Source organism: Balaenoptera musculus, chromosome 3 (assembly GCF_009873245.2).
Source record: "Balaenoptera musculus isolate JJ_BM4_2016_0621 chromosome 3, mBalMus1.pri.v3, whole genome shotgun sequence".
NCBI classification, from domain to species: Eukaryota; Metazoa; Chordata; class Mammalia; order Artiodactyla; family Balaenopteridae; genus Balaenoptera; species Balaenoptera musculus.
The window spans coordinates 55,810,307-55,932,202 of record NC_045787.1 but is presented as its reverse complement, the minus strand read 5'-3'; the positions used below and the strand labels follow the sequence as shown (position 1 = coordinate 55,932,202).

The window sequence follows — 121,896 nt, the reverse complement described above, 5'->3', positions numbered from 1 at the left end:
CATAGTCTGCATCACATTCATTCTATAAAGAAGTCCCTTCTTTGGTTATCGTCGCTCTAACCCAGGTGCTCTAAATGAATATGAACGCTAACTAATAAGGATCCCATAAAAATTTCAAGCAAATTTATTTACATACATATTATTTTAAAAAGTTTTTTTCTCTTCTCACCATCAGTTCTGAAACATGCAAGAAATATAATTGTCCAAAAACTCAGATTCTATCAAAATCTAGACCTGTCCCACCCTAAACAGGACATCTGGTCATTGTATTAAAACAGTCCCTTTTTACAGGCAGAAGGAAACAGACAACCAAATCATCCTGTAGACATGACTGCAATGTTCTCTATCAAATCTTTAAGAAAGACCACTAGGGCTTCCCTGGTGGCACAATGGTTAAGAATCCGCCTGCCAATGCAGGGGACACGGGTTTGAGCCCTGGTCTGGGAAGATCCCACATGCCGCGGAGCAACTAAGCCTGTGCGCCACAACTACTGAAGCCCGCGCTCCTAGAGCCTGGGCTCTGCAACAAGAGAAGCCACCGCAATGGGAAGCCCGTGCACCACAACGAAGAGTAGCGCCCGCTCGCCGCAACTAGAGAAAGCCCGTGCACAGCAAGGAAGACCCAATGCAGCCAAAAATAAATAAATAAATTAATTAAATAAATCTATTAAAAAAAAAAAAGACCACTAAATTCTGACGAATTATTTTCAGGGAGGCAACTGGACTAGGCCAAACTGACCAGATTCAAAGGTGATTAAATGAAATTTTGTTTCTAGCCTTGCAACTCCGCTGGATATCTGCCTTGATATACTTTTTAAAAGAGTGCTTCAAGAAAAAACTGTCATCGATTAGGGTTTTTAAAAAAAATTTAGGTCCAGAAAAATATGTTATTTTTTTCTTCTCACTTCCCACATGCCAGCTAAAACCACTTCTTTCCTTTATTCAAAGCTATCTTCAAATATATCTTCTCCAGAAAAAGAAAGTTGCTAAATCATTACCTTCTGTATAATCTCACTTATATTTCTTTTTTCCTCCATATTCACTGATACATCCTTTAGATGAATTAGTTTATATCTTGTCACAAAAAGCTATAAACTGTTCTTTGTAGCATTTCTTTCTTTTTTTTAAAAATAAATTTATTTATTTATTTTTGGCTGCATCGGGTCTTCGTTGCTGTGCGCGGGCTTTCTCTAGTTGCGGTGAGCGAGGCTACTCTTCGTTGTGGTGCGCGGCTTCTTATTCTGGTGGCTTCTCTTGTTGCAGAGCACGGGCTCTAGGCACGTGGGCTTCAGCAGTTGTGGCACTCGGGCTCAGTAGTTGTGGCGCACAGGCTTAGTTGCTCCACGGTATGTGGGATCTTCCCGGACGAGGGCTCGAACCTGTGTCCCCTGCGTTGGCAGGCGGATTCTTAACCACTGTGCCCCCAGGGAAGTCCCCTTTGTAGCATTTCTTGTTTTTCTTTTTTTTTGTTTGTTTGCAGGTGTATGTGTTTGTGTTGGTGTTTGGGGGGTACTCATCCTTCTTTCTTCACTCTTAAAAATACATCCTCTCCTACTTTTCAGTTTATCTGTAGATATATATATGTGTATATATATATATATATACCCATTCAGTCATTGAATAATTGCGTTTTGTGTATTGTGTGTAGACACTGTTTTGGATGTGTGACATACGGTAGTGAAGAAAATAGGTAAAGTCTGCCCTCAGAAATCTTACAGCTCAGTAGGATTAATAGGCAAAAATAAAATATCACAAAGAAGTAGATATATAGTATAATGTCTAATATATGTAATTAGATATATTTGTGATAAGTGCTATATTAAAAAATAAATCTGGGCAAAGGCAGTGTAATATTGTATTTAAAAACAGCAGATAAGAGACTATAGGACTATATAGAATATGACACTGGATTTAAACTGGGTTTTAAATCTGGCTCTGATACCTATGAGCTCTGTCACCTTAGGGAAGTTACACAATCATTTGTGTGATGCAATTTACACCTGTCCATCTGTAAAGAGGGAATGTACAATGTATACCTGTAAAGAGGGAATAATAATAGCACTTACCTCAAAGGGTTGTTGTAAGGATTAAATGATTTAAAATATGGAAAACAGAGATATGCCTGGGATATAGTAAATACAATCAATGTAAGTCATTAATATTATTAAGAGGACTAGGGAGTAATGAGAGGTGCTATTTCAGGGAGAAGGTTTTCAGAGAAGGCCGATGTGAGGAGGTGCATGGAATGAAGGAGAATCTCCTGTGATGTCTGGAGAAAGAACCTATCAGGCAGAAGGAAAAGCAAGTGAAAAGAATAGCAAGGAGTTTGGTGTGGTTTGAGCAGAGCAAGTGGGTAAGAGTTGTAGGAAATGAGGAGGGAGTCAGGGGCCAGATGAGCTAGGGCCTTGTAGGCACAGAAGAACTTCAGTGTTGCTCTAATGGTGGTGAGAAGCCATCAGAGGGCTTCCAGCAGAGGGGGACCACAACCAAATGTTTAGAAGGACTATCCTAGCTGCTACGTGGAGATGACGTTACAGAAGGGCAAGACAGCTGGTGGTGAGACATTTACGAGCACGTCACTGCACAGCATTCAAGATATATTAGTAAGCAGAACAAAGCAAGGTATAGGACAGAGTGCATGGTATATTTCTGTTTGCATAAAAAGAAGAAAACTATGTATGTGTGTGTTTGTGTATATGGACAAACATATGTATATATACACACACATTTCACTTATATATGCAAACATTTTATACATATAATATATATATATAATCTAAGTAATTGTATGTGTATTTTTTGTGTGTACTTACCCTATCTTGGGAAGGCTATGTAAGAAACTGGTAACCATGATTGTCTTTGCACATGACCTTAGCCAAAAGGCCAAGAATCAATCATGGTTGCTTTTGAAGATGGGAACTAGGTAACGTGAATAAAGAGACTGACTTCTGCACTTTTTGAATTTTGTTCCATGTGAATGTACTATTTAAAAATAGATAAAGAAACTTAAACACTAAAAAGGAAGAAAAGAATCAGAATCATTTTACCCAGATGTTTAAAAATGGAACCAGAGGTGAGAGATAAGGCAGCAAACAAAGATACTGAAATGTATTGGATGCTTGAGCGGAAAAAACACAAATGTCACCACCAAGGATACTAGTATATGTATACTGGAAACAAGACAAAAATGAAATGTTTTCCTGTTGCCTTCTTTGCTTCAATGACTATTTGACTAGTGTCTGTCGATCACACTTTATTTCCTTGATTTTATAGGATTTTTCTACTGTCTCCTAGCAATAAATATCCTGTGGAGAAGTCTGAAGCTAGCCTAAATTGTTTTTCCCTTTTTTACATCATTTTTTTCAACCTGTCTGTTCAAAAATTTATTTTTCTTTGAAGTCAAATAAATTTATTACAATGTATCTTGTTATAGATGCAGCACATCCATTTTTTTCTGTCACCCTGTTAGGATAGGCTAAACTATTATGATAGATCCCAAAAGAAATGGTCCTAACAAAATAGAAGTTTATTTCTTCCTAGGGTAACAGTCTACTACAGGTATTCCAGATCACAGGACAACTCTTCCCCACACATATGGCTGAGCCATATGCCCAGCTCTCTGAAAAAAGGGGAGAACAGATTTTGGTATTTGGCAAGCAGATATTGCCAATGATATGATGTGTTTCTTCAATCAGTTGGTATAAGTCTTTTATTTCTGGAATACTATTTTGAATTACATCCTAAATATTTCTTAATATTTACTGGAATGGTATCTTAAATATCTTATTTCAGTGTTTAGACTGAAAGACACTAATCATGCATACATAGATTTTTCTTTCCTTGTCTTCCAAAATTATCTTTTTCTCTTTTTAAAGCTTTTACAATTTTTCATTTTGTTGTTTTTTTTTTTAAATCCTGTCCTCTGTGTGCCTACCTCACTGTGTTTCCAGCAATGCCTATTCTCCTTTGTGCTGCTTCCAGTGTCATGCTCACATCTGAACATTTTTAATAGTTATTATAAAATATTGGCTATATACCCTGTGTTGTACAATATATCCTTGTAGCAACATCTGAAATTTTTATTTTCTTTTTTTTTTTTTAAATATTTATTTATTTGGCTGCGTCAGGTCTTAGTTGTGGCACACGGGATCTTTTGTTGCAGTGTGTGGGCCCTCTAGCTGTGGTGCGCCGGCTCTAGAGCGCATGGGCTTAGTTGCCCTGTGGCATGTGGAAACTTAGTTCCCCGACCAGGAATCCAACCCATGTCCCCTGCATTGGAAGGCAGATTCTTAACCATTGCACCACCAGGAAAGTCCCTTCTTTTCACTTCTCCCTGGGCCCTGCTGTCTCATGTTTCATCAACGTGAAGAAAAATGTGTCTTCATGTTTTTATCTTATCTTCCCTGAACTCACATATTTCTGCTTTGTGCTCTCGTTTTATGCAGATGAATTTTATAGAGATAACTTTTTAAAACTTAATTCATGGCAATTTGTTTGGTCTCAATTTTTTCCTGCTCCATGGTGAGAATTCTTCATCTGCCATTTGTTTTGCCTGGTTTTTCCCCCCTCATTCTTTCTTATCTCTTTTTATAGTTCGTACGGTAGTTTGTTTGTTTTTTTTTAATTTACTTATTCAACTTTAAATAAGTTAAGTTCCCCGCAGACTACTTATTTACTGGAGTTTTGTGGGAGAGAGGCCAGGACTGCATTCAAGATCAGTAGAAACTCCCCTCATAACACAGGGTTATGTGTGCGAGTCAGTCCCTTTAGGTTTTTCCTCTCTGCAGCCTACTTGAGGTCAGCACCAAAGGGATGTCACAATGCATCTTTCTCCCTCACTCTCCTCCCTCAACAATAGACTTCTTCCTGAAAAATATGATTAGTCTGTGATATTTCTTGCTCAAATCCACTTCCTCAGCTTTTTCTCGGTACTAAACTGAGTCCAGAGAAGTTCCCACCACCAGAACTTCATTTCATAGTTGCAACAGAAGGATTATTGATTTTTATCTTAAGCTATGCACTTTATTATTTTTTCCATAAATTTATTTATTTATTTCTTATTTATATTTGGCTCAGTTGGGTCTTCGTTGCTGTGCACAGGCTTTCTCTAGTTGTGGCGAGTGGGGGCTACTCTTCATTGTGGTGCACAGGCTTCTCATTGCGGTGGCTTCTCTTGCTGTGGAGCGTGGGCTCAGTAGTTGTGGTGCATGGGCTTAGTTGCTCCACGGCATGTGGGATCTTCCTGGACCAGGGCTCAAACCCATGTCCCCTGCATTGGCAGGTGGATTCTTAACCACTGCGCCACCAGGGAAGTCCTATGCACTTTACTTTAGGGTCATGGGTTCTGCTGTCTTTTTCTCAGATTTGCAGCTCTGGGCTCCATTCTTCCCTGTGTCTCTGTTCGACCCTTGCCACTTTTGGCAATCCTTCTTCCTATTTTAGCTTCAGATGCCTTCTCATTTCATTAGATATGGAGTTGGCATTACTGTTTCTCACTCCTCTGTTACTTATAGGTGGTTTCTAAAAGAAGAGGCAGCAAAACCCCAACTTCTGTCATATTAATACCTGGATACCTTTAGAAGATAATTTTGCATTAACTCTGCCTGGCATTTAATAGGCCCTTTCAGTCCAAGTCCCTCTTTAGTTCTGGGAAATGTTCTTTCCTTATTTCTTTGATAATTTCCTCCCTTTTATTCTCACAGTCCTATACCTACAGTTTAAGTTTTATCTATCCTTTATGTCTCTTAATACTACTTTTCTTTCTCCTTCCTTCCTTCCCTACTTCCTTCCTTCCTTCCCTCCCACCTTGCTTCCATCCTTCCTTCCTTCCTTCTCCCCTTCCTTCCTTCTTTCCTTTCTTTCTTTCTTTTTCTTTCTTTCTTTCTTTCTTTCTTTCTTTCTTTCTTTCTTTCTTTCTTTCTTTCTTCTTTCTTTTTTTCTTTCTTTCTTTCTGGAATACCATTTTCAAAGACTCTTTCAACTCAGTTTTCTAACTTAATGGCATATTCAGACCAACTTTTGGGTTTAGCAATTATATTTTTAAATTTCCATAAATTCTGATTGCGTTTCATAGGAACTGTCTCTTTTTTGAATGCAATATGCTTTCAGGTAACTCTGAGGATATTAACTATTTTTAATCTGTTTCCATTAACTCTATATTTTTTAGCATGAGCTAGTTCCGTATGTTGAATTTGGTGCTCTCTTTCATGCTGTTGATTCCCCCGAAAAGGTTTACTGGTTCTTAGTTTTCTATTCCTATTTGTAGGTGCAAGTCTAGACTAAACTTTATTCATAGTTGGAATGCATTTCCTCACTTCAAGTGAGAACTCCTGTTTATCTGGCCGTGAATGCATGTTTTAATTATAGGAATCTGCCTCATGGGATTGTGGAAGGACAGGGAGACTATGTAGGTAAACTTCTCTTCTTAGCATGGGTTCCCTGACCCTCCAGGCATTGTCCTTTCCCTCTAATCTTAGCTTACTCTGGAGCAGTGGTATGTTGGTAAATGTTTAACAACCAGCTCTGGGGTGGAGGGAGTGATAAATAACTACTTCAGAAAACTGTACCCGTGGTTCTCATCTGAGTCCATACCACAGAGCCAGCTGCTGTGGCAACAGATCCAGGAGTTGGCGAGTTGGTGGAGTTTTAGGGGTCTGGCTCAACTGTTTTTCTCTTTTGTTAACTGCTCGAGTACCCTGTTACCTGTAAATGTTTTAGTTTCTTCTGCTCTGCTAGATTTTTCTGTCAATCAATCTCATTTCTTTTATTCTTTTTGAAAATTTCTTGCTATATTGATCTGCTGGAAGCACACTTTTTGGTTTTGCTGTCCTTTGAATTTATTTTTCTATTTCTTTGCCATTTCAGTGAGAATTGGAGAAGGACAGGCAAAGCAGAAGTCCTTCTATTTCATGGCTTCACTTGTTTTCATTAGAAGTCACTTCCTCTTTTTTTCTTTTTTAAAAATTTGTTTATTTATTTATTTATTTTTGGCTGCGTTGGGTCTTCGTTGCTGCACACGGGCTTTCTCTAGTCGTGGCGAGCGGGGGCTACTCTTTGTTGCGGTGCGCGGGCTTCTCATTGCGGTGGCTTCTCGTTAGGGAGCACGGGCTCTAGGCGCGTGGGCTTCAGTAGTTGTGGCTCGTGGGCTCTAGAGCGCAGGCTCAGTAGTTGTGGCGCACACACTTAGTTGCTCTGCGGCATGTGGGATCTTCATGGGCCAGGGCTCGAACCCATGTCCCCTGCATTGGCAGGCGGATTCTTAACCACTGCGCCACCAGGGAGGTCCCAGAAGTCACTTCCTCTTATATCTCAGAGGTTGATTCTCCTCTTACGACCAGTGGTTTTCCTACAAGCTCACTGTCCCCAGTGATGGTTTGACTAACCAGGGTGACTGGCTCTCAGAGATCTCTGGAGAAACTTGGCTAACTGATTGAGGTGTCTGCCTTTCCACCCGGGCTCCAGCTGGGGAGCACACTGCTCTGTTCATGGAGGCCATTCATACTGGCCAGAGAGGAGCAGCCCAGCAGGTGCCCTGTCTCTGAGGTGGAGAACAGCTAGTGGTCTGGGGTGAAAGGTGTCTTTCTCAAGTGGCCAGAAGCAGAAGGATCCAGGTCAAATGACAGGGCTGCCGAGATTTATTCAGAAAGTAGTTGAAGGTGCTCGGCCCTAGATCTCTTCCATGTGACTCTTTGGTTGATGACACTTAGACCCCAACACTTGGAAGTCCCTCTCTGGCCAGGAGCAACTTTTACTTCACCCTGGAAGCATGGGCAGGTGGGCACAGAGCAGAGTCCCCGGGGTAGAATCCTCTGTAGGTTAACTATGTGGCAGGTACATTTCTGAGCCTTTACATAAGTTAACTCCTTTAATCTTCATGACAATCTTCTAAAATATGTATTATTATTATTATCCTCAGTTTACAGATGAAGAAACTGAGACACAGAAAGTTCACACAGTCAATAAGTGGTTGAGGCAGGATTTAAGTCCACGAAGTCTTATGACAGCTGTCAGCAGAGGTGGCAGCTTCCCGGTAGGTGTGTAGATAGGTATGCAGTGGCTTCCTCTCTAATGAAAAACTCCCAAAGCACTGTAAAACAATCAGGTAGCAGCAGTTCCCAGGTCATTCCCAAGTGGCCAGGGTCATCTGTGGGTTCAGTAGACTATGTACCAGGTCACATTAAAGAAGCAGGTTTACAGCAAACTTACTTCCTGTGATTGAATGCATGTTACAAAAATGGGCAAAAGAATATCTCCCATCCCACATGTTCTTCTTATAACTTTGACACTCTTCCCAATGAGAGGTGGTATCTGTTTCCTTTACCTGAATCTGGGCAAGATTGCAACTACAGTGAAAATAATGTTATGTGACTATTGTGGTGAGGTCATAAAAAGCTGTACAACGTCTATCTGATTCTCTTGGGACACTTGATCTTGAAACCCAACCACCATCCTGTGAATAAGGCCATGGCCCATGGGAGAGGTCCAGATAGCCAGGAATTAGGCCCAAAGAACACATTCCCAGCTGGCTTCCAGTCAACGGCTAGAACCAACTCACCAGTCATTTGAATAACACATCTTGAAAATGGATCCTTCAGTCCACAGGAAGCCACCCCAGCCAATGAAATGCCGAGCAGAGATGTGCTTCCCTTCTAAGCCCTGCCCTAATTGCAGATGCATGTGCAAAATAAAGTATTGTTGTTGTTTTAAGCCACTAAGTTTTGGAGTGATTGGTTTGTTATGGAGTAATAGATACATTCCTGGATAATACCTGCTTGTCTCCATAAAATCCAAAGCTTCAGTCTCATAGGTGGTACTTATACCAAAGGCTCTGGTGGTGATCAGATTTCTTCCACAACTTCTGCCAAATTGTTGAGTTGTTTCAGGAGAAGGAGAACATAAAGAGTATATTTATAACCTTCCCCTGACTTCATTTTTTACTTTTAAATCTTTAATCTCTTTAGAATATATTTTAGTTTAAGGCATGATACAGGGATCTAACAATTTTTACAAGTTATCACACAACTGCATATTACATTTTCCATCATTTTGTTATTGATTTAAAACATCACCTTTATCATAATTTGGGACCCCAAAGGCAATATTATCAAGGCAAAGGTGAGCAAGAAATAAACCTGCTGGAAAGAAGGGGATAGCAAGGAACCTTGTGAATTTTGACCTACACAGTGGATGAAAAGGGCAAATCTCTGCGAAAAATTCATAACCACAAGCTAGCACTTACATGAATTTGTAGCCACGCTACCTTAAAAAACAAACGAACAAACAAACACCTGAAGCAGATAACTTATTTCAGTGGCTCTGGGTTACTTACATGCCAAATAAGTAACAGAGGCAAACAAAAATCCTTTCCTGGGGACAATAATTTCAACCCATGCCTCAAGAATTTCCACAAATAAAATTCCAAAAAGAATAAATGCTGGATAGCGTGTGGAAAATAGGGAACCCTCCTACACTGTTGGTGGGAATGTAAATTGGTACAACCACTATGGAGAACAGTATGGAGGTTCCTTAAAAAGCTAAAACTAGAACTACCATATGATCCAGCAATCCCAACCCTGGGCATATGCCCAGAGAAAACCATAATTCAGAAAGATACATTCACCCCAATGTTCATTGCAACACTATTTAAAATAACCAGGACATGGAAGCAACTTAAATGTCCATCAACAGAGGAATGGATAAAGAAGATGTGGTACATATATAAAATGGAATATTACTTAGCCATAACAAAGAACAAAATAATGCCATTTGCAGCAACATGGATGGACCTAGAGATTGTCATACTGAGTGAAGTAAGTCAGACACAGAAAGACAAATATCATAAAATATTGCTTATATGTGGTATCTTAAAAAAGGATACAAATGAACTTATTTACAAAACAGAATTAGAGTCACAGATGTAGAAAACAAACTTATGGTTACCAGGGGATAAGCGGGGGGAGGAGGGATAAGTTGGGAGATTGGGACTGACAAGTACACACTAGTATATATAAGATGAACAACTGATGAGGACCTGCTGTATAGCACAGGGAACTCTACTCAATGCTCCGTAATGGCATATATGGGAAAAGAATCTAAAAGAGTGGATATATGTATATGTATAGCTGATTCACTTTGCTGTACACCTGAATCTAACACAACATTGTAAATCAACTATTCTCCAATAAAAATTAAAAAAAAAAATTCCAAGGAATCTGAGAGTTAATTTAAAAATCACAAAATGCAAGGAAACCAGGCACCATAAGTGAAAGAGATACCAGAGATACCAGAATCAGACACACAATGAATTCAGATATTGAAATTATCAGACACAGAGTATGAATAACTAAGTTGAATATATTTAAAGAAAAAAAAAGAGAGTAACGAGCAAGGAATTAGAGACTATAAAATGATGAGATCTGAAAAAGAATCAACTAGAACTTTTAGTTTACTTTAATAAAACAATTAAAACTTAAAAACTCAATGAAGAAATAAATGGCAGATTAGTCAGAACTAAAGACAGAATTAGTGAGTTGGAAGATAGTAAGAAAGAAAAGAGTCTCTGAGGACAGTGAGGAAGAGATAAAAATAGCTAAAGGATAAAAGATAACAGAGTGAATTCTAACAAACTGTTTAATGGTAGTTCCAGAAGTAGATAAGAGATTAGATAAGTAGATAAGAAAAGAAAAGATTCACACACACACACACACACACAAAAGAATAAAAGAAAAGAAAAAGGAAAAGAGATGATTCACTATTTTAAAAGAGAATGGATAAAAATTATTAATGGACATAAGCGTTCAGACCTAGCAAGTCCATTGTATCCCAAGTAAGATAAATTTAAAATATTTCCACACTCAGATTCATCATGGTGATATATGCACCAAAGACAAAAAAATTTTTTAACAAACACACACACAAACAAAAAAAGAAGCTAGACTAAACACTGACTTCTCAATAGCAACAATATAAAGCTCAAGAGAGGGGGATAGTATCTTCAATGTGCTGAGTGAAAATAAATGTCAACCTGAAATTATCTACCCAGCCAAAACAACTTTCAAGAAAGGAAGCAAAATTAGGAGATTTTTTTTTGACAAGCAAAAATAGATTTTACTACAACAGACCCTTCCTAAAGGAAATTCTAAAGTCTGTACTCATATAAAGAATGACTTTAGACAGAAAATTCGAGATACAAACTGAAATGATAAGGAAAGATAATATAAGGATACTATGATATATGGACAAATCTAAACAAAAGTCAAATATATAAAATAAATATAATGTGTATTTTATGGAGGAAAAAAACCTAAAATACTATTTAATAGTGGGACATAAGTGGGAGAGGGTGGTGATCAGAGTTAAAACATTCTAGGGTCTAGGGATTGTTCCGAACAAACTGAATTAAATATCATTGAGTGGGGCTTCCCTGGTGGCATAGTGGTTAAGAATCCACCTGCCAAGGCAGGGGACGTGGGTTCGAGACCTGGTCTGGGAAGATCCCACATGCCATGGAGCAACTAAGCCTGTGTGCCACAACTACTGAGCCTGTGCTCTAGAGCCCACGAGCCACAACTACTGAAGCCTGCACACCTAGAGCCTTTGCTCTGCAACAAGAGAAGCCACCACAATGAGAAGCCTGTGCACCGCAACAAAGAGTAGCCCCCGCTCACCGCAACTAGAGAAAGCCTGCGCGCAGCAACAAAGACCCAATGCAGCCAAAAAAAAAAAAAATCTTTGAGTGACATGTTAGGTATGCATGTAAAATAGCTGAAGTCACCATAAAATACTAAAATTAAAGGATGTAACTGGAACTTCACTGGTGGTCCAGTGGTAAAGAATCCGCCTTCAAATGCAGGGGACCTGGGTTTGATCCCTGGTCAGGGAACTAAGATCCCACGTGCCGCAGGGCAACTAAGCCTGCATGCCACAACTACTGAGCTCTCACGTCTCAACTAGAGAGCCCACGTGCCACAAACTACAGAGCCCATGCGCTCTGGAGCCCACACGCCACGACTAGAGAGAAGCCCGCATGCCGCAACCGAAGATTCTGCATGCCGCAACCAAGATCCTGCATGCCACAACTAAGACCCAACACAGCCAAAATAATAAAGAAAATTTAAAAAAAATAATAAAGGATATAACTTTCAAATTAATAGAGAAAAAGGGATTAAAGAAAGAAGAAAAAATGTTCAATCAATTTGAAGAAAAAAGGTCAAGTAGAGAGAAAAAAGAGAAAAGAAAGAGAACACTGTAGGGAAAGATAGAAAGTAGAGATGCATCTATACATAACTCTTTGAGTTTAAAGACAAAAATTGTCAGACTGGATTTTAAAAGCAAATCCAATTATGCTTTCTAACTGCTATTTTTAAGTGACACACATAAAGATAAGGAAAAAGAAAAAAAAAGATGGAAAATACATCAGACAATACAAACGAAAAGAAAGCTAGTGTAATTAATATATTCATTTTAATTTACTTAATAATTTATTGCAATGATAAAAACTTAATGCCCTGAGATATGATCATGACCTATACTTTATATGTACCTAACAACCTATCTTTAAAGTATATAAAGCAAATATTGACAGAGCTACAAAGCGAAATAGGAAAATCCACAATCATAGTGAGAGATTTTAACTTACCTCTCTCAAAAATTGAAAGATCAAGCAGTAGGCCCAATGGATCCATGAACCCACCTGGAGTTACCTTCTAAGTCTCTACATTGGAATAAACATACTTGAGAGCAGTTAAAGAAGACCCAGTGGATTGTCTGAATGCCAAGATTATGGCTTCTTGCTTCCTTCCTTTAAGTTTAGTGAGATTCTTCCGGTGGACCCTATGGAGGCATCTCCCCTCTGGGAAACAAGATCTCTAGATCCACAGGGCCTAAGACTGTGGGAGCAGTAAGCACAAATTCCCAAGTGGGTCACTGGGAGTGATGGTGTGTGTGGCTGCTCCCATGGATTCTGCTGTGTTGGGGCATCCGTCTCAGCAGGTGCTGGATGGGGCATTGACCATCAGCCAAGGGCAAGGCTCCAGAGAAGCGTGCGGCTGTGGGCTGTTCTCAGCCTACCTTTCGTCAGCTGGGGGAGGGCTGACTGGCTTTGTAAAGAGGATCTGGGAGGGCACCAATAGAGTCTGCTATACTGACTGACTGCTGAGTAGAGCTTCAGGAAAGAAGGCTTAGTTCGCCTCACCAGCTTAAGTACTCCAACATGCTGAGGTACTGGCTGGCTGAGAGTAAGGGAACATGGAATGAGCAGAGGAGGAAAGACGTTATACATATCAACTAGTGCCCTAACAAGTTGAAGAAAAAAAAAATTAGAGCAGCCACCCTTGTTCTCTTCCTTGCCTTGTTACTAGTATATTGTGTATAGTAACCAATTTTATTTTCCCCCACTCCCTTTCTGCTGCTAATCAGTACAAATTAGTGAAGATAATTTTAAAATTTATTTCTTAGGGTAGAAGATATCAAAGGTACAGGCGATAGCAAAAACTTTTTAAAAATCTGTTTGGAAATCCAATTGGGTTTTTTGTTTGCTCTAATTCTTTGAGCCCATCTCTGAAGCAAATAAATGCTTGCTGAGGCTTTAAAGCCTCAGCTTTAAAGGGTGGGGGAGGGGAGGTGGGGAGGAAGGTGGCAGAAGAGAGGAGAAAAGAAAAACTTAGGCTTAATATTACCAAATTTTAATTTGACACATATTATAAAATCAAAAAAATTTTAAATGTATTGATTCATATTGATATAAAAGAATAAATAATGGGAAAGAGAAACTCTTCCTTGTAATACAATGCCAATTAAAAAAATATTGAAAAACACATTTTGGCAATCCACATAGTAATAATTGACTTAGGCAAGAATAATCAATAAATGCTAAAACTAGTGGGTGAAAGTTTAATGAGAAACATGATTTGCATAATTTCAAAGTATCAGCCCACAAGATACTTATTAATTGCAAAGGGGAAATTAGTAACTTTACATCTGAGAAATGTGGTAGATAGCACCTTAAGAGATCCAAGTTGACATCACTCATAACGGTACAAATTGGCATAATATGTCTCCTAATATTACAGTATTTCTGCCACAAATGAATATTTCTGAATCTAACAGGAAGAAAAAAGATGAACCCAAATGGTGGGACATGATATAAAATAATGGGTTTATCATCTTCAAAAATGTCAGTGTTATGAAAGACATTGACTGGGGAATCTTACCAGATTAAAAAAGGAAAAGGGGGGCTTCCCTGGTGGCGCAGTGGTTAAGAATCTGCCTACCAGTGCAGGGGACACAGGTTCGAGCCCTGGTCTGGGAAGATCCCACATGCCGTGGAGCAACTAAGCCCGTGTGCCACAACTACTGAACCTGCACTCTAGAGCTCACGAGCCATAAATACTGAAGCCCGCGTGCCTAGAGCCCGTGCTCCGCAACAAGAGAAGCCACCGCAATGAGAAGCCCATGTACTGAAACGAAGAGTACCCCCAACTCGCCACAAATAGGGAAAGCCTGCGCGCAGCAACGAAGACCCGATGCAGCCAATAATAAATAAATAAAATAAATAAATTTATTAAAAAAGAAAAAGGAATGCCACCTGAGTACGATGAGTAATATGGGAATTTTCTTTTGTTATAAGTGACGTTATCGGGATAACTAGTAAAATTTGAATAAGAATGCAAATTAGATCGAAATTTTGATCATTTTCCTGTGGTCATGTAGAATACTTTAGGACATACATACTAAAGGATTTATGGATAAAAGGGCATCTGTTACTTATACTCAAATGGTTCAGGGGTAAAAAAGGAGTATTAGTTACCTATTTCTTTGGCCAAATTACCCCAAAACTTAGAGACTTAACAATATTTACCCATTAATATTTATCCAGGTGAATACTTTATGTTCACACAAAAACCTGTATGTGAAGGTTTAGTCATAAAGTTTAGGAGTGTTAGTCATAATTTCCAGAAACTGGAAACAACCAAGATGTTCTTCAACAAGTGGAAGAGGGCTTCCCTGGTGGCGCAGTGGTTGAGAATCTGCCTGCCAACGCAGGGCACACAGGTTCGAGCCCTGGTCTGGGAAGATCCCACATGCCACGGAGCAACTAGGTCCGTGAGCCACAACTACTGAGCCTGCGCGTCTGGAGCCTGTGCCCCCACAACAAGAGAGGCCGTGACAGTGAAAGGCCCGTGCACCGCAATGAAGAGTAGCCCCTGCTTGCTGCAACTAGACAAAGCCGTCGCACAGAAACGAAGACCCAACACAGCCAAAAATAAATTAATTAATTAATTAAAAAAAAAACAAGTGGAAGAATAAATATACTGCAGTATCCCCATACAATGGAATACTACTTAGCAATGAAAATGAGTAAGACATTGATTTGTACAATATGGATGAACGTTAAAAGCATTTTGCTAAGTGAAAGAAGTCATACTCAAAAGGCTATATACTCTATGATTCCATTCATATGGTATTATTGAAAAGGCAAAACTATAGGGATGGAAAACAGATCAGTGGTTGCCAAAGCTTGGAGGAAGGGAGAGTAGTTGACTACAAAGCAGCTGCATGGGGAAATTTTTTAGGGTGATGGAACTGTTCTGTGTGGTTTGGGGGCAGTGGAGAAATGATTTGTTACATTTGTCAAAATCCATAGAACTTTCACTGTATGCAGATTTAAAAAACGAACCAGGATGCTGGGGAAGATGGGAATCAAAGTCTGAAATGCAGGTTGAGACAAGTGACTCAAACTGTATTACAAGTGTATGACATAATCTCCCTGAACGGGTTGGAGGAAAAGGAGCTGACCTAAGTAACTTTGGAAAATAGTTTTATGACTGAATGCTGTATGTAAACATTGGACTGTAGTAAGTTGTTTCTCACAGTGGTACGGGCTAGTAATTCCAAAACTACTGTACATGTTTACTAGGGTTGAACAAATAAGTAAAGACATTGAAGATAATGGGAGCCAGGCTTATTACTTTCAGAGAAAGAAGTTATAAAGAATCAAGGCAAGAGCAGGAGGGAGGACGAAAATGAATTCAAGTTGGAGATATCATCATGATATCCTGACATTAACTTGATGTTAAGTTATCATGATGACATCTCCAACTCCACTATTTTTCTATACTGATATAGAAGTAAATACAGACATGTGGTTATAGATGGGTTAGTATACATGCATTTATTTCTTTGCTCTGTCCACTGAGAGGATGTAGGAACAGTAACACGCCAGTAGCAGTTAACACACCCAGCACCCAGCTCTTAGTTTTTAAATGCCATTCTCCAGTAAAAGGAACCAGGTCTCCTTGGAGAAATAGCTGATTCTAGGGCTGGGGCAGGAAATAAACAAGATGAGCCCAGAGTATCACTTATTGACAGAAAGTTAGTGCTAAAGATAAAAATAAAAAAGCATCAGGGCATGTTAAAAGTACACAGAAACCAACCTGAAAGTGTTCCCAATGGTCAAAGCTGAAAGAACTTGAGCAACCCAACAGTGATAGTATTAGATTACAACCCAAAGAATAAAACAAATATCCATGAGTTTGTACTGATATAAATAATTAAATATATACATACATACAGAGAGGAGAAGGGTCACATCTTCCTTAGAGAGAAATTCCAGATAATACATGCAGATATGTCCCCTTCTGGGAGGTGAGGTTTAATTCCTTTCCTCTTGAGTGTGGGCTGGACTCAATGACTCGCTTCCAAAGAACAGAATATGGGAAGAGAAAAATAGTAACTTGACTACAGAGAAACTGGCTGATATCACCTTAACAAAGAGATCAAAGTTAACATCTCTATAGTGATGTCATGTTGATATCAAGTATTCCTTGATATGATGCAGTGAGAAGGATACTTCACCTTTGTAGAAGTCTTCAAAAAAACATCCACAACCCCAGTTCAATAATGAGAAAACATCGGACAATTCAAAATTGAGAAGTATTCTCCAAAGTGCCTGACCAATCTACTTTAAAATTTTCCATGTAGAGACAAACGAGGAAAGACTGAGAAACTGTCAAAGACTGGAGGAGACTCAGGAGACATGATGACTAAACAAGTGTGATACAAAAAATGAAAATGCAGACAGGACAGGAAACGATTTATAGGTTAGATTGGGGGGGTGAGGAGAGGCCCTAGTGGGGAGGTGATACCCACCCTAAAATATGAATGACCAAATGGCACCAGCCATGTGAATAAAAAGGGAAGAACAGTTCAGACTCAGGGAACAGAGTGTGCAAAGACCTTAAGGCTTTCCTCACTTCCTGTGTTTGGGGAACAAAGGGTCAGGGTGGCAGGAGCTTGGAGAGAAAGTTAAAGGTGAGCTGGGAGGTGTAGGAAGGGGCAGAGGACAACACAGAAACCTGTGAAAAATTGATTTGGCCCAAAAGAATTATAGGAAGAAAACAGTTTTTAATATGGTAAGTACTTCTTCAAAGTAGTGGACCAGGCTAGTTATTCAGTGTGGGAGAGGACCTTGGGATCACAGGGAACAAAAATATCTAAAAGATAGGGAAAGCTCTTATGTACATTTGAGTTTATGCAAGCTATTTTATGTTTCCTAAGAAGACAAGTGCTTTCTGAGACATCTGTAGGTCTTCCTAAACTACATAATAAAAATATTTTTACTGGGATACAAAGGTACAGGAATTTAAGTTTCAGCCAAATGGCATAAAAAATAGAATTTGTTGTAGGAAGTTTGTTCAAGTAATAGTAAATGAACTTTATTAATATAATCCACCTGCAACTATTTAAGTTATGAGTGACTTCTTGTAGATAGAAGAATTTCAAATGTCCATCTCCCTTTCGCCAGATTTGCAAATGAGATCAAATAGTAGCTGTAGAAGATTAGAAAAAATAAACAATGTAAAGTAACACTTTCTTCGGACAATATAACTGGAATAGCAATTCCCATGAAGAAGCCAGAGATGTCCCAGCACAGAACCCTGGCCCAGCAAAAGACCTGAGAGGTAGGGGATGTTAAATAACTCTTTTAGGCTGGCTGTTCAGGGGCACTTAAGGAGCTCCTGTCTTTACTGATCTTCTGTAATTTGGGGTCTTGATGATCATTCCTTTGGTCGAGGAAACTACAAGACTTAACCAAATTAGATGATGGGGTAAGGACTGGTGGCAACTTGTTCCTTCATGAACCCTGAGTGGTGGGTTGGCTGTCCCTCATTTCTTTCCCACCTCCGCTCTATAGGCCAGGTTAGGAAGTGGGGAGATGTTCTTCACACTGTGCAGTCGTGGCTCCTGTCCTTGGGACTCTGTGTTGTGGCATAGTGAACCCTACAATGTGTCAGGAACAAGTGACCATAAACAGATATACTACAACAGGCCTTTGGACAATAAGTGCCTGAATCGGTGTGGGACTTTATCTCTTACCTAAAAATGAGTGTCAGTATAGTATTTTTTGTTAAAAGCATGGGCCCTGGAGCCAGTGACAAGTTCAACTATTTGAGTTTAAATTCTGGTTTCGCTACATATAACTTTAGTTTCCTTCTCTATGGACAGGAATAATAAAACAGCTGACTTCATAGACTGTCAAGAAAATGAAATGAGTTAATATACATAAAGCACTTAGACATTGTCCTCATTCATTCAACAAATATTGTTGATCATCTACTTTTGTTTCAGGGATTGCTCAGGGCGCTGAAGACATTCGAGCAAAAAAAATATACAGAAGCCCCTGCTCTCTTGTGACGCTTACATGTTAACTATTTAGTTCTTAATGTCATAAGGGAACTTCAGGTTCCCAAGAACTCTCTAGGTCCTTGCTAACTCAAAGTAAGGTCCATAAACAAGCTGCAAGGCATCACCGGGGAACCTGTTAGAAATACACAAACTTAGGCCCCATCTAGACTTACTGAATCAGGATCTTCATTTTATCGGGACTAGCAGGTGACATGTATGCACGTTAAAGTTTGAGATGTCCTGCCTAGATCACAATCCCTGTCCTTGGACTTAGGGAAACATTTCTTGAAGATATTTTTGTATTCGAAGGGAGAATGGCATTAACAATTTTCAAGATTATTTTCATGTAAAAACGTCATGTTAATTGAGGTGAGCTTACGGGCTGGAAATTTTCTCCATATATATATATATATATATATATATATATATGTTTTATGTTCTTACAAAATACTGTACTAATATTCCAGGATTAATATAGGTCAATGGCTCCATCTAGTGGAAATATTTTGAATTTATACATTGTTGAGTATCGTTTAAGGTAGTCCTAAAAGGATTTCAGGAAAATTAAAATTTAAGAAGCTTAAAGAAAATGTGCATGCCTACAGTTGACCAAAAGGATGAGGCTTAACAAAACAGAAATGATTGTAAAATCCTAGCAGACACGGAAGAAAGGCCTAGTAACTATCAATTCCTTCCTTTTCATATATAAAGAGTGGGCCTTTGGGGAATTCCCTGGTGCAGTGCTTAGGACTCTGCGCTTTCACTGCAGAGGGCCTGGGTTCAATCCCTGGTAGAGGAACTAAGAGCCTGCAAGCCGTGCAGCATGGCCAAGAAAAAAAAGTTGTGATAAGGAAATAAGTGTTAAGAAGACCTCTTATATATACTTTTCTATTTGGGAAAATGTGCCTTCAAAGTGAAAATGTAAAAACAAAGTACTTAGAGAAGTTTATCAATAAAGATGCCAGAAGGTGAATATAGACATATATTACTTTGCCTTGTAGGAAGTATTGGATATCTCAGAAGTTGAACAAAAAAAGCTCTCATGGATCTTTAGTCCCTAATAAATATGTTGGATTGAAATGAACTTGAGCTAACACATCTATAGTGTTACCATAAAGTTGCCTGATTTGATTATAAAAGATGAACTTGCTGGAAAAATAAAGGGAGGTCAGTATGCCAGTATATGGTTACCAGATAAGTCTTCTCTGGTGCTATGACATTATGTGTGAAATATACATGAGTATACATTCATGTACCATTTAAAGAATAAAATGTACCCACCACCCAAACTCTTCATCATTGCACCCTCAGCTTTCAAGTTGTAACCATCTTAATTTTATTTACACACTTATGTGTGCATCTCTATGTATTTTTTAGTTTTGTCTGTTTTTGAATTTTATATAAATGGTTTCTCTGTATTTTACTGTTAACTGGCTTCTTTTGCTGGGAACTATTCTAAAAATTCATCCATCCTGTGGGACATTTGGATTATTCCTTTTTATTCTTTGCTATTACAATGCTGATATGAAGATTCTTGTGTGTTTTCTGGCACACATAAGAAGTTGTTCCAAGGTATATACCTAGTAGTATAATTGCTGACTCAGCGTATACAAGTGTTCAACTTTACTAGGTAATGGCAAACTAGTTTCCAAACTAGTTATACTAAATCAGAGTTGTAAGAGTTCCTGTTCCTCTATCATGCATCTTTAACAATTGGTATTTTCAGTTTTTGTGAATTTAGTGACTGTGAAAAGATATGTAGTATCTTTTCATTTGTTTATGAGCTATCATATTGGTTAAGTACTTAGGGAATGATTTATAGGTCAAAGAATGCATGTATTTATAATTTTGATGTTTCTAAATTGCCCTTCATATTGTACTAATTTACACTCCTGCTAGCAATGTATGAATTCCGGTTGCCATGTTCCCTAGGTAAGTGCGTCACGAAGCCTTTCTGACCTTTGTCAATGTGAAAGCAATCTAAGTGTAAATTTTCTGTGAACTCAATATTCTTTGCCTATTTTTCTAATAGGTTGTCTGACTGACTTACAGGAGCTCTTTAAAATTTACAGAAATTAATCATTTTCTGTAAAAGGAGCTGCAAAATTTCCCCTAAGTTTTTACGTTGTCATGCAGAATTTTTAGGCTTTTTAAACCAATCTTTTCTTTCATGACTTTCAGGGTTTGTGTCATTCCTAGAAATGCCTTCCCCACACTAAGATTATATATAAAAAAGAAACTTTAAGGTTTCATATTGTACTTTAATTTAGAGCCATCTAGAATTTTTGGTACACAGTATGAGGTTGAGATAGGAACCCATTTTTTTTTTTTTTTTTTAATTAAAACAAATGCCTACCCAGTTTTCCCAACACTTGTAAACTAATCCATCTTTTTTCACTTAAGTGCCATATACTAGTTTCATGTGAAGCATTTAGATGTTTCCGGACTCAGTTCTTTTGAGCTGCCTATGTATGAATCAGTAGTTTTCACTCATGTAGCCATAATTAAAAAACAAAAAAACAAAAACAAAACCCAACAACCTGATTGGGACTGTCCCACCCTCATTACTACCTTCTTTCACAGTTTTTCTGGTTTCTCTGATTTTTCACATGAACTCTACAATAATCTTGGAACAAACAAAAACCTGTTGCCAGTCTTTGGGGATGTTTTAAATTTTAAATTTAGACACTACACGCTGGTTATCATCTAGGGAAGTAATCTATCCACTCTCGCCTGTTCACTCCTCACAAGCTTCCACATTTCTTGAACAACCCAGTTTTTAGAAAACAACAAAGCTACTTGACGTGGTCTTGACGAAAAGGGAAGCCTATGGTCTCTCAACCCTTCTGGAGGGATGGAGACGATAGCTCTCACTCTGATTCTACAGCCATAAAAAAGTCTGCCGAAACAACCCCCAGGTTGCTAAATGGAAAGTAAATTCTGTCTCACTTGTTCTATACATCAGAACACCATGCTTCTCTAGTTTTCTTTCCTCAAGCCTTAAGACTTCATTGTTGGAATTTCATGTTTAGTCCTTGCATCTTTCATTTTTCCTGTTCTCAGATGGTGCTATTCAGTTTCATGGTTTAAAGCACATTTACACACTTCCGATTTTCCATCTGCAGCCAGACGATCTTCCCTGAACTCCAAGTGCCTACTCCACATTTCTTTACAGACGGCTCAACCCAAATGTCAGATTTTTCATATTCCAGTTAACATTTCCATCCTTCTAGCTGCTCAGACCAAAAACCTTAAGAGCCATCCTTGGTTTCTTTTCTCAAACCCATTTCTAGTATGTGAGCAAATCTCGATTCCTCCTTTAAAACATATCCAGTTAATCCCACAATGGTCCTTTAACTTTACTCAAGGGCAAAACTGACATTCCAAACATTTTACTGTCTCAGGACATTCGTCCTTATTGTTCCTTTTACCTGAAATAGTCACCCCCAGACGTCCATTCCAAGTTTTTGCTCAAACGACACCCCCTCAGACCTTCCTCTATGTCCACTCACCCCATTTAAAATAACAAGTCTCTTCATCATCACCTCCCATCTCACTGGCACTTGCCACCATGTAACACAGTTACTTATCTGCCTTGCTATAACAGAATGTAAGCTCCATAAGATTAAGGAATTGTGCCTGTGACATAAGACTCGGATATCTGTTAAATATGTAATGTGAAAGTATGATTTTTGTATATAAAATTTCCTAAATACAAAGTTAGAAAATCATGCTATTTAAATCACAATTTACAGCACACATGGTTAATACCCATTGAAGTTACTGCTGGCTATGAAAATTAGTATAACTTTCTATGAAAGGAAATTGTACTATAACCATCTCCTTTTGACATGGCAATTCCAGAGAAATCGCTACAGATGTATGCAAACATTTAAGCATAGGGGCATTCATCATAACTTTATTTCTAGGAGTAAAAAATGAGAAATAATTTCTGAATGTCCAACAATAAGACGGTTGTGTAAACTGTTCACAGAACATGGCATAGCTATCAAGTACATTAACAGGCAAATTTAGATACTAAAAACAATGCACAAATCTACTATTCGTATGTGCACAGAAACATCAAGTTATTCTACTGGGTAGTTGTACTAAATCCATTTACAACTGTTCACTTGTCTTTCTTAAATTGTTTAATGAAGCTCTTCAAAAGGTAACATAAAGCTAGAAAAGGAATACATCGTATAAAATTCAAACTGTCAGAGCAAAATGGCTATAATATGTACAGAAATGAATTAGATCAGTAACTGGCACAAAAACTTTAAGGTCCTTAGTATAAGAATTTTTCCAGTATCACTTTTGCCAATGATTTAGATTCTGTTGAATTTCTAAACTGTAACTTGCAAACTGTGTTGAACTGAACACTGGAGATCTATGCGGATGTTTCAGGAGTTTCTTTTATGCCAACACAAGACTCTGACATTAAGGACAAGATGACAGTCGCAGCTTCTGTATTCACCATAGCAATGAGTAAGTCCAAGCTCAGAGCTGTGGAGTTCAACTGCTGTAATACTTTTCCAATCATTCCTAAAGAATCACATGTAATGCTAATGATTGGAGTCAGGCTGATTATGAACTCACAAGATTAAAAACACCAGTCTGTTCAAAAACAGGTATAAAGTGAAAACATCTTAAAAGTCTGTACTTTAATTTCATTAAAATGTTAAAGACTTACAAAAGATTTTTAGCTACAGGCACATTCTAAGATTGCTGCGGCAAATTGGAATCATGAATAACTAATGATTAGGCTGGTTTTGATTATCTTCTTCCACAACCTAAGTCCTAAACTCTGGAATCTTAAAACTATTTCTTGATGATGTGTTTCAGACATGATACTAAGGTGTCATCTTCCCCCTCCCCTCCAACCCAAGTGAGGTATCTCAAATGTTCTCATGTGCAGGTAATGAAAGGGAAAAAAACCCCAAGTCTCATTTCCCTTAAAAGTTTTCTGGGTTGCACTAATCTAATCTCAGGCACTTTCCTTGTTATAAATCCAAAAAAAAAAAAAAAAGAGTACTTGACAGTTATGCACATACTTCCTCTGAAATATATTAATACATTTAATTAGTAACATGCAACTATAATAATGGATTACAACCTGAAGAGGAAACTACTACTTTTGTAAATATTAATTTCCAAAATTACAAGTCTTATTTTTTTGAAGGATGACCAGAAAGCCTTAATAGGCCACACGTTCATACACATTCATGCAATCTATCCTCTCAATGTTTTATTCATGACTTCACTTAGTTTTAATTCCTTTTTTTGCAGAGCAGTATCTTTTTCCTCTCCCACCGGAAGCTGAACCTAGAATCAACTGTTTAGAAATACATCAATAACAGGATTAAAATGTGGGGAAAACAGGTTTTTTTTACTACATTATACAACTAAGAAAATACTCAATTAAAAAAAATAGATGATGTCAAACAAGAGTGCACTAAAGTGTAAGCTAAAAAACCCTCTCAAAACAAACAAACAAAAAAACAAAACAAAGAACAAGACAACAAGAAGACCTATCTGGACCCAAAATGGGATGGGGGAACAGGGGGGAAGAAAGCTCATTTCCTTCCATTAAAAATCAGAGTGAAACATCTATAGTTAAACAACTTTATTAACATAGTCAAGCAGTGATTAACATTCACATCTATTATGTCACATCATACAAATGTAAATACAAAATTACTACAGTACAATATATATTCTCTGCATGATCCAAAATATTTGGTGGCCCCAAAAAACTCTCTTTAAAATTCAGCAGCTTATCAAAAATTAAAACCGTATTCTATTTAAAATGAAGATCTGTTAGCACAGAGTTTGACTTCAAGAAATATCAATTTAGTACAGTTTGAGAAGTTGCAGGAGGATATGTTTGAAGGACACATTCTAACATAGTGTGGCAGGTACAGGAAACATCAGATTTAAAGCTTTTAAGCATAACTCATACAACCTAAGTTGTCAGCAGAAAGATCCAGTTATTTATAACTAAAGCTAAAACTACTAAATTATTGCACCCAATATTAACATGAATATTAAGTGTAAAACTGTTTTATAATATGAAGTGAAGTCATCAACCACGTTTAAACATCTCTTCTCACAGATGATAATCTATTAAGCAAAATTACGTATACAGTATTGTCTTATTATTATCTCCATAAAATTCATCCAATCTTAATTTGGTTATATATCCACAGAGGAAAAACAACAATGAAGCAATATGGGGAAAGTACAGCGGAACCCCTTTATGAGGCTGGTATTAGGAGGGAACCAACATTGCCTTATAGGCTAACCATGTTACAGTATAAGCTTTTAGGAAGATAACTGAACTTGCAAAATAGCTAACTGTGAATAATACCAAGCCATATAGTTAAGGGGATTCTATAGTAGATGAACAAAAATTGTAATACACGGGAAAAGCCTATTTTCCTAATTAGTGATATAATGCTTGGCAAATAGATTTGGTTTGACTTTAAAATGTACAAGAGGTGAAAAAAATAATCACCATTTTAACTTCCCTCAAAATCATGCATACATTAAAAAATAAAAATAAAAACAATACATTCTGGGATACAAATCACAATAAACAGTTGCTATAATTTAAATGTATACCTTAAAATTAATATGCATAATAATTAGGCATAAAGATAAAGAATCCTCTACATATAATACCAATGGGGGAAGATCTATGTAAGACTGAAAAAATTAGTCACAAGTCACCTGGAAAGTGTACAAGTGAATGAAACTTTCACGTAAAACTGAATTTTTAAGAGGCATTAGAAATATCTCCATATTTAATACAGTATGACTAGGTACTAAGTAGGTATACAATGCTCTTGCATGGTATTATTACTAGATAATATTGTCACACAGCTCTTTATTGATCTGACTTTTAATCTAGATTATTTTAGGCCCTTAATCTGAAGACCAGTTTTCATGAAAATTTCAATGCCTACATTTCAATAACAGTACTAGTAGCGACAGTTAAGTGTTTTCCCCCTTGTATGACTTGCAAAAATAATTCAATAAGCAAAGCTGTGTGTAAAGTACTACTAAAGGAAGGACTTAAATTGCAGTTATGCACGATACACTCTTCTCTTGGGAAGAATGTTTTTGCACCGTTATCTGTTAATACATTCAATATGAATAATATAGATTAACTATATGAAGCAAAAATTCCCACTTTTTTCTTTATGGCAAAGGATTTAAGTTAAACTTAGACTGAAAGGTTTAAGACATACTTTAATTCTGGCATTTCAGCTATGCAGGGTAATTTAATATATGACAGAAAAATTTTCCACTTTCCTATCTTAAGAGTTTGGAGAAAAGGAGAACCAAATTGAATTCTCGCCAGGAAGGACTTATACCACCATAGTCTGCAAGAATTAAGGATTGGAAAATCAGACTAAATGGAAAGATTCTTCATGAAATACACTAAAAAAACAAAGACTACAAGTATGATGACTCTTTATAAGCATACGTCACCAAAGCAAGAAGGATACAAGAGTATTCACCTGAGATAAAACTTGTATCTGAATATTTTATAACTGAGTAGACAAAGCATTTCAATAGAGGAAAGTCAGTTGAAATTATTTTAAAATATACATCTGATCCTATTTTACAATATATGCAATTTAAGCAATTCAGGTCAATGAAAAAGTCTTAACAAAAAAAATCACAGTGTTTATCAATATGTTAATTACAAAATGTATGCTACTTATTTTGTTTTTAAGATGTAATGGCTTGGTTAAGTGTTTTAAAATCTATTCTTCTGAAATCCAACCTGCATCACAAAATCAAGTAGCAGTATAATGTAAAGCATCAGAACTGGCTCTTAAAGATTATCTACATGTTGATTATTTGGAAAATAACCAACCAAAAAATATAAAAAAGTGATTTCTTTTTTACACAATATGAAGTTATTAAAGAGATTAGACAATACAAAAAGCAAAATTCTTTCCTGAATAAATGAATGTCTGTGGCACTAGGTTCACTTACTAATGGACTGTAACATGGAACTGCCAAACATGCATTTAAATTATATTAAATACACTTTCTGTTTCCAACTTAGGTTGATCAGCAGCTTTTGTTCTGTTAGAATCCTTCAAAGAGAGAAGCTCAAACAGGAAAAAGAAGGCATATATAAAACAGTAAACACTGACCTCCTGAGGTTCCTACAACATAAAAATATTCAAGTAGAAAATCTACATCACTTAGCAGCGGCTATTTCTGTAGTTGAGCACACTAACAGCACTTTAGTGTGTAAGGAGCAGATGAAGTAAGCCGTGCTTTTAAGCATGCCAAGAGGCAGAAACACTGGAATGTAACAAAGACAAACTCACAATTTCATAGACATTCAGTCAACATTCAAAACTATTAAGACTACACCACAAGAATTAAGTTGCTTTATATATATATCCCATGATGTATTAAGTTTTATCAGAATAAACGCTAAATCAGAGCTTACCTCAAAAGATAACTTAAATGGCTTCTGCAAATTCCTATGTTATACTATGTATCTGAAATATAATTAGGAAGAAACTATAACCTCAAGGGGGAAAAAAACCCAACCCCATCTCAGGTTGTCAGTCATATTTTATTTATATTTTGTATTTTTAAATTATATTTCCTTTTAATTTAAAAACACGTTAAGTGACTACAAAAAAGGGCACATTATGTTACGTATCTGCTTAATTAGAAATTAATTTTTCAATCCAATAGGTAACAACACTTTTCAGTCAATAGAGAATTATCACAGGTCCAGATAACTTTATTGAAGGTTGTTCTTGTATGTTCATTTTAAAGTGTTCAGGAGAATTCTGAATTTAAAATTCTTTCAATTTAAAATGTTTACTACTTATTCCAGAATATTAAAATATCTCCCATATTAAATTCTAAAAAGTTTTGGAAAACTACAGTATATCACTAGAATTTAAGGATAAAATAGCTACCCTAATCAGGTTTTAAAGACTAGCTAGGAAGCAAATTTTGAGCTCCCAGTGAGGCAATGGTACTAGAAAGCAAAATGCTACATACCCTTTGGATCCAACTTACAATTAAAAAAAAAACTGTACATTAAAAATATGATTTAATTTCAGGCTCTACAGACTGAAATTTGCAAAGCCAAAGTAGAGGAAAGAAGGTGAAAGAACATGTTAAAAAAAAAATACACACACACACACACACACAACAACAAAAACCTTTCTGCATGCTACCATGCATCTGAAATTTTTTGAAACGGTATTTATAAATTCACACACATACAGCTCAAACTTCAGTGCAATGGCTGTATCATTCAACACCTTTAGAGGAAGAGAACCATGCAAAGAGGAGCAACTGCTTACAAAAATGGTTATTCAGTATTTATTCTGCAATGCGAAGGTGACAAACTAAAATATAAAAAGGTTGTTATGGCTTAACATTTGTTGCAGATTAAATATGCAGCATTGAAAAATGGAAAGGTGTGGCTTCATCTCTGACCAGCAGAGTTAAAAAGAAAAATCTCTCCATTTTCCTTCATCATCATGGGATACACTGTTCAGGCAATCCAAATTAATAAAGACTTGCACTTTCATATGGACACAAGATCAAGTGTACCAGTTAGGTTTTCACATTCACAGTATATAAGAAAATACACATGGAAGGAAAAGTAAAGGGTTAACTTAACAAGGATTTATTCACAGGAATACATGTAAGTAGAGAAAAATAACAGAAAAGCTAAACAAATGAAATGAAGAGGATCCAAACCAACTTTCACTCTGTAGCTTTTTACTTGCACCCTGTGTGCATATATCTAGGGCACAGAGGGCCACCAACATGCGCCAATACAGTGTAGGAACCCTGCATTACATCCATTAACTTAAACATATCTTTAAGATCATGCTTTGAACAAAAAAAGAAAGCTTAGAAGGCAATATGTTGAGTGGGAATAAACATTGAAATATAGCAATCATGTCTTCAACTTCTACAATTGTCTTTATGTGCCAACTAACATTTATGCAGCCTCTTACAGATCTTTTACCATGTAATTTAAGTTTTAGAAGTTTTGATAAATTCACTAGTAGTATATAACCATGCAGAAAGCACATCACACTGACAGCACAGAGGCAAAGATTTTGCACAGGTATATCAGCTTTCCACATTGTGCAGGTTACACACAATACAATATCAATCTTATTCCTAACAGATCCTAAAAAGATATTTCAAGGCCTAGCTGTAAACTACAGTACTTTATATCTATATTCTTAATAAAAATAAAATCCACAAATCTTAAAAAGGAATTTTAAATGCAGGGCTATATTGAACTGGTAAACTGCAACACAAACTGGCGCAACAGAGGTAACTGAATACCAGTCTCACTCTATGTGATGCAAGCATGCTACTCTCCCACTAATTTAAAGTACTTTCAATCACTATGAGCCAGAATGCATGCCTGAACCTTAAACTGCACTTTAAAAATAACATCTTGGCCTAGAAATTAAATCTAATGAAGTACAACCATCAAATTATATCCACTACATTAATGTCTTAATGCAAAATCAAGATGTCAATCTTTAGTTTGATATGTCCAACCCCATTTATTCCTCCCTCCCTGCCCACCCCACAAAGGTAAAAGGAGTGACTCATTTGGCATTTCACAGGGTGCTTCATTGTTTGTATTTGTTTTGTTTTATTTCCAACTTTCTGGGGTACCTTAAATTGTAACTTCCAAGAACCTGCTTCTACTATTATGGGTAGGCAAGCTGATTTTAACTCTTATTAGCTTTCATTTGTATAGTTCTTCATCAGCATGCAAAAACAAGTCCCCATCAATGTGGGAAATTTTATAAAAACCTTTAAATAAAAAAAACTAAAAAAACCAAAAAAAACCCAAAAACTTTACTGTCTTCTAATCCCCATTCTTAGGTTTCCTTTATTGTGCGCTATAGAATTTTTCCTCTTTCTCATCCCTATGCATCATTTATATGGTTCTTGTTTTGGTACAATTCCCCATAATATTCCAGAATGTACTGTTTTGTGAGTAGATTGAATAGCTTTTTCTTTTTTTTTTTTTTTTTTTTTTTTTGCTTCTTCACATCCAGTGCAGAGTTGTAATTGGAGACAGATTTCCACCCACAAAGGCTCCAGATGTTAAAACGTTTCCCAACAGCGACTTAATACAGTGACGGCAACACCTCCCTCCCGCCCCTCCCAGTAGGGTTGGGATTGTACTGTATTCCCTACTGGTTTACCCTTCCCCCCTGTAAAGGGTAACATTTTCCCTGGGTGCAGAGGCTCCCTCATAGTCTCCAAGACTGAAGGACCTGTAAGAAAACAGAAACAATTTTATACGTAAAATTGTTTTTCTTTTAAAGCCAGTGGAACACAAAATTAATCAGGTAGCAATGCTATCTCTACCTAAAGAAAATGAGAAACTGTACAAATTGCTTAAGATCACGCTCGTCAATGAGAACCATGTTGCTCCCTTCTCCTACAGCTCTCAGCTGTCACCTGCATCAGATACGAAAAGTGACGCCAAGCTGGGGACATGCAGAGAGGTGTGCAGCGCTTTATACAGATGAAATATAGATGAAATATGCCTTGTAGGTTGCCATCAGTCTAATTATCTATCCTCGTTCGCACAATGGGTCCCAATGGGAGCCGATTATTTCTTATATAACAAGTTGCCTTGCTTTCTTCAAAATTAAGTTAGCACTTTCTTTAGGACAATCACTTTCCTTAGTGAGAATTGAAACGTTATCATTTTTGCCAGTATTCCCGACGTTAAGCAAAAAAAAAGAGCGTGACTTATTTTACTCAGTCATGTCCTATACTCTCAGGTCTCTTCATTTTCCTGATAAAGACTTTTTCAATGCTAGCACAGTTTTAATTATGAGAAGATTAAGAAATAAAGGTAGATTACTGGGAGACTGTAACTAGTACCTGACAGTTGTCCTTTCACAACAAAACTTTAACTACTCCTGCGAAACTCTGGACATTTATGAAGATCACCACAGTTAATTCATAACTGGTGAAATGACAGAGACCACATACGGTTTATTAATCAGGGTTATTAACCCAAAAGTGCTCAAGACTTAGCTCACTGTTGAATAATTTAGCCCTTGATGCTAAAAGTTATTTCTCATCTATTGCATTCTCATGATTTAACGTAAAGTGAATCAAGCACTTCTCTAAAATGCTAAAGCCACAAGACAGCCGTAAGGACTCAAGACCACTGAGGGACAACACACACAAAGGGCTCTGAGACATTCCAGAGGCTGCAAGTCCATTTCTACTGCCCTTTTAGGCTAGTCAACTTAGATGTTCAAATCTTTCCAGGTTTAAAATCTAGCTCAGAGTAAACCAGCAAGCATGCAAACAGAAACTCCAACATACAAGGTAATTCAAGTAAGTGTATGCCTTCTCAACACACACTGAGTACACTCTCTGACCCTCCAGTTGAACAGGTCTCAGTTCATGTTCAAAAACTAATGAAGTGCGTCCTGGCTCACTGTACTAACCCACATTACTGATATTTATTGAGCCAACTTAGTGTGTTAGGCAATATACGAAGTCCTGGCACCACATATAGAATAGTATTTAATCCTCAAAATAACCTAACCAGGGAACTAAGGCTAAAAGACCAGAATTGTTAGTTTGACTTAAGTCAGAAAAACTCGAACAACAAGGGTGCAGGTGGACTTTCCCCTCTACCACCCCAAATCAAAAAAGAATCTTCCACTGATCTTTTAAAAACACAGTGCTGGGAACAAGGAAGGTGTTCAATAAAATATGAAGAATAAATATTAAATATTCCTATTTACTGAGACCAAATCCAGTTCCAATTCTACTTGGGTTTTCCCTAAAGCTCGCAACATAGGAAGTCCTTGATATATGAGACTATAAATTCATGCTTTAAAAATGAATCATCTCTACCCTGCCACAGTGAATGTCAGTGACCTCTTAAAGGGCAAAAATTAAAAAAAGGATTGGTTGAAGAAATGGTGAGTAATCCAACTAGTACACCAACTTGGATTTCCTTCTACCTAGGATTCAAAGTGGAACCATGCATTTTATCTTGCTTGCTGGCTCATCAATCAATCAATCAATCAATCAATCAATCTCCAGCCTTCATGTAAGTAATTTTAAGTCAAATATAACATGAGACTGTTTTACTCAACCTCTGTGGAAAACAAATAGCTTTTATTCTATTCAGTAGTTTTAGACTGAAGTCCTAACTTAAGTTCCTTCATCCTGGAAAATTCCAAATTTCTTACAACTTACCCCTAATTATGGGACTGCAGCCTAAGTGTATGAGATTAAACACCATAAAAAGCTGCAAGACGCTCTTTTAAGGGAAGTGGAAACTGGTCAGAGAAACGCCTCCAATTTTCATCCCCAACTTGATTTTTAAATCCATGAAGGATCTGCAAAAAAGTAAAAAATCATTAATTTATCAATAACAAAAGAGAAACTCTCATATCTGCGTAGCTTCTGAAATCAAACACTACTGATTTTATTATTCTAAAATTTTACCCCTCCCTATTAAAGTAGTTATTCTCAAACTTTGTTGAATTCTACACCATTCCATGTCTTGCCTAAAAGCACCTCATAGAATATGCCGCACTTTGCTTTGAGAAGGTTAGAACTCAGCAAGTGTCCTAGTAACAGAAGTACTCTAAGCAATCTGACATAGTAGTAATGAAAAGCAAGCAAAAAGGTATAGAATTCACCCAAGGGATTAAAATTTTTATGCCTTATTAAGTTTATTCAAATTGAAAATACACAAAGCTTTGGGGGTTCATAGTTGCAACTATATAGTTCACTAATTTTTTTTTTAATTAATTAATTAATTTATTTTTGGCTGTGTTGGGTCTTTGTTTCTGTGCGAGGGCTTTCTCTAGTTGCGGCAAGCGGGTGCCACTCTTCATCGCGGTGCACGGGCCTCTCACTATCGCAGCCTCTCTTGTTGCAGAGCACAGGCTCCAGACGCGCAGGCTCAGTAGTTGTGGCTCACGGGCCTAGTTGCTCCGCGGCATGTGGGATCTTCCCAGACCAGGGCTCGAACCCGTGTCCCCTGCATTGGCAGGCAGATTCTCAACCACTGTGCCACCAGGGAAGCCCTAGTTCACTAATTTTAATATTAGGTAATTCAAATGTGTAGTAGCATTTTATTTCTTATTTTGTTATGGCTGAGGGCTGACTGGAGTTAACCACAAGGGGCATTACTAAAACACACAGGTTTAATCCTTGCTGCGACCAGTTAGATTTACTTTGTTCGATAGATTATATTATACTCCAATCTTAGTCAGCCATCTTTGAAAATACATGCTATTTTGCATAGGTGGGATAACGGGACTTCATGAATCAGTGGTACTGCTTGAGAAAATATTTTTAAAATACATGCTCTATTGATACAAAGTCACTACTGTATATTAAGAAAAGATCAAGTCAACTTCTTTATTACCAAGAACAAAGGTTATAGTCTACCAGTACTGATTTGAAGAGTCTAAGTTTCATATGAAATAAAAACATAATTTAAATTTCCCAACTAAGACTGTAACAGTCACATGATGTGCATCATAAAGACTTTTTAGTTACCTTACAGAACATGTCTCGCAGATCATCTTTTGGATTAATCCATGATGCAACAGCATCACAAAAAAATATAAAATCCTATAACAAGCAAGAAATACATCTTCAATTGATACTGTATTTGTCAAACACAACAAAAGATACATGTAAACTTCAGAATATATATCAACAGAATCCTAGGTAAAAAAAAACCAACTTTTTTAAACAGCTATAATAAGGAATTAAAGTAATTTCTTAATGGTTGTCCCTGTTACTCCACCATCAAGGAACCTCTAACTCATTCAGTTTATATTGGAATTTAGTGCTACAGGAAAACCCAAATGAACTTTTTGGCCAACCCAATATTTCATTTTACATTACAAAACCCCAGTCTAGTAAACGTGTAGCATCAGCAAGGACTGAAAGCATCAAATAAGCACCAGTTTAAAAAATCTTCATTGATGGAATTAATTATATAAATTCAATAATTTTACAGTTCTGATTGGCCTAGAAATAATTCAAAGCTAGTTAAGTATACACCAAACAAGTTTGACTTAAAGCATAGGAATTTATAGATCTAAATTTCAAGATCCACCTCCAGATAGAAATGTAAATGAAATGATAAGTTAGAAGAAAAATTATGTAGTTACAAACAGCACCCAGCCCAACCCAACTCAAACAAACAAAAAAACCCCCAATGCTCAGACTATTATTTATAAGATAATCAGGTTATTCTGACTAAAAGAACAAGGTGGTGACAGGTATATGCTTGAAATACTTCATTTAAGTTATTTTTCAAGTTCGACTATCTTACTGAAACAACAGTTCAACATACAACATACAAGATACTGCTGATGTACAACTACTTTAAATTTTACTATTAAATTCAGAAAACCTCATTAATTTCAAATAAAATCACTAATACTAAAATATGTGCATAAAACACATATTTAAGCAAATAAAATGCCACGTGCCCAAAGTTTATGGTTTATTCGAATTATGATTCCGGTGTCTTCTGAATATCAAAGTCTGATGTTAAAAATTTAAATTATATATACATGCAGAATTTGTGATTAAAAATTTAAACATAAAAGAATAAAACTTAAGACATTTTCTTTTAACCATACCCAAATAAAGTATGTAAAAAGTAGAAATTTATACCAACTTTTAAGTTGGTAGTGATTTCATGACCACACGTGTTACTGTCACTGTCTTAAATGTTAATGCAAAAGGAAAAACAACAATAACAAAAAAAAAAAACCCTGTATGAAAATGCTCCTTCTTAATATGGTGTATACCACATCAGATACCTCTAAAATGTATTAAAGGTGACACAAAGTTCTTAAATATTGGAAAAAACCCATAAACTCAATGCCAGGAAGTTATTTTGCAACTAGGGACCATCGTTTAAGACAGTACTGGCTTGTTTTAATAGTAAGTTATTAATGTTATACAAATGTAAAATTAGCCAAAAGACTTTTTTTCCAGTTCTACTTCATATGTTTTCAATGCCTATCACCTACATCAATTTTGAATTTTATAAGCTGGTATTTCACAATGTTTCTAAACCTGAATTAACAAACAACACAGTAATCCACGTAAGACAGGAAGTATCAAAAGGTCTCAGTTAAAAAATGTTCAAAGCACCTATCCCTTGAAAGTGAAAGGTTATTTTCCGGAAAACCCTTCCCATACTTTCTTTTCCTTACAATTCATCTGTTGAGGAACCTGGGGCATTTAACCTATAGCCCCACAGCCTGTATTTTGTTGATTTCATACATACAGTGTAAATCAACACGTTCCTTTATGTTTTGTGTGTCAGCTGGATCCAGAGGTTTGATCAGATTCACGTTTAGTACTGCCACCAAATAATTTTTTAAAGGCTAAAGACGTCTAAATATAGTATGAAATAGTGTTAAGAAATGAAATTAAGGATGAATAAATCACTAAATCATAAACTCTCAAAGTTAAAGCAGTTTCAATGGTTGATTCAGTGTTCTATTTTATTCACTACTGAGTTTCTGATCTAAGTAACAGAAAGAGTATCCTACTATTGGATCACCTTCTGAAGTGTAGACAGCCTCAAACTCAGCAAATTGATATTCACGGTTTTAGGAAGCATTTACAAAGTAAATAAGTGACGTCTGAATGTGAATGAAAGAAGCTTTGGCTTAATTCAAGTCAAGAATATAACTTTTATTCTCCCAATCTGCTGTTATTATATGTCAGGACCAAAAAAACATTTAGGAAATAAAAATAGGCATCATCATTTCAAGATATTAGGAAATACACATTTAAAACATAATTTGTTTCAGTTATCTTCAGTAAAAATAGGTAATATTTTTAATAATTATAGCTTAAACTTTAGAGTTTCATAATTCAGAACACTAAAAGTTAAATCCTTTTGAACATCTTACTTGGATTACTCCACTGGGATTCACACTGATCATGGTACAAATCCCACGAAATGCTGAATCCTTTTCCTCATTGTCCCTTATGTTTCTCAGAGAGGTGCACCTATTAAATTATAGAATTGAGTTTAGCATGTAAGTAAAAAGCAGGTTCAACTACAATACTAATGGACAGTATTTAATGGAATAAGCACCAGAGTAGAGATAATGTTTATATTCAAAGAATTTTCATAAAGCTTAAAGTTTCTCACACTTACTATATTATGTTGGGCCCATCTAATCTCAATATAGTGAAAACCTTGAAATTCACAATTCTTACTAATAAATTGCATCTAAGTAATAACAACTGATTTTAATTTCCCATTTAAACTATTAATGAGCTTGAGCCAAGAGTAAATTACCCATTTTTAAAACTGTATTACGACTTGTATTCCATTAAACACTACTAAAAATGTCTTGAATTGAAAGACTGTCAATCGAAAGCAGAACATAGGATATACTGCCACAGTAGAAACTATTATTATACAACTTATGATGTAGATGTTTAATTTTTACATTAACAAGCAAATAAGATTTTTATACATAACAAATTTAAACATGTATTTCTTAATGCAATCCAAGTTTTCAAATTAATTCTAAAAAAGAAACAATGCAAAAACCTAAATTTATAGAATTTGCATGCATCTTTATTTTACTGGTGGATATTTAAATGCTTTTTATGTATAATCAAGCTTTTTAACACAGCAAGCATGTGACAATCTTATCCCATGCATCAATTAGTCGTTAGCCACAACATAAAATAAATATACATGACGATGCTACTGAAAAACCTCACAAACCTGATAGGACAAGATTAGTCACATGGTTGGCAATGATTAAGGATTGTGATTTTTGTAACCAACTGAAAATATATCTAAAAGTGAGATAGAAAGAGAAAGAAAGAGTGAAGAAAAATGAATTAAAAAAAAAGATTGAATAATACACACCAGGGTCTTATAAACTGCTGTAGCATGGGGGCCACCTCTTGAGGACAAACGTAACCAAGACGACCAATTGTTATTGCTAAGGTAACGCAATCACGGTTATACACCACCAAACGCCAACCAAGACATGAGCAAATGAGGGGGAAGGAGAAAAAATAAAGAAAAAACAACAAATAACTCAGAAACAGAAACCAACAGAATTTGTGTATGATAATAAACATAAGATTTCACCAGTGCTGTTTATTACCACCCCCTATAATAAGGGGCAGCAACATATATGGCATACTCTTGGAAAAAGAAAAACAAAAGGAATTAAAAAAACTTTAAAGATTGAGAGAACACCAAAAACCGTGATGAATTGCTTTTCTTGCTCAATCAAGTGTCAAGATATTCTGTTAATAAAATGATGAGCGATTAAACAGATGGATTTAGATTCTTCCTTCAAAGCCAGTTGAAATTTCAGTTTAACAATGAAATCTAGGTTTTCTCCCCCAAGAAATACTAGTAAATGTAAATGATTACATTTCTGAATTGTCTATTCAAACACACTTCTCAGAAGTTAAGAGTTAAAAGCTTTCTCACTTCTTTACGTAGCTTTCTATGTGATTTCCATTCTTTGAAAATTATCTAGGAATCTGATCAAAATTTTGGTATATTTTTGGTTTGTTTGCCAGCATTTCCAAAACAAGCCAGTGGACCATTTGTTGCCTGATATCAAAATCAACTATTAAATTTTAGGTGTTACGGTACATACTGAATAAATGGATTGGAAACTCGCTGTGCTATGTCAAATCCCGTTCCGAAAAAAAACCTCGGATGGTGATGATGATAACAACTCAAATAGTCCACTAATTTCAAACCCTGTTTGACAAAAAGGAAATTTAGACAGTCCACTGTAATGACATGTGATATGTGGACCAAAGGAACAAATATTCTGTCCTTGCTATAAAATGCACAGCACATGATAATAGATAATGAAACACACTGATTACATGCTAATATTTTATTTTTAAAAATTTGAAGTGGGAATTAATCAAACATATATTCACCATCAAAATTCAGTTAAGTCCTTAAATTTACAGAGTTAAAACAAGTGCAACTCAGAACTGCATTCTGCAATTCAAAGGTACATTACATATAAATACATTTATACACAACAGGGAAAAAAAAAAACAAACAGAAAACAAACCATGAGGTGCTTTAATGGTGTTCTCTCAAAAACTTACAGGTTAACCTTTCATAAAAAAAGGGTGGGGGGGTAAAGAAAAATGTTTAAGGATTACTTGAAGCAAACTACACAGATAATACTAAAATCCAGCAGATTCATATGAAGCAAGAGAAAGAAAACCTATGTTCAAAAGACACAAACTATGCAACATTCTCATTAAACAGGCAAGTATGAACAACCCAATGAAACATGCGATAAAGCAGATGATGGTCCATTGAAAAAGTTCAGTGTAGGATATACTAATTAGAAAAAAAGCAAGTAACTGCATATACTAAGGAATTGGCTTTATGAAATATTAAGATAATGGTAATTAAGTTGCTAAAATATACAGATATTACCTACTGACAATGATTTTACTTTAATAATTATCCACCTCCCTCCTTTGGGGATGGAATAAGAGAAACATTTCCTGCAGTCACTTGTGGTAAGAATAATACAGTGAATCCCAAGTGTGTTTCTTAATCATATCAATTCAATCCATCAACTTGAAGGGCATTATCAACTACCTTTTGATTTACTTAGGGTAGACTCATACTTAGAATATAATCTTATATATAAAGCCAATTTGTTCAAGGAACTATAACAAATTCACCACCTGATATCCCACAAGAAACTTTAATATACATTACACTCAACATTTATTTGCAGTTATGCATTCACATTTAAAAATAAATAGGAAGTTTCTTAAGGTTCAACAGTAATTTGATAATGGCCAGGTGTTCCAAATCGGAATGTCATGTATAGGTACTGCATTCTAAAGAGATAAAAACCTGACAAGATTTCATAACCATCCTATACATAGCTTTTTATACTTTTCAGCAAGAAAATCTAATTCACTTTATGATATAAACAGTACCCATACAGTCAAACAGCCATATAACTGTTTCATAATTAAAAGATTTCCTTCCATACCAATAATCACATTAATTAATCACATTAGGATATAATAAACTTTCTATAATTAAAAAATGTAAAATTAAAATACCTTTGAAGATAAATTTTTATTTAGAAAAACTTATTTGATTCCTTGTCCAGTATATTGGTAAGGCATTCACTGACTATGAATATACTACTGGAATTGTCTTAGTATATCAAGAAAAAAATGTGCCTGATTGAAAACAAAATTTACATTTTAAAAAATCAGGGAGGGTGGAAAGAAATAACCCTGAAATGTGTTTTATAGTATGGAAGGTACTCTTTAATATAAACATGCTCTCTATAAATGCAAGAGAAACAAGCCTCCTGAATAAAAATCCCACAAGATACTGCTTTAAGTTCCCAATCTGAAGAAGAGTATACAACAAAATACAAAATACATATGCCATTATTAATGAACTAGCCACTATAATGCAATCTATTTTTGGCTACATTTTTACAGATTAAAAAAAAAAAAAAAAAAGAAAAAAAAAATACTCCCCAGCTGCCAGGTACTCTCTGAATTAATGTAAAAGTAAAATTCGTATCATTCAATAGTTATTTTAGTTGGGGCCCATTTTAGGCAGTATTAAAACACTATAACAGGGGAGAAAGTGTTTTTTTGAAAGTTTCTGAAAACTGGCTATGGAATGAAGCTAAAACAGTATATTTCATTACTGAGAATACAAATTAGCTGTTAATTAATAAGCTGGGTTTCTAAAGCTAGCTTTGCTTTAGTTTCTCTACACATCTTAACGTAAAATAAAAAGGCAAATAATTTTCTCTTCACCATAACAGTTCAGTCATATGGTACCTGTATTCTCTAACAACGTCTTTGGTGTGTTGGGTCTGTTAATGATTTCTACAAGCTGGTGCAACACCATAGGAATATAAGGCTGCATCTCTATACCTAGATCATTCCCAAAAGAGAAAACAAAAAAGAAAAATTTCATTGTTAAAATATCAATGTAAAATATTTTTGCCCCCTTTACTGTGATATGTTATAATATTCATATATATAAAGCTCATTATAAAACATTAAATTATCTAAAAATGTATATTTTTAAAGGGGAAAAAAATCTTACCCATTTGAATGGAGATTTCTCCAATTGCCCATGTAGCATTATTGCAGACTGAAATGAACTCTGGATTTAGGTTGGTTCCCAATATTGGCATGAAATCAGCTAGAAAAAAAAAGTTTTTAAAAACTATGTAGTAAACTTCTCAATAGCAGTGTTTTGTGCTTTAAAGGAAATCTACCAGATGGAAACTGAAATCTAGGCAAGAAACAGCCTTAAAAAAAAAAAAAAAAGCTGTTGGTAATAATTATCTTAAGAAACCGAAGGAGGCAGTATCTGGCCACTGAACGTTCATGTGAAATGTATCAGGAAGCCCAAGTTTTGGTTTTATTTTAAGTATCATTAAAAAGAGCTGGTCAGAGTAATCTCTCTTGTCATCAGACTGAGAAAATTTAAAATAAAGTGAGGAAAACATGATACAATAGAACTTTCTTCAAAGCTGGTTTTTCACACTCAGAAAATTTTAAATCAATGATTTTGGCTTTTACATTAACTTTTACCCTAGTGCTCAGATTGTGGTCTCTAAATATCACTTTCCAGTTAAAAGGAAAAAGGGCTATCAGAGTAATGTCCCACCGCAGGCTAAGGGCAGGAAATGTACGAAACAAGCCTGGACTATTTTTTCATACCAGAAAAGACTCCGGACCCAAGTTGGTAAAGCTCCTGTTGCCAGCGGTAGGACAATTTGAGCATCATGAGTTCATACTGACACTCTAACAAACACAAACTAAACTCTGAAACATAATATAGATACCTGTGGAAGATGCTGGAAATCAATTATTATTTTGAAAACTGGTAAATAAAGAGAAAGAATCAAGTAATTATCCTGCCTCTTCTCCTATATGATTTGTACCTCAGGGCAATAATTTATTGATATGGGAAATGTCTCTATATATGCATTCTCACTACAAAATGAAGAATTAGAATATCATTTTTTAACCCCTAATAAACCAGTCGATCTCACAGTTTCTCAATCTCAGCAACACTGATAATCTGGGTCAGATTATTCTATTGTGGCGAGGGGCTGTCTCATGTGTTGTAGGATGTTTTGCAACATCTTTCGCCTCTACTACACTAGACACCAGTAACACACCCCCAGTGTTAAAATGTCTCCAGACATTGCCTAATTGCTCCAGTTGAGAAACACTAACCTGGAAAATAATCATCATGGTTGGTAACATTAAAAACAGGGAGACAACTAGACACACTGTACCTCCTGAAGAAGGTACATGATCTATAAAGTCGTAAAATAAAAAAAGAAATGTAATCTTTCATACAAGTTTAAACTCATAAAAACTAAATCAGGTGGCAAATATTTGTAGAACAAGCTTTCCATAAAACAAGAATTCATTACACTTTCATTTAGAGTGGTTAGGCTTAAACTTGATGGTTTACTTTAATACGTCATAAATAATGTTATTATTCAAAGTTCTGAAAGACAGTTATTATTGAAAAGTATAACTGGGAATTGGCTGAAGGTCAAAAGGTACAATCTTCCAGTTCTAAAATAAGTTAGGTTCTGGGGGATGTAGTATATCACATTATAACTATAGTTAACAATACTGTATTGTATATTTGAAAGTTGCTAAGAGAGCAGATCTTAAAAGTTCTCACCCCCCCCACACACAAAATATTTTAACTACGTGAGGTGATAGATGTTATTAATTAAACACTGTGGTAATCGTTTCCCAATATATACATATATCAAATCATTACGTTGCACACCTTAAACTTATACAATGATATGCCAATTACATCTTAATAAAAACTGGAGGGAGGCTCCCCAAAGTACACTGTATCAAATGAAAAAAAAAAAAACAGAAAAAACCATTTTAGATCAATGCTTTAAACCAAGATTAAATGATGGGATATAGAAATGAAGGAAAAATAACCAAAACCCCATTTAATCCATGGGTCTGACAGCAATTCAGGTTACATTATTCAAGGAATCCCTTCTTATCTTCACAAAAGGCTAAGACAAATGCTATGCCATTTCAACAGAAACAAATCATTATTTACTTTTAAGAAAGTTGTTTGAAGTTTCCTATAGTACCTGAAAAATTATGCTGGTTTATCATGAGAAAACCTGATTATTATTATTACTGGGTACATCTACCAAAAAAGAGAGGCTATTCAAGAAGTATCCATGAACTAGCATATAGGACCAAGGATTCACAGGTGGGCATGTCCTTTACTCTAAAGTAATACTTTTCCAACTTCTCTCCAGTCACATGAACGCCTAACGAGCTGCTGAAGTGATGGTGAATTCAAAGAAACAAGGAACAGGGAGGGGTTCCCATCCTGCCTGCTTGAATCAGAGCAGCTCTAACCAGTAAAATGTACACTTATAAATGTTGGGATTTCATGGTATTTCAGTTTAATGATGTAAACCATAGCTGATGAAAAATAATGTTAAAAATCACATCACAGCAATAGAAAATATTCATACCTATACAAGGCTTAACATGCTGAAAGCAAGCTTTTGTCAGATCACCTAACAGGGCGAAGGAACTCTGTCGAACCTCTGGCATTTTATCCTGCAAGAAAGAAGAAGAAATTAACCCCAATGTGACACAGAGAACCAGGTTTCAATTCATTTCAATTTAATAAGTCTCACCTGCATGCACTGATACATTAGTGTTAGAATGTTACTTCGGGCTACTAGCTGTTCAATGTTGCCTCCAAGTCCTTCAGCCAGGCCACTGAGTAAATCAAGAGCCACTATCATAAAATCTTTATCTGGAGCCTCATACTGATCTGGTTGAGCATTGTTCAGCTGAAATTAAGACACAATTTTTTGAAAACTTACTTTGAATCAATTAAAAAGTTTGTATACATTATGCCTATCCTTAGAAAAATGTTTATGATATGGCAAGAAGGGAGAGATATAAAAATTTTTAAAAATACCATTGCTTGTGCAAGAGTCTTCTGTACTAGGTTTACACAACGCTGATACACAGGTTCACAGTATGGAAGGAAGCCAGACTGCAGGGCTGTGGCAACTGAAGATAGGCACTAGAAAGGATAACGCAGATGTGTAAAACTTCTAGGTATAATTGAGATTATGATAAATGCTTCAAAGTGTACTCAATAAGATCCCGGTCACTTATGAGCCTGTTCTACTAGTCTATAGCATAGCAGGTTTACCTTTTCAAACCTCTCCTTTGGATGCCATTCATTGCTGTTAAGTTTACTAGCTGGTCAGGGGAGGTTTCCTCAAAAAAATGTAAAGGTTTCTATAATGAACATTATCTTTCAGAAACAGATTTAAGTATTATGTATTCCTATTTTTTCCTCAAATGTAAGAGAGACATTTATTTATCCTCCCATTCTGGTCAATACTGTGGGTGGACTTTACTGGGCACATTCTGAGCCCCTGCCTGGAAGTAAATATATCTAGTCATAATAATTCTTCTTGTTTTGTTGGGCCCAGGATTAGCCATTGCTCTGTCACAGAAGTTTTTACTTTGCTGGTTAGGGACAATCCATGGCAGAAGTGGTGACCCCTGAATGATAGGGGGAACAAGAATGACTGAACTGGCTCTACCAATATCAATTCGTCTAGGTTTAAGCTACCACATTTGAGAATGTATTCAGTTATTTAAAGAGCATATACATTTTTTTTTGGTTAACAAAAGCATTTAAGTACACAAGAAAACAAAACTTCAAACTAGATAGAAAAGGTATAAAGTGAAGTCCCTCCCATCAGAGTCCCAATGCTACTTCACATATATATGAGTATATGTATGTATAAACAACAGATAATATATAAAAGAATTTATGTCAATTATGACATGGCTATATATCCATATAAATAGTTAAATAGAGATGGACATATATGTGCTGATATGGAAAGATCTCCAAGATAATTTACTATCAATTAAGTAGAGCAGGCTAGAACACATACAATTCAATCCATTGTCTACTTAAAAAAAAAAAAGGATAACACATCCATTACACTTTTTCTGTTTCACAGTATTTCTGTGAAAACAGAAAATTTTAGATGTACCATAATTAAAGTTACGGGAAGTTACATATTTATTCAGCATTTTAACAGAAATGGTTCAGAATGTAAATTAACACTTACCACATATACCCATTTTAGATTTGAACACATGTTTTTTGATGAAACACAGATTAACTAAATGTTACCAGCTTAGCATACCTCAAGTAAAGGGAAGAGATCTTTATCTTCATCCTTTAACATGTTCCATTTCTGGATCAGTGGAGGCATTAGCATCTGAATATATTCCTAATTACAACGATGAAAAACACATAAAGCTCCACTACCATATGTAAACTAGTCCATTTTGAGTCTATGAAAATTAAAATCCATTTACAGTAATTGTGTAAAATTATTACTGAAAGAATTTTAAGACTCATTCTTTGACTGAATTTTTTTTTAGTCCTGGGGCCTGTGACATGTAATGACTCCTGCTGTGCAGTAGGTTATAAATGACAGGTAAACTTATTAAAGACATTTGCAGAAAAAAATTCATAATCATTTAAATGTTCTTACTAAAACGGAAGAATTCACGCAACCAAGTCAATAAACATAGTAATCATGTAAACAGGAGCACAGATTCTAAATGGTCTAAGATATTAGGAATCCCCCCACCAAACAAAACCAAAACAACCAACATCAAAGCAAACCCACAAACAAGTGCACTGCACCAAGTTTTAAGTATAACTTGTAAACACAGACAATTTCTTATGATGTTTCAGAGAGTAATCATAAACATGAAATCTATTCTTCAGCAGGGAATTTCGAGCTATATTAAAATTCTAATATTACTTAAATCCTATTTAAACAAATCAAATTCCACCCATCTCTTCTATTCTTAATACTACTAGAGACAGAGTCTGGCTTCCTAGCCACACTTCTGTACCACTATTTAGCATTTTAATCTATTACCCTAATTTTTAACTATTTTACCTCTTAGTGTATTCCTCATACTTGTAAGTTCCAGTGAGAAAACACAGATGTTTAGATGTGGTACTCTAAAGCTAGTGTTTATTAAGTGAGACACAAAACTACTTGGAATTAAGTAAAAGCTGAAATCCAGAGTATAAAACCTTTATCCTCTTTCCTTTAGTCACTCTAAAAAGTGTTGGTGCATTCATGTGATATGCTCCTGTAATCTTCACACCCTGCACATATTTTTTTCAAATACTACTTAAAAGGTGAATACACTTGCTGTCTTTTTCAGCTCTACATTCTTAAAGCAGCAAACACTAAGTGTTCACATCTCCCCAAACATGTTAATTTTCAAATATGTTAACCTATTGATTGTAACTATGCTTTATATTTAATTTTTTTCCATAACAGTTCATCATAGGTACTTACAGGTTTGTTTAAGTGATGTCCTACTGAATCTGCTAATGTTCCTATGGCATCATAAAGAATGAGCAGGTTTTTATGCTGGTATTTACTAAATGCAAAGACCAAGGTATCAAGTATATAAGCAAGGTAAGGAACAAGTTCTGTACAAGCCTCCTCTTCCAGGGTAGCAAAGGCACTATAATTTAAAGAGAGAGATCACTGTTGTAGAAAAGAAACAGTTTACAATAGAGACAGGAATCTAAGTCTACAGTTTATAGAATACCTATTACACTTTACATGCATATCTCCTTACCGTACCACACCAGATGCTTATTTTTAACCATTTCTTTCCCATTCCTTATGCTGTCACTTACGGGCATGTGCTTAACTACAATGGTAAAATCTAAAACTACTGTTGGTTCATTCAACAACTTATTTGGTGTTTACTATTTATTTAGTGACTGAGTGCTGGGAACATAGCAATGAACAAAACAATGTCCCCGTTCTCGGGGGTTTACATTCTAGTGATGTTCCAGATTAATGAAATCAGAATTGACACTGTTAAATGATAGAAACATTTTTTTAACACTTAGGATGTTTGAGATGTATGAGAACATAGCAGTATGACGATCTCTCAAATGTTTCCCTTAGTGGGAGGGGGAAATGGGGTGCTGGAGGTCAAAGGGCACAAATTTTCAGTTATAAGAATAAATTCTAAGTGGCGGGGTTGGTGGGGGTAGTGGGATGAATTGGGAGATTGGGATTGACATATACACACTAATATGTATAAAATAGGTAACTAATAAGAACCTGCTGTATAAAAAAAAAATTCAAGAAAAAAAGGAATAAATTCTAAGGATCTAATGTACAGCATGGTGACTATAGTTAACATAGCACTGTATACCTGAAAGTTGCTGAGTAGATCTTAAGCATTCTCACAGAAAAAAGAGTTACCCATGTTAACTATAGGATCTTGATCTTGGTAACTGTTCTACCATGCTTATGTATATCAAAATCAACATGTGGTACACATTAAGTATATGCAATTATTTTTGTCAATTATTCCTCAGTAAAGTCTAAAAAATTTTCTCTAGGCACCACACTATACATTAGAATGCACAGTGCATTTGTTATTATAAATTTGTTTATATGCAGCTTATTTTTTAGGACAAATATACAAGAAACGAACAAACTCTAGGGCCTCAGGGCAATTACTTCAATTTATACCTAAATGTGTCTCGCCTTTAAGGTGTATCTGGCCCTTCGTTTGTAAAATTAAGGTTATTTTCTTCTGTTCTAGCTAGGTAGGAATTTCCTAAAATGATAGGCTTAAGCCATTTGTTAATTGAAGTCTTATTCATTAACACTGAGCTGTATCTATTTCCTTCATGGCACTTTCCACAAATTATAATTATATAGTTGTTCAGTATGCCCTACTAGCCTGTAAATTTTAAGACGCAGAGACTGTAAGCTCGGCATTTAATATATGCCTAACAATTAGTAGGGAACTAAAAAAAACCTTGCTGAATGAATAATCTACAGGAAACCAAGCATAATCGGTATCCTCCCCCCACTTGAAAAAATACTGAGTGCTATTAATCACCAAAGCTCCCTTGTTTAACTTTCTTTCACATCATTACAAATTAGGACTCTTCCAGACATTTTTGCTTCAGATCTGGTAAAGTCCAGCTACACTGAAATTTACTTTCCTCTCTTTCAACAGCTATTTCTTCTTATTAACAAAGTCAACAGTAAAAACAATTCTACTTGAAAAATTAAGAACTATAAACATTAAGTGGCAAGCCTTTTTAGAACATGAAGGTTTGCTCCAGAAAACAGAAATGCTGGTAGTAATGAAACTAACTGCTGATCTGATGTAAAAACAGAGGCAGCCCCAAATGCAACTGACAGAGTTGCTACTGGAGTTGAATCACTATGTGGCAACTTAGTTATTGTAGTTGACCTGTCGACTAATAATGTCACTCTGCTCAAACATTTTTATTCCTTCAAGAGTAGGACCCTTGCCACTTCCACTCCAGATATCTGTGTGGGAATTAGGGTGAAAGATAATGCTACTGTTAAAGCCACTAAGGGAAAAAAACGTGAAGAAACAGCAAATATGGATGTCTAGGTAGAGTCTCATTTGGATTTATAAAACCATCAGGTTTTATAAATCAGGTTGAAAGATACAGATAACAAAAACCCCATTAGTGGTTTAATATCAACATCCCAACACAAGTTTGAAAATTAAGTTTCTCCCTGAAATACTCACACTCCCTTCTCCCACAATGAACATTTTGTTATGAATGTCTCACCTGCAGGCAGCTTCTTGTACTCTCTTGTTGCTATCCAGGATACGCTTTAGCAGTTCTGTCATTAATGGCTTCAGGTACGTGTCTGGGGGCTGGCTGACTACCCAGTGTGCATAGCGGCTAAGAGTCCAGCACGTTATGGAACGCACAAGAGCCTTTTTATCAGAGAGGCACTGAATAAGGTGAGGAATGAGCTCAGGTAGGTATGGAATCATGCCCTGCATGCAACCTAGGGAAAAAACCCACAGAACTATTTCAGGAAGTGCTGAAATTTGGTTAAAACAAAATTATTTCAGTTGAATGCTAAACTGATACGTGCATCCATGAAACACATTCAGATCATCTCCATTCCAATAAATATATTGCACTAATCTGTTCCAAAATTATTTTAAAGAAATAACTGAAATGAGCGCTAACTGCTCTTTAAGTATCTTTCAGTAGGGTTAGGAAAGCACATTTTACTTCTGCTACAGAAATTATGGCTTTCAAAAATGCCTGTAAAATGCTTCAATTTCTTGTAGATAGATGTTTACAGCTAGGACAGAATAATAATCCTTTATAGAGGATGATGACACTTGACTTATGTTTCTTACACTTACCTATGGAAGTTATTTTTCTAGCAACAGGGATGCTTCTGACATCAGAATCCTCTCATTCTGTTCTCTTTATTATAACAAAGGCATTTTCAAAATATCTGGCTGGGGTTATAAGTAAGTCTATGGTTGTTTAATAATAATTAACTAGCTCAAAGTAAAAACTTATCCTAAGATGGCTTTTAGACTCAAATATCGTTTTTTAAGGTTAACGTGGATCATAGTCTTATCTACCTCAATAGTCTTATTAGCAACACAAGACAACAAAGTACGTGAACAGTTTCTGCTTACAGAGTAACAAGTCCTTAAAGTAGCCTAGTCACATTAGCACCTATTGAGGACTTTACAGTTCAAGTTTGATTTAGACTTACCTTCAGCAATTGCTCCTAAAACCAAGATGCCTGATTCTTTAACAACCCATTCATGATGAAAAAGTAATTCTTTCAAAAGGGGCAAAATATGTGGCAAAAGCTCATCACGATACACATTTGCAAGAACATCTAGGGCAGCCGCAGAACATTTTCCTATGGAAATATTTAATTCAAAGACATTACATTAACTTCCATTATCATTTCGTTATATATCTATAAATCTATCTGTATCTATATACAGATAAAATTTGTTGTATGTACAACACTTTATTTTTACCTCTACAAATTTTTAAAGAATTCAATTAAATAGGATGTAGTCTGTCACAGGAAAAAAAATTCTATTGACAAGAATACTTTATGACCAAGAATTAGCGAACTAATTATGAAAATATTTTATCCTGTATACGACTGCCTTTTTTTTTTTTTTAAATAAAGCTGTTACATTGGCCAGAAATAACACCTTACTCATCAAAAGGGTCTTACTTATACTGTATGTAGATCCATTCATATGAATATTATACTGCCAGGAAACAGAATGAAATATTTAGGTACTGACACAGGATGAGTTGCATGATATATGGAAAAAAATCAGCAGAGTACATATGATCTGATTTCACTTCTGGAAAATCAGCCTCCCCTGCTAAAAAGAAGACACAGGCATACCTCAGATATTGCAGGTTCAGTTCTAGACCACCACAACAAAGTGAGTCAATTGAACTTTTTGGTTTCCTAGTGCATGTAAAAGTTATGTTCACACTATGCTGTAGTCTACTGAAGTGTGTAATAGCTTTATGTCTATAAACCATGTACATACCTTAACTAAAATATACTTTATAGCTAAAAAATGCTAAGCATTATCTGAGCCTTCGAAAAGCTGTAATCTTTCTGTGGAGGGTCTGGCCTTGATGGTGGTGGTTGCTGAAGGCTGGGGTGGCTATAAGCAATTTCCTAAATAAGACGACAGTGAAGTTTGCTGCATCGACTGACTCTTCCTCTCATGAACGATTTCTCTGTAGCACGCAGTGCTGTTTGATAGCATTTTACGCAGTAGAACTTCTTTCAAAATTGGAATCAATCCTCTCAAACGCTCCTGCTGCTTCATCAACCAACACTGTCATATTCTAAATCCTCAGTTGTCATTTCAACAATCTTCACAGCATCTTCACCAGGAGTAGATTCCATCTCAAGAAAAAGCAGTTTCTTAGCTCATCCGTAAGAGGCAATTCCTCATCCATTAGTTTTCTCATGAGATGCAGCAATGCAGTCACATCTTCCGCCTCCACTTCTAGTTCTTTGGCTATTTCCACAACATCTGCAGTTACCTTCTCCACTGAAGTCTTGAACCCCCAAAGAAGAATCAACTTCTTCCAAACTCCTGTTAATGTAATGCTGATATTTTGATCTCTTTCCGTGAATCACAAATTTTTTTTTTTTTTTAATTTTCATTTATTTTATTTATGGCTGTGTTGGGTCTTCGTTTCTGTGCGAGGGCTTTCTCTAGTTGTGGCAAGCGGGGGCCACTCTTCATCGCGGTGCACGGGCCTCTCACTATCGCGGCCTCTCTTGTTTAGGAGCACAGGCTCCAGACGCGCAGGCTCAGTAATTGTGGCTCACGGGCCCAGCTGCTCCGCGGCATGTGGGATCTTCCCGGACCAGGGCTCGAACCCGTGTCCCCTGCGTTGGCAGGCAGATTCTCAACCACTGCGCCACCAGGGAAGCCCCCACAAATGTTTTTAATGGCATCTAGAATGGTGAATCCTTTCCAGAAGGTTTTCAATTTACTCAGCCCAGATCCTTCAGAGGAATCACTACCTATGGCAACTATATCCTTACAAAGTGTGTTTCTTAAATAATAAGACTTGAAAGTTGAAATTACTCCTTGTTCCATGGACTGCAGAATCGATGCTGTGTTAGCAGATGTGAAAAAAACATGAACCTCATTGTACATCTCCACCTGAGCTCTTGGGCGGCCAGGTACTTTGTCGATGAGCAGTAATATTTTTAAAGAAATCATTTTTTCTGAGCAGTAGGTGTCAAGAGCAGGCTTAAAATATGCAGTAAACCTTGTCATAAACAAATGTGCTATCATCTAGGCTTTCTTGTTCCATTTATAGAGCACAGAGTAGATTTAGTATAATTCTCAAGGACTCTAGGATTTTCGGGATGGTAGATGAGCACTGGCTTCAACTTAAAAGTCACCAGCTGCATCAGCCCCTAACAAGAATCAGCCTGCCCTTTGAAGCCAGGCACTGACTTCTACTCTCTAGCTATGAAAGTCTTAGATGGCATCTTCTTCCAACAGAAGGCTCTTTTGTCTACATTGAAAATCTGTTGTTTTGTGCAGCCACCTTCATTAATTATCTTAGTCAGATCTTCTAGATAACTTGCTGCAGCTTCTACATCAGCATTTGCTGTTTCACCCTGCATTTTTATGTTATGGCGATATAAAGACTTTCTTCCTTAAACCTCAAGAACCAACCTCTTCTTCTGCAGCTTCCTCGCCTCTCTCAGCTGTCACAGAATTGAAGAGAGTTAGGGCTTTGCTCTGGACGAGGTTTGGCTTAAGGGAATGTTGTGGCTGGTTAACCACAAAAACTTTCTCCTTATCAGCATTCAAGCTGTTTTGCTTTCTTATCATTTGTGTGTTCACTGGAGTAGCACTTTTAATTTCCTTCAAGAACTTTTCTTTTGCTCACAACTTGGCTAACTGGCACAAGAGGCCTGGCTTCCGGCCTACTGCAGTTTCTACATGCCTTCCTCACTAAGCTTAATCATTTCTTTTAATTAATTCGTTGATTATTTTTTTGGCTGCGTTGGATCTTCGTCGCTGCACGGGCTTTCTCTAGTTGCGGCAAGCAGGGGCTACTTCACTGTGGTGCGCAGGCTTCTCTCATCGTGGTGGCTTCTCTTACTGCGGAGCGCGGGCTCTAGGTGCACGGGCTTCAGGAGCCGCAGTTCGCGGGCTCTAGAGCGCGGGCTCTGTAGTTGTGGCGCACGGGCTTAGTTGCTCCGCGGCATGTGGGGTCTTCCCAGACCAGGGCTCGAACCCGTGTCCCCTGCATTGGCAGGCGGATTCTTAACCACTGTGCCACCAGGGAAGTCCAAGCTTAATCATTTCTAACCCTTGATTTAAAGTGAGAGACATGGGGCGTCCCTGATGGCACAATGGTTAAGAATCCGCCTGCCAATGCAGGGGACACGGGTTCGAGCCCTGGTCCGGGAAGATCCCACATGCCGCGGAGCAACTAAGCCCGTGCGCCACAACTACAGAGCCCGTGCTCTAGAGCCCGCAAGCCACAACTACTGAGCCTATGTGCCACAACTACTGAAGCCTGCATGCCTAGAGCCCGTGCTCTGCAACAAGAGAAGCCACCGCAGTGAGAAGCCCGCGCACCGCAACGAAGAGTAGCACCAGCTCACCGCAACCAGAGAAAAGCCTGCGTGCAGCAACAAAGACCCAACGCAGCCAAAAAAAAAAAAGTGAGAGACATGCAACTCTTCCTTTCACTTGAACACTTAGAGGCCGTTGAAGGGTTATTAATTGGTCTAATTTCAATATTGTTGTGTCTCAGAGAACAGGGACACTCAAGGAGAGGGAGAGAGATGGCGAATGGCTTGTGGGTGGACCAGTCAGAACACACACAACATTTACTAATTAGTAAGTTTGCCGTCTTATATGAGCATGGTTCACGCAGCCCCAAAACAATTACAACAGTAACATCAAAGATCACTCATCACAGATTGTCCTAACAAATATAATAACAAAAAAGCTTGCAATATTCCAAGAATTACCAAAATGTGACAGCGTCACAAAGTGAGTAAATGCTGTTGGAAAAATGGCACCAACAGACTTGATCAGTGCAGCGTTGCTATGAACCTTCACTTTATAAAAAATGCAGTTATCTATGAAGTGCAAGAAAGCGAAGCGGAACAACAGGAGGTAAGCCCGTACACCCGTTTTTCTGTATCTGCACAGAAAAATTTCTGGAAGAACATAAAGATGGGTGGGATGTGAAAAGGAAGTATTTCCCACCCCCCAATTCAACACACATTATTATTTTTGCAGTTATCTACATTAAATCTTAATGCATGCTCCCCACCAACCTTAAAGTAGGGATACACTGGGAGGTAATTCTGTGGTAGTAATGAAGACCTTGGGTTCTCTTGTTGTGTGAGATTTGGGTTCCAAAACTACATGTGCCACCAGTACTAGCTAAGCTAACCTTGGGAAGTTTCTCTTTTTGCAGTATCTTTACCTACCCAAGGCTGTTGTAAAGATTAAATGTGACAGGCATACAAAGTCCTTGGCCTAGGGCTGGGCACGTTAGTCACTCTAATGAAACGTTAGTTATAGGAAACTAAATGGGCAGTAATCAGCATTATTCCAAATAATTTACACAGTTCAGGCTGATGATTCATGTCCTTAATTGCTCTATCAGTTAGTTACTAGAAATCTCAACCCTCTGAATCACAGCGTGGTTCTTAACTGGGGGTGATTTTGTGTCCCAAGGAACATTTGGCAATGTCTCGAGACACTGCTGGTTGTCACAATTTTGTGTGTGTTCTCCCCCCACCTCCTGCGCTACTGCCATTTACTGGGCAGGGATCAGGGCTGCTGCTCAAAATCCTATAATGGACAGGATGACCCCACAACAAAGAAGTACACGGCCCAAAACGTGAAATGTGCTGTGAGCTAGAGCAGCAAGATTTAAAAACCAGCATGCAAGCAAAAGCAAAACACAGGTGTCTAGATTCTCCCCAGAGTTATCTAATTAGTATGTGGCCCAGAATGCAGGCTTAACATATGATGTGGATTTGCAGGTAAGGTTGAAAACCAAGATTTTAAAAAGCATATTTGTAAGTCTGAATATGACAAAAGCAATTTATATCATTTTGGAAAACTGCATGATAATCAACTAATTTTCATGCAAATTATCACACAAAAAAATAAGTTTATGTTAGGAAAACAGGAAAAGCTGTGGTCAATGTTTCTATTTCACAGTATCAACCAAAATATATACCCCTTTGAGAAATGACAGTGTGAGATAAAGTCATTTTAAGGAATAAAATGACAAGTAAATGAAGAGCAGAGCCGTCAGGAAAATACAAAAACAAACCCACAATAAGATTATCACTTCGCATCCAGAATGGCTATAACAGAAAAAGACACCCAAAAAGGCAGGCATGTGGAGAACCTGGAGCCCTAAGACACTGCTGGGGGGAATGTAAATGGTGGAGCCACTCTGAAAAACAGCCTGGTAGTACCTCAAAAGGTTAAACATAAAGTTACCATATGACCCAGTAATCCTACTCCTGGGTATATACCCAAGAGAACTGAAAACTTACGTTTACACATCAAACTTTACACAACTGTTCACAGCATCATTACTCACAATAGCCAAAGGGGGGAAACAAAATGTCCATCAAATGATGAACAGATAAGTCAGTCACAAAGGATCACTTTTTGTATAATTCCATTTGTAGGAAATGTCCAGAACAGTTCCTAGAGACAGAATATAGACTGGTCGTTGCTTAAGGCTGGGGAACTGGAAGAAAATGGGAGTGACTACTAATGGGTACGGGGTTTCTTTTCGGGGTGATAAAAATGTTCCAAAATTTACTGTGGTGATGGTTGCACAACTCTGTGAATACACTAAAAGCCACTCAACTGTATCCTTTTGTATGGTATGTGAATTGTATGATATGAGGGCACTGTATGTGAATTATTTCTCAACAAAACTGTTATCAAAGCTGGCGACTGTGCTTCTCCCTCTCTGACTTACTTAGATTCCAGTCAGAAATTGTATCATCATCATCAATTTCATCGTCATCATCATCTTCCTCTTCAATTCCATCTTCATCATGCTGCTGAGCCACTGTCCTTGATCGATGAAAACGTGGCCTTATGTCCTGTTCACTATCAGGAATTGTTTCATCTTCTTCAACATCACCCTGTATATTTTTTTTAAAGGAAAATTTTGGTTATATTCATTATAAGCTAATATGTATATCAGTAAAAAAATGAGAATATTCAGAGATGGGATTATGCACATTATTCTGAAATACAGTTGACTCTTGAATGATATGGGTTGGAACTGTGCGGGTCCACTAACATGCAGATTTTTTTCCAATAAATGAAGTCTTAACACTACTACATAATGCATGGTTGGCTGCATCTGCAGATATGGAACCATGGACATGGAGGGCCAAATGTAAAGTTATACAGGGATTTTTGACTGCGCTGAAGGTCGATGCTGCTAACATCCCATTTTCAAGGGTCAACTGTATACCTCTTCATTAAGAGCCACTCCCCTGGGCAGAAAATAGTTCTTTGTGAAGGGGAGAATAGGCTATCACATAACCCATGTTAGATATCAGGCACTTTCAACCACATTATATGGTTTCCCACCAGCTGGTATAATCTAGAGTATCTGAATCAAGATCAGAACATATTTAACATATTTTAAAATAAACTCCAAACAATCTGTATTAACAGGAAATGGATGCGAACTCTATTAGAGTCACCGCCTAGTTAGTTCCAATTAAGCTAGAATCTATCACCACCCAAATTCATTATCTTTGAACTCCGTAGCATATTATATAACAGAAAGCCTATTTACATAGGGCCTAATCTAAATAAATGTTCTGTTAGTCAAATTTAAAGATCTACTAAGTCAATAAAAATAATCTTCCCTATTCATCAGGAAATAATTTCCTTACCTTAAGTAGGATGATATCTATATCTGAGTACTTCATGCCATTCACTAACACAGGAATCAACCTATAAAGAAATGAATTCATGAAACAAAGATCTAAAGATCTCGAAGTCTTAACAACCTCAGGAATACTAATAATACCAATAAAACAATATTGCCTTATAGCATGTTCTTTGTCTGCCCTTCTCAAATGATGAGTACTCCCAATATGTATCTCAGGCCTTTTAAATACTCATGCATGGGATCTACTGGATGGAATCTTAGTGGGAATAAGATAGCTTATCAAGAGTGCTTAAAAATAAAAATAATTTTTTTTTTCAATTTTTTCCCTAAGAATTTATCCCAAATATATGAACGAATATTCCCAATTTTTAAAGACCGATGTTCCCTGATGCAAGAACAAGAACAATGGAAACAATCTAAATGTCCATCATTAAGGGCTTGGTTAAAAATAAATTACAGTTGGGAATTCCCTGGCAGTCCAGCAGTTACAACTCTGCGCTTTCACTGCTAGGGCCCAGTGTTCAATCCCTGGTCTGGGAACTAAGACCCTGCAAGGATCTTATTTTTGGATGCAGCACAGCCAAAAACAAACAAACAAACAAATTAAGTAAAGTTGAAAAAACAAAAAGCCCTCTAGGTGTAAAACACATAAAGCACATTTCCATTTAAGATAAAAATGAGATTCCTAGCCACAGCAATCAGAGAAGAAAAAGAAATAAAGGAATCCAAAATGGAAAAGAAGTAAAGCTGTCACTGCAGATGACATGACACTCTACATAGAAAATCCTAAAGATGCTACTAGAAAACTACTAGAGCTCATCAATGAATCTGGGTAAAGTTGCAGTATACAAAATTAATACACAGAAATCTCTTGAATTCCTATACACTAACAATGAAAGATCAGAAAGAGAAATTAAGGAAACAATCCCATTTACCATCGCATCAAAAAGAATAAAATACCTAGCAATAAACCTACCTAAGGAGGCAAAAGACCTGTACTCAGAAAACTATAAGATACGGATGAAAGAAATCAAAGATGACACCAACAGATGGAGAGATATACCATGTTCTTGGATTGGAAGAATCACTAGTGTCAAAATGACTATACTACCCAAAGCAATCTACAGATTCAATGCAATCCCTATCAAATTACCGATAATATTTTTCACAGAACTAGAACAAACACTTTTACAGTTTGTATGGAAACACAAAAGACCCCAAACAGCCAAAGCAATCTTGAGAAAGAAAAATGGAGCTGGAGGAATCACGCTCTCTGACTTCAGACTATACTACAATGCTACAGTAATAAAAACAGCATGGGGCTTCCCTGGTCACTCAGTGGTTGAGAATCTGCCTGCCAATGCAGGGGATACGGGTTCGAGCCCTGGTCTGGGAAGATCCCACATGTCACGGAGCAACTGGGCCCATGAGCCACAATTACTGAGCCTGCGTGTCTGGAGCCTGTGCTCTGCAACAAGAGAGGCCGCGATAGTGAGAGGCCCGCGCACCGCGATGAAGAGTGGCCCCCGCCTGCCACAACTAGAGAAAGCCCTCGCACAGAAACGAAGACCCAACACAGCCATAAATAAATAAATAAATTTTAAAATGGTCCACATCAAAAAATAAACCAAAACAAACAAACAAAAAAACAGTATGGTACTGGCACAAATACAGAAAAATAGATCAATGGAACAGGATAGAAGTCCAGAGATAAAACCACGCACCTATGGTCACCTAATTCATGACAAAGGAGGTAAGAATATACAATGGAGAAAAGATACTCTCTTCAGTAAGTGGTGCTGGGAAAACTGGACAGCTACATGTAAAAGACTGAAATTAGAACACTCCCTAACACCATACACAAAAGTAAACTCAAAATGGATTAAAGACCTAAATGTAAAGCCAGACACTATAAAACTCTTAACAGGAAAACACAGGCAGAACACTCTATGACATAAATTGCAGCAAGACTTTTTTGATCCGCCTCCTAGAGTAATGAAAATAAAAACAAAAACAAAAGGGATCTAACTAAGCTTAAAAAAGCCTTTATACAGCAAAGGAAAGCATAAACAAAACAAAAAGACAACCCCCAGAATGGGAGAAAGTATTTGCAAACGCAGCAACCAACACGGGATTAATCTCCAAAATTTACAAACAGCTCATGCAGCTCAATATCAAAAAAACAAACAACCCAATCCAAAAATGGGCAGAAGATCTAAACAGACATTTCTCCAAAGAAGACATACAGCTGGCCAAAAAGCACATAAAAAGATACTCAACATCACTAATTATTAGAGAAATGCAAATCAGAACTACAATGAGGTATCACCTCACACCAGTCAGAAATGGCCATCATCAAAAAATCTACAAACAATAAATGCTGGAGAGTGTGGAGAAAAGGGAACCCTCCTACACTGTTGGTGGGAATGTAAACTGGTACAACCACTACGGAGAAGAGTATGGAGGTTCCTTAAAAAACAAAAATAGAGCTACCATATGATCTAGCAATTCCACTCCTGGGCATATTATCTGGAGAAAATCATAATTCGAAAAGATACACGCACCCCAATGTTCACTGCACTATTTACAATAGCCAGGATGTGGAAGGAGTCTAAATGTCCATCAACAGAGGAATGGATAAGGAAGATGTGGTACATATATACAATGGAATATTACTCAGCCATAAAAAAGAATGAAATAATGCCATTTGCAGCAACATGGATGGACCTAGAGACTGTTATATTGAGTGAAGTCAGTCAAAGACAAATATCATATGATATCACTTATATATGGAGACTAAAAAAATGGTACATATGAACTTATTTACAAAACAGAAAGAGGGCTATAGAAAACAAACTTATGGTTCCCAGGGAGGAAGGGGGACAGGGATAAATTGGGAGATTGGGATTGACATACATACACTATCATATATAAAATAGATAACTAATAAGGACCTACTGTATAGCACAGGGAACTCTACTTAGTAAATACTCTGTAATGGCCTACATTGGAAAAGAACCTAAAAAAGAGTGGATATGTGTGTGTGTGTGTGTGTGTGTGTGTGTGTGTATGTATATATGTGTGTGTGTGTGTGTGTGTATATATATATATATAAACTGATTCACTTGCTGTACATCTGATACTTAACACAACATTGTAAATCAACTATACTCCAATAAAAATTATTAAAAAAATTAGATTACCTATACAATAACTTATATACACAGACTATCTAGGAAGGCTATACAATAAACTGTTGTCTTCAGAGAGGTGAGTGAGTAGGCTAAAAAGGGATGGTATCCATCTTCTACTTTATTTCTAAATGGTGTGACATTTTTACAATAAGCCTACATTCAGTATTTGTATTCCTTTTAATAAAAGAGATGACAGTGTTTAAAATATAAAAACAGTAAACTTAAAGGAATTAATCCAAAAGAAATAAATCAAAAAGGAAAAAAAGAGCTCTACCGACAAGGTTATCATAGTCTGATAAAAAGTTTGGAAATTTAAATTCTAACTTCTTAAGACATTACGAACTTAAACTTCCAATAAGAAAATAGTTAAATAAATCAGAATATTATATCTAATCTGAAGTATTATGTTGTCACCAAAAGGGAACCATAATGTCTGTAAACATGGAATTCCAGGTATACTGAAATATTTATGATGACTAGTTAAAAAAAAAAAAAATCAAAACATGTTATGTAAAGGTCAAAATACTAATTTCAGTTCCTCTTGTAGCTATGATGGTTTTATCTTGGACAGCTTTTTTAAACTTTGATTTGTTTCCTCACTGTCCAATCATACACACTGAAATGAGTCTACTGGGGACAAAAGGTATGAGAATACTTTGGAAACACATAACAATGTCCACAGTCCACTGCTTCAAAATTCTACCTTTCATCGTTCTGGGGGGCGTGGAAAAAGTGTGAGTAGGCAAGAAACTCATACTCGTTGAGTACCAGCTGTGGAGTTATTAATAAAGCACCTTCTTAATAACCTAGTGAGAAAAGTATTATGATCCCTATTTTACAGATGAGTAAACTAAAGCTCAGAGAGTTTATATTATTTCCACAAGACCATAAATGTTAAGTAAATTTCCTTTCTTTACCCCAGATGTAAAAATCTCTGTCCACGTTAATGTCCTCAGTGTTTGTTGTGGCCTTACTTCAAATAGTTACATACTTTAACACACACTAAATAAATATGTATGAAACCAATTTTAAGCACACCTCTACTTTCAATGAGGTAAGTTTGCAAGCCCTCATTAACCAAAGGAATACTAATAGTAAAAAGGAAGCAGTGGGATTTCAAATTTGTAAAAAGGAAAATATGAGCCACCCAAACTTTCATGTTCAAAGTCCTTCTAAATTCTAAAATAGATTAATGGTAGTAATTCAACATTATAGCTAGTACACCATAACTAGATAAAATTATAACACACAGAACCATACTGTGTAAGCTACAGGAATCTTGCAAGAGAACCAAGTCCATTTGGATCACCAACAGTTAAATCATTTATGATCTTTGTCAATAATTTCACGAAAATGATGAGGATGGACGGCAGACCATAAAATATTGAAGAGTTCACCTGAGGTGAGGTAAAGAAGTAAAGACAGTGAGCCCCATCTATTCTTTCAATCTTTTTAAGATGAAAGAAACTGCAGCAAGTTAAAAAGTTAAGGCAGCAGAGAGGGAAAAGTTTAAAGAGAGAATTTATCTATCTGATAGAGTGAGGTCCCTAAGGGTAAGAAAAAAATTATGCTATCCAAGACCATAAATAGAAAGCCTGGTTAGGAAGAAGACAATTCACACGAAAATGTATCTGTAAGTTTTGGGCAAAATGTGAAGGGTCACCTGTTTTCCCTACAAAGCAGAAGTGCTCAAAATGAATGAAGAGAACTTCAGAAGAGTGATAAAGGTATCAAATAGTTGCTCTGGTGAATGGAAGATAAAAGCTGATCTGGAACAGGAAAAATTGGCAGATTGTATGAAGGGTCCACTTGATGTTGAAGACCATGGATTTCTATAGCCACCAATCCTCCTGGCAGTGTAACTTTTCCCAACAGTATTTAAGAAGTAGCAAAGACAGTTCGATTAATCCAGAGCAGGGGGCAGCTGGAGGTTTATGGTCAGTACTGTTGATTTGTGGATGATATCTGTGCCAGACAGAGAAAGAATATGAAGATGTGCAGGAAATAAGGGACTGATAAGGCGGGGCAAGTCAAAAAGTGAGGTAGGAAAGAGATATTGGAGTTAACTGTGACCACATGGAGATATGGCATGTGTCTGACAAATTACAATCATACAAAGCAGACCATTATTTTTGAACAAATCTAATTGTTAAGAAACTTTCTCCTGAAGCCTCTTGTAGAAAACAAGAAGAGAATTTTAATGCAACATCATGGAAAGGCAATGATGTTAATACCAACAATGAATGTTTACTGAGTACTTAAGTATATACCAAGCACTGGGTTAGTTGTTTTACATGGATTAATTCATAAATAAGCCCCAGGAGATATTAATGTACAAGAATAAAGGTGGGAAAAAACCAAAATAATTCAGGGGGAAAAAAGAAGACCCGTTCTACCAGATAACAAAATATATTAGCAAATGTTCAATAATCAATAGAGCATAGTACTGGCTAAAAAAAAAGAAACAGAAAAAGGAAAAGAAAAAAAAAAGAATACATGACACAGCCCAGAAAGATAAAAGAATTTAACCTTACTCTTTATTACATTAATGCTTTCTATGTGAATTCATTTTAATAAGAAAGATCTCATCACATTAACAATTTTGATTCCTCAGCAAACATTTTTTGCTCATGTTAAACAAGAATCTGGTTAACAGATCTAGGAAAAACAAGTTCTTTTACTGTGTTTTTAATCTCAGGATCAGACTGATGTTGGTATTTTCCCATCCTCACAATACATTATTTGAACCAAAAATAAAAGCAGTCTTGTTTAATCTAAAAATGGTTCCCAAACCAGTGGTTTGGAAGACATATAAATCAAATCCATTTATCACTGGAATGGGTTGTTTAATGTTTGCACATAGCACAACTAAATGGGAACTGCTGATCTTTTTAGCCTGCTACCAAGTTCTTGGTTGCTTACCAATGTTTAGATTTTATTAGGGTAATGAAAGAGACCACCAACCTATAGCTGTTCTTATCATCTCCCAGTGTTACAGCTTAGGTTTTCATTAATAAAATCTCTTCAGTTTTATAAGAATTAATGTCTGTTTATATGACTTTTAGAATTATATGATCCTATGGTAAGAAACAAGCATATCATAAGAATGGAATCACAAATCAGGGAGAAGAGAATAATTAATATATGAATTTCCTAAGGGAGGAAAAAATCCATGTAGCACATCACCTTGCACTTTCCTCCCAAATAAATTCTAGATTGACTGGAATAAAACATAGGTGGCATTGTTTTCTCGGTAGGGAAAGAATTTTATCGGAAAAGAAAAAAAACTTAACTGACTACATGAAAATGAGAATATCCAAGTATCCTAATTTCCGAAAACAATGTGACTCCACTAATACTACAACATATTAAAACAAATGGTTTTGTTTTTTGCTCATCCAGAGGGCTAAGATTGGAAAAATTATGATTAATGGATTGCAAAAGTTGTGACAAGATGGGACCCTGCTGGTGGGGTGTAAACTGGTATAACTTCCCTAGAGAACAATGTGGAATATTTATGAAGATGCTTTAAAATGCTCAGGCCCTTTGTCCTTGGTAAAAATCACTTCTAAGAATTCTCCTTGAAAGAAATCACTACTTATGGACAAAGAAAGATGCTCAGTCCAGGATTATTTGTGAGTTAAAAAAAAAAAAAAAAGGGCAAACAACTAAACATTCAACAATAGAAGAAGAGTTGATTATATATATATGGTACACAAACCATGATGGAACAGTACTCAAAGTTTAAAGAGTAATGACATGGAGAAAAGTGCACAACCTATAATAACTGAAAAGAGCCAACCACAAAATAGTAAAATCAAAAATGTAAGCATTAACTATAGCCACATGCCATGTACATACTACCAAATTTATTTCTTCCCAAAACACTCTGAATATATCACATTTGGTATATGGTACTATCACAGAAAAAACATTAAAAGACAACACACCAAAAATACTAACAGTGATGACTCAAGGGAGTGGAAATACAAGACATTTTAAGTTTTCTACATTTTAATTTTCTTTTATGGCCTGTATTTTCTTTATTTTCAAAAGAACATGAGCATTACTTTTAAAAGTAACTGACTTTAATATATGAAATCATTATGTTGTACACCTAAAACTAATATGCTGTTTTATATCAAATTCAACTTATCTCAATAAAACTGGAAAAAATATATTAAAAAAATAACTGATTTAACAGCATTCACTGGGTTAAAAACAGGCTTAACAATAGATTAACCAAAAATTGCATAGTATCACAACTAGTAGGAAATCCATGAGACCCCATAGTCAAATTAGAAGATTATAAAAAATTGTGCCATGGATTATCCAAAATTAGTTATAATTCAGGACAAACCACCCTCATGTAATTTAGAAAACAAAAGTAACTGCTTCTTCAAAAATGTCTTTACTTATAGCATCGGTAAAATTAAGCCTTATTTCTTTAGAACTTCATTACCTGATGGCATAAGAATGTAACCTAAAAATATGAAAATGAGGAATCACTGCTAAATTTAACAACAAGGGAGTATTTGTAAGAAGGTACACTTACTTGGGAAGATGCCTTATGAGTACATCTTTGCATATTGGTTGCTCAGCCAAAGTGAGCCAAAATTCGCAGGCTTCTAAAGCCACATTTTCATCTTGATCTTGGGTCCTCTGCAGCATGTACTGTAAACAAAGGAGGCTTAGTATTAATCAGTTTAAATCATACAATTAAAATAACCCTAATTTAATTTCAGCAAGTTAACAGTCCTTTGCTATGGGCCTTGCACTTTTACAGAGGTTCTCGACTTAGGCTTTGTATTTTTTAAAAAAAGCTTCCTAATCAATTCTAAAAAGCAGCCAAACTTAAGAACTACTGTTTTAGAACGTTGCCTAATGTAAAGTGTCCAATTCATGTTTATCTGCTTCTATATAGGTGTATACTGTTTCATGAAACCACTGAGATTTTTAAAAAGTATTAATATTCAAACATTGTCTTCATAGATGTATCAAAATAAAAAACACCATTAAACCATTCATAAAATGGACAATCTTTTTTATAACATAACTACCCAAGCTGTCTCTTATAATTACAATTACCCCTTGAACAGTGAGGAGGTTGGCATGCCAACCCTCCAAGCAGTCAAAAATCCACCTATAACTTATAGCCAACCTTCTATATATACGGTTCCTCTGTATCCAGTTCCTCATCTGCAGATTCAACCAATCTTGGGTTGTGTAGTACTGTAGTACATATTTAGTAAAAAGAAATCTGGGTATGAGTGGACCCATGAAGTTCAAACCTGTGTTGTTCAAGGGTCAACTGTATATACTTCCACATATTTAAAAAGATATATACATATTATACAATTACAAAAATTAATTTTTTTTTAACTTGGAAAAAAATGGTGACATTTCTTTGTCAACTCTAATTTCTAGTTGCCAACAAAATAGGTTTATCATGTCCTTCATGTCCTTTGAACATACCAAGCCAAATTCACTCTTAAGTTGAAGGAACAATCTGATCTCCAAATCTATCCAAATCTACCCCTCTTTTAAAAACCTAACATACCGGGAATTCCCTGCAGCCCAGTGGTTAGGACTTGGCGCTCTCACTGCCAGGGCCCTGGGTTCGATCCCTGGTCAGGGAACTAAGATTCCACAAGGTGCACAGCACGGCCAAAAACCCCCCCAAAAAAACCTTACATGCAAAAACAAAATAAACATAATCAAAGGCATGAATTCCCAATGTACCTGGGACTGAATCTGGGGTCAAGTGATGAATTCTTGAATGAAACATCTCACACGACAAAATACAGCAACCAAACTGTTGTGACAGGCTAGCCCCTATCATGTCCTACTACTATGCTGGGTATTGCTGAAGAAAGAATTGTAGCCTTGTAAATTAGGTTCCCCAGCTGTGACGTGGCAAATGATTAAATGTCTTTCTTAACTTTCTGGTTAACCCCAGACTTTCACTAAACTCTCAACCAACCCCACCTGATTCTTCTAAACACTTTACAGAGAGAATATCTTTATCAGAGAGAATGTCATTTATCCCCATCTTTTGCTGCTACATATCCTTATCACTACAACTATCTTTCCTTATGTTTTAGAAAAGGAGTTGCTGAACATCATGAATGCTAGCCTTCTTCTAACTGGTCTTAGATGCCATCCTTTAAGTACAACTATATTCAGCAATATGAAAATTAGGTATGACTATAGCAATAATGAGTATTGCCCAACAAATTACTTTGTCCTAATAATAATTATGTTATTATGTATTCCTTCCTTTAATTACAGCTATCTGTGCTCAACATACTTACAACATCCTAGTAAAATTATTTTAATCACATAAGGACTGAAAGAGAGCCTTTTAAAACCTAAATGGTCTGCTAGAACTCACTATAATGGTTATGTATTTTCTATTCAGAAATTGTTATCACTGTTACCATAAATCAAAAGTTGATCAGATCAATTTACCAGTTAACGGGTTGAAAACAAACTTGGCCTAACCCATATCTAATAAATACAAATAATCTAAATATTTCCTAGCTACACTGGTTAAAAGCTATCTACTCCTTTAAACAACTTTCCCCTCCATAACATCTTATATCTCATGAAAGAAAAATCGCCATAAAGATAATTTTTAACTTCAAGATGATCATAACTAATTTTTATAGTCCCCCCTCCAACAAATGTGACAAATAAATTGGAAGACAGTGGTTTCACACTATACGTTTTGTGCCCAAGATTTTTCTTGAGGGGAAGATGAGGAGAAAGCCTTTAAATTGCTTGTATTACCTCAACTATATTATGCATGTGAGGAAGCAGGCGATCCATTCGAACTTCAAGCAACATCACAAGTGCCCGGCACACATTTTTCCGTACCTCTGGTTCTTCATCACCAGCCAATGCAAAGAGATTCTATTGCACAAGAAATATTTTCTTCTAGTTAAGTATTCCAACATACTAGAAAGGTTTATACATAATAAGCAATAATCTGCAAGGTGGCAACATTTAAAGAAACCCTAAGAAGATATTGTACAAATAAAGGCTTATGAATTAACTGGCCCTACTAACACTTTATAGCGTTAGATTATAAAATAAGACAGACGCAGGATGATAACTGCCAAAAATTATGATTTTGGTAAATGATCTAAAGCCATTTTTCAGAGTATGAGTGGTTGCATCTTGAAGTAATCTTTAGTTTATGAGAATAAAACCATGTCATTAGGACATAGGAGCATTCACCCAGATCACCCAGAATTAGAGATAATCATTAAAATACAGTTTGATTTACTCTTCAAAATTACTGTCTGTTAAGAGATTATTCCTACCAACACTGATTCTTAACAGGCATACATTCTATAAAAGCACCAACAATTGGGAAATACATACTGAGTTTCCAACAACGTGACCCTAAACTGCTTTCGTTCACTGAGTCAACTATTGAAAAAATAGTAATAGTAGCAATCGATCTTATGCTGTTAAATTTCTCTACAAGGTTTAAAAAAAAAAAGTCGGAATGAACAATACTGTTTCAATTAACCTTCTCAACTCCAAGATGCTGCTACTCAATTTTACAAGTTTAGACATTATATAACTTGCTAGCAAGTGGGGTAATCTGAATTTGGTTTTCACGAAATCATGGGTGAGTCCACACTCATTTCATTATACCAACAAGCCTCCACTAGAAAAAGCTGTCTCTTGCAGAGGTTCAAGTGGAGATGTCAGAAGTAAAAACAATTAAGCCTTCCCTATCTCACTCCTGAGGTTTTACTTTATTTACACACAACATACACACACATACTGAAAGCAGTAAAAAGATGATTAAAATAATTAAGTAAAATCCAATGTGTTCCCTTGTCTCTTCCCAGGACCACAGAAACATCTCCAAAGAGATGAACCTGAAATCATATTACAAGAAATGGGTAAGACGATGGAAAAATTTAAATATCAAATGCGACAATATGTGAAGTACTGTTGTAGCATTTTTAAAACTTTCATTTCTCCAAGTCCTGCCTCTACTTCTGAGGCTTTCAAAACTCTGTAGTTGCTCTTTTAATTTTACACGGTAAGAATACGGTTTTTCCAGCAGGTGCTGCTTATATAAATCCTTTGTGAAATTTGATATTGTCTTGAGTATGAATACCCAGCTTTGCCAAGGTATGTTATAGCCAAGTATTAGTAACCAATACACTTTTCATCAGTACCGTCACACGTAGCAGGCATGATTTCAGCCCCTGATAAAAACACTGGTGACTGAAGAAAACCAACCAGTTATTGATTTAGCAAATAGCTACTGAGAGCCTACCATGTGTCAGGCGCCTCCTCTGGAGGTTTACTACTCTTACAGGATGAAGAACTGGGTGAATCTTACTGGATTACCAAGTAGCAGAGAAGTATTAATATGGTATTTAACACTAATGGAAAATATTATTAAATGTCAGGAAACGTTCTTGTTCCACTTGCTGAGTATGGCCCTGTGGAATTTTTATTTTCAGAAAGAATTTATTTTATTCTCAATTATATTTCTGTATAAGATGCTGGTATGTCTATTACTGTTCTCTTTAATAAGCCATGAGAGAAGAACACTAAGAGGGAATACTATTATAGTTACAATAAAAGCTACTACTGCTTCTAAAAATAATAGCAGTAGCTAGCATGTGGAGTGCTTACTTTGTAGCAGGCACTGTTCCAATTTATTTTTAGCCAATACCTTTTAAACAATCCAACAAGGTAAGTCTATTATTAGCTTTATTTTATAAAAACTGAAAATACCAGTTAAATAAGGTGCCCAAGGTTAACAAGCTACCAAGCTGTGGAGCTGGGATTTGAACACAGGCAGTCTTACTCCAAACTTCTAATACTGTCCACTACCCTCTATACCAAACTAGACTGAAAACACCTTGAAGCATAAAATTTCTTTATGTATCCTTAGCACCAAGCACAGTGCCTGAGTCACAGTAAGTATTCAGTAAAATGTATTTAAGATGCATGTTTTCATTTCAATTTTCAAATGGTTTGAGGATTCTAATGGCTACTACTTGTAGTCTATTGGTAAAAGATGTTTAGAAAGAAGCTTGTCAATTTAAGTGATGAGAAAAAAAAGACATAATTTCCCCCCCTTCTTTCTTGTAATTTCCCAACAGGAATACCAGCAATATGGTCTCTGAAGGACTTTTTTTTTTTTTAAAGGAGAGCTGAAAAGGAATAGACTAAATTTCATTTGATGAAAATAAAAGTGAAGTGCCTAAGGAACTTTAATAATCCTTTCACAATCGCTGTTATCAAGCAGAAGTTCTGAAAAGAAATTCTACTGCTTAGGGTTCAATGGCCAAAAAACTATGCTCCTGTTGTCTTTCTGCTTTTATCAAAAAGTTAAAAAGTACCATTAGAAATGCACGCTGAGCTTTAACAGCCAATTTTCCCCCCTGAAACTTCTCATTTTACATTGAAACCCAATGGAAAAATAGAAGTACTATCCTTTTCATTTACACCTTCAGATTCTTTATCAAATTAAGTTTATTCAACTTCTTCATGTTTCTAACATCACAAACGAGCTGGGAGATTTAATTTCCATATGCAATTTGAACAGTATATTGAGGTAGAAACTTTTATAATCAAGATATTAAACACACACATACCATAATCAATGTTTGCACAAGTAGAAAACTCAGTGAGAGGAAAAGCAGTTTTATTTTCAGTTAACGAGAATCACAAAGTTTATACTGTACCCAATTTTAATACTATCAGAAATAATTTAAATATTGACAGCTCATAATTATAAATTATCGTATTTATAAAATAAAACTACATGCAATGAACAGTTTCTAACCTCCTCAAAAATAAGGTGGCGTGGGGGGAGGACAAATCTTACCTCAATAAAGGAATCAATGTGCAACATCAGAGCTTGAGTTCTACTGATGATAAACTGATTGACACAGGCAACAGCATGAGACCTAGAAACAAAATTCAAAATATACTCATTGAAGCTCTGTTCCATTTACAGAAGACTGGCAAGAATTTAAACGTTCCTCCATAAAAATATTACAGTGTATGTACAGCCATACGTGCACACACGCACCCTAAAAAGAATGAGTCAAAACTCTCTATGTATTAAACATATTCTTCACATTCTTTCCGTGTTAAGTGAAAAATGCAGGTTGTGGAGCAATATGGTAATGCTACTAAGAAAGTGGAAAAGCATCTGGAAGGACATGTTCGCTCTCAAGAGTGGGAGGTTGGATGGGGACATAACGGGAATTTATTATTTTAGATTTAAAAATAATGGGTATGCATTCCTTCTGAAACTGAAAATGGGGACTGTTCTACAGCCTATGTGTTCTGACATACCTAATCTAATCCCATAGCAATTCTTAATGGCACTACTGTTAAAAATATACCCATAATCTAATCACTTACTACCTCCACTTCTCCTCTAGTCCAAACCATAATCTCCCAACGGGATTATGCCAACAGGCTCTAACTGGTTTCCCAATTTCCATTATGCAAAACCCCACTACCTGTTTGACACACATAAATAAGATCACATAATATCCTTGTTCAGATTGCTCCAGTAGGAATCTACTTTTCCTGCCAAAAGTCAAAAGGTAAATATTTTAAGTTTTGTGGGCCACATAAGACCTCTGTGGCAGCTTTATTACCCACCCGCCCACTTCAACCTTTTAAAATATGAAATCATTTGTAGCTCATAAGTCACGCCTGAATTTGGCCACACGGGTCACAGCGTGCCGATTACTGGCGTAAACACACCCCTGTAATGTGCTACTCTCTACCCCTCTAGCTTCATTTCCTACTGTGCTACAAAATCGTTTTCTTCTGTCACTCTAAAAGGTTTCTTCCTAACTCCAGGGACTTTGTACTGTTGTTCCCTCTTAAGTGATCTTGGCTTTGATCGTTCAGAAAAGCCTTGCTACTTTACTTTGTTCAGGGTTTCTGCACAATTGCTGCCTGTGACAAAGAATGTGCTACGTAACACACCTGTGAATCACTACCTAACCCCTTATGCTCGCTATTTTTCCACAGTATGTGTCAACCCTGACAAGGTCCGCCCCACACTGAATTTCAGCCTCACACAAAGGACTTTAAAAGCGTGACTGTTAACCATTATAAATGTAATTAACCATGTAGATGGTGGAGAAGTGTCATAGTCAATGAAAATTTCAGTAGAGTGACATTTCACAGGCTGTCATTAGAGGAGTAGATTTCAATGATCAAGTCCACCTCTATGGAACAGCCAGTTATCTTCTGCCGATCGCAAAAATAGTAAGTAGTGCAAAATAAGGGAGTGGTCAGGTTCGTATCAGAGTTTATAAATTAATTTAATATTGGCTATATAGATACCTTATTTTTGGACTACTGTGCTTGAAGAACTGTAAAAATTTAGGAATCATGATGTTGAGAGGACGATCTAAAACATCACTATCTAAAATCTCAGCAGAATCTTCACAAATCTTCTGAAGGGCACCAAATGCTCCCTGTAAAAGACATTTCAATGATTAGAATTAAAAATGAAGCCATTTTAAAAGCAAATTGAGGAATATTAACTAATTTGTATGGATTAATGTTCCCAGTCCGCATAAAACCTGCATCATAAAATCTATACATTTAATCATCAGCTATAAGAGAAATTTATTATACCACTGAGTTATTTAAAACCTCAGTTTAAATATAATGGTACATTTTAATTTTAGCATTAAATGTCTTAGAATTAGAATTTTACCATCAGGGACTGTAAATAATATCATCTAATTAAAAAACTTAACTTCTGAAGTATTCTTGCCAATTTTACGTCAACACTAATTTTTCTCTTATTAAATACCAGTTTGTTAAAACAATGTAAAACTCTATGTTTACGTATAAGTGCATTTAACCATTGTACCACTTCTCTTTTTGAAGAACAAAAGGAGGTGTTAATTATCATCAAAAAATTATTTATATGTAAACCATTCATTGACAAAAGGTGTTAAAAGGGCAGGCAATTCAAATTGGCAATTTCCCCTACAACCACTTTACAACCAAGTGGCTTACCTAGAGAGCTCCTGTATATAATATCTAACCTACCAGTTACCTCAACCACCTACTTTACTCTGCTTATAATTCTATCAGCAGCACCTTGGGACTTATTCTCTACACTACAGGTTAATTTAAGAATACTGTATGACTTAGTAGCTCCACAATTTCATGCTTATCAGTTTAAACTTTTTATTCTTGGAAAGTGCTTGCTTAAAATTTTGGCTTCCTTTTATGTTATCATTATACCAAAGCACTATTTAAATTTTAATCAACTGTTACCTGATGGCTAAATATTATTTTTATTTTAGTTTTTCTGTAACCTTCCAAGGCATTACTAGAAAATGTATATATGAGAATGCAAGATTGTTTTCTTTTTCTTTGAGGGAGGGAGAAGAGTGACTTTTTAAGACTCCTTTTTGCTAGCTTTCCCTCTCCCTGGTCCTCTCTTCCCCAAGTCGGATCTGGCAACAAAATGTTAAGTCAAAAAGACCACCTGATTCCTTTTTATTAGGTTATTTTTGCACCTGCCCTGCCTCCAAGCCTTGCTCTTTTTTGAGAGGGAGATAAGTCACTGCCTTGAGAGGCAAAACACCTAAAATGATTTCTATTTAAAACAGATTTCTATCCAAACTGGAAGCCTGCTAATGAAAGAGATGGTTAAGGTACTCATTAAGTGAGAAATTACAGGAAAACAAATCCATACAGATTCCCTTTCATCTCCCCAAATAGAAAGGTTGCTACTGATTTGATCAGTGGCAAACAAGAGATTATAATTAATATATACTTAAAACTATACTACATATACCTCAGACATACCATACAACAAGAGGCACAAAAACAACTTAGAGACACTGAAAATGTACCCAGTCTGGGAATTTGGTAAATTTAATTAAGCCCATCTTCGAAAAATACTACTTCACCTGATTAAGCTTGACAATTGCTCTGCTGATTACATATACACACACCCAAGAATAGTTTTAAAATACAAAGACAGAAGATATTTCCTTGTAGGAAATATAGTAAACAGGTTTTATAACTTAACGGTCTTTAAACAGTAAGATACACGATCACTAACGTAAAACAAAAAGGTAACTTTAGGCTTCTAAGTTTTGAAGTTATATGTTTCAGAGGAATTATTTTTTCTCAATATTACTAATAAACATGAAAAGAAAAATAGAAAAATTATATATGAAGCAAAAATCCTTACCTCGCAAGTGTTGTAATCTTCAGAATCCAACAGGCTACAGAGTTTTGGTAAGAGGTCAGGCCAATTCTGCAATTCTCCCTTGGAAGCTATAGTTGTAATCAAAATACCTTGAAAGAAAACACACCCCTTTAGGAAATCTGACTGCATTATGTTAGATACTGCCTTGTGAACCACCACAAGCCAATGTGAGTGCTCACGTTTGCACGTTGGTGTGTGTGCACACGCATGCACGTGCACACACACACACACACATACAGTTTAAATGTTCCAAATCAGTGTATGACTTGCAAACCACGTCAACAGTAACATTCACCAAGGATCACTGTATCACCACAGTACATCTGTGGAAACCCCAACATAAATCAGATCCATTTCTAATCTTGTTTTCCAACACTTCACCCTCTTTGTATTTTTAACAAGTACCTGTACAAAAGACTACAACCTGCTCTTCTCCAACAATATCAAGAATAGTTCTACTAATTAAAATTACCCCTATTTTATAAAAATTATATACAAAAGAGTAGAAAGAAATACACCAAAATGTTATTAGCAGCACTTATCACTGGGTGATGAGTATGAGGTCTGTTAGATTCAAATAAAAACACATAAAAGGGGTAAGATCAGCTCTCTGACTTAACCTAGGATCAAAGCCATGACTCAGGGCAGGGAGAGAGAAAGTACATAAGCCATTAGCCCAGAACATTCCAAGGATGAATCACTGGCAAAGCGATTTTGGATCATGGAGGCTAGTGGCATAGGCTGACTGATCATGTCACTCTGACTGGATTATTTCAACTGTGTTGTGTGGCTTAGCTGTAATAGCTCAGGATCATGCAAATACAGAAATATGTATGTAACACAAAAATTTTGTATTTTTCTCTGCCTTAGTAAATTTAATATTAGTACCATAATGTAATATGCCTGGTGATTACAGATCTTTTAGCACCTTAATTAAGAGTATAAACTAACAGTAGGCAAATTATATGTAATTCAAAATACTACTCTGTAAAAAAAATTTAAAAGAAGAGAAAAAGTTCTCTCTTCATAGTTATTTTGAGAATTCAGTGAGATAGGCACACAAAGTGCCAGGCATATAGTAAATACTCAATAATTATTATTGAACAGCAAATTCTACTGTCTGTGTATATAAATTCTCTTTGAGTTTTCCATTGTTAGTTTTGGGAAGGTTGCTCCCAATGGTAAAGAGTTAAAAAATGTAAAGAGTATTTACTCTCCACAAGAAAAATTTACTCTCCACAAGAAAAACTAAATTATATGGTAAGGGTCTTAAAATGACAGCATTTTTAAGATATAACCCGTACAATTAAGTGGCCTTCTAGTAAGATCAAAAAGCAGCGAGACTAACAGTAGATCTGTTCCTTCTTGCCACGTATTCTTTCCTGAAGTTAAGACATGAAAGAATTGAGGGAAAGAGAAATTTCTGGATCTGCCTAAAGGAAACCAAACATGTCTTAAAACAAGCAATAATAAAAATTAAACACAAACTAAAACTTGGTACTAAGAGTCTGCTGACATTCATGACTTCTGCTGAGAGAATATTAAAGAATGTTGACAGACTGACAAATTCAAATTAATTTGGCCCCATATAATCTCATCCACTCTCAAAAAATATTCTAATGCCAACGCAGTTGCAAAAAGTGAAAAACTGTAATTCTCAGTGGACTCAACAAAGATGGGAGTGAAAACTGATGTGCCTGGCAATACCTATTAAAATTTTAAATGTTTAAAAAACACTCTGACCCAGTAATACTACTTCTACGAATGAATTCTATAGAAACTTTCTCACCTGTGTATGAAATACATAAAAGGATGTTCACTGAAATAATAAAATTACAAACCATACATTCTTTAACAAGGAGAAACAATTTTACACCTCTCTAATGGATTACCACACAGTCACTGAAATGTGGTCCTTCCCAGTACACTTCCTTGGCAAGATTTACCGTATGTACTGTTAAGATTAAAAAATTTTTAAAAAGACTGGTATACACTCACCATCCTTTTTACCACTGTCAAGAGTCTGGTAGAAAATTAGGAGTATATGAGGGTCTATCAGAATAACCTAGGGAGACCCTTTCCTCAAAGTAAAAATGCCCTCTACCTATCCTATTTAAAATCAGTGTTAATAATGGCAATGTTTAATATTTGGAGGGAAGTTACAGAGCCTCTGCTTTTTGAGTCAGAGATGAACTGGGTACTTTTCAAACCTACCATGAGACAAAATATACAAAAGCAAAGAACTTTTAATGAAAATGACTGACTCATTATGGAGGTTCTTTACTGAATTCCATTTAACCAACCTGCCAGATTAACAGAGGCTTTCCAGGTCCTTGTAAAACATAGCTGCTGAAACCTCATGGCATATGGAATCTACCCATTGGTGGGCTATTCTGCAGTACATGTCTATTTCTGCTTCTACCAGATGATGTGTGTGCTTACCCACAGTCAGTTGTATTGGCTCCCAAACCTACTTATTCCAGTTACTATAAACTAAGCATTTTAACACAGTCTTTCATAAAATGGTAGAAAGTTGTTCTTTCACTGAAAACAAGTTGAACACTTAAAAGACTCAAAAATTACTGTAATTAGGTACAGACAAGGCAAATATGAATTAAAAACAAGGGGGGGATACAGTGAAAATCTAAGGTCCTACACGGAAGATGTTTTACAAAGAAGTTTTTCTTTACATGCAAAAGAAAGTGAAACTGGAAATTATACCCCATGTATGACACAAGGAAGACATAATTAAGGAACCCACAGAAAAAACAGTAGTCCTAGATTAATATCACTTGTTAATGCCCCACTGTAACCAACTTTGATTAAGCAACTACTAGTGAACCTGGTCTCACTGGATTAAGAGAGCTTTTAGTAACATTATTTCAAAAGCAGCAATGAAAAATTTTCCCCATCACAATTCAACATGAAATGGATGATAAAAATTCCTATGGAAATGGTCTGTCATGTCAGAAACCAACCCAGTTACAAACAGGATAAGCAAAATTGTAACAGATTACTTACCTACAGTAGCTCTAATCAAAGGAGAGGAGTCACCAATATTGTTTAAACATTCACTCTTAATAAAGTCTGTTACACCATTTGGGAAGTTCTGAAAGTGTGCTTTCACGTTATTCTTCAAAATGAGACCACTCAATGATCTTGTGGGTTCATCTGTAACAGAACAACAGCACTGAGTTTTAAAGTAGTTTTCATTTCAAAATATACCAAGAACGGTAACTTTAAAAATGTATTCAGAAACTGATTGTAACATTTCATTAATTTGCTATAACCAGGAAAAAAAATACCATAAATGATTATCCAAGGATTAGCTCCATGATTTATAGTTCAGGGTTTCTCAACCTTGGCACTATTGACATTTTGGGCCAGGTAATTCTTTGTTGAGGAGTGCTGTCCTGTGCACTGTGAGATGTTTAGCAGTATCACTGGCCATAGGTGCCAGTATTACCTCTCCAAGTTGTGACAACCAAAAATGTCTCCAGATAATGTCAAATGTCTCATTGGGCAGCGGGAAGGGGGGGGGGGGAACACACAAAACTGCGCCTGGTTGAGAACCACTGATTTAATTTAAGAGTTAATTTAGTTTATATATGGCCAATGTACTCAAGCTTTATTGGAACCTGATATGAACATCAAATTACAGATCTGAAAGTATTAGTCACTAAAGATAGCCTATTAAAAAATTAAGTGGACAAAGAACATATGGGATCACCTTCACATACAAATAACTGCCGTTCATTTATATCATGTTTTTCACTTGCCTCTGAGCTAAAAAAAAAAAAAAAAAAAGGGGGTGGGGGGTAAAACAATATTTAAATTTCCAGAAGTTTTTAAAAAACAGAATCTACGTAAAAGAAGTTTAATCCGTAGATGGTACTAACAAATTTTCCAAGAACCAATTTAATATTAGAATATAACCAATGCTTTAACAATTGGCCTCATCACCAACAATGTTAGCAACAGTTAACATTTTCTGAATGTTTATTAGGTACTAAACACTGCTAAGTGCTTTCCAAGTAGTTTGCATTTAATCCTCACAACCTCATGAGACAGGAATTATTATCTCCACTGCACAAACAAGGAAACTGAGGCCTTTACCAAAGTCACACAAGGCTACGAAGTGGGGAAGCCAAAACATCAACCTTAGGAGTCCGGCTCCAGAGCCTACACTCGATGCACGGTACAGGATCACCCTCCTCAAAGGGCTAGAAGACATGAACAGCTGGTGTATTGAACACAATATGCTGTTTCAGCACTCCTGTTTTACGTACTTTACTAAAAAATAAAACCACCCAAGCTTGTTCTAGCTAGTAGTATGCTCTCAAAGTCTGATTGGCATTGAAATCTTCAGGGGTACAGGACAGGGGGAGGCAAAAAGATAGTGTTTCTTTGCATATAAACCCCATTCAAGCCATCACAGCAATATAGCCTACGAGCTTTTTATGTCACCCTCTAAAAATTTCTTCCTGGTTTCAATTACCATCATTCAATCAGTAACCTATAATGAAACAAAAACACTTCTAAATTCTCTTGAAAGTTTAAAACTTCCATAAAATAAATGAATAGATTTATTTAACTTTATAAATTTAACTTCTTCGAGCAATAGGCTTTTTTGTCTTAAGTCAGCCATTAATAATTCAGTCATGTAATTTTAAATGGCATGTGTATTTGTTTATAAGAAATACACTATATCATTTTTACAATTAAGATTACAAGATGAAGTTTTAAAAAAATCACGAGGTGAAATGATTTAAAATTAAAAACATAAAATATTTTATATCAAAATACTTATTTTAATTAAAAATATCCCCAGTCCCAAATTCATTTAGAAGGGCCAAAAAATTAACCACATCCTCTTTTTAAAAAGACTACTTTACTAGGTCTCAATTCTCATCTGTAAAGTGAGGGAAGGAGATGAGCTGATCTCTGAGGTCTCTCCACATCTAAAATTTTACTCCATGATTCAGTGTAAACAAATTCACATGAGGAATGGCAAAAAGGTTCCTAAATAAATAAGCATTTTCATTTCAAGAATTTACTTATGTTCCTTCTCTAATATGGATGGCATCAATGCTAATTTTTTTAAATAGAAAACTAGATATAGCAAACTTATGTCCCAAATAAATCAATAAACACGGGAAGAAATACCAAGTATTACATAAAATCCTTTCCAACATTTTGTGGTTTTGTAATTAATAGGTCTTTTGGGAGGCAGTTACACACCCAACCTCTCTTGCTGCTATTTGAATTGTAAGTTTGTCTGCTTTTAAAAATACTTCTGATGTATCCTCATAGCCCAAAAAAGTTTTAAGAAAGAGTATAATATTATACCAATCTTAATATTTGGAATTCAGGATGAGGACATGACAGAATAGATGACTTGGTGAAAACAAACTTAAATTTTTCAAATTAAACAATATAGTTTAGAAAAATTCATTTACTAAATCTTTAAGTCCTTATAGAATTATCTGATTACAACTATGATGTGGGAAAAATAAGATTTCTATATTAAGAAATAACACATCACATTAATGTATATTTATCAAACTAGGAATATTAATTGCTGAATGTAAAGATATGTTGAAGGACTTTCTAGTTTCTTAAAATTTAAATTTAGAAATTTAAGAAGTTTCTCTTACATGCCTCAATCACCAATTAAAATCCCTAAAATTAACTAGAAAATTTGAAAATAATTCAAAATAAATCATTATACTGTGCATGAATTATTAAAATCTGAATAAATACAAGATTAGTGAGATTTTAAGGCCATTAACGCACTCGCTAGTGCTTGGAGTTGAAACCTTATGGACGGTCTGGTAGGCTAACACAGGCATTTTGTAGCTGAAAAAAGCAAGAGAGGTGAAATGAGTGTCAGAGTCTAAGACTTATTTCTCAACTCCAAGTGTAGTAGTTTTTACTAATTGCACTATGGCTTCTGAAAGGGTATGGTGCTTTCACTTAGAGGCCAGTCAGTTGCTCAAAAAATACTTGAGTGCGTTCTGGGTGTCTGACAATGTTCCAGGAAGGGAATACTCAAATAACTCTACGAAGAACACCTCTCACTACAATGTAAGCGCCACGAGGGCAGATGCTCATTTATTTTGTTCACTTTTATTGTCCCTGAGCGAGCAAACTGCCTGGCAAAGAAGAGGTGCTCAATAAATACTTGTGAAATGAATAAAGTCGAGATGGACACATTACTTGTATTAGAAACAATCAAATGACCGTGTCATTTAAAAATCAGATGATCTGGGCTTCCCTGGTGGCGCAGTGGTTGAGAGTCTGCCTGCCAATGCAGGGAACACGGGTTCGAGCCCTGGTCTGGGAAGATCCCACATGCCGCGGAGCAACTAGGCCCGTGAGCCACAACTAACTGAGCCTGCGCTCCGCAACAGAGAGGTCGCGATAGTGAGAGGCCCGCGCACCGCGATGAAGAGCGGCCCCCACTTGCCGCAACTAGAGAAAGCCCTCGCACAGAAGCGTAGACCCAACACAGCCATAAATAAATAAATAAATAAATAAAAATAATTAAAAAAAAGAATCAGGTCATTACATATCTACATCTTTAAAAAAAAAAATCAGATGATCATGTCATTTAAAAATCAGGCTGTTATATAGAGGTAATTTTAAACTGTTGTAGAATAGTTAATGAAAAAGTTTCATGTATACTGTTAGGTTTAAAAAAGTTACAGGAGTCTATAAATCGAATGATCCTTTTTCTGGTTAAAATTTAAAACAGTACATAGCCATATAAAGGAGTACAGAATTAAGAGATTAACAACTGTCTCTGAGTGATGGGATTATACATGACTTTTCATTTTGGTTATATGAACTTTTAATCATACAAATATGATCACACATATAGTCAGTTATTTAGCAAATCCTGCATTCAATCTGTGTATTAAAAGAAATCAATCTCTATGACAGTCATGTAAAAGGACTGAAGCAAAGCACCAAAGTAGACTTTGCAACATTCTTTTCATTTGCAAAGAATGAGTGAATTTATTACAAAAACACCCAATTAACAACTGAATGCTCATTAAGCATCCAAATGCTTAGAGTGATAGTAGCTCTTTCATTCCACATCTTTAAAGCAAGTGGTTACTACAAAATGAAATCCTTTGAAATAAGTCACTCTTCGTATATTTTAACACATCTCAAAGACAAAATTTGAAGTGTAAGAAACTTTTAAGTAGTTACCAACACAAACCCTACTTACCTTCAGATTTTAATTTTGTAAGAACAAAAATCAGGTAGTTGTTAAAGTCTGGATATTGATTGAGTTGTTCCAGTTTCTAGAACAAACAGTAGTTAAGGAAACTTCTCAGTGTAATTAATCTAAGGAAGGAATTAGGCACTTTTAACCTAAAATCAAGAATCTCTTTTGTGATTTTTAGCCTTGCATTTTTTCCAGTAAGAATAAAGTTATCTTATTAAAACCATCAATATGCTATTCCAAGAACACACCAATGGTTGTGTTAAACCTCTTGTGCGCTTTATGGCTGAAATATTAATATTTTACATCAATTATATTCAAGACAACATAAGCCAAGCTCCACCTTCAGCACAGGCGCATATCATATGGAAAAAATTTTCAAAACAATTTCTTTGATTTATTTGAACTTAAAAAAAAACCCCTAATCAGAAAGGTATTTAAGTATAAAATGACAAAAATGAAAAGCACCCCAAAGAAACAAAAACAAGTGTCTTAAAGATCACTTAGGGAAATTAACTTTATAAAATCGCCTTTTAACTTAAAGTGCTTTTATCAGACTCATTTGTTCTTTAGAATTCAAAAAGTTAAGATAAAATGCTATTTATGTGCAAATCTACATATCAAACCTTATTATATAACAGTCAGTATTATGAAATTACTACACTGCAACAGTTCTACAGTTTTGCCCCCCACCCCCCAACAAGACCTAACGTTTCCAGTGACACCAACACGCAGGTATTTCATTCTGTTGGCAGGCAACAATGACATAATGGTTGGTCTACTATGTCTTTCTTCATGCCCTCTAATCCCTAACATGCTTTTTAATAACACCTCTAATTGTGTTTTATTAGACAGAATTTTCTCAATAGACTTAAATCTTTAAATTAAATCCACGATACACACTCTAGGCACACCATATTAGCTACTTATTATACACTAGAATACTCTCAGTGTTCAGTGCTCGGAACATAAATTAATATCAAAATACATTTCTCTAGAAAAATTCCAAGGTGTACTTTCTTTGACCAAAAAAATCCTAGTGATTTCTTTCTTTAGTGAACAGCCAAGATTAACAGCATGCTGATATGCTAATAATTTTTTATAAATATTTCCTGATAAGGTTCACTTTCTTAGAACTTGAGCTATCTATCCATAATAGTATAACGGTCTTTCTGAAAGTGCTCAAGCCTATACAAAAACAATAATTACATTCCTTCCAAAGGAGACACAAAAGAACAAGGTCATTATTAGGCACTCTGAAAATATAAAGCAGTGCGTATTTTTAAAATACTATTAACCTTTATCTACTGAAATTTAATTTGTTCCTTATGCAGAGGGCATACTATGCTCCAGGCACACAGAATAAACCGTAAATTTGATTCCTAGCGCACGCATAATACTGAGCATATAAAAGGTACTTAATAAATATGTACTAAAACAAAAAATTATGATATACAGTGCTGTACAAGAAATTACAATGCAGTTTTGGGATTGGCTAACTTAAGAAATTAACTGTCACATAACACCTACAATTCATCAAATATCAACATTTATCATTTCTACAGCTATGACAACACAAATTAAGACTGAGCCACAACAATGCTTCAAATACAAGCTCCAATACACCCCAAAACGACTATTCTTCCCTCAGTACTAGCAGTATACAAGCGAAATGGCTTAAAAAAAAAAACCAAACCAAGTAGACCTAAATCATTAACACCTCCATTTTAAAATAAGCAGTATTAATTAACCAAAAGGCTAGATACTTACCTACTGAAAAATTTTAAGTTACAGCAATGCAGTACTTCTTTGAGAAACTTATTTACCAGAACTTCTCAAGTAACTGTATTTAACTTAACGTTTATAGTGTTTTAAATTTAAATACGTCCAAACTACGCCAAAAGAGCTTACTTACCAAATTCCATACTAAGCAATTTTCCCTGTTTATTAACAATAAAAATTAAGAATTGTTTTTTTTTTTTTTTGCAAACAGCAGACTTAAGTTTCCTAAACAATTAACTTCGTCTTAAAATAAGAGATAAAACGGTTATTTCTGATCGGGTGAATTTGTTTCCCTTATTGGATGCAGCAAGAGCTCTCCATTTGACCACAGTTTAGGGCACTACAGAAAGTACACACAGTAGAGGTTTTGCTTCTTCTCTTAAGTCTTTCTGCCTCTAAATCCGTAGTAATAGGACCAGCAAACTCGGTAAAGACTTGGTAACTGAGCAGACCGTCTTGAGGCAAAGATTTAAAAAGAAAATCTCACTCGGGAGGCAGGGAGCTCGCAACAGGTGTTGGCACGAACAGCCCCGGGGTGAGAGGCCTGAGACCCCTCACTTCTTGGTTTCCAGCCCTTCCGGGCAAGGGCCTGGCAGAAACCCCAGGCCCAACACCCCAGGCGGTTCAAACCCCGCGCCAGCTCCACCCCACTCAGGCCGCCGATCTCCGCCGCGCATGCAGCGCTCTGCCCGCCGCCCCCTCCGCGCATTGTGTGGGCCGGGGCGTCGGTCGGGGGTCCGCGCCGGCACCCGGCTGCTCCGCTCTCCACCCCCTCAGCCGGTCAGCGGCGGGCGGGGACGTGACGAGCGGCCGGCTCACATGTCGCGATCCCGGGCGGCGGCCAGGAGCCCCCAGCCTCCCGCGGGCCGGAAACCGGCGGGCGCTGCGGCGCTCCGAAACGGAGGCACGAGGGCCGCGTGCGCGAGGCGGCGGGCAGGGGCGGCGGCGGCGGGCGGACGAAGGGCGGAGGGATCCGGGGAGCGGGAGGAGGGGGAGGGGCGGCGGGAGCCACCCGGCCGCCGAGAGCGGGCCCCGCGCGGGGCAAGCTGCGCGGGCGGCGGCGAGGCCTCGGAAAGGATACTTGTTGCACGGTTCTCTGGATGGTGGTGTCGGGGGACTGGGACTCCTTCAGCAGCTGCAGGATTTGCTGAAGCCCTTGCTCGTCAGGTTTCCACTCATACTCCATCTTGGTTTGCTGCAAATAAAGCCAGACACAGGAAGAGACGGAGCAAATGTTACTCCCCGTGCACAGGCCCGAGGGCTTCCCGCGCCAAGCACCCCCCTCCTCCCCGCCAGAACGACCCCTGCGCTCCCCGGACGCCTCGGACCTGCCTGGGGCGCCCCGAAAGAAGTCTCGGACGGTGAAACCCAGGGAAACTGATCCTAGCAGCTCGGCCGCCAATGTCTGCTGCTGCTGCCGCCGCGGCCGCCGAGCGCAAGGAGCCGACCAGACTGAGTCACCGCGAATTTGCAATCTGGCCCCTAGATCCGCTCACGGGAGCCCCCTGGGTCCTAGTGCCACGCAGTTTTCTCCAACCCAACTCTAGTTCCATCCAGATTATTACTGATTTAAGGGCTAATCAAAAATCAAGTCCTTATCAAAATCCCTGCGAAACACCTGAAGAGATCTGATTTTGGGTTTCAGTCATTTTAAGTTAACATGGTTAGTGATTAAGAATGACTGTAATAAGGACGAAAGCCTGGTAATTCCCCTGACAGCTCAACAATACTTAAAGAGAAGAAATAAAAATGTTTACATTTCAGTTTGATATATAAAGCACTAAATACTAATATTTAGTCTAAAATATTAAAGATGCATTGCAATCACAACCCACACTTCGATAAACACTACATGTTGCATTTACATTTGCATAATTTGACCGAAAAAATGCATCCTTTCATAAACTTCAACTTTTGAACTCTTTACGTGAAATAAACTCCACCTGAAATAACCGCATTTCACAACTAATGACTTCGGGCTGAAGAAAAACAAGAAAAATAACGCAATTTTACAACTGGATAGTGTTTAATTCTATTAACGTGTTTTCACATACATTTTCTCATTTTATTATCACTCCGACCGGAGGAAGTATTATTTGCCCCCATGTGGCAACTATAGAGCAAAAAGATCAGAGGAAATTACAACAGTTAATTAGTTAAGATTGGGAGGAGAATATAGGTTTCTTAAACTACCATGAGTTGCATCTGCTACAATCAATGGAAACTACCTTATCGATGACAGTTCCTTTAAAACTAAATGCTTAAACAAAAACAAAACTTAAGTATCAGGCATGAATTATTGTAAAAATCAAACTGAATTTGCTGAAGGAGAGGATTTTTTTTCATATGGATCTACTACTACTTGATGGTTTGACAGCTGAATTTAGTCCCTTCCTAGCAGGGGTTAAAAAAAATTACCTGACCTTACAGTACCTCTCTAGTTAGCAGTGTTTTTCTATTTTTAAAAAACCTTTTCCTCTCTCCTTCTTCACCTTTATTTTCCGCTTAATATCCTGTAGTCTGGCTTTGCTCACCAAATTCTATCAACTTCCTAAATGACCCAACCCCCAAACAAAACCCCCCAAAACAAAAATGATATCTGGACATAATATCTATTAATAATACTGTAGTGTTTTTATGCCAGTCTTCATTCTGTGTGTTTATATATTTTATAATAATGGGATTGTCTTGTTTCTTGGCCAATTCCATATATCATTAAATATTAAAAGTATTTTTTTAAAAAGTATTCCATTGTATTGACGTGCCATAATTTTAATAAACTTTTAATTGATATTATACAATAACCTGTACAAATCATAAGCATACAACTAGATGGATTTTTATAAAATGAATACCTGTGAATACCTGTGTGACCAACATCCACATCAAGATAAAGATCATTACCAGTACCAAGGTTTCTCTTGTACCCATTCTCAGTCATCAACCCATGCCATAATCCCTATTATAATTTCTATCACTATAGACCTCTCCCCTTTCCCTCTTGACTTTTTTACTTCAGAAACTTCAAAAAAACTTTACAAAAACAATATTACAACAAATCAAACAACATGGTTGTACAAAATAGTTAATTCAATTCCATCACTAAGCTTACCTCCCTGACAGAATCAGTTTCAACAGTTTGATATGAATCCTTCTACACCTTTCTCTATTCTCAAACATACACATAGTTCTGGTTTGTTTTTTAGGATCATGCCACATACTACACTCTATTAACTAAAAACTTTAAAACACATAATATTGCATGGCCATCATTCCAGGCCACTACATATAGATTTAACTTTTCACTTTTTAATAGATGCACATTGGTCTTTAGAATGGATAGAACATAACTTGTTCAACTATTTCCTGATTGGCTTCCAGGTTGCTTCTACTTTTTTGTGACTACAAACAACACGGCAAAAAACATTCTTGTACTAATGTCCCCCTAGCCAGTAATGGCAACCCAGTGTGATTATTAGGCCAAAAGTATGTGTATTTAAACATTTCTAATAGTTATTACCAGGTTACTTTCCAAAAACAGCTGAAATCCACACTCACCAATAATATGTTTCCCATATATCCACCAGCACGTTCTTTTAATTTTGGTTAATCTAATGGGTGAACATTTAAAATTTCTCCTGTTCCTGGACGGGGGAGGGAGTGGGTGAAGAGGGGGTGAGGAACCTTAAAGTCTGAGCCTTAGTTATGAGTTGAGCTGCTACCATGCATATCCCACCTGTTGAGGTGACAACTGGATACCTACTTAACTCCTTAGCTGCCTTTCTGAAAAAGAAACTAATGCCAGGGGCCAACAGCAGCCAAGTCCAAAAGATACCTTCATCATACCTATCCCGAGGATGGCTGCCCCATATCATTACCATGCTTCCTTCTTTATCCCTGCATCAAATCAACAGAATTCTTTTTCTTTTTGAATAGCTTAGTATTAAGAACATTTAATGTGATCAGCCTATGATGATGAGATAGGAAGAACTGAGATAAACTGTTCCCTCACACCTTACTCAAGTTATCTGGAACAAAAGGCTCTCAAAAATATTTGATTGTTAATTGCTTGATAAGAGATCTCAGGCCACTCTGAACTTCTATACCACATTTTTTAATTGTGGTAAAATATACATAATATAAAATTTAGCATTTTAACCATTTAAAGTGTACAGTTCAGTGGCATTAAGTACATTTTCATTGTTGTACAACCATTGCCACCTCTATCTCCAGAACTTACCAAATTTTCATAGCCATTAAAATTAGGAAGAATCTTATCCTAGGGTAGCCAGAGATATCGCAGGGTTATTTAGATAATGTCTGAAGTACTTCAAGCTAACCAAGCACACCAGAATTATGAGGTAGAAATCGTTTATTTAAACAGTAAACTACATCTATATTAATTAAATAGAATATCAAGATTAATATTAAATTTTCTTAAAATAGTTACTATTCTTTTTGCACACTGAAGACTCAGAAATGTTTCAGAAAAGGGAAATAGTACTTCAAATTTTTCTCTTTTAGAGTACACAAATCACGCTGATTGGCCCATGACATTCAATGGTAAGTCCCCGCTCCCCCACAAAAGGCATTTCAATAAGCCAAGACAGTTATTTGAACTATCTATACAGAAGCTGGCACCAGAATAAAAAGCTTGCAAGAGGTAAGTTACTGTAAGATAACATCTTGGCCTTCAGAAGACTAAAACTTACTCTAGTCCTAAACTGTTAAGAACTTGAATTTACATTAAAAATTTGAATTTACTAGAGTTTATGAGAGGTAAAGAAGCCAGACTGGTTGAAAAAGTAAACATAAGGCAGACAGAAGGGCTGGACTCAACCAACCTAAATTTAAATCCTAGTTCTTTCACTTAGTAGCAGTGAAAACCTGCGCAAGTTAATTAATCTCTCTGAGCCTCAGTTTCCCAACTATAAAATGAGAACATACTGACTCTGTAATAGGATTATAGATACTTGCCTGGCATACAGTATGGTTTGAAATTTAGTGGCTTTGTTTGTTACATCCATCAATGATTTTCTGCTGCCTGCAAGATGAAATCTAACTTCTTTTTCATGGAAGAGGCTCTTCATGATCTGGTCCATCACCTCCAGGGACAGCTTTATCTCTTACAACTCAACCTCCAACTTTTATGCTCCAGCAATACCAGCTGCGCCTCTCATACCTCTGAGCCTTTGAATAGGGACTTCCTGTCTGGAGTGAACTCTTTAAATATGACCATTTGGCAAACTCCATCTCACTCTTCAGATATATGCTCCTCTACTCAGTTTCCCAGTATTTACTGAGAGTCTTCCTTGGCACTATGATTGGTACTGGATACTATTTCTCTTCTGTAACATTATTGTAGGACCTTCCCACAAGACTTAAGTATTTTTTTCATTACAAATCTATAGTTTATGGCTATTTCCTTTTCACAAACTGTCATATTATAATTATTTCCAGGTCTGTCTTAGCAACACATCATGTGTTGGGAGCAGTGACAGTATCTTTTTGCCCCTTTGAATCACTCTAGCAGAGTGATTCAGTAAGTATTTGCTGAATAAATACTATTGTTGCTCATTACTCAAATACTATTATTGTCCATTAATTCAACTGAATAAATATTAAGCTGAGCAACTACCATGTAGTCAGTGAGCATTAGAGATTCAAAGGTAAGTAAAATACTGTTCTTGCCCTAAGTTCTCATTTAGTGACAGAGACACATGCACTATCTATGAATGAAGTATGCGATTGAAGTGCAATAGGAAAAAAAAGAAAATATTCTGCCAGGAAGAAAGATGTGCTTTTCTCCCATATGCTTCAGAGTCTTTCTTCTCTCCTAATTTCAATTAAATTCAAACAAATATTTACTGAGCAGTCAAATGTTTCCACCTATATGGTGAATCACCATGAATGTGATAAATGTTGCCATCAGTGACATGATTTCCCAAAATGGTGAACAATTCTTCGCAGAGTCCCACGCAAAACAAGGTACAATCTTCCTTCAATAATACAGTAGTTTTATTCCTGGAAAACTCAACATTTAATTAAAATTCTGCAAAAACTTCCATGTGTATATGTGAAACTAAGTTAGGCTCTAGGCTCTGACAGCTATGAACAGATTTTTTTCACCTATGTAACTCCCTAATGGGACATTCAAAAGTCATTCAGGGCTCCAGACAGTTCTTAATGATGAACATCTAGGACCCCTCAGCTCCACCTACTAAGTGGCAAGAGCACCTCCCAATTACTAGGACATTCCCCTCCCCCCTCAGAGAGTGGCACTGCCTCAGTGGAGAATGACTATGGTAGGGGATAGTACCAGGGGCTGTGGGGACATTATGCTAACCCAGTTAAGAGGTCAGGAAAGGACTTCCTTGAGGAAGTGACTTTTTTACCTGAGATCTAATAGGACTTACTAAAAAGTGAAAGTGAGAGGAAGGTAGGGTTAGGAAGACCTCACAGACTATGTTAGGAAGTTTGACTCAAACCCATGACTCAAACCCAACTAACCTGGTTCCAGGGTCCAGTCTCTAAGCCCCTGATAAACTGCCTTTTAAACAGAAACATCAATTTCTGTAAACTGGGAAACTAATCATAAAGAAAACCATTTGTATACTAAAGAAATAACATGTATTTGATACCTTTGTAGTGAGGTAGAGAAGTAAAAATCGTATTTCACTATTATAAAAATTATAATAGATCTAAAAAAGCAGTATGTATACAGTGTGAAAATATAATAAAAATGAGATATTTCAATAGCATTGAGTAAATGAGTTCAAAACATTCTAAATCTGATCTTCACAACATCCCTTTCTTGTAAGTAGGTGGCAAGTATTATCTTCATTTGACAAGCAGATAAATCAAAATACAGCTTAAGTCATCTGCTGAATCACTTGCTGAATGTGAATCAGATCTTCCAAAATAAAATGTCTCTTACACTGGTTTTTTACAAAAAGATGTTATGATGAACAAGAAAGAAAAAAAATCAGAGATGCCTAGAGGGCTAAAAAGAGCATGCTATTTTTTAAAAAGTTATTTAATAAAACTTTTATAAGAAATTGAACCAAAATTCAGGTATGAAGGGAAAGAAGGGAAAGTCTAAAGGCAAATGATTATTAGTAACTTTTTTAAAATGAGGTTTTTTTAATGTCAAAGAATGAAAATGTCGACAGGCTTGCTAAATAATAGATATCAGTAGAACTAGAAGGTTCTTCAAGAGATTCTATAAAGTAATCAGAGATTAAGGATCAAAAAAAAGAGGAAAAAGCAAAAGCAACCATTGAGCCCAAGCTACTTGAGGAAATGAGCTCAACTAGATTGAAGGGCAGGGACCATAGCATACGGACCCTCTGATGTTACATGGTGCTAGACACATAGCAGGTTTTAAATTGTTCTTGACTGATTAGGGTGATGGATCTCATTCACCACTTGGAAGAATTATGCTAAGAGGTTAAAATTACAATCCTCTGGCATTACAATTTGTCATCTAAGAGCTGAAAGATTTACAGAAAAAAAAAGAAAATGAAAAATAAGTACTATGGAAAATTTAAATAAATGTATTCTTAGAGTGCCCTTTCAGGAAGACCTCTGAAGACGACTAGTCATGTGACTCAAGTGCTAAAGTTTACAAACAAACATTTTTTAAAAAAGGCTAGTATCAAAATGAGCAGGTTACAAGAAGGAAAACTAGATCTCAAAACTCACTCCAATCTACAATCAGGTACTTCCTATATAATTCAGTTCATTAAATATTCACAGCAGCACTATGAGGTAGATATTAACTCTACTTTATATTAACTGAGGTTCAAAGAGGTTAAGTAGCTTGCCCAGCCAGTATGTGGCAGATTGGGCATTCAAAACCACATCTGTGTAATTCCAAAGTCTGGACTGTGTCTAGTAAAAAAAGCAACCCTGTTAGCATTTATGGAGCACTTCTATGTGCCAGTTATTATACTAAGTGATTTAAATGCATGATCTCACTTAATTCCATGAGTAGGGACTACTATTACCTCCATTTTATAGAAGAGTAACAGGCTTAAGAAAAGTTGAGTAATGTGTCCAAGGTCACAGAAATAGTAAAGAACAAAGGCAGGACTCAAGCTCAGATGCACCCAACTCCAGAGCCTGTGCACTGATTCATGCTGCCATATTATTCTCATTCTGCCACTTCCACGAACATGTGACTAATCCTTAACAGAACTCTTGGGTAGAGTTCATGGGTAGGCTTATCTTTTTCTTTCTATTCCATGCATCACCAAGAACTCAAAAGCTCTCTTATTTAAGGGTCTTTCATTAGTTCAGGTGGGATAACGGCACTTTGCTTTTCAGAATTCAAACTACTTATTGTACATCAAAATAAAAAGCTGATAGGAGTAATACTTCCCATATATTTAACTTTTGGTCATATAATTTTCATCATCAAAACACCAATTCTCTGTTGATTTCTAAGACAGCTTTAACTGTTTTAACTCTTTAATATCACAATTGGTCTCACTCTCCATGTACGTTAAGCTATGTAAACCAGTGGTTCTCAGCCCTGACTGGGCATTATACTCATTAGGGCCTTTAAAATAATATGATGCCTGTTCCCTATGACCCCCACTGACTCAATGTAGGAGTGGAGCCTAGGCACCTGGGCATGGGTATGTTTAAACAACTCCCAGGTGGTTCTAATATACAGCCAGTTGAGACTCTTTGTATTAACTCAATAAATCTGCTCCTGGCAATTTTCATGAGTTTCTTACTCTAATGAGCAGCAGTGTCCTAGCTGTACCAGAAATGACAGAAAATAGAAGAAAGTGGAAGCGAATGCAGACTGTACTGATTAACATGGAAATATTCTAACTGCTAGAAAAATGTCTTTGATGAAAACCAAAACATAAGAACATGTTGTTTAAAGTCACATCATAATTTGTACTACTTGGTAAGGACTGCATGTGTTGGAAGCTATTAAGTACAATGGTCATTTACTTCATTATTTATCAGTGACAGAGGCTGGGTAAGGAGTTGCACTTAGGTTCTTAGAAATGGAAACTTGGGAAAAGTCAAGATACGGGGGAACAACAAAAGTTGTTATATAAATTAAATATGTTAAGTAAATTATAAATAAAACATACTAGACAATTATGGTCCTTGACCAGCCAAATACAATTTAAATTCATATATCAAATCAACTTATCTTGCAAGTAATAACCACATCTTTCTTCAGATGGCAATATTAAGACATTCATAAAATTGAAAGAAAACCTTTCTAAATAATAAGCCCACACATTAAATACAAATATACAAAATAAGTAAATTAGGTCCCTGATTCTTTTAGCATTGTAGCTTCATTAAAGAGCTTTACTAGAGATCTTCCCAATGCTACATTCAACTGACTATCCTCATTGAATATGTCAACCATACTCTTAACACAGTTGTCATTTCCGTGACATTGATTTAAGAAAAAATCCTCTTTTATTAACATGATTGTAAATTCCATTTCAGAATGTAAATTCCATTTCAGAATGTTCGCTGATCATTGCCTAGTGATTTCAGGTAAACACAGTGCTTAATAATTTTCAAAGTACTGTCACACTTTGTCTATAATTTTCAAAACTAAACTGTGAGTTGAGGAAACAGTTTCAGTTATGTTAAGCAACTTGCCGAAAGTCAGTTGGTTAGTAAATGTTAAGACTTGGGTTAGATTGCTGAAAACTTCTCAAACTTGGGGAGAGAAATGAACATCCAGATCTCAAATAGGTTAAACCCAAAAAAGGGCTACGTCAAGAATTTATAATTGTCTTAAGTCAAAAACAGAGAATTTTGAAAGCAGCAAGAGAAAAGCAACTCTTCACATAAAAGGGAGCCCCCATAAGACTATGAGCAGGTTTCTCAATGGAAACTTTGCAGGCCAGGAAAGAGTGGAATGACATATTCAAAATAGTGGGGAAAAAAACCCACCAAAACTTGTCAGCCAAGAATACTATACCCAGCAAAGCTGTCCTTCAGAAATGAAGGAGAGGGACTTCCCTGGTGGCACAGTGGTTAAGACTCTGCACTCCCAATACAGGGGGCCCGGGTTCAATCCCTGGTCTGGGAACTAGATCCCACATGCATGCCACAACTAAGCGTTCTCATGCTGCAACTAAGAGTTCTCATGCCACAACTAAGGATCCGGTGAGCCTCAACTAAGGAGCCCATGTGCCTCAACTAAGGAACCGGCAAGCCACAACTAAGGAGCCCTTGAGCCACAACTAAGAAGCTCGCCTGATGCAACTAAGGAGCCTGCGAGCCACAAGTAAGGAGCCTGCCTGACACAACTAAGACCCGATGCAACCAAATAAATAAATAAATATTAAAAAAAAAGAAAGGAAAAAGAAATTAAGGAGCGATAACGACATTCCCAAACAAAAGCTGAGGGATTTCATCACCACTAGATCTGCCTTACAAGAAATGATAGAAGAACATTTTTCAAGTTGTAAAGTAAAAGAATGCTAATTAACATCCTAAAACCATATAAATGTATAAAACCTACTGGTAATGGTAAATATATTATGAAACACAGATTCTTTGACATTGTAATGGTTGTATTTAATTCACTTACAACTCTAGTTTAAAAGTTTAAAAAAAAAGTATTAAAAATAACCATAGCTACAATACTTTGATAATGGATAAGCAGTAAAAAAATATGGATACTGTAACATCAATAACCTAAAATGTGATAGGGAGAGAAGTAGAAGTATAAAGTTTCTGTATGTTCTTGAAGTTGTTATCAGCTTAAAATAGGATGTTATAAGATATTTTATGTAAGCCTCATAGTTACCACAAAGGAAAAATCTGTAGTAAATGCACAAAAGATTATGATAAAGGATTCAAAGTATAACACTACAAAAAGTCATCAAATCACAAAGACAGCAAGAAAGGGTCAAAGGATCTACAAAACAGAAAACAATTATCAAAATGGCAACAGTGAGTCATTACCTATCAATAATTACCTTAAATGTAAATAGATTAAATTCTCCAATCAAAAGACAAAGAATGTTGGAAGAAATTAAAAAAAAAAAAGATACAACATGCTGCCTAAAAGAGACTCACTTTATCTTTATGGACACACATAGATTGAAGAGTGAAGGGATGGAAAAGATATTTCAAGCAAATGGTAACCAAAAGAAAGCAGGTGTAGCTATACTTATAGCAGACAAAATAGACTTTAAACTAAAAATGGTCTAAAGAGACAAAGAAGTTCATCATATTATGATAAGGGAATCAATCCATCAAAAAGATATAACAATTGTAAACATTTATGTATCCAGCATTAAAGCACCTAAATATATAAAGCATATATATAATACCAGAACTAAAAGGAAAAATAAACAGCAATACAATAATACCTGGGGAGTTTAATACTCCACTCTTACAGAGAATCGATGAGGAGACACTGGACTTGAATAACACTAGAGACTAAATGGACATAACAAACACATACAGAACATTCCACCCAACAGCAACAGAACACACATTCTTCTCAAGTGCACACGGAACACATTCTAGGTTAGATCATATGTTAGGCGACGAAGTAAGTCTCAACAAATTCAAGACAGACGTTATATCAAGTATCTTTTCTGATCACAATGGTATGAAACTAGAAATCAGTAACGGGGAAAGCTGGAAAATTCACAAATACATGGAAATGAACACATTCCTGAACAACCAATGGATCAAAAAAGAAACTAAAAAAGGAATAAAAATATATCTTGAGACAAACTGAAATGGAAACACAACATACCAAAACTTATGAGATGCAGCAAAAGCAGCTCTAAGAGGAAAGTTTACAGCCATAACCACATACATCAAGAAAAATAAAGATATCAAATAAACAACTTTAGCTTATACCTCAAGGAAATAGGAAAAAGAAGAACAAACTAATCCCAAGTTTAGCAGAAGGGAGGAAATAACAAAAATTAAAGCAGAAATAAAGGAAATAGTGAAAAAGAAAATAATAGAGAAGATCAACAAAATCAAGAGTTGGTTCTTTGAAAAGATAAACAAAATTGACAAAAACCTTTAGCTAGCCTAACCAAGAGAGAACTCAAAATTATAAATGAAAGAGGAGACATTACAACTGATACCACAGAAATACAAAGGATCACAAGAGATCACTATAATACACCAATAAATTGGACAAACTAGAAGAAATAGAAAAATTACTAGAAACATATGATGTACCAAACTGAATCATGAAGAAATAGAAAATCTGAACAGACCAATAATGATAAAGAAGATTGATCAGATTGAATCCCAACAAAGAATAGCTCAGGACCAGATGGTTTCACTGGTGAATTCTACCAAACATTTAAAAAAGAATTAATATCAATTCTATAACTCTTACAAAAAAATGAAGAGGAGGGAACACTTCCAAATGCATTTTATGAGGTAACAGCATTTTCCTGATAGCAAAGTCAAGTTAGGACACTAGAAGAAAACTACAAGCCAGTATCTCTGATGGATAAAGATGAAAAAAATCTCAACAAATTACTGGCAAACCAAACTCAACAGCACATTCAAAAGATCATACACCATAATCAAGTGAGAGTAATCCTTGGGATGAAAGGATGATTCAACACACACAAATCAATCTATGTGATACATCACATTAACAAAATGAAAGATATGAATCATATGATCATGTCAACAGAGGCAGAAAAAACATACAAAATTCAGTAACTATTCATGATAAAAACTCTCAACAAACTTGGTATAGAAGAAACATACCTCAACATAAAAAAGGCCATATACGGCAAACCCATAGGAAGCATCATACTCAATGGTAAAAGGTTGAAAACTTTTCCTGTAAGATCAGGAATAAGATAAGGGTGCCCATTCTCACTACTACGATTAACCACAATACCAAGTAACAACGCAAGATAAAAGTACTAAAAGGCATCCAAATTAGAAAAGAAGTAAAATTGTCTCTGTTTGCTGATGGCATGATCTTACACATAGAAAATCCTAAAGATTCTATCAAAAAACTAAATGAATTCAGTAAAGTTACAGGATACAAAATCAACATACAAAAACCAGGTGCATTTCTATACACTAACAACAAATTATCTGGAATAAAAAACAAAACAGTTCCATTTACAATACCATCAAAGAGAATAATAAAATACTTAGAAATAAAGTTAACCAAGGAGGTAAAAGGTCTGTACACTGAAAACTATAAAACTGTGATGAAAGAAACTGAAGAAGAAACAAATGGAAAGATAGTCCACGTTCATGAAATGGAAGAATTAATATTATTAAAATGTCCATAATACCCAAAGCCATCCAGAGATAATGCAATCTCTATCAAGATTCCAATGGCATTTTTTTTTTTACAGAAATAGAAAAAACAATCCTAAAATTCATATGGAACCACAGAAGACCCTGAATAGCCAAAGCAATCCTGAGAAAGAAGAACAAAGCTAGAGACACCACACTTCTTGATTTCAAACTATATTACAGAGCTAAAGCAATCAAAACAGTACTAGCATAAAAACCGACATACAGACCAATGGAATAGAACTGAGAGCCCAGAAATAAACCCATGCATATGCAGTCAACTAATATTTGACAAGGGAGCCAAGAATACTCAGTGGGGAAAAGACAGTCTGTTCAATAAATGGTGCTGGGAAAACTGGATATTCACATGCAAAAGAATGAAACTGGACCACCTTCTCACTCCATTTACACGAATAAACTCAAAATGGATTAAAGACTTGAATGTAAGACCTGAAAACATACTTCTGGAAAACACAGGCAGTACCCTCTTTGACATCAGTCTTAGCAATATTTTCTTGGATCAGGCAAGGAAAATAAAAGCAAAAATAAACAAATGAGATTCATCAAACTAAACTCCTTTGGCATGAAAAGGCAGCCTACTGAATGGAAAATGGTATTTGCAAATGATGTATCTGATAAAGGGTTAATATCCAAAATATATAAAGAACTCATACAGCTCAACATCAAAAAAACCCAAACAACCCAATTAAAAAGTGGGCAGAAGACTTGAACAGACATTTTTCCAAAGACATACAGATGGCCAACAACACTGAAAAGATGCTCAACATCATTAATCATCAGGGAAATGCAAATCAAAACCACCATGAGATAACACCTCAAACCTGTTAGAATGGCTATTACCAAAAAGAACAGAGATAGCAAGTGCTGGTGAGGATGTGGAGAAAAGGGAACCTTTGTGCGCTGTTGGTAGGAATGTAAATAGGTACAGCCACTATGGAAAATAGGATAGAGGTTCCTCAAAAAATTAAAAACAGAATTACTATATGAGACAGCAATTCCACTTCTGGGTATATATTCAAAGGAGAGAAAAGCACTATGTCAAAGAGATATCTGTACCCGCATGTTCACTGCAGCATTATTTACAATAGCCAAGACATGGAACCAAGGTATGTGTCCACTGACAGAAGAATGAATAAAGAAAACATGATACACACACACACACACACACACACACACACACACAAGAATATTATTTGGCTATAAAAAAGAAGAAAATCCTGTCATTTGTGACAACATGGATGAACCCTGAGAGCACGATGCCAAGTCAGATAGAGAAAGACAAGTGCTGTATGACTTACTTATATGAGGAATCAAAAAAACCCTAAAACTCATAGAGAGCAGACGGGTAGTAGCCAGGGGCCAGGGGAGGGAGGAATGGGTGAAGGTGATCAAAGAGTACAAACTTCCAGTTATAAGATGAATAAATTCTGGGGATGTAATGTGCAGCGTGGTGACTATAGTTAACAATACTGTATTATATATTTGAATGTTGCTAAGACAATAAATCTTAAAAGTTCTCACCCCACGCCCCCAAATTTTTTTTAACTTGTAACTACACGAGATGATGGATATGTTAACTAACCTTATTGCAGTAATCATTTCACAATATATACATATATCAAATCATTATGTTGTATATCTTAAACTTACACAATGTTATATGTCAATTATATCTCCATAAAGCTGGTAATATATAAAAAATAAATAAGACAGTTTCACTACTACTTCTACAAAAAAACAAAACACGTTGGGTTGGAATGTATGTCTTTCTGGTCCAATGTTTCTTTTACTTCAAACTGCTTCTTTAATTCATAGTTCATAAAATATGGAAGTATAATTAATTAAAAGAACAGCTTGTCTTAAAGTAACATCACTCTACACTGATTACTTACTTGATGGTTCATGTGTGGACATACATGCAAGATGAAGACAAATCTGTAGGTACCTTAGCAAGACTATAATAGCTCTTGGTAAAACGCTGGTAATGAATGATTAAAAATGTATCAGCACCAGGCAAGCTATTGATTATAGCTGCACTTACTGTATTTAAGACGATGGTAAAAAGGGCTATAATGCAAATAGCCAAATATTTTCCCATATAACACATCTGAAATTATAAGTAAAAAAAAAAAAAAGGTATGAGTCACTATTTTAGTATCTACTTTAAAGTGAGACATGCCTGTATAGTTGATAGGGAGCTAAGCTGATAGTTTTTTGAAAAATTAGGTAGCACATGGGGACAACCATTACAGATCATTTTGGTAACTACAAGTATACTGTTTCATTACAGCTAGATTCCTCCTAAAGTTCTGAAGTGAGAGGGCCCTATGAGTTTCTCATTCATGTCCAAAACTATCTTTGATTGTTAAAGTGTAATGGGCTGATTCAATATTTCACATTTTCAAGTGTAAACAGAAAAAGGAACATAGCACAATGCTCACTGGCCAGGGCTGAATTGGTAAAAGGGTCAGAGCAGTTTAGACAGTAAAACAGAAAGGTGATACATGGTAAGTAGTCAGTAGGCTGATTATCATTAGTTTTTATCTAATCTTTCCTTTGTTCATTGAAATCTCACTCACACATACAGGGGCATATATCATTCATATTTCAGCTGTGGGAAGACAGACACAGCAGAAAAAACTCATGAAAGGAAATCAATTTTTATTCAACACAATGTTAGTGCCTGAGCTGAATATTGTTCTACACTATTTTTGTTGCTAAGCAGGAAGACAGAGTAGAGGAAAAGCATGGGCTCCAGAGTCATACATACAATCTCAGTTCTGCCAATTGTCTTTTTTAGGAAAGTAGCTTAACTTTCAGAGCCATAGTTTAGTTATCTGTGAAATGGTATTGATGAGACGATTAACTGAGAATGTAAAATGATGCAATAGTAGATACTTAACGTTCAATCCCTTCACACTTCACCCCCCCAACTAAAATTATCATTAAGACACAGCTTTACTGATGATAGTCTGTATCATGAGATAGAATTAAGATGAAGATTACTTAAATTATTTTTGTATGATCAAAGAATATGCAACAAAATGGGCTGTTTGACCTGTCATTTAAATGAGTTGATATTCTAAAGAAATAGAAAAATCAAAAGAGAAATACTGGAGGAATAGAGGAACAAAGAAAAGAACCAGAAATCAAGTGGTGAATATTAAATCAGATATAAGTGTAATCAGTCTGTAAAAATTTTATAAGGGTGAAAACTAAGTAGGTGATTAAGGGCAGTCTTCATGGTATGCAAGGAGATAGGAAAAGAATATCACAAAATAAATTCCACAGATAGTCCACAAATGGAAAAAAAGCAGGAAATAATGTTGTATGATAGATGGTATATACAACAAATTGTTTAGTATGAAAAACAACAGCACATACTCTGAGTGTTCAAGTCTGTTGTTTTATTACCATGACAAAGAAACAATGAGGCTCAACCAAGACTGACACATAAAAAAATTAATGAATATAAAATCTAGAAAAAAATGTGAGATGGTAAGGAAATCTGAGATTACACTAGACATAAAAGATAACACTAATCTCTTATACATACTAAGGAAGTGTTCAGTTTATAAGAATATACCCTTAAAAACTGAACCTTGGGTTGAAAAGCTTATTGTTATCTTATAAACAGAGACACTGAGTTATCTATCAGCCAATTAAATATCATGTGGTTATCACCATCCATCCCCCTCATCCCATGAATTGGAATTTATCAATTTAAACTAACTGTAATTAGAAAATAGCGATCCCAACATCTTATCTCCAAAATGAAAACAGCATTAGACAACATCCCTATCTTGTTTTTTTAAAAATGGAGAAATCAAGACCCAGAAACCAACATTACAAATTAATTAAGAAAAATAATTTGATTTCTATTTTTAAAAACATAGTAACAACATCCAGTTCTATATTATAAGGTTCTTTTCTCTCTTTGTTTTTGCATAGTGCACTGGTTTTCTGATAATTATCAGTAAAACCAAAGGCTCCTTCTAAAGGAAACTGAGTAGCCTACAGCCCATGTCTAACCAATGGTTCTAATGGCAAGGTTGATACTTTGTGATTGCATTTCCTAAATGCAATTAATTAAACCAGGATTGGGCTCCCAACTCTCCACATGATGAATCCCAGCACAAACAGATAAGCTAAGTCAATTGAATTTCCTTTCTCAGAAATATAAACAGGAAGTACTAGGATCATTTAAGCATTTACCAGTTCTCAAAGCAGAAGCTAAAAGGTCACAATGTGGTAGGCAAGTGGCCATCATTCGATTCCACACACATGACAAAATTATAAAGAGGCGAGACTTGTAAGCAAAAGCAGAGGAGAATGGACCAGCACAGAGAGGAAGCAAGGAAGCATTGAGCAAGATTACATGGTCCACCAGAGTGACAGTATCTGCTTCTGGGAGCTGCCTTGCTTCCAGATGGCTTTCTATTTCCACAAATGACTTTAAACAAGTAATAAATCTCTCCCTTTCTCTTAAGACAATCTGAATTAAGTTTTCTTCCTTGGAACCAGAAGCACTTAATCAGAATAGAAATAGTAAATAACTATTTAAATATATAATCACATAATTTTATATATATATATACAAAAATAAACTATTCCCAAAATGCATCTGCTTTAAGTAGAAGGAACTGAACTTTTTAGGGGAGTTCTCTCAGAACCGTAGGGCTCGGAACTGATGAAGGCTGATGACTATCGTGTAAATCAGTTTCCTCAGACTGAGCACCAGAGTAAATCTGAAAGCTGGCATGAAAGTCTCTGAGAGGTACTAAGTATAATGAATATACCCAGGTGGGCAAAGAGCAGACTGAATAGGAAGAATAGAGAAAGCCAAGAACAAAACCAGCTGCCAGTTCAGGTGTGCATCCTCTTTACAGACAACAGAATTCCTTACCCATCTACTTCTATACCTCCTCTCCCTTCTCTTGCCTCTTCCAAATTATATTACTTTGGTTCTGAGCACTGGCCATCACTGCCTCTGCTGCCATCAAGGGAAAAAAAAAATGCCTCAAATTCATTTTATTAACATTTATACTAGTGGGATATGTAGGGACAGTAGTAACTTACCCTCACTGTGATGCCAGATTTCAGGTAATACTTGCTTCCCAAGACTCAGTCCACATCTCAAAGGACCTAAAACATCTCTTATCATGATTTCCAGGAGGCACCACTGTTTACAAATATGGTGGATAAACACATGCTTTATTTGAACAATTATAAAAGGGAGCTCCTAGTATATTTCAGCAATACAAACTTAGGCGATCCAACAAAACAGTAATACGGTCGGCCCTTTCTATCCACAGGTTCCACATGCCAGATGTGGAAGGCTGACTGTTCTACACCATTTTATATAAGAGATTTGAGCGTTGTGCATTTTGGTACGGGTGGGGGTCCTGGAACCAATTCACATTAAATCTTAAACTACTATACCACTCTCTTGATTCTGAGCTTACTACCTGTGCTAAAACAAGACTCCAGAAAAACCTACTACCTTTACAGTTTCTCCACCGTTTCATCCTTGACTTACGGTAGGGTGGTGTCAGACCAAGGGAAGGATGACATGTGGGGAGGCGAAACAGACACTTCAACTCCCAGCAGCAGTGTAACTTCATGGGGTTTTAAGACAAACTGCCCAGGTCTTTAAGTCTTCTGTGCCACGATGAGCCAAAATAACATCAGGAAAAAAGGCGTGTCAGAGATCTGGGGCTCTTGTCTCAGTTCTTCTCTGCACAAAGAACTGCCTGGGCAATCTGTACAAATCATTTACACTCATTTGGTTCATTTCCTCATTTATAAAGCAACTAAAGACCATGCTCCTTTTCAGCTTCTAGATGCAAAACATTTAGTAAATAATGAGTCTGGTCATATTCTACATACAAAAGCCAGCCTTACTTCTTTTCTTTATACTTGCTACTGAAATTCTCCAAGTCTTCAGGGAAACTTGTATTCAACTCAATTGTTCAAGTGTAGTTCTGGGACTACTAAATTACCTGAGTGAGAGCTTCATGTCATTTGATTCTTTCAGCAAATACTTGGGCTCCTGTGAAAGGGCATAGCACTGCACCAGGTTTAGGTCATTTCTTACCAAAGTCATTCAGTAGTAAGAACAATCTTTAGCTGAAAATGTTATGTAGAAAAATTTTCATCACAACTTGGGTTTCTACCCAACAGAAGTCTTTACCCATTATCCCCTCAAAACTGTGTAACAGAAAACTGTATAAAACATTATTGAACTAAAAATCCAATGGAGCATTCTAATTCCTACTCTGGAGCATCTGTGGTTTCAATGATTCACTGTTTAATGCTCTTTTCCTAAATTAAGTCTCCTAATATTTTCTAATAAAGGTTTGACAAGCAGCATTTTATGAGCTGAAACATATATCAGGACTCTTTAGTCCATGTCCATATATACTGCCAACTAAACTTTACCGCAAAAGAATTAACCCAAGTACTTTATTTTACCTTTCTAAACAATCAGCAGCAATAACTCTGAAAACATATCATTTATACTGAAGTCTGGTAAAATTTACATATGAAGTTTAAATATCTTCACTTTCCTTGTGCTTTCCTTTTGCCCTGATGCTCATCAAGGTGACATATTACACTCTGATCCACCATTACAAAGAGTTATAATCCAGATCTAGAAGTTTAAAATCATCCTTTTAATATAAGAATCAGTGCCTCTGATCTATTTATTTGACTTATCTGCCCACTTCAAACATGGAATTTCAGATTTTTCCAAGCACTCCATGGGAGGCACTGTTATACAGAGCTTAAGAGTACAAACCCTGGGGTTCCTTGGCTTGACTCTGAGTTCTTGCTCTGCCACTTATTAGTCATGGAAAGAATAATTAACCTATGATCTATAAAATGATATAATTAATAGTACTTCTATCTCATGGGGCTGTTATGAGGAGAAAATGGCAAAGTTCCATTAAAAAAAAAACTCTTTGTCTAAAAAGATGACAACTAAAAGCAGTATAAAACCCTAGACTGGATCCTGTACTGGAGGAAAAAGGTTATAACGGATGTTAGTGGGACAAGTGACAAAATTGTAATACAGATTGTAAAAAACTAAATTTCCTGAATTCGATAACTATATGTGCTTTCAGAACAGAATATCCTGGCTCTTAAGATATACAGACTCAGGTTAAGGGGCAGAGGGGCAAGATGTATGCAACCTACTCTCAGATGATCAAAAAAATAATTACGTGTGTGTGGGGTGGGTGGGAAGAATGTGGCAAAACGTTAAAAAATTGGTGGATCCAGATAAGGGGTATATGGGAGTTCTCCCAATTATTCTCACAACTTTTCTCTAAGTTTCAAATTATTTAAAAATATCTTTAAAAACCAGCTTGGACTCCATTTACCCTCCACTACTGCTCAATTTCTCAATTTCCTTTCCATTCACAGAAACATCTTGAAAGTTATGTACAGTCACCATGTCCCCCTCTTCACTCCACTCCTCAGAGACTGAGATTTCCTTGTTGCCAAACCCAATGATTTCTTCTTGGCCTCATCTTAATTTCTCCACAGTGCTGAAAACGGGCAACAATTCCTTCACCTGTTAGCCTGTGGCATCACATCTCCCTTGGTTTTCCTTTTACTTCACTGGCTGCTCTTTGTCGGTCTCCTTTGCTGGCTCTCCCAACCCTAAATATCCCAGGCACCTTTCTCCTATCTACATAATCTCATCCAGTTTGTGCCACTGAATAGCTCTCTGAATTTCAGACTCAAGTAACCAACACCTTATAAGACATATCCACTTGTTTGTTAAATGGGTATCTCAAACTTTGCTGACTAAAACAGAACTCTTTCCCATCCCAAATCTGCTCCTCCTCCAGTTGCCTATTATCACTAAATGCAGTTATTACTGTTCATCCAGTTGTTCAGGCCAAAATACCAAGGACTCATCCTTGATTTCCCTTATATTCCACATTTAAACCATCAGTCAGTACTGTCAAAATATGTCCTTAATATATACCTTCAAAATATACTCTGAATCTGACCATTTCTCACCTTCTCCACTGTCTACCCCAGTCCAGATACCATTTTCTACAAAAGCATGGTCTGCTACATTTGGTTTCCCAGCCTGCTCTTTTGTTCACTTACAGCCCCATACTGAGACAAAGCAGTAAAAATGATCAAGTTAGAATTGGAATTAAATCATGTCTTCTCTCCATCAAAACCGTCCAATGGTTTCTCATCACACTTAAAAATAAAACCTCATATTCTTACCATAGCATACAAAATTGTTCCTAATGTGGGGTCCTCCCTACTAGCAGACTCTGCCCCCCTTTTCCACTATGTTCCACACTAGTTTTCTTGCAGTTCCCTGATGTTGTTATGCTTTTTCCTACTTAAGAGTCTCACTTTTGCTTGTTCTTTCTTCAAATATTCATATTGCTCACTCCTTCTCATTCAGATTGCTGGCCAAATACGACCTTTAAGAAAGGCAATGTTCTCTTCCCTCTCTCTCCACCCCATTACTATTTCTTCTCATTGCTTTAGTCAGTACCTATTTTTTCCCCTTTCTCTTCATTAAAAGTATCTTTAAATGAAAAATTGATGTTACTGCTTCTCATCGTATAAAAAAAGTAAACAATACAGATGAAATTCAAGTACCTCTCCTAATCCTGGTCTCCTCCCCAAAGGTACTCTAATATGCATTTGATGTGTATCCTTACAGAGCTGTTTTTTGCTCATTTAAATCGTATGTTTCTGTCGAAATAAAAAGAATTTTATTTCTGTTCTATAAAAACTCATCCAAAATATGCCTTAGCTCTTTCCTACTCATTGTATATATAGCTCTATTTCATTATAATTTTATTCCATTACAAGCAATTCATTCATTCAACAAATATTTACTGAGTACCTATATTCTAGGCACTGTTCTAGTTATTGCAAATAGAGCAATAAATAAAACAAAGATTTTGCCCTCTTAGAGCTTATTCATGTGAGAGAAGAAAGACAATAAACAGAATATTTAGTGCTAACTTCCCTGCAAAGGCCCAGACGGTAAATATTCTGGACTTTGCAGACCACGTTCAGGCCAAACAGTAAGAATACGTCTGTTGTATGTTCTTTGTTTTTGTTTTACAACCCTTAAAAAAATGTAAAAACCATTCTTAGCTCATAGGCTGTACAAAAACAGGCCACAGAGCAATGGAGCTCTAGCTTGCTGATCCCTGATATAGTGTGTTAGGAGGTGGTGTGTGCTATGCACAAAGTAGAAAAGAATCCAGGATAAGGGGGATGGGGGGTTAGGATGCAGTATTAAACAGAGTGTTTAGAGAATGTGAGATCTGAGCAAAGACCTGGAGGTAAGGCCAGTGAGCAAGGAGGGAAAGTGGTAGTAGGAAATGAGGTCAGGGAAGTAAGGAGAAAGGGGAGTGGGCTGGGCAGACTATGTAGAGCCTTGTAGTCTACTGTAAGGACTAGATTTTCTCTGAGTGAAAGGGGGAACCATTGCAGCGCTTTGAATAGAGGAGTGACAGGGACTATCTTAATTTGTGAAAGGTTTGCTCTGGCTACTGTACTGAGGGAAGACTACTGGGAGGAGGGTAGGGTGGAATAGGGAGACCAGGTAATAACCTATTTAAGTAATCCAAAGAGAAACGATGGTAGTGGCTTGGACCAGGGTGGTGGCAGTGGAAAAGGTGAAGCATGGTAAGATTCTGGATATATTTTGATGATATAGAAAAAAACTGGTCGCCCTGAAGGAATGGATCTAAAGTGTCAAAGAAAAAGCAAAGTCAAGAACAACTCCAATATTTAGCCTGAGGTACTGCGAGGATGGAGTTGCCATTGACAAACCAAAATGGGGAAGTCTATGGGTAGAGTAGGTACTGGGAAGGAAGTTTAGGAGGTAAGTTTTGGACAAGCTAAGTTTGAGGCCTATTATTAGACATTTAGGTAGAGATGTTGAATAGGCAGTTGAACATGTAAGGAATTAGGGAGAGAGGCTAAAGATCTAAATTTGGGCATTGTTAGCATTTAGATGGTATTTAAAGCCATGAGACTGAATGAGATTACCAATGGACTGAGTATTTATGAAAAACAAAAAACAAGGATTGAGCTCTGGGGCTCTCCAACACTAAGAGGTCTGTGAGAAGAAAAGCAAAGGAGAATTACAAGGAGGCAGGCACTGAGGTAGGAGATAACCAAGGGTGTAAGGTATCCTGCAAAGCAAAGAAGAAAGTGTTTCAAGAATGAGAGAAATAGCTCTGTCAAATGTTGCTGATAGGTCACGTAAGATGAACAGAATCAAGGACATATGGCATTTGGCAACATGAAAGTTACTGGAGAAACTAAGGAGCTGTTTCAGCAGGAATAGTTCACTGGCCTGATCGGAGTGGGTTTAATAGAGTATGGGAGGAGAAACCTTGGCAATAGCAAATATAGACAACTCTTTCGGGGAATAATGCTGCAAAAGGAAACCAAAAATATGGGGAAACAGGTGGTGAAGAGTGGATCAATTTTTTTAAGATGGCAGAAATAATAGTTTGTCTGTTTGCTGACAGAAATAATCCAGTAAAGAAAAAAATTGATGTGGAAGGACAGAAGCTGAAGCAATTCCTTGAGCAGATGATAGAGGAGAAAGGATGGATCTAGTACAAAAGCATACAGAAGAACATAAAACAGTTCACCTAAGATAAAAAGCAGGAAGACAGCATGTACTGACACAGATGATGGTAGTTCATGGGGTGGTGGGAGTGTGTGGAAGTTTTCTGATTGCTTCAATTTTCTTAACAAAATAGGAAGCAAGGTCATGAACTGAAAATGAAGATGGGAAAAGTTATATTGGAGGTTTGAAGAAGATATGAAACAGTTATTGAGGAAGTAGGAAAGTGAACAGACTAGGAAAATACAGTATAATCAACAGGCAGCATTAACAAGTAATGTGAGGTATGTGGTCATGTGTGGTTGTGTGTTTTCTTCCAGCCATACTAAGTTATATAGGGGCAGGCACAAAGAAAGCAGAGAGTTGGTTTTAACCAGGGTATGGTTCTACTAAACAAGCAAAGAGCAAGGGAGCTATCCAAAGGAGTGATTAACCATGGAATTTTAACTGAGTAAGAAAGGAAGTAAAAACATCAAGAGGGTGAATGGCAGGGACACAGTAATAGGATCAATGGACTGGTGATTCCATTGGGGTAAAAAGAAGGTTGGGGCTGAGATACTAGCTAGAAGGAATGAACTACTAAAAAAGGAAGTATGGTCAAAAAGTAGAAAACATGAAATGGTAACCACAGAGGGACTGTAGTTATTGACAAATGCAAGAGGGTACCACTTTGGGAGTGAATGACTGAGATAAGATAGAATAGATGGGAAGAACACTGGAGGAAAGATCAGGTATACTCATTTTAATCTCAATATAAAGACTGAGATGGTATAGAGAGGCAATGAGCCTGGAGCTAAATAATTGAGAAATGAGGAGGAAGACCTGAACAGTTAGCAGTTGATAGCAATCATGAAGGGTAGTAGTTCACATAATCTGATGACATAATCCAAAACAGGATTTTTAGGAGAAGGGAGGGAGAACAGTAGCTAGATTGAGACTGGATTTGTGGATGACGGACTGTAAATTTCCAGCAGGCACAGTAGAAGAATATGAAGAGTTGTTACGGGTTTCAAAAAAGGAGACAAATATCGACCTTTTATGATTAGAATGCAGGAGATAAAAGGTGACCTGGGCTTCCCTGGTGGCGCAGTGGTTAAGAATCCACCTGCCAATGCAGGGGACACGGGTTCGAGCCCTGGTCCGGGAAGATCCCACATGCTGCAGAGCAACTAAGCCCATGTACCTCAACTACTGAGCCTGCGCTCTAAAGCCCGTGAGCCACAACTACTGAAGCCTGTGCACCTAGAGCCCATGCTCTGCAACAAGAGAAGCCACCGCAATGAGAAGCCTGCGCACCACAACAAGAGTAGCCCCCGCTGAGAAAGCCCACACGCAGCAACAAAGACCCAATGCAACCAAGAATAAATAAATAAAATAAATAAATTAAAAAAAAAAAAAGGTGACCTGGAAGTCTGGAGGTTCTGTGGCAACTGACAAAGACATCCTTGAATATACATGATTCCTGATATACCCCTATGTTTCTCTAAGAAATGGAAATTGCTTAGGTCGAAAATGTTTTTACTTTAAAATTAAAATGGCTATACTGATTTATTCAATGTTTGAGTTTCCCTACAATCTTATCGATACATACTAGTAAAACTTTATCACTTTTGCCAATATGATGGGTAAAAAAAATTTTCACTGTTTTACTTTGCATTTCCCTATTGGTGGGGTAGAGCATTATTTCATGATTATTGGCTAGCTGTACTTCCTCTTCTGTGGATTTGCCCACTTAAAAAATTGGATTCTCTTCTTAGTTTATAGCACCTAAAAATAACCTATTTTTCTATTTCTCTGCTCTTAATGAATCACACAAATCAACGTTGCAAATTTCTCATTTCAAATCTTTCAATGGCTCATGCTAGGGCAACACAAGGCTCGGTAGGTACCTCTTCCTGAAATCCTTCTAGTATATACTTTAAGAGATTCTCTACTTAAAGCCCACCAATCAAATCTGGCCACACCTATTAGTTTCCATATTGTCTATGGCTGCGTTTGCACTACAATGGCTGAGTTGGTTTGGGCTACAAAGCAGAAAATATTTACTGGGTGTCTCTTCAGATTTATATCATAAGAGCTTTATCTACACTTCATTGCACTTTTTTGTTTACATATCTCTCTCTACAGTAGTATCTAAATCTCTTGAGGACAAGGGACAATGTCAGCACTAAAAATGCTTACTGAATGAATAAAGGGAACAAGTCCTTCATAATTTGGCATGTTCTCATCACTTTTCCTATGCTCTAAAATAAATTATATTTTTACTTCATTAAGTATTTTTCAAAAACATTATTTCTAATGGCAGCATAATGATCAATGTTTTATATTCATTTACTTACAATTTTGATGGATACCACCTATTCCTAATCATTTATTTGTATCTATTTTGTACACTCACAATCTGCTGAAGTATTTCTCCCCCCTAATTCCTTCCCTAGTAAAGACAAAAGCAATGGAATCTTGGCCTTTCTGGGATCAACCTTTTCATCTATGGTGGTTACTTTGGCACCTGAGGTTTCAGAGACTTCACCGATAATTATTTCACTAATGGCTTCAGAGTGCTTCAAAGTCAACTATAAAACGCGACTCAACATTTTTTTTTTGCTTTAGTTTTCAGTATAAAATTAATCTCACACACCTTGTTGGTAGTCTTCTCCTTAACTGGAACATCTCAATTATTTATTTATTTTTTTTTAAATTAAGATTTTAGTTTACTTTGCCAGTGGTTTCACTAAACATATTTTTCAATATAGTTATTTATTGGCCTTTGTCACTTCTCTTATACCCCAAATTTGATGGATTGTTTGTTTCTCCTCTCTTTGTGTTGAGGTCTTTAAAAGAGTGTTTCACCCCACAAATGTTTGCTGCAATCATTTAGAAACCAGCTTTATATATTCATTACATTCATTACATACATACATACATATTACATCTCATCCAGGTAAGGAGTTTATTTTTCCTTTTTAAAATTACTGGATAGTTAAGCCTTACCTGTTTTAACTTTGTAATTTACTCATTCATTACTTCCAGCTCAGTTTCACTATCTTAATAATGTGATCTACGATCTACAGTTAACAGATTCACTGTTATAGTGAATTATAAGATTCCTTTAAAGATTCTGTATTCATTCAATGTATACATATTCATTATAAGATTCTGAATATGTGTATCACATAAAACTTTACAAAGTTTTGAGTTTTGTAATGAGGCAGATCTAGATTCAGATCCAGCCTTGAACACTCTTGAGTCCTTGGGCAAAGTACTTACCTACCGATACTTCAGTTCTCCCATCCAGTAAAATGGAAGTAACTCTCATGTGTAAAGCGACATAGGGCTAGGATAATGAGCATAATGTACATAAAAGTAACAGTGTATGTTAAAGGACTGCAAATGATGCCTAGTATACTATACAGAAAAAAATGTTAATTCACTCTCTCTTCCCTCCCAACTCAAGCAAAAGGGCAATAAATGCTGTGCTCCTCAACTTAAGTCCATTATTAAATTCCCTTAAGTAAAAGCAGTTTGGCGATATGAACCATGAGCTCTGGATGTTCATACACGCTGACCCAACACTTTCACTTTGGGAAATCTATCTTAATGAAATAATCTAAAACACAGAAACGGTTTTATGTATAAGAATATTCACTGTACTGTTTCTTACAACTGCAAAAAGAAACTTGCTAACTGTCCAACAGTAAAACGTTTACTTATGAGAAATTCACAAAAACATTATGTGGTCATTTGAAAAGATGCTGATGAAATAATTTAATAGCAAGAGAAAGCTTATGGTGCTAGGTGAAAACAGCAGAATGCAAAATTGTTAATATTAAAGTCTCAACTGTGTAAAGATCAAATAAACTGAGAAAAAATATTGGAAGGAAATGTATCAAAGGGTTTATAGTAGTTACCTCATGGTCCTGATATTAGTGATTATTATTTTATGGTGTTTTCTATAGTTTTCTAAAATACCAATGATCATGACAATGATGATAATAATAGCAGTTATTATGTATGAAGTGTTTACTACATGCCAGACCAAGTTCTAAGAGCTTAGTATTAACTCATTTAATCCTCATAAGATTAATTCCTTAAAAGATGAGATAACTGAGGCATAGTGAGATGAAGTAATTTGTTCAAGGTTACACAGTTAATTATGGAAGGTGCCAAGACTTGAATCCAAGTAGTCTGGCTCCAGAGTTCCTGCTTCTGCTATACTACACTGAAAAGACTTGTTTTGTTTAAAAATTTTAACCATTAAAAAGGTACATGTCAATTCAAACCCTGTGGCCTTTCAGATATGAGATTTCTTTCAGCTTTCCATCAGTTCTGAATTCAAATATTTGCTTTGCCATCAGGTGCCATTCTGGAATAAGGTGTAGCCACCATTCCTGTATACGTTCTATCTACTCCAGAAAATTCTAAGACAAATCTCCACCCCTATTTCCTGTTCCAGTATCTCATTTAACCACTGAGACTCTGGAACTCTTAACATTCTTACTTATTACACCTACTGACAGTACTTCAAAGAATTCTTCTAGTAAGGAGATCTTAGAGCAAGCAAGGGTGGCTTCTAGAAACTCTTTCCCACACTAACTAACACCCACCCATGTAACTACAATTACAGTTTGTAGTTGTAATTGTAGTGGTAAATCTACAGTTACCACTTTTGCAAACATCTGTCTTTCATTGTAAAGTTCTCACCCTCTGCAACCCAGGAGACCCCTTACCTGCCAACACTCACCAGATAGCTACCATAGCACTGGCTGAATGGAACCAACTAAGAAAGATTTTCAACACCTGGGGAATTTAACTGTCTCTCATCCTCCTTTCTGAAGGTGACATTATTCTCCACTGTTTTTAAAAACTTCATCAGTTAATCAATCACCTTGACTTTCTCAGCTTTCTCACCCTTTTGCTGGTAAACCAAATTGTTTTTTTACGAACAAGGTCTTTTTGGCACCAATACATATTCAAATATCAATTCCAGGAAAAAATATTCATAATGTACACCCTGGGCAATAAAAATAACTTCCACTTACTGTGTTCTTCTCTGCAGTTTACATTTGATAAATTTATTTCATTACGTATGTCACTTGGTTTGGTTTCCTTTATAACCAAATTCCTTTTCTTAAAAACAGTATCTGCAGAATCCAACATGGTTAACTGCAATTCTTCCAAACATAGTACATTTATATTTCGATGCAGTTCATTTACAGTATTTAGAAGAACAGAGTTCATGAGATGGCTTTAACATTATATAAAGAAAAAAACTAGTCATAAAAACAATGAATACAATAACAAGTGTTGATAATGGAAAGATTTACAACCAGAATCATACATATTTTTACCAAAATCTTATCCTGCTCACAATATATAATGATAATAAGCTCGATTACTTTAAAATATTTTTATAGATATTTCAGTGGGAGGAATTTAGTAATTCCCTAAATATCTAGGCTGAAGATGTAACTACATCAAGGCTAATCTGGTGGGGGCCCCTTTTAGGAAAAAGAAAATGGAGCACTAATAGTTCATTAGGCTCCTATTAAATTAGGTGAAGTAAAAACCATACTCCAAACTGTTACACATTTATGCGTTGCATATGCTGAGGAGTAAAGAAGAAATCTGCACCTTCAACCTAATATTTCTCTCTTGCAGTTGCAAGTTTTCAACTTGGCGGAGTCATTCTCTAAGAAGAATGGGGTGCAGGAGGGAGTGAAAACAGAATCGTTTTCAAAAGACGGAATCCTCCCCTGCTTCATTAGGAATAACTTATTTACCATTCTAATATGAAAATTTAATAAAACAGAGAAACTTAAAATCCAAAAGTAATTTGTTATCCTAATAATGAGCATGTCAGGACAGCCATTTTACAACCTTACAGTTTCAAATACCTATTCCACGATACAATTTGTATTTTAAAAACATCTTTCCTTTAGATTAAAAAAAAAAAGAAAAGCACCATTTATGCACTCATCATTGAAGTCATGAGCTTCAACGCAGGATCGTTACTGAGCTTCTTAATACAACTGTCAAAATCAATTTGTGGATAGTCTCTAACTTTAAATTTCTACATTTTTATCTGCTGAAGAACCGAACTGATTAGCGATTGTTAAGATAACGGACTTAAACTGTAAGCAATCCTTGCAAAATCCAGTTGATTTTTAAAATCAGGAAACAAATAACAGGCGATTGTTTCTGAAGGATGAAAGCCATGCCCAAAACAGGTTGATTGTGGCGTGGGTCCGCTTCTCAGCAGCAGTTCCCTGTGGCGCGTTCGCATGAGAGAAGTACAAAAGGGCAAAAGCGCAAAAAACACAAACCCACGCAAAACACGGACAGTTACAAACATTAAAATTATGTACACATGTCGTGAAACCATGAGTCCCCAAGTGGAAAGAACCGCCTGGAGAAAGCGATCAGCCAGCGGAGTGTGGTGGCGATGGTGTGTGTGGACCAGGGATACCCGGGCAGAGGGGGTCGGGCGGGGACAAAGACCGGGCATCCGGGGCAGCGCCCGACAGTGCCCAGAACCCTCGGGAAGCAGGTGTCCCAGGGCAGCGACTGCGGTACCCAGGGCACTGAAACGCCGCGGTTTAATGGTCGGGGGCAAAGTCTCCCCGAGGAACACACCCTCTTCCCACCGACCCTAACGGGCTTCAGGCCCTAACCTCGGACACCTGAAGAGCCGCCGCCAGCCCCCTGCCCGGATCCCCAGGGACGCCCGGGCGGGCAGCTGTTGGGCTTAGAACCGCGCCGCCGCCGCCGCCGGGCTCCAAACGGCCGGGCGGGCACCGAGAAGGCGGCAGCGGGTCCGGCGCCTCTCCCCGCGGCCCGTCAGGCAGCTTCCGAACAGCTTGCCTCCGTTCCCGCCCTCCAGTCCGGGGCCGCGCACCCTCACGCCACCTACCCGGTCCCACACCATCCCAGAGGCCTCCGGCGCTCGGGCCCTCTGCCGAAGCGGCGTTGCCTCCCCTCCAGGGCCTGAAATGGCTGCGGAACAAAGAAAATCTGGGCTCCAGCGAGCGCCGGTCTGATTGGGCGTGGGCGGGGCCTGCCACGGGAACTTTCGGCGGCTGTCGCCTTGGCAACGGCGGCGGGGCTGGGAAAACCGCGGCCCGGGCCTGCGGGGCCTATGGGTCTACGCCCGGCGGCGCGTGGCAGCGGTTTCTAAGCCCGCGCTGCAGCCTCGGGCTTCGGCCCGCCGCCAGACTTCCGCTCGCGCCCCCTGCGGCCGGCGCGCGGGCCCGAGCCTCTAGCTCACTGGAGGAGCTCGCACGGACGCTGCTCCGCGCTGTGAGGCCTCGACCAAAATGGCCTGTACGTGTGGCTGACTCCGAGCACGACGACCCTACCCCAGCCCAACTTCCATACCTCAGGACCACCTCCAAAGTGACAGCCCTTCCCGGGGAGCCTATTAAACACCGAACGTGCCGCATATTCCACAATAATACAGTTCCATCGCCGCTGGTAAAAAGTAGAAATGGCTTCAGTGGATAGATTCGGTGGACGGTCCTCCGCTAATATTGCAGGATAGCTTTTGAGGTATGCTGTATCTAACACATCAACTGCTTTGTAGGTGAAATTAAATGCCTTCTAAAATTAGGTTTTACGTCTCCAGGCGTGTATTCATATAAAACTAGGTTCTTGCTCTTAGAAATAACAAGTCCTCCTCTCCGTAGCCGGCCATCACGAGAAATTAAAATGTCTTCTATTTTCCGAACAGAAAATAATTCAAAATGGGAGAGGTAGACTTTTTATATACTCAATTATAATAATGGTAGTGAATAGATAAAAAGCAGTGCCCTTACCTCACGGTATTCTTCTATATAAATTTACTATATGTGAATATTTTATATTTGCATAGCTAGATCATTATTTCCTAAGGTGATGATGCCGCTGATGATATGCTTCCTCACATGGTCAATGTGTCAAAAGGCCAACAGTTTTGACTATCCTACTTGCAAGTGCTGTATATATTATGTTTTGGAAATGTGTAGTGATTGTTGCCTTCCAGGCATATTCTAGATAAAATTAGAGTACTAATACTAGGAAGTGTTTTTATACTGAGACATCTTACTTGTTAATAAATTTGTTAATAATTTTCGTTTGCAACAACAATCATTTTACGAAAGAACAAGTTTATTTAACTTAAATTTTGAGTATAAAAGGACCATTTCTCCAGGACATGGAAGCAACCTAAGTGTCCATCGACAGATGAATGGATAAAGAAGATGTGGCACATATATACAATGGAATATTGCTCAGCCATAAAAAGAAACGAAATTGAGTTATTTGTAGTGAGGTGGATGGACCTAGAGTCTGTCATACAGAGTGAAGTAAGTCAGAAAGAGAGAAACAAATACCATATGCTAACACATATATATGGAATCTAAAAAAAAAAAAAAAAACGGTTCTGAAGAACCTAGGTGCAGGACAGGAATAAAGACGCAGACATAAAGAATGGACTTGAGGACCCGGGGAGGGGGAAGGGTAAACTGGGACGAAGTGAGAGAGTGGCATGAACGTATACACATTACCAAATGTAAAATAGCTAGCTAGTGGGAAGCAGCCACATAGCACAGGAGATCAGCTCGGTGCTTTGTGTCCACCTAAAGGGGTGGGATAGGGAGGGTGGGAGGGAGACGCAAGAGGGAGGAGATATGGGGATATATGTATATGTATAGCTGATTCACTTTGTTATAAAGCAGAAACCAACACACCATTGTAAAGCAGTTATACTCCAATAAACACGTTAAAAAAAAAAGGACCATTTCTGTCATTAGGAAATTGAACATGGCAAGAAAAAAAATTTAACTAAAATATTCGTAATTATGATTTTAACATTTTCTGATGGTAATTCTATAGCAGTTGAATACAATAGCATACAGCAAAAAGAGGCCCCCAAAATAGGAATAGATTACCAAGAAAAAAATCTTAATGTAAACCTTCCTAAATGGTAGTTCAGTGTATCTGCAGGGATATGTGTCCAAATAACAAACAGGGTTTATTTCTGCATTTGAAAATTTCCGTCATGGAATAGGGAGCCTTGTTCTGTACAAATGAGCGTGGATGTGGTATCTGTATTCTACTTTGCTAAAGAAAAATAACAGGAATACTTTTTAAATGTGTAGGAATAGCAAATAATGACCGATGTAAAGAACTATTGATTAAGTAATTAGTAAGGAATTCACCTGATTAATAGTTTGGAAATAATTGAAATGGATTGGAAAGAAGTGAAGTATTATTTAGTGTATGCGAGAGGATTTATTGGCCAAAATTTTTTGAAAGAAAAAATATTGATTACCAGTATTTTGAAATTAAGGCTAGGCAAATTAAATATCCATTCTTTTATAAGATTTAAATGAAAGTGGATTAAAATTTTAATATAAAATAGTTCTGCAATGAATAAAGAGATACTTAGACATGTAGCCTTTTTATCTTTATCCTTTAGGTTAAATTAAAAATACAAGTTTTAAACAGTAAATCTTCTTATCATTAGCAAGGATTTATTAACACAGCTTATTTTAGTTTACATTTCCTGTTATTTGTTTTCTCTTGGCACAGTTAGTGCATGAAGTAGCAGCTACCCAGTAGTGTTTTCTCTTTGTACCCAAATACAGTCCTGCAATGCTCATGTGATAAAACTTTGAAGAATTGTCAGTACTTTTTAATGACATATACTGAAATTAAAAACAGTAAATAAACTTTGAGTTTAACTTCAGAACCTATTACAGATATCTTATATTTTAAATTTCTGTATTAAAATTTATTTCTTAGGTAAAAAAATTGCCCAAGATAAAAATCAAAGAATGGTAGAAATTACAAAATAGCATTAAAGGAGAAAACATACCTATAAGCTTTCACCTTGGAAGGAAAAGATGCTTACTCTAGGATGTAGCACTGTCAAAACAAGCATGAAGCTGGGAGGCAGAGGGCTTGTATGTACTTGCAAACACTTTCAGTTCTGTCCTTCTGAGCTTCACTTTCCTTGCTTTAAACAGGATTAAATATGAAAGTATATTAGGAGCGCATTAGCAGAGTGCCTGGCAGATAGTTAGAGGGCAATAAAAAACAGTATTACTAGGTATTAATATGTATAAAAGCAGATATTTGACAAGGAGGAATGGTTATTGAAAAAATAATAGGACTGGAAATCCATAAGTTGTTAAATAAATATCTTTAATAGTAAATTATTAGTGAGTATATAGAAACTCAGTAAGAGAAGTGATCTAATAATCTATTAGATACAGGGAAGCTTCTAAAATAGAAAACTTCTAAGAAATGTTTCCATCTTATGCTTCTGGAAAGTTGGGAATTCTCATTCAATCCTTTAACACTAGGCAGTTTAAGGAATTGCCTTCCATTGAAATATGTTCAGATTGTCAATAAGGAAAAAACATTTAAAAAGTAATTGTTTAGAGGAATTTAATTCAAATATTGGAAGAGGACAGTTGTAGTCAATATTCAGAAATGTGTATATAATCTATAAGCATTTCTCATTTAAAGCAAACCCAAGATATAGTTTGAATGTACAGAAGAGATACACAAGGGAATTATTATTAACTGGGAAAGGATTAACTTCAAAGTCCCTTTAACTATTAATATCTCCTAGTGATTAAAATGTGATTCTATTTATAGAAAGGTCTACTTAGACTTCTGCTTCTGGGAAGATGGAGTAGACCTGCTTTTCCCTCTTCCTCTCACTAAGTACAATGAAAAACCTTGAATATTACACATAAAACAAACATAAGACTCTGAAAGATGGAGAGAAGACAGACCAACTAGGGCCCTGGAAACCCAAGGAACATGATGGTTAGTTCCCTGAGTTTTCTTTTTGCCTCATATGTTCCAGACTTGAAACTGAAGAAGCTGGCTACCTGGAAGTGCCAATGGTACAGACAAAAAAAGGCCCAACAAAGTATTGCTCTCTTTAGCTGAAGGACCAGTAAAGGGGCAGTAAAGCAGATAGAAAACATTTAGACAATAAATGCTCTACTCCAGACAAAAACTATGAAAAAACACCCAAATGTGACACCCCCCACCTCCCACTCATGCCAGCAAAGGTCTGGTGGAGAGCCTAGACTTCCACCCTCAGCAGGCTATAACAAGGTGCCCCAACCTCCCCTCCCCTCTTCTCATGTCAGATAATGTTAAGTAGAGAATTAGAACTTTCATCCCACTAGCCAGTAATGAGGAGCCTCCCACCTTGGGTGTCAGTGGAGGCCAAGTAGGGAACTTGGACTTCTCCCCCAACCTGGCAGTAATAAGGTGGTGCATGCTCCCCAACCCCACTTCCACTTGCATTGCGGTGTCAGAAAAAGCCAGCTAAAACAAAAGATTTAAATAAGATCTAAAATCTCATGGCACAATATCCTAAATGTCTAGATTTCAATTGAAAATCGATTGTCATGTTAAGAACTAGGAAGATTTCAAACTGTATATAAAAAAGACAATAAATGATAAAACCAAGATGATAGAGATGTTAGAATATCTGACAGATTTTAAAGCAGACAAAAATGCTTCAGTGCACAACTACAAAAACACTTGAAACAGAAAAAATAGAAAATCTCAGCAAAGTAGTAGAAGATATAAAAAAGAACCAAATGGAAATTTTAGAACTAAAAAATATAATAATTGGAGTAAAAAACTAAGTGGATGGGTTTAACAACACAGTGGAGGAGTACAAGGAAAGAATTAGTGAACTTGTAGATAGAAAAATAGAAATTACCCAATCTAACAATAGAGAGAAAATAGATTTTAAAAAAATGAACACAGTCTCATGGAGTTGAGTGACTATAACAAAAGATCTAACATTCATGTCATCAGAGTCCTGGAAGGAGAAAAGAAAGAAGGTGGGGCTAAAAATACTCAAAGAAATAATGGCTGAAAACTTCTGAAATTTGACAAAAGACATAAACTTACAGATTCAAGAAGTTGAGCAAATTTTCAACAAAAGTGCCCAAACAACTAAATGAGGGAAAGACAGTTTTCAACAAATAGTGCTGGGACAACTGAGTATCCACCTGCAAAAGAGTAAAATTGGACCCCTGCCTCATACCATATACAAAAATTAACTCAAAATGGATCATAGAACTAAATTTAAGAGGTAACACTGTAAAATTCTTGGAAGAAAACATGGAAGTAGATCTTTGTGACCTTGAGTTAGAAAAAGACTTCTTAGATATGACATCAAAAACACAAGCACCAAAAGAAAGCACTAGATAAATTGGACTTCAAAAAAATTTAAAACTTTTGTGCTTCAAAGGACACCATAAAGAGAGAAAGTGAAAAGACTACCCATCGAATGGGAAAAAAATATTTGCAAGTCACATATAGGAGACTTTTTCTAGAATAAAGAACTCATATCTCAATAATAAAAAGACAGATAACCTAAATAAAAATGGGCAAAGAATCTGTATAGACATCTCTCCAAATAAAATGTACAAATTGCCCATAAGCATTTGAAAAGATACTCAACATCATTAGCTATTAGGGAAATGCAAATCAAGACTATGAGACACAACCTCACACCCACTAAGATAGCTATAGTAAGAAGCACAGATAATAACAATATTGGCAAGGATGCGGGGAAGGGGGGGGATGTAAAATGCTACAGCTGCTTTGGAAAACAGTTTGGCATTTCTTCAGACAAACACAGAGTTACCATAACATCCAGCAATTCCACTCCTAATGGAAATGAAAACATATGTCTACACAAAGCTTATGCACAAATGTTCATGGCAGCATTATTTGTAATAGCCAAAAAGTGGAAACAACTCAATGTCCATCAATTGATTAATGAATAAACAAAATATAGTGTATCCATACAATGGAATATTAATTGTATTTAAAAAATGAATAAAGTACTAATACATGCTACAATTTGAGTGAACCATGAAAACATTTTGCCAAATGAAAGAAGCCAATACAGAGGACCATGTATTGTATTATTACATTTATATGAAATATCTAGAATAGGCAAATTTACAGAGACAGAAAGTAGATTAGTAGTTTCCAAGGATTGGAGGAGGGGAAATAGAGAGTGACTACCAGTAAATATCAGAGGTTTCTTTTGGAGAGGATGAAAGCAGTCTAAAATTAGACAGTGGAGGTTGCACAACCCCATGAATATACTATAAAACACTTTATGGTAAACTTTAAAAGGGTGAATTTTATGGTATATAAATTATATCTCAGTAAAGCTGTTATTTAAAAAAATAAAGAAGACAAATGAAACCCAAATAGGATTAATCCAAAAAAAAAAATCCATGCCAAGACACATAGTTCAACTTCTAAAAATTCAAAACAAAGGAAAAAACCCTGAAAGCTTAGGGAACAAGAAATGACGCCTTACCTATAAAAGCTTATATGAACAACAGTGAATTTCACACCAGAAACCATGGAGGCCAAAAGGAAATAATACTGTTTTTCAAGTGTTGAAAGGAAAGAACTATCAACCCAGAATCCTATATTCAGCACCAATATCCATTTAGGAATGAAGGGAAAATCATGACATTCTCAGATAAAGGAAAATTAAGAGATCTTGTCACTAGCAGACTTTTTCTAAAAGAATAGCTAAGGGAAGTACTCTAAGCAGGAAGGAAAGTATAAAAGAAGGAATATAGGAACCCTGGAAGAAAGAAGAACAGATTGAGCAAAAATACAGGTAAATATAATAGGTTTCCCTTCTTCTTCTTGAGTCTTCTAAATTATATTTGGTGCTTGAAGCAAAATTTATAACATTGTCTGATATGATTCTGAATGTATGTAGAAGAAATATTTAAGACAATCGTACTTTTAAATGGAGAAGGTAAAGAGACATAAAGGGAGATAAGGTTTCTGCACTTCACTTGAACTGGTAAAATGACAATACCAGTATACTCAGATAAGTTATACATACACTATATATATTATATATCATATATAAATATATGTAATTTAAATATATATATAATGTAATACCTAAAGCAACCAGTAAATAAGCTATATAAAATGATACCCTAAGAAACATTATAGGTAAATCTATATGGAATTCAAAAAATGTGTGAATAATCAACAGGAAAGCAGGAAAAGTAAAAAATAAAAAAAAAGAACAGACAGAAAACAAGAAATAAAATGACAGCTCTAACATATCAGTTACATTAAATATAAATGGTCTAAAAACATCATTGTATTTTGATTGGCAGGAGTGGATTAAAATCATGACCCAAGTATTAGTATATGCAGTCTACAAGAAACTCACTTCAAATATGATATAAGCAGGTTGAAAGTAAAAGGAAATAATAAAGATAAGAGCAGAAATCACTGAAACTGAAAACAGAAAAACAATGAGGAAAATCAATGAAACAAAACGCTTCTTGGGAAAAAAAACAATATAATTGACAAACCTCTAGCAAGACTGAAAAAGAAAGAAGACACAAATTACCAAAAACTCAGGAATGAAACAGGGAATATCACGACAGACCCTGCAGAAATCAAAAGGATGATAAAGGAATATTATGAACAACTCAGCACACATACATGTGAGAACTTAGATGAAATGCCAATTCCTTGAAAAGTACTAATTACCATAACTCACCAACATGAAATATATAATTTGAAATAGTGCTATAACTATTAAGGAAGTTGAATTCATAATTTCAAAACTCCCCACAAAAGAAATCTCCAGGCCCAGATGGTTTCACTGGAGAGTTCTACCAAACATTTAAAGAATTAATACCAGTTATACACAATATCTTCTAGAAAAAGAGAAGAAGTGAAAACACTTCCTAACTCATTTTGTGTTGCTACTGTTACCCTGATACCAAAACAGACAAATATGGTATAAAGAAGAAAACTACAAACGAGTATCTCTCATAGATTCAAACATAGACTCAACATAGACTCAAAAATTCTTAACAAAATATTAGCAAATAAAATTCAGTAATATATAAAAAGAATTATATACAATGACCAAATGGGGTTTATTCCAGGGATGCAAGGCTAAATCATTGTTCAAAAACCAGTCAACATTAGCCATCAGAGGAATGCAAATTAAACCCAGGTGATGAGATATCACTACACACCCATCTGAATGGCTGAAACTAAAAAAAAATAATAATAATAACAACACCAAAATCTGATGAGAATTCAAAGAAACTGAATCACTCATATGTTGCTATTGGGAATATAAAATGGTACAGCCCCTCTGGAAAACAGTTTGGCACTTTCTTAAAAAATTAAACATGCGACCACTATATGACCCAGCAATTGCACTCTTGAGCATTTATCCCAGAGAAACAGAAACTTACTTGCACACAAAACCTGTCCATGAATGTTTATAGTAGCTTTATTTGTAATAGCCCCAAATTGGAAACAACCCAGATGTTCTTCAATGGATGAATGGTTAACAAAACTGTGGTATATTCATACCATGGAATACTACTCAGCAATAAAAAGAAACAAACTATTGATACACACAACAGCTTGGATGAATCTCCAGAGAATGATGAATGAAAAAAAGCTAATCCATGATTTCTTCTAGCAAAGTTCATTCTCTCTGCTTCATCTTCCTCTAGCCTTCTCTAACCTGTATCTTCAACCTCTCCCTCTCCACTGGATCCAAAACTTTGCCAGAATTAAACTGGATATGATTTTAATGTTTGTAAGAGTTGTGGGATTCTAAGTTAAGAAAGAATTCAAGATTCCATCAAGTTCAAAAGTCTTTTTAGGGTTGAAGGGAGAATACATCTGTGTATCTTAAGAGCCAAAGAAACACAACATCCAATCAAGTCATCAACCAGAATAAAAGATGCAGACCTCAGTGATAAACTAGTGCTCCACTAAGTGGACTTTGGGTGCCACAATGAGCAATCTGCCAAGTTATGAAGAACCTATTATAAACTATAAATAGGGACCAGTATGTTCCATCAGTGTTTCTGAGAAGACTCGAGTCAATGTCATGGCCTGAAATTTCTAATAATTGTGCAGTCTCAAACAAGCTAAGAACGAAGTATGTTAGTTAGGATTATATTCAGCTGCAAGTGACAGAAAACTTATAACAAGATAGTAGTTTATCTCTCATGTAAACAGAGGCAGTTCACATCTGGTCTGGAAGATTCATAATTATCAGGGATGTAGGCTTCTCCATCTTGCTACTTTTCCATCCTTAATATGAAGCTCCTTTCTCAAGGTCTAATATGGAATACCAGATTTCAGCTTAGCCATTTACAACCACATCCCAGCCACTGGGAAGGAGAAAAAAAAGGAGAGGTATAGGACCCTCCCTTTCAGAAAGTTTCACACACCACTTTCATTTGTCATTAGCTAGAACTTTGTCACTTGTCATATGACACATACGTAGCTTAACATCTAGGCTTACTTAACTCCACTCCCAAAGAAAAGTCTAAGTTTTCCTCTCATTCCAGTCCAAGGCCTGATTCCCAGAAATTGGATTCTGTCATTCTGAAAACTTCCCCAATGGCTTCCAATAACTCCTAGAATTAAATCCTTATCATAGCTATAAAGCCCTACTTGATCTGGCCCTCACCGACTTTCTGACCTCATCTTCTACCTGTCTACTGCTTGCTGAGTGGGCTCCAGCCACACTGTCCCTCAAACATAGTGAGCTCATCTCCACCTTAGGCTGTCTACACTTGCTGTTTCCTCTGCTAGATTGCTATCCCCCTAGGACTTAACACAATGATCTCTCTTACCTCTTCAGATCTCAAAGATCCTGCTAGATATTATTCCTTGACCACCCTATTAAACCTCTATCTTCTTACCATGCTTAATTTTATTCATAGCATGTATCAATATCTAAAATCACATTCTCTATTTGTTTGAGGTTGTCCATCTCTTTCACTAAAATTCAGACTCCATTAGAGTGGGAACTTTGTCTATCTTACTAATAATCACATTATCAGTATTAAGAACAATGCCAGGCATAAAGTAGGTACTCAATAAATAGTTAGTGAATGGAAAAATAAATGGATGAATGGATGACTAGCTTGGTGAAACATTAAGAGAACCTAACTCCCTGGATTTGTTTCCATGCTACTAAGCAACCTTCTGATTATAACTTAACTTCCCACATAAATTTGATGATTGGAGAAACAACATTCTAATTGTTTTTGGACATGGACTGGTATTCTGGTTCTTACGCATGTGTCTCCCCACATTTTGTTAACGAGAGTTTGCTCCTGAAAGGGAGATGTGCCTTTGGGTTTAGACTCTTTCCAGATGACCCCTTATCTTGCTGTGCATCTTCTTTTAGAACAGCACTAAGGACCCCCACCACTGGGCCGT

General features: G+C 36.3%; 1 protein-coding gene across 4 annotated transcripts; it reads right to left on the bottom strand.

Annotated features, from left to right (window-relative positions):
- Nucleotides 1-24,295: 24,295 nt before the first annotated feature.
- Nucleotides 24,296-111,706, bottom strand: TNPO1 (transportin 1). Of its 4 annotated transcripts, none has more exons than XM_036845794.1 (25): nucleotides 81,981-82,092; nucleotides 81,730-81,843; nucleotides 78,870-78,945; nucleotides 74,654-74,803; nucleotides 71,615-71,721; nucleotides 69,736-69,869; nucleotides 68,249-68,330; nucleotides 65,170-65,292; nucleotides 62,933-63,051; nucleotides 55,185-55,245; nucleotides 54,248-54,416; nucleotides 48,465-48,617; nucleotides 47,504-47,729; nucleotides 45,213-45,384; nucleotides 44,031-44,117; nucleotides 42,773-42,880; nucleotides 42,483-42,641; nucleotides 42,315-42,402; nucleotides 39,872-39,970; nucleotides 39,601-39,696; nucleotides 36,647-36,722; nucleotides 35,667-35,766; nucleotides 33,277-33,351; nucleotides 31,960-32,102; nucleotides 24,296-29,999 (listed from the first exon to the last, which is right to left on the bottom strand). In XM_036845794.1, exons 2-24 carry the CDS (start codon nucleotides 81,832-81,834, stop codon nucleotides 31,995-31,997), a joined length of 2,673 nt encoding a protein of 890 aa, XP_036701689.1. In that variant the 5' UTR covers nucleotides 81,835-81,843; nucleotides 81,981-82,092; the 3' UTR covers nucleotides 24,296-29,999; nucleotides 31,960-31,994. The 4 variants fall into 4 exon arrangements, with proteins under 4 accessions (XP_036701689.1, XP_036701686.1, XP_036701688.1 ...); XM_036845793.1 differs by having other exon boundaries at nucleotides 29,680-29,999; nucleotides 81,977-82,101; XM_036845792.1 differs by lacking the exon at nucleotides 81,981-82,092 and adding an exon at nucleotides 111,518-111,706 and having other exon boundaries at nucleotides 29,763-29,999.
- Nucleotides 111,707-121,896: the final 10,190 nt, after the last annotated feature.

Excerpts from the sequence above, each read along its gene's own strand:
- TNPO1 (XM_036845791.1), bottom strand. The coding sequence starts at position 81,357 with ATGCGCGGAGGGGGCGGCGGGCAGAGCGCTGCATGCGCGGCGGAGATC. Across the intron at positions 63,052-65,169 it reads ACATGCATAATATAGTTGAG|TACATGCTGCAGAGGACCCA; the intron begins GTAATACAAGCA and ends CTTTGTTTACAG. Across the intron at positions 39,697-39,871 it reads AGAAATCTCCATTCAAATGG|GTATAGAGATGCAGCCTTAT; the intron begins GTAAGATTTTTT and ends GGAATGATCTAG.